The sequence below is a fragment of the Indicator indicator genome, chromosome 1 (assembly GCF_027791375.1).
Source record: "Indicator indicator isolate 239-I01 chromosome 1, UM_Iind_1.1, whole genome shotgun sequence".
Taxonomy (NCBI): domain Eukaryota; kingdom Metazoa; phylum Chordata; class Aves; order Piciformes; family Indicatoridae; genus Indicator; species Indicator indicator.
This window is the reverse complement of record NC_072010.1, coordinates 98,306,348-98,450,526: the sequence shown is the minus strand read 5'-3', so window position 1 is coordinate 98,450,526 and position 144,179 is coordinate 98,306,348. Positions and strand designations below refer to the sequence as shown.

Sequence of the window (144,179 nt, the reverse complement as noted above, 5' to 3'; positions counted from 1 at the left end):
CCAGGGTTCAATATTGGGTTCAATCTTGTTCAAAATATTCATTAATGACCTGGATGAGGGGACAGAATATACCCTCAGCAAGTTTGCTGGTAAAATGAAACAGAGAGGAGTGGCTGACATGCCAGAAGGCTGTGCAGCCATTCAGTGAGACCTGGAAAGACTGAAGAGCTGGGCACAGAGGTACCTCATGAAATTCAACAAGGATAAGCATAGAGTCCTACACCTGGGCAAGAATAACCCCATGCACCAGCACAGGTTAGAGGCTGACCTGCTGGAAAACAGCTTCCCAGAGAAGGACCTTGGAGTCCTGGTGGATGGTAAGCTGACCATGAAAGAGAATTGTGCCCTGGAGGCCAAGAGGACCAGTGGTATCCTGAGGTGCATTAAAAAGAGCATGACCAGTAGGTTGAGGAAAGTTCTCCTGCCCAGAGTAGACTCTGCCCTAGGGGGGCCTCATCTGGGGCCTCATCTGGAGTATTGTGTCCAGTTCTGGGGCTCTCCAGTTCAAGAGAGACAGAGAACTACTGAAGAGAGTTCAACAGAGAGCCATGAGGAAGATTAAAGGAACAGAACATCTGTCTTATGAGGGCAGGCTGAAAGACATGGAACTGTTTAGCCTGGAGAAGAGAAGGCTTAAAGGTTTAAAAATACCTTAAGGGCAGGTGTCAAGAAAATGGGGCCAGTCTGTTATCACTGGCGTCTAGTGGTAGGACGAGGGGCAATGAGTACACACTGGAACACAGTAACATCTGCCTCAACATGAGGAGAAGCTTCTTTCCTCTGAGGGTGGTGGACCACTGGAACAGGCTGCCCAGAAAGTTTGTGGAGTCTCCTTCTCTGGAGACTTTCAAAACCCTCCTGGATGTGTTCCTGTGGCCTGGCTTAGGTGATTCTGCTTTCACAGGGGAATTGGACTAGGTGATCTGTAGGAGTCCCTTCCAATCCTTAACATTCTGTGATTCTGTGTGATCCACCCTCCCTGCCCCAGTGTGGCTCCTGCAAGTTCTTCCCTTGCATCAGAAGTGGTTTGTCTGCTTGTAAAGGAGAACATGATCTCTCCCATAGTTTCTACCCCAGTGTGTGAAGACAGACCAGCAAATATGCTGGTTCTTCTCAATAAAGCAGACTGCACTGCCTGTGATGGCTGTGCCAGCCCTTCTGGATGGGGAGTCACAGCCCTTGGCAGCAGGAGGCTGTGAGGAAGGCATGGGCTGAGATGTTTTAAATCGGCACCAGCTACTTCAGCACATGGGTGGCTCAAAGTCTGTTGCTGTCTGTGTTATTTCTTACTGTCTGTGATGGTTTCACTGTAGACTTCTGCTGCCTCATAAGGGATTGAGAGGCTTGGTCCTGTTTTCACAAGCAGCTTAGACTGGCAGGGCACAACAGCTCTGCAGGAGGTTGGCTGTGGCTGAGACGGCCTCATCCTGTGTTCACTGCAGCCCTAGGATAGAAAGCAGGGACAATGCAGCACCACTGGCAGCAGCAGCAGGTGAGTTATCATATCATTCAAATGCAGCCCCTGGTAGTGCATATCAGGCTGCTTTTTTTTTTTTTTTTTTTTTTTTTTTTTTTTTTTTTTTGTAATACTGATACATGGAAGAGATATAAATGCAACAGTAAGCAAGGAAATGAACCTGCCTAACCTCAGAGGGCTGCTAGTGGAATGCCAGGGTACATGTTTCCAATATGCTCCCTACCCTGTTCTCCTGCCTTGGAGGGCTGCTGGAGCCTTGTCTCTCCTGCCAGGATGAGTACCTGCACTCCCTGCTCCAAGCAGTGGCAATGCTGGAGTGCAGCTGAGGACAGCTAGGTCCTTGGAAGGCTTGTCTAATCGGGCATTTTGTTATTTGGCACAAGTGACTGCATCAAGGGGAAGACAATTTTCAGTCTGGTTCTTATCCAGACAGGACAGTGTTGCTCAGTGTTACCTGGAGAATGAAGCCTGCCTTTGCATTCACTGGCAAAAAAGTGTAAGGCTCTGAGTTGACATCAGACTTCAGTCCTAGAGGTCATGCAGTGTGGATAGAATATGGAGCTGCCTAGGCTGCTGGTGGGCTAGCTGTAAACGACATTGATGCTGATGAGAATGGCCCCCCCTTCGTTCCTCGAAGATGAGTAGCTCTGCAGCTGCAAGATAAGAGGTGAGGGAGGTTTTTGCTCCCTGGGAAAGTGTTTTGGGAACCAACCTGGTAGGAAAGTAAAAACGTATTTAAAAACCAGGGTTTGTATTCATTAAAGAGCTGGCAGTTGTCGGCAGTTGTTGGTGCAAACACTCCTCGTCTCAGTGTAACTATTTACAAGCGGCCGCAGGCACCGGGCTGGGGGGGAGAAGTTTTTCGGAGAACTCCCAAGAAGCCCATCCGGATTCACAGGGATCTGCAACGTCCTACAACAATGCAGAGGTCTGTGGAAGTTCAAGATGTCCTAATCATAAAACCACAGTGGCAATGACAAACTGACAGTGCAAACGTAAGCAACTAAATATTAAATGTGTGTGTCAATATGAAACGCTACGGATAAGAAAATGTTTGTGTTAAAAGGAATAAATCAAGCTATGAAGTAGCTCTTTAGATCTGTCTTCTACATGAGGTCTGCTGGGCATTAGTCCTGCCAACTCAAGGAATCTGTCAATATGACCAAGGGCTGACAACCTGTAAGAGGGATTTGCTCGTCAGAATGTTGGTTTGATTTTAGTAATCCACAGTTGGTTCACATTATGCTTGGTTTCTAAGACACAGACTTGCAAAAATCCAAGAATTACTTCAATACAGTTGATCGGAGAGAGGGACAAATCTCACCCTGGAACATTTATCTCAGTGCCCCCTTGGAATCTGGTCCAAAACACTAACTCAGAAAAGAAAAAAACAAAAACCCAAAAAACCTTGCTTTGCTTGGCTATCTTTGTGAGTTGCATCAATTTACTAGAATTTCACATGAGCCCAAGAACTAATATCAGCAGTGTAATCTGCTGGACTGAGGCCAGAGAGAAGGAGCAGATCCCTGTTGGCAAAAGCTCAAATCAGCTCTGACTCTCATATATAATTTCAACCAAAACATTGTGTTTGTCTTATAAGGAGAGGCTGAGGGAGATGGGATTGTTTGGCATGAAGAATAAGAGGCTGAGAGGAGACCTTATTGCTCTCTACAGCTACCTGAAAGGACTTTATAGTGAGGCTTGTGTTGACCTCTTCTCCCAAGTAACTAACAACAGGACAAGAGGTAATGGCCTCAAGCTGCACCATGGGAAGTTTAGATTTGATATTTGGAAGAATTTCTTTCTTAAAGAATGATGAGGCATTGGAACAGACTGCCCATGGAAGTGATGGAGTCGCCTCTCCTGGAGGTGTTAAAAAAAAAAAAGTAGATGTGGCACTTTAGGTCATGGACTAGTGGTCATGAAGGTCTCACAGTCTCACAGTATATCAGAGGTTGGAAGGGACCTCAAGAGATCATCAGGTCCAACCCCCCTGCCAGAGTAGGATCACTTAGGGTAGTCTGCACAGGAATGCATCCAGCTGGGTTTTGAAAGTCTCCAAAGAAGGAGACTCCACAACCCCCCTGGGGAGCCTGTTCCAGTGCTCTGTCACCCTCACTGTAAAGAAGTTTCTCCTCATGTTGAGGTGAAATCCTCAGGTAGAAGGTTGGACTTGATGATGAGAGGTCTTTTCCAACTTTAATGATTCCATGATCTCTTCTGTGTTTGAGAGTGGACTAAGGCAAATCACACCTGGTGCCCACTAAGAGCATGTAAATGAGGAGTTAATTAGAATCAGTGACATGCTGCTGTTTTGCAGACCATCTTCCTACCTGCCATTTCCCCATATGGAGAAGCACAGTGTCTGTAAGTGTGAATACCATTGTTACTTTGTATATATAATGCAACACTGGTTTCAGTGGGAGGCACAGCCTCCCAGAATTATACTCTGTCAAAAACAGAGCTAAAAGCACTACCTACAATCAGCACTCCTAGGCATTGCTATCCACTGCTGTGGTTATGGTTAGGCTTCATTTTAAAGGCATGAGCTCTGCTGGGATGAAATTTTATACACCAGTTACAGTTTAGATCAATCTATTTAAAAAAAAAAAAAAAAGATGACAACTATGTTCTTAGAATATGCTCTTAGTTCTAAGACTAGCAATAAGAAAATAAGAAGCTTTTTTTTACCTTATTCTGAGGTTGTACCAGTATATTTTTACCGGGCTCTGGCTTGTTTCTGTGTTAGAACAAGAAATTAAATGGTCAGAAGAGCATTGTCAGGGCCTTTACTTTTTCTGATCCTTGGAGAAAATAAGCCCATATGTGTGTGTAAAAAGCATTAGCTGGTATCAATTTACATGTGCTCAGTAGAGGGACCATACAGAAAGCTTCCAAAACTTCCATCTGCAGCAAGGTTGCTCTGGCAGCCTGTGGACTGGTCAGTGCTCACACTGGACTAGTTTTCTTGCCAAACACAACAGTTTTTGGCAGATTTGCTCATTTAGAGACAGCTATATATCTGTTCTTGCTGATGCATCCATGGACAGCTCACTCTAGTGTACACACAAATCAGACGACAACATGGGAAGTGCAAATTCTGGGCCTTCAGGAGGCAAAGCTCAAAAGGACTCAATTCCAGAAACCTGCCAAGTTGACATTTGAAGGTGGGAGGGGGAGTTAAGAACAAAACAAGCAAAAGCAAAAGCCCCAAAGCTTAAAACAAGAACCAAACCTGAAAACGTTAGAACCTCAAACCTAAATGTGGTGTCCAGCTTTGCTTTGTTTCTTTTCCCTCCAAAACTAAAAAAGAGTGATTTTCTGTAAGTGCAAGCCATGGGACTTTCCCCTTTACAGGAGTATTACACATTTGATAGAAACCCTTGGACCTCTGGTATATGGGCACCTTTTACTTGGTTATGCCTTCCTTCAGAGGCACCATCCACCTGCTATGACACTCAGGTGAGGCTGTCTGTTGAATTCAGCTCCTCTCTCCGTATAACTTGTCTTCCACTTAGGGCATGGTGAAGACTGAGGGGAGACTGGCAAAATGCCACGAGAAGAGACAAAGCAGTTGTGCAGCACAGGTGCTGTATTTGACCTGTTTGGCAGGTGTGCTGCCTGTGCCCATATACACACAGATTCCCTCTCTGGTATCCCATAGCCAAGCCTTGGTTTTCAGAAGTCTGAAACATTTAGACGAAGACTGCACCACGGTGAGGACCCTTAAAAGGTTGCAATTACCATCAGCAGGTCTAAGATTGCCTTTAGAAATAAGCCTGAAGCAAACATCTGGAAGACATGTCTGGATCCACAGGCCAATGTTAATGGTATGAGCTTCAACAAGGCTGAGCGCCAGGTCCTGAACCTAGGCCGCATGCAACACCACAGGCTTGGGCAGGTGTGGCTGGAAAGCTCTCTGGTCTTGGGGGTTTTAATCGACAAGTGGCTGAATATGAGCAAGCAGTGTGCCCAGGTGGCCAAGAAAGCCACTGGCATCCTGGCTTGTATTAGAAGTAGTGTGTCCAGCAGAAGTAAGGAGGTGATTGTCCTCCTGTACTCATCACTGATGAGGCCACACCTCAAGTATTGTGTCCAGTTTTGGGCACCTCAATACAAGAGAGATATCAAAGTGGTGGAGCAAGTGCAGAGGAGGGCAACGAAACTGGTGAAGGGCCTGGGGAATAAATCCTTTGAAGAGTGACTGAAGGAGCTGGGGCTGTTTAGTTTGAAGAAGAGGAGGCTAAGGGGGACCTCATGGCTCTTTACCTGAAATAATGTTGTGAAGAGGTTGATGCTGGTCTCTTCTCACAGGTAATTAGTGATAGAACAAGAGGGAATGGCCTCAAGATGTGACTGGGTAGGTTTAGACTGCACATTAGGAAAAAAATTTTCACAGAAAGAGTGATTAGGCATTAGAATGGGCTGCCCAGGGAGCTGGTTGAGTCCCAACCCTGGATGTGTTTAAAGGTTGTTTAAATGCCTGGGGATATGGTTTAGGGGTGAACTTTGAAGAGTAGGGTTAATGGTTGGACTTGATAATCCCAAGGTTCTTTTCCAAATGGAATGATTCTGTGATTCTGTGAGGTCTTCTGAACACTCAGCCCTGTGCATGGTACGATGGGAACACTGAGCAGTGGATGTCCAGCATTGACAACCCTTTTGGGTGAGTGTGGCTTAGTAGTGGGCTCATGGAGCCTTGGGCTCGCTGCCTCCACACTCTAATGAGACACAGGCACTGTGCATTTTCCAGCATCAGCACCCTGCTGTCACTGCCATAGATCTTCTCCTACACAGCAGCCATGCCCCTGCACACCTCTGGGTGCTGGCCATGCTGTTTTGGTCTCTCCCCTGCAGCAGTCTTCTCCCTCTGTAGCCATCCAAAGATATCTTTAAACCAGGTGGGGAGATCACATCTGTAGTCATCTTTTTTTTTTTGGCTACACCAAACTCACCATCGATTAATGAAAACTGCCTTCCTCTGGAATTTCTGAATGGCAGAGGACAAGCTGGGAGCAAAATATCTTACAGCTACTCTCTGAACACACAGGGTTGCATTCTGTGCTGCTCAATTTCATCCTGTTCTCCCTATTCCAGTCCTCAATGCCATCAGCTCTTCTTGTGCTGTAGCCTATGGAATCTCTGCAGTGACTAGCCCTTCAAATCTGACTGAATCTGATTACAGCTTGTTTTCCTGCTGGGTAAACAAGATCACCCTTTTGAGGAGTATTGTTAATAACCCCTTTCCACTCTACTCACTTCCGTAGAGGCTCAACGTCCTGTCATCCTTTTTTTCAGATAAATCCTTACAACACTCACATTAATTTTCTCTTTCTCCACTTCAATGGCTTTGCCTGTACCACTGTAAGGACTGCCTTTCTGAAGTCATCTCTCTACACAGTCAATCACCATATCAAAATAAACCTACTAAGACAGACTGGCTTTATCTCATTTCCCATTTACGAAGATCAGGCTAGTTGGCTACTTGGAGATCCCAGCTCACATACATCTCCAGTCTCAGTTTCTTAATTATAGCAACGACCTTTGCTATGGTCCATTCAACTGGTAGAATTTCTCACCACTAGATTGTGTTTTCACATGCCAGTTCCTGAACTTGGGGATTGTTGCTCCTCATTTTCCCCTTATCATCATCCATACACACACACACACCCTTTTCAGCAAGGGGAACGTCAGCTCTTCCAGTTTGCTTCCTCCTGGCCATGGCACAAGGCATCCAAGTGTTCCTCGTATCAGCTTCAATTATGGCTGGGCACATTTGTGTCAGTTCCAGCACGGCTTCACAGGTTTTACTATCACAGTCAAGACAACTTAAGCCATGCATGGCTAGGTTACATCAAAGTGGTTGGCATGTCAGGGATATTTAGTGAAAAAAAAATGAGAAGACACTGGAGACTGAGGATGGGATAAGCACTTCACTTCCCAAGCACCAGTCCCAGTGTGAGCAGATGAATGAACAGCATGCAAACAGATCCCACACTCCTCTGCTTCTTACAGCTCCCTATCTACTACAGCATGACAGCGGCTTTGACAGACCGGAGACCAACATGCTTCCCACACCCTGCAAGCTTGATGCCTGAGCTCATGCCCTTGTCACAAACATGTCAAGCAAGAAGCTCTCCTCCTGCTGAGGGTGTGGAGTGGAGCACAGGGAAAGGGGCTTCAGTAGAGAACAAAAGTGCAAGTGGCATTTTCACCTCTGCTCCAAGAAGTGATTGCTTGGAAATGGTGCAGAGCCACTGTCACTGGGGGTGTATGGTCCTCAGCACTACTGGATCTACAAGAGTGGCAGCATCCTTATTCCTATGCCTCATTGTCTCCTGGAGCTGTGATTTTCTCAACTTAGAACTGACTTTTGACAACATGTGGTCTGATATATATCACCAATCAAATACGTTAGTTTTTCCCCAAACCAGATTCTCTACACTGTCTTGCAGCTCTGTGCAGCCATATACCCGGCAGATGAGTGACAGACCATCTCCTCCAAGATCTCAAATGCTATCTCAGTTTTAAGAAAAAGAGGTTTCTTAGTAGCTTCCTTTGCCTAGTGGTTGCTATTAAGAACTTGCCCTTCCTTTCTGCCAGACTAAGACCACTGTGGGAACACACCAGAGGGCTAAAGGCAGCGCCTCAGTGTTTTTGGTGACCTCCTCCAAAGGCTTTGCTCCTGTGTGAGTTCAGGTACATGCATGGTGTGAGGGCAAAGCTGGAACAGAGGGGGCCAGCAGTTGATGGACTTGCAATACTTCCCTGCTCCTCTTTCCAGGAGGACTGCTCTGTGAATCAAGGCAATGTCACCATCGAATTGCATCACATGAAGTGCATAAGTACAGAAAGGACGCAGGCTGATATTTTAAAGCCTCGTCAGACCAATGGATAAAACAGAGGATTCAGTGATCTCGTTCATATGTTCCTCTTCTGTCACACACCAGTACTTCCCAATTCTCTGAAATTCAATTGATGAAGAATCAAATGCAGAAGTAACCTTTCAAACATCGTGCTGTGCTGTCTCTAAGCCCTTTCTTACTAACACTCATGCCCCTTTTCTCTTTTGGTATATGGCCAAAAGTAGGAGTCATTCCCAGGAACAGCAGTGTTTTAAAGGAAGGTAATGAAGAAACAGCCAGAAGAGAAAGGACGGAGAGAAGGCTCAGGTCACAACCCAGCAGCAGAGAAATCCCTGTGATGGAAAATAACCACCCAATTCAATTAAAGCCACCACAGGGCTTTTCCTAACCCTTCATACCTGGGATTTTGCTTAGTCTCAGTTTAAGTCATTCAAGCTGAGGAAAGTCATCCTTCAGCCTGGCAGGTCCTGGTGCTATGAACATTCCCTGTTAAGCTACCAGGCATTTCTGAGCACCACTTCCATCCACCTGCTTCCCCAGACCTCAGATAATACCTCCAGCTCTTCCTCCTCAAGTTTAGCTCTCATGCCTGTACGAAACCTATCATTTCCTTAGACAGCTTGAATACACTTGCAACTTGCTGGCAGAAGAAAGAGGAGACCTTACTCCCCACTTGAGCCAAACTACAAGTCCACAGAACCTGTCCAGGACTGCTTCACTGGTGTCCCCAGGCTCAAAAGCAGGACTTGCAGTGTGCTGGGGAGGTCCCTGTACCCGCACACGGCTGTTTCCCAGCATGTCAGCCATAAACTTAAAGAGTTTGCAGTTCCTGTTGCTAAATATGGATACGGAAGAGGTGATCACAGCCCTCAGCTCACACAGGAGTTGTTCCCTATGTCGCTGATCCTGCTTATCTGCCACCCTACAGAATTATGGTTATTTGATACAGTTAGAATCAAGAAACTGTGTTGTATTTTTTAAAATTTTCTTTTACATTTGTGTTACAGGGCTTTTGAAAGCATCCTGAGGAGACTGGCAGATGTCACCGTGTACAGATCACACTAATTTTCCACTGTTTCTCTTTTGCACTGAGAGAGCCAGACCCATTCTCAGACAGTTAGTGGAAGGAAGCAAGCCTGGAAAGGAAGAGGAAGATATTTTTGTAATTAAGTCTGATCTCTTGAATAAGAGGCCGAAGTCCTTTCAAACCATCACAAGTATGCCCTAGAACCAAGTTGATGACAGGCACATCTTCTACTGCCATCTCCAAAACTTGCTTCAGCCAAGCCCTTCATGCTATTCCTCATACGATCCCACGTCTAGGCAAAAGCATCTCCTCAACTGCCTTTGCCTTGGGCCCAGGCTGTCTTTTCAGACAAGGCTCTGGTCAGGATGGAGGGAGGTGAGTCCCCCACACCCCCCGTCATCACCATGACAAGTCAGGCAACAAGGGAGGGTCACCACTCTACCAGGGTTAAATGGAGAAAGCAAGGTCTAGCGATGACTAGGGTGAAGAAGTGCAAAGGTGCCACTGGGTGCCCATCATCTGCTGCAAACATTCAACCAGAGTGAGTGAAGCAATCCTGAGCATCCTGCGATTGCATGCATTTCTCTTGCATGAGTATGCAGGGCCATGTCTGCTGCCTCATCAGCAGTTCCTGCCCAGGCTCCTTGTAGTAAGCTGGCCAGGTCCTGAGCGGACCTCATGTGGCATTTGTTGCCCCTGTTATAACATATTGTTATTTACTGGCTAGTGACAGACGTGTACCTGGGGACTGAGAATTAGGGTAAGCCCAGAAATATTTCCCACTCAAAAAAAAAAGCCTGCTGTCGTTACAGAGAAATAAGTGCTATTAAAAGAATGAGAGACTGTTAAAAAGTTAGCATTGGTCCAAAATGAACAGGAGTTGTAGGCCCCGGAAGATCCTGTGTAAAGCCACTTTTGAACATAGGGGGCAAAAAGAAGATGATAGAAGAGGTGAAAAAAGAGAATTTCAGATGTTCCCTTGCAGTCTCATTTTAAGGACAGCTGTATGATCTAGAACAGGGACACTGTGTTTAAGAATCATAGAATTACAGAATCATAGAATGGTCTGGGTTGGAAGGGACCTCCAAAGGTCATCTAGTCTAACCCCATCTGAGTAAGCAGGGGCATCCTCAACTAGATCAGGCTGCCCAGAGCCCTGTTGAGTCCTTCCTTGAATATCTTCAGGGATGGGGCCCCAACCATCTCCCTGGGCAACCTGATCCAGTGTTCCACCACCCTCATAGTAAAGAACTTGTTCCTAACATCCAATCTAAATCTGCTCTTCTTCAGCTTAAAGCCATTGCCCCTTGTCCTGTTACCACAGGCCTTTGTAAACAGTCTCTCTCCATCCTTCTTTTAGGCCCCTTTCAATTACTAGAAGGCTGCTATTAGGTCTCCCTGGAGCCTTCTCTTCTCCAGGCTAAGCAACCCCAGCTCCCTCAGCCTGTCTTCATAGCAGAGGTGCTCCAACACCCTGTCATTTTGTGGCCCTCCTCTGGACCTGCTCCATCAGGTCCATGTCCTTCCTATATTGAGGGCCCCAGACCTGGACACAGTATTCCAGGTGAGGTCTCACCAGAGCAGAGTAAATTGGCAGAATCACCTCTCTGGATCTGCTGGCAACACATCTTTTGGTGCAGCCCAGGATGTGATTTGCCTTCTGGGCTGCAAGTGCACACTGCCTGCTCATGTCCAGCTTCTCATCCATTTCTCATCAAATCCTTTTCTACAGGGCTGCTTTCTATCACCTCATCCCCCAGTCTGTATTGATAGTGAGGATTGTTCCAGCCCAGATGCAGAACACTGCACTTGCTCTTATTAAACCTCATGGGGTTCACCTGGGCCCACCTCTCCATCTTGTCCAGGATCCTCTGGATGACATCTCATCCCTCTGGTGTATCGACAATACCACTCAGTTTGGTGTCATCTGCAAACTTGCTGATGGTGCACTCAATCCCACTGTCTATATCACTGATAAAAATATTAAACAGTACAGCCCCAGTGTGACCCCTGAGGGACACCACTTGTCACTGTTCTCCATCTGGACTTCAAGCCATTGACCACCACCCTCTGGATGTGACCATCCATCCAATTCCTTACCCACTGAACAGTCCACCCATCAAATCCGTATCTCTCCAACTTGGTGAGCAGGATGTTGTGGGGGGACAGCATCCCCTGCATCAAGAGGCTGCAGTATGCATTTCTAACATTCACCTTCTTACAGCTCTTGGCCTGAAGGTCTCTGATAGATCTCAGGAAGTATCCCACGGGGTCTAAACCAGTACGTAGCTGAAGCATTGCAATGCTACGCTACACACTCCCTCCGAACAGGAGTCTTCAACCCTGGGCTCATCTAGAAAGGCAGATTTTTTTTCAGTCAGAAAGAATTACCCTGTTTTTTCCCAGATGAATATGGAGGAAAATTCTTAGTTTAAGTGAGTGCTAACCACAGTGTCCAACACATGGCAGGCACACATTGTTGAGTTGCTCCAGGGTGGTACTTTCCAGAAAGCATAATCTGGCCTTTGATCCACCACAGCCCACATTTTCTTAAAAAAAAAAACAAAAAACAAAAAAACAACAAACAAACCACAACAAAAACTCCAAAAAAGGTACCACATGGTGAATATTTAACATTTTGCATGGCTCAGCACTAGAAGGCCATCCTTGCAAATGGGGACCTGTCATGCCTGCCTCCCAGTGCTATAAGCACAGGGCAATACTGCCTTGCACTGTCTCAGAGCTGGAGGTGCTTTCTGACAGAGAGCACGCTCCTCACCCACCTTGTGGGCATTCTGTGGGACTTCCACAAGGAAATCCCTTCGGGATCAAAGCACGCATTCAAGCCTGAAGATTGCTGCTATCCTTATGCCAAATCTGCAGAATCCTTCTGATGGTTCCTTCTGCTAGCTCATCATCCGCTGGCGGTTAGCAAGGAGCCCTCAATGCTTTTCTGTGATGTATCTCAGATGCCACTTAACTGCATTGTGAATCTTGGTTTCAGTTTTTAGGAAACTGAAAGAACTCAGGAAGCAGGAAGAAATGACCAGATCCAAAGAGGTCAGTGTCACAGACGTTTCATGCTGCTGCAAAAGTATTTTCTCATCCTCCTGTCCGTTTGGGGAACCCTGCAACTTTCTTCTCTGCTCCTTTGCCCTTCAGGCTGCAGCACAAGCCATTCCTCACAGATAACCAGTGAAAAGCAGGAGGAGTTTTCCCTCTCATGGGCCCAAATCTGAGGGGACAAAACCCCTGCTTTGCTTGTAAGCCCTGCACCCAGACCAAGCAAATTCAGGGTTGTTCTCTATAAACCAGAAAGAAGCAGAAAAGCAAAGGTCATCAGGCACCACTGGCACTGCTGAGACTCAGCAGCTTCTTTCCCCACTTCCTTTTCTGTTACTGTTTTCTCTGCTAGATGCTTCTCAAACTCCACATTTGCAGTGGGGTACAGAGGAGCAGCAGATATCTGAATAGGCACAGCATACTGAACCAACACAACCGCTGGGGCAGACTGTCCCGTGCAGCCCTGCAGTCTCAGCTACCTGAGATCCCCCAGGACCCCACTCCAACCTGCAGCTCTCACCCCCAAATTCCCCAGGGACTCTGCTATGACCCAATGCTGTATTCTTGATGGCCCTGAAAACCCCCAAAGCTGCAGCTTAAAAACTACCACTGGTTTCTCCCATAGGCACCGGGGGGAGTGTGTGTGTGTATTTTTTTTCCTTCATGTAAGAGGTGCTGGTACTTCTGAGGTGAACTGGGACTTTGAAGACCTGGCATGTGTCATGTCAAGAGACTGGTGGTTGGTAAAAAGGTTTGGCCTCCACAAAATGCAGTCCTAGCCATGCTCAATCCTGTTTCTTGTTCCTGCTTCCTGGTTCTGCCCCTTCCTCACCCATTCACTAGATGCCCTCATCTGCCTAACCACTACCATGATTAAAAGTAAATGATAAAGCAAAGCAATAGGATCACCAAGTGCCTTGAGATACAACACAAAGCAGCACCACTAGACACAGTAAAGACTAGCCCTGTTTTGGAAGATGCTGACATCACCATGGGGTTGATTCTGGCCACATTGTGGGCAATGGGGAAAATACTGCCCCAAAACACCAAGGCACAGGGAGAGCACACAGGCAAAGGCTCATGGTAAAGGCTGGAGGCTGTGCTCAGGCTGCAGTGAATTAATGCTGAAATAGTAGGGGAAAGAAAAAATAAGGCTGAAGAAAGCCTCCCCAGGGTCTCCTCAGAGCACAGACATTGAGTGGGGCCTCCTACCCTCCTCCTACCCTGGAGGCAGCTCTTTTGGCAGGGGCTGAGCCAGGAAGGGGGCTTCCTCTTGTCTTATCACTTGTTATTTGGGAGAAGAGAGTAATACCCACTTTGCTACAACTTCCTTTCAGGTATTTGTAGAAAGCAACACCACCTCCCCCCTCAGCCCCCTTTTCCCCAGGTTAAACAATCCCAGCTCCTTCAGCAGCTCCTGGTAAGACTTGTAGACTCTTCACCTGCTTCGTTGTCCTTCTCTGATGCACTCCAGCAGCTCAGCCTCTTTCGTGAAGTGAGGGCCCAAACCCTAACACAGTATTTGAGATCTGGCTTCACCAGTGCCAGCACAGCACTAAGAAACACACACACTAAAAACAAGGAAAATCTCTTTAACTTTTTACTATTCAAAAAGTAAAGCATTTATTTCCATGTGGTGACTGAACTTCCATGTGGCAGCTTTATTTCCGAGTTGACTGTTGTGCCTCTGAGAACACCAAGAGAGATACAGTCCCGAAAACGAAAAACCCAACAAACGCCCTCCTCAGCTCCTGTTTGCGTGCCCCGGGGACCACGGCCTCCGCCAGCGCTGGGCACAGCGTGCCCTGACTGGAAGGTAGAGGGCGCGGCAGAGCTGGGGCCCCCTGGGAGATGCGCCGGAGAGCGACACCCCTAGGCGCAGCGGCTGTCAGGCAGGGAGGGGCCTCGGCCGCCACTCGGCCTGTCGCACCACCCCGGGAGGCGGGGGCGGACCGGGCGGAGGCGCCTCCGGCCGGCAGCGGACGCCGGGGCCTGCGGGCTGCCGGTCACACCGGATGGCCTCGGGGAGCCGCTTGCCGCGCCCGGGCTGGGGCAGGTTCCTGCTCGCAGGGCTGTCAGTGTACGCAGGGCTGTCAGTGTAAGTACCAGCGGAGGCCGGGGAAAGTTCGCCGCACCTCGTGGTGCAGATCCCCGGGTAGGCCTCGGCTGGCCCCGACGTCCTTCGCTTCTCCCAAGCTAAAAGAGTCGCGCCGTGAGGCGCACAGCTTGGAGTGTGGTTTTTGTCGGGGGATATCGTTGAAAGTACCTGCCCGGGTAGCCAACTCAGCCTGTATGCTCGCCTGCTCCGGTAGCCGGCCGTGGAGCAAGGCAGGCATCGCTCAGGAGCTCAGCCTCAGCTGGTCTAATCCTCGGCTTCACGCGAACCAGAGCCGTACACGTGTGTGGTCACATCACCTGCACACGTTTCTGCGGTCCTGCTCTTGCTTTTTGGTCTCTGACTGGCTGCAACACACAGCGTCGTCCTGGGCTTCTGCTGTGTAGACATGCCGGCAGCCCCTCGGGTAGGCTGCCCGGGAGCTGTCACACGCCAGTGGGTGCACATGGCTGGAGGTCCATGAGGCAGCATGTGCTTTGAAGGAATACATCCTTTGAGGAAGAAGCAAGTGCTAGGCTGGGTATCCAGCCTACTGGAGCAGTACAGGCTTGTACTGATCTGGTGAAAGGCTTAACTTTCAATTTCTCTGTCTTTTTTTTTTTCCTTTCTTTCTTTCTTCCATAGTGTTTTCCGCATTGAAGCAGTCCTGGGGCAAAAAATGTGTCCTAAAGTGATGGAAAACTACGTGGCATCAATGGTGCTGAGTGCAGTTGGCGACACACTGGGCTATTACAATGGGCAATGGGAGTTCCTGCAGAGTGGCACAGCCATCCACAAGGAGCTGGCAGAAATGGGGGGACTTGGCAACTTCAGCATTCAAGGTTGGAAAGTCAGCGATGATACAGTAATGCACTTGGCTACAGCCGAAGCCCTGGTAGCTGCTGGAAAAAACCCAAGTTTAGCAAATCTCTATTCGCTGATTGCAAAGAACTACAAGGAGTGTATGAATGACATGAACGGCAGAGCTCCAGGTAACCCCTCTGTTATACTGTCTGGGCAGGGCTAAAGGTTACTTTTAGTTTCTCATTGTTAGTACAAAAGATTCCTAACCAGGATTTGCTGGATTTCCAAAACATTTTCCTGATACAAAAAATTCTACAGCAGCTGCTTTTTTTTAAACCTGTTTTAGAAAGAAAGACCTGACAATATGATTCCAGCTTAGTCTTCCTAAATCTGCTTTCAAATATTTTAATATTTTACCTGTTTAAAAGTATGAGGATAATATTTGTAATACGTTGTAAATCACAAGAGTTTTAACTGTCTGCTGATTTTGCACTTTTTTTTTTCCATTTGTGAGTTACCATTAGTCATCTAAATCAATATCCACATATTTAAAGCTGCAAGTAAATCGTTATTGCAAAATAACAAGTTCCTTCCTCATAGTTTAAGCCTCGTAATCTTCCCCATTTTCTTTTGACTGCAGCTAATGCAAGGACAATCTCTCTTTCAAGGACTGAGTTGCCTGGTCTCAACCTGCCCACACACGTGCTGAAGAAATGTCTTTTTCTCAGTTTCAGAAAGATTACAGAAGTTGTTTTGCTTTTGTTATGCAGGTTTTAATTTAAAACTATGCTAATCCCTTTGCTCTCTGCCTTTCCCCTTGTCTTCCTGGCAGAAGGTCTGTTTTACCAGCAACACATGAATAGAGTGGTTGACACAGCTTTTTGAAAACCTGTCTTTGTTTGACAGGTTCTTTCTAATGTTCTGTTTTATGTCATAAGTGCAATACTTCATGTAGTCAGAGTTTTGAAAAAAATGCCTCAATTTCTTGTTAATCATCATAATGTTGGAAATTAGACTGATATCCCTCTTAACGATTTCAATACAGAGTAGTGGGCACTGAATTAATCTACACGAAAAGCATATTCAGCAGCCTGAACATGTTCCTGTGTGTTCACAGAAAAAAACTCCCAGACAGTTCAGTTAGAGGTCGATGGTGATCAGTCCCAACAGAGCCCAGTGTTACCCACACCAAACACTCTGCTTACTGATTCTCTCATCAGAGAATCACAGCCCCATAATTTTCTTTCTGTAAGTCACTGGGAAGAAGGAGGTATAAGGAACACTTGAACTGATCCAGGCTGCGTGGCGCTGTAAAACCAGCAGATCTCATCCATAGGCAGGGTGTGACTGTGGTGTTACACAAGAGGCTGATGTGCCAGCACAGCAGGCACAGATGGAGGCTGGTGAAACAGCAGATCTGGTTAGTGCTTGGGTCACGCTGTGGAATTCACAAGAGCCGAAGTGGCCTGACATCATGGGCTATACTGATCAGCAGCCTGTTTTTCCTGATGGGTGCACAGGCTGCTTCTGTTCTCAAGGTTGATTTTGGTTGAAAGGTTTGTGGGGCAAGTAGCCTGACAGCCACAGGACCAACCTGCCTTTTCAGGTTGAGACAACCATTCACAGGGAGTTGGTCTACCCATTCCCACTGTACAGAGGGCTGTATCCTGTGCTGATTTAGTAAGCCTGTAATGTAAAAACACTGTTGGAAAACAACAGGTAAGGGCACTTAGACCAACATGTGACCTTATTACTGACAGCACCCAGTCATTATTTATTTTAGGGTACATCCAGAAGCCAATCTGAAAGCTGTGCTTGGATATGGATTGAGTTGAATCTGCTGCTGTTATTCATACCATGCTGCAGTCATGCCAGCTTCAAAAAAATCAAAATGCTAACTGAAGCAAAGTGTTACAGGGCTTGAAGTTCAGATTGCACTGTGGGAAGCTTCCTGTTCCAGCTGTTGCTTCTGGATTCTGGGTTCTTGGGTGTTGGTCTTTTCCACTGGGATGGCGGTGGAACAAGGAGGGATGGGGGAGTAGCTTTCTGGCTTGGGCTTTTGGCTAGCTTGGTTCTGCTTGCTGCTGCTTTGTGCCATGCTTTTTCTGCAAACAGGCTAAGGTAATTATGCATTTTGTACTATGTTTATCTGATTTCACTCAGTAAACTCTATTCTTACCTCACTTTTTTTTTTCCAAGTCCCAAGTTTTTGTGTGTTACTTTTCCCTTATTTCTGTGTTGGGACAATAGCCAGGTTAACATACTGGTTCAGTTTGACCCATTTTATTCTGATTGAAACCATTACAGAAAGTTACTAGGGTGCTGTAGATGCCATATGCAGGTAAAATAGTCTGCTGTATACCAGATGTTGCTGCCAAGTGTACACATGAAAGTGCAGAAGTGAAAAGCTCTGCAGACTACTTAGTGCAGCACACAGCTGTGATTAGCAAAGTCCCAGATCATGGCAGTCAAATTGCAGAAAAGGTAACAGAATTGTAGAGTTAGGTGAAGTTATGTGACCAGGCTTGTTCCTTGATACTTCACTCACTTCACTTCACTTCTATTCTACTCTGTTCTATTCTACTCTGTTCTATTCTACTCTGTTCTATTCTACTTCTATTCTATTCTATTCTATTCTATTCTATTCTATTCTATTCTATTCTATTCTATTCTATTCTATTCTATTCTATTCTATTCTATTCTATTCTATTCTATTCTATTCTATTCTATTCTATTCTATTCTATTCTATTCTATTCTATTCCTACTTTACCTCTACTCTACTCTATTCTAGTTTGACTTTCAGACTAACAGAGTGCCTGCAAGTTTATCAGCTATCTGTCCTAGTGAGGCAGCAGCTGATCTTAGCTCTCAAAACATGTTTCCTAGTCTTGGCTTGGGAACCTGGCTGGGCTTTGAAATATGGATGTGTTTGTGCAGATGGCTTAATCCTATGAATGTGCTAGACTAACAAGTGAAATTCTGAAAAAGCAGCCCTGGAAGATGCAGTAATTTCTGTTTAAATAGCAGAATTATGAAAGAGATGGTGATGGGCAAGGAGGAGTTATGCTATGGCTTCCCACCAGAAGAAAGGCAACGCTGGACTTAGGGTGGAGACAGCTGAGGAAGAGAGACAAAGTATCTATAATCTTGAATGGTGTGTTAGCCAGGCAGGTTGTCTTGAGGAAACATTGTACTTGCCTAATTTTATATAGTTACATGTTACTGCATATTTGGAGATGAGGTAGTGGGCTGGACAAATGTTTGGCCTCACCAGAAGAGTTGTTCTTCAGTTTCTTGAAGAGTAGTAGACTAAAGCCAGCTTTGCAGACCATGTTGTGGTGAAGGAGATACTACACTCATTGCTTTCTGGCAAAACTGCAGCAAGGGAGATCTGGAAACCATTTCCTATCACCAAGGAAAGACTCCTGGAGAGCTTGTGGGGTGAGGCTAAACAAGTCAAAAAGCAGAAGTACATAGTCTTACCTTGGATCAGGAATTCTCCCCCGCTCTATCTAGATACCTAGACATACGTGTACATAATATACCTAATATATATAGTATATGTGGCTTATCATAGATAAGTTACTAAATAACATTAAATGTAAGCAATGTAAATAAATCAGCAGTGGAGCGTTTCTTACCCCCTTAAAACTTTTAAATCACTTTCACAAACAGGAATTACCAGGTCTGCTTGGTAGTCTGCAGGATGCACAGGCAGTTTAAGGCAGGGTATGTATGTGAGCAGACGACTGATGTTTTTAAAGGAAAGCTCAACTCCCTTTGCAGAGTACTACTTCCTTCCCCACTACCTTGCTTGTCTTCCCTGTTCCCAAGCTATGTGACCCTGTCTCCTACTGATGCATGTTTGTTTCGTTCTTGCTTGGGCTCTGCTGCTCCTGCCTAGGTGTCACATGCCAGGAGAACGCACTGAAGCTGGACCCGGGGCGGCCGGACGGCTGGAGGATCCCGTTCAGCCCGCGCGCAGGAGGCTGTGGGGCTGCCATGCGCTCCATGAGCATCGGGCTGCGTTTCTGCCACCCCGCGGAGCTGGACACCCTTGTGCAAGTCAGTATTGAGAGTGGCCGTATGACCCACCACCATCCCACCGGCTACCTAGGGGCCCTCACTTCCGCCCTCTTCACAGCTTTTGCAGTGAACAACGTGCCCCCCCAAGCCTGGGGGAAGGGCCTGCTGGAGGTGCTGCCACGGGCGAAAGCCTACGTGCAGAACACTGGCTTCTTCGTGGAGGAGAACATGGCACAATGGTAAGTTGAGCTCCCAGCACCAGGTTTTATTAAAATGAAAATAAACCTCATGTAAGAGAGGGTAAACTCCAGTTATACTTAAGCTTCAGTAATCAGGTTACGTAAACTGCTAGAGTGGTACATGCCTGCTGTGGGATTGAATAGATTCAGAAAGTCTGAAGTCCACTTATTTAAGAAGGAAGGGAAAAAAAAAAAGCAGATTGTGTTAGGGTCATGTATTTGTGACATGTTTAGATCCAGTACGAAGTAGCTAGACCTGTAATCTCAAGCATTCATGATCTGATAAAAAATGGGAGCTCAGCTTGAAAGTCCTAACCAAATCTGGCAGCAGATTCAGTGTGGCTTTGTGCACAGGGACATGCACAGCCAGGGTTAGAGAGATACTCTGAACTTGGGAGGATGACTCAGTTCTTGCTCTGAGCCTTTGAATCCTCTGCAGCTCGACAGGAGCAGGTGCTAGACTGCATTCTCCCATGTGACTAGAGGGAGGGCAAATCTAATGCAGAGAAACATGTTCTTGTGCCTTTTACTGTAAGTCATGTCTTTTTGAAACATGGGTGGACACCTGCCATTTTGCCAAACCATCACAAGGGGCTTTTGACATGGCATGTTTTCAGCTGGTGCCTGGCATGCCTGCAGGGAGCTCAGATACATGCTTCTGCCATGGACATTTCTTACAGCCCCTCCATGTCATCTCCTGTTTTGCAGGCATTACTTTGAAGAGCAATGGGAAAAATACCTGTTGGAGAGAGGCATATCGGATGGGGTCTCTCTGCCCACCTTCCCCCTCAATTATGGTGTGAAAGAGAGAGACTCATTCTACACCTCCCTCAGCTACGATGGCTGGGGGGGGAGTAGTGGGCACGATGCCCCCATGATTGCTTATGATGCACTCCTGGGTGCTGGGGACTCATGGGAAGAGCTGGCTCACCGGGCTTTCTTCCATGGTGGTGACAGCGACTCCACTGCTGCCATTGCAGCCTGCTGGTGGGGTGCTATGCATGGCTTCCAGGGGGTCCATGCCTCTCTCTATGCCCACCTGGAGTACAGGGACCGCCTGGAACAGGTGGCCAAGGACTTGTATCACATTGCCTAGGTGGGGTTGGCCAGGTCTTCCAGCGGCAATCTTACTCCACCTGCTGCCCCTCACTAACTCAGGATTGTTCAAACTGTTTGCAAAGCTCCTGTATTAAAGCACATGAGTGTAAGCTGGGGCTGCACCTGCTCGTTGTCTGTGTGTTGGCTTCAGTGGGGAGGCCACTGTGGAGCTAGCAGTTTGGGGCTTGTGGGTGGAGGGGAAGCAGTTACAGGGTGGTTTGATGGGAGCACACAATGGTCCTTTGAGCAGCCAGGCCCTGAGCCATCCATCCTCTGTTTGCTGCACAGTGTCTGCTCCTCAGTAGGAACAGGAGCACCTGCTCCAGCATTGCTAGCCATGCTCCAGCAAGCAGGACAGGCAGAAAACTCACTCAAGCTACCCCAGACTAGTGTTCTGCCCATAAAGCCTGCTAGAGGGGCTCAGGGACACATGGCTGATGGCAGGGAGCATGTGTGAGCTGGCAGAGATGCCTCCTACCAAATTCAGGATGGGTAGCCAAAGCTCGTTGCCTGCCAGTGTCCATAGGGAGTGCCAGGGACACCATTTGGCATCTAGAACTAAGCATCTACATGAGCAGAGCTAAACTTTCTGGACTTCAGCACAGTCTATAGCAGAAACAGCCCTGATTGGATCTAGGCAACCAAGTCTAGGTGAGAGGCATCCCTGCTCATGGCAGTGGAGTTGGAATAGATGATCTTTGAGGTTCCCTCCAACCTGGGCCATTGTATAATTCTGTGATTCTTTCAGTAAAGAAGTTTTTCCTAATATCCAAACTTCCCCTGGCACAACTTAAATCCATTTCTTCTTGTCCTATTGCTAGTTTCTTGGAAGAAGAGACCAACACCAGCCTCATTACAACCTCTCTTTTCCAGATTAAACCCCAGCTCCCTCAACTGCTCCTCACAGGACATGCCCTCCAGATGCCTCACCAGCCTCACTGTTTGTCTCTGGACATACTCCAGGGCCTCAATGACTTTCCTATACTGTGGTGCCCAGAATTGAACATAGCTGTGGCCTCCCTAGGACCAAGCACAGGGGCTTATCATTTTGTGATAAGAGGAAGAAGTGTGAAAAGCCAGGTGGCTTTTAAGGGGGCTGCAAGCTCCAGTCTGCAAGAGAGAGGAAATGTGCTACCACAGTGGGAGGAAAGTTATGGTGTCAGGGAACAGGGGTGGTGGGAGAGAGACTTGTTGAAACTGGGGAGTTCATAGTGCACCACTACGCAGAGTGCACACAAAGGCATAATGAGCCCAAATCAGACACAAACCAGCAGCAAGGAGTCACGATTTCAACACGGTTTACTACAGCTCTCAGGTGTGTTGTATAAAACATGTTTTAGTGCAACATAGTACAAAGTTGGGGTTTTTGTTTTGTTTTAAAAAAAATCCCAAACATTTTTCCATATCATGCATGGATAGGGTATCTCTCTTCCTTTCCAGTTCATTACAGAAAGTTATAGCAGAGAGAGTGGTTTGAAAAGCTTTGTTAAAACTCGTTAACAGGAAGAGTCTGCCTTATAAAAACAAACATTTGAGACTGGGCCAACTGGGCCATTGCACTGCCAGAACAACGGAGAAATGTCACCAGCAAGGTACATTCAGGGACCACGTTGGGAGTCACTTCCTGGGAAAATCTGGGCTCAGTGCAGGAACCACAGGCTGGGAAGGGACCCATTTCAGCCAGGGGCAGGGGGTCACAGGAGAGCCCTCCTCCTGGAAAGCTCTGCTCTGAAGCAGACAGACTGGTGAGGAGAGCGCAACTCAAATGCAGCACAGTGCTCTCCCAGGACAGAATGGCTCCTGCCAACTTCATTTGCAATTTTTTTCGTTTAAAGCTGAAATGAGTTGCAGTTCCTGCCCGAGAGCAGTATGTACAAGAGATAACACATCTAGGGAACAATACCCACTGGCTGCAGCTGCTGCTGTTTGCACCTTGGTTCTTCAATTCCATTCACTTCTCATCCACTCTTCACAGACGCCTTATCCAGAAAGGGAAGACCAGTGTGTGGGTGTATGATACACATATATATATATACAGGAGTGTGATATTATGCATATGCTGGGGCAAATAAGCAGTTATGTGTTGAGGAGGCAGACTCTGCAGAGGAACGAGTGAAATGTGGGCTTCTCAGCAGAAGAAGAAACCAATGCCGTTGTGGTGGAGGAACAGAGGTGGCCGACTTTGAATGTCCAGGTGTGGGATGGTCTGTAGCCACATGGGTCCTCTCCCAGGTGTGGGAGAGGATGCACAGTGCAGATCTCCCACCTGAGGCTTCACTACCTCTGAAAAATCAAGGCATCAGGGTCTAACCAACTAGTGCTACAGAGCATCTGCTGAGGTCCTTGTCTCTTCACAGAGAACAGTCTGACCCTCCTGAGAAGTACGTCTGCGGGTATGGCACCTCTCTAACACGAGGCAGGGGGTTCTTCCAGCTGTGCCCATCTGCCCCAGCTGGCTTCAGCCATGCTGCAAAAAATAAATGGCTGGATTTGCCAGGAAGACATCAAGGAAGACAACAGAAGGCCATTTTTGGCAAACATTTTCTTCCGCCAGACATAACGCTTCGGGCGCAGCGGGGAGGCGGCGGTTTCCTCCACAGGACAGGGCAGGGGTACTTGGCATTACAGGGTATGGGAGCTCAGCTGCCCCAAGTGGCTAGAGCCCAGGTTTGGTTCGCAAGAGCCATATCTTTCACAGAAAGAACAGCATTTCCTGCCACAATGACTGCCAGGAGCTTCTGGAGAAATGGTTTCTCCTCCTAAAAGCCCTAGTATTGAAACATGGCAGATGCTTGATCACAGAGGGGAAGAACTCTTATGGCCCAGGAGACAGGGAAGCCCCCAGGGTGCTAATGTGGTGCAGGCTTCTTGCCTTGTCCAACCTCACAACAGGAAGTAGTGGAAGCCGCAAGGAAACTCATGACACATGGTAGTTAATTGCATGTCCCCTCTGTGTGGCATGGATGAAACTGGGCTCCTTTGCTGAACCATTCAGGGGCCACAAACCCAACCGTGGAGCTTCCCCTTTCTCCCTTCTTAGAGTCATTACTTTGGTCATGTTGAAGTCTTCAGAGACTGGATCCAGCCACCCATCCCCAGGTGATGGGGGCACAGAGAGGACACATCTCATCAGAGGTGGTAGCATGAACACCAGGGATCACAACTCTGGTAAGATGGACCATACAAGGACCCTCTTTGCTACCAACAGAGTCAGGGCTTTCTGGTGTCCTCCTATTCCCCACTTCAGTTCCCGGTGACAAACTATTACTGACCACAAGTGTGCTGAATATTCAGTCTCTCCAAGACTTGGGAATGCTCCCAAAAGGTGGTTTGTTTCCTCCTGAGAGAACAGTAAGATGAAGGAGAGAATATGCTGAGGCTACAGCCAGTCTTTGAGATGGACCTCCCAATAGCTAGGCTAATCCCTCCAGAGGTGAAATTGGCTTTGTCTGTTCTGGAAGAGGAAGGGGCTATCTCAGTGTACCTTGGGAAAAAGCCTTCTTCACCATAGCACTGAGTCTCATCAGGAAGACCAGTCTGTTTTGGGAAACATATATATTAACTTCCAAAAAGTTCATCCCAGGACCAAACACCCCCTGGGAACATCTCCCTGTGTGGAGGGCAGGGGAAGCCTACAGCTGAGTGACTACAAAATAAACAGCAACATAAAAGTAATGGCCCAAAAGAGAGGAACTGATGGGAGCAAAATTAATCTTAGAGGGACATCTGCTATGTACAGCAAGTGCAGGGACCCTCTGTCCATTGGGGTGAGGGGGTGCGTTCCCACAGGGGCTGGAGTAAGCCTCAGACCTTTCTGTCTGTGTTGGCTGGGCACTCTGCAGAGCTTAGCTGCTGCACCAGAGCACAGATGCTGAAGCAAATGTAACAAGAACAACAAAACCCACTCCATTTCTTAGGGTTCCTGGTGTGTCTCTGCTCCTCTTGCTCTGTGTCCTCCTGGGCACCTCTGCCTCTTTAGTCCATGGTTCCTGGGTGGATGCTGAGGACTGGCGGCTCTAGGCAAGTGGGAGAGTAGTTGAGGTGAGGCTCTTTGATCCAAAGCAAGGGGACCCCATTCTTGCCATCTGAGTTCTTGCTGGAGTTTCGGCTCTTGAACCGCACCAGGAGAATAGTGATGATCAAGATGCCAAAAATGGGGAAAGGGTAGAAGAACACAAAGTAGAAGAGAGCATCATTGGAGCAGATGACAGACTGCAAGGTGGAGCCTGGAAAAAGACACAAGACAGTAACATTTCATGGCTTATCGGCAATGCAGGGCCTACTAACTTCTTCAGAAACAAAAACCCAGATGTGTTAACCTGTGTCGATGTAGATGGGGCTCTGAGAAAAATGCCAGTATTGGGAAACAGAGCAGCAGAAAAAAGTTATTGCAGGGCATGGTTTGGTTTGATCCCCCCCAGGAGTTTCTTGAATGCTAAAGAGTCCTCCCTGGTGTCTTTATGATGTCTTACAAAGTGGGGAGGCCTTGCAAAGTGTTGCTCCCCTCAGTGGTGTATCCAGAGGTAGTATCCCAGGGTATCTCCTTAAAAGGTCCACAAAACTCTCATGAACTCAGTTATCTTATCTCTGGGGCCTCTAAACCACCTGATGACTTCAAGAGCTGCTGGGAGGAGACCCTCAATCCACAGCCTGCACCCTTGTGCACAGCTAACTAAATTCCATGGTGTTTTCCAAAGGGGGGCATCTCCACTTACTTGAAACACACACAGCTGTGCAGTGCGTGGCAGATGCTCATTCCTAAGCAAGAGCTGGTCTACAAGCCACTGAGGTGATTAGAAAAGCACTGGCACCACAGATTTCTCCCAGTTCAGGTGAGACCCAGTCCCACTCACTCCTTCGCCTTTTTATCTTGGCTCAACCAAAGATGTGAAGGATGTCATGGCCATGCCCCCAAAAGGGTTGTTGCCTCTTCTCACCTCCATCCTGCACATGAACAGCAACTGTCCCTGACTCCTCCTCTGCTAGCCGGTACCATACACCGTTGGGGTCTGCCAGCCACTCCTCCACATGGCATGAATAGTTGCCCGTGTCAGCACCACTGGCCTGCAGCACCGTCAGCCGGAAGAGCACTGCTGAGAGCCTCTGGAAGCGCAGGCGGCCCTCCCAGCGACCAGCCTCGGGACTGAAGATGGCATCAGGGCCCACGCTCAGCACTGCTTCCCTCTCCTCCTCCTCTTCCTCACCACCTGGCTCTTTGGCCCGCAGGTTGTACCATGTCACTGCAAAGTGAGACTCTGGGCTGGAGCGGGATAGGATGCTGCAGTCCAGTGGGAAGGACTCCTTCTCCTGCACTGTGAGGTTGGCAGTGGCTGTGTCCACCTGCAAGGTGGGATCTGAGAGGACAAAAAGGGAGAGGTGAGCACTGAACAAAATGCTAATATCAAAGCCACCCTGCCCCGGCAGAAACTGACTGTCACAACTCTAGTACTAGGCACAATCCAAGCAAAACCCAAGGACCTGAGGCAGCTTGCCAAGTCCCACCGGTACCTTTGTGGTAAAAGGGAGAAAGAGGAGCTAGCTGCAAGCACCATGCTACTACCCTGCCCACACCAAAACATGGGCATGTGTGAGAAGAGAAAGCTGCTGCAGCTCATCCAGATGTGCTGGATGAGAAAACATGTCAAGAAATCTCGAGGCTTTGTGGAGGAGCTATGTACTGCTGCTCCTCAGCTGCTGGTGCAAAGAGAACTGCACTCCATGCTTATTTTTTATTTCTTTGAGACCACTCAAAGAACTTGAAAATGAATACGACACAAGAGGAGAGGATTTTTGCCAGTAATCTGGGAAGCTATATAGTTAAGAGGTTACTCTGTGGAAATGTCCTCAGCACAGACACAGCAAGGATGCTTTCAAAAGTCTCCCTCTAGTATTTTTAATATAGTGCTTGCTGCAAAGCTAGAGATGCTTTTACCTAACTGAGATACATGGCCAGAACCCAAGATGAGTTGATTAAGGGCTGACTTCAAGAGCAATTAACATTTGCTTTAGTCATCAAGCCAGGGAACACATACTCCAGGGATTGCAATCAGTCTGGATCTAAGCTTTCATTTAAAGATTAAAAAGCCCTTTCTGACATGGAAGTTGAGCAGGAAGGGCAAGCTGATAGCTCACTGAAGACAGAAGTGCTTTCTCTTCCAGCAAAGATAGCTGGACAAACCCTCCCTCATGCAGACGTTGGGTGTCCCTGCAGAAGGAGGCTGCTGTCCCCCATCTCTCATCAGCCACTCATCTGCTGTGCCCAGGCAGGACTTCTCATTACACCACCTACCCTGCACTTTTAAAATGATCCCATAAGGAAAATCTTCATTAAGACCAGAGCTCTGCAGGCCACAGGCAACAGTTTTCAGTTCACGTCTTCCCCAGGAAGACTTGTGAGCAGAAACAAGAATGATGTAAGTCCTGAGATTCTGGGGACTACTGATGTAAATGGAGGACAGAAAGGCAATGGCTTGTCAAAACCAATACAAAGCCTCCCCCCACTTCAACAGGTTCAGCAGATGCTGTCTGATGTTGCTGGGAGGTTTTCTTGCCCCACTCTGCTCACAATTATAGTCCTGAAAGATGAATGTTGAGATCCTCGCTAATGAGACATGAGTCACAAGCTATGATATTTTTAATTTTAGTAATTTTGTCAGCTACTGGCTGCCATGAAATAAAAACAAACAACAACAAAGCACTTTTAGAAAAAAATTATCATGAATTAGTGCACCCCCAACTCCCCCTCTTCTTCCGACTCCATATCCTTCTGCAGTTCAAAACAAGCCTCAAGGATTTCCCCTGCTGTCCATTTCTCCTTCCATCAGGACTGGCAATTCTCATCCTGGATGAAGAGCTCCACTTACAACCATGTGGGTATGCAGGGTATGGGTATTGCCTGGCAGGGACAGCAGTGTCTCTGCTCAAGCCACCCTGGCCAGCAAAGTTTCCCAAGCAAGGACCTGGCAGATAAAGGCTGTGCTGTCACCTAAGAGACCTCCTCCTTTGCAGTGCAAATTTTCTCTGCCAGGAATGACCACTAAAACCTGTACAGAATCCTATCCTTTTGCCAGCTCTGCTGCAGAGTTACGAGGGTGGTAACTCACTGGAATGGGTAGGTATAAAGCACCACGGCAATACTTGCACAGTAGCTGCTTTAAATGCTGGAAAGCACCCAGCAATTGAGGACCATAACTGTTACTTGACCTACAGCCTTTAAGACAGACATTTAGTATTGAGTCATATGTCTCAAAAGCTAAGGAATCCACATTTTCCAAGGTAAATTGTCCCTTTGGCTTATCTGTTGCTAAAATAAACTAAATTGAGCAGAGTACACTGGGAACCTTATTTTAAGGACTTAGGAGTCCACAAGTCCTAGGCAGTCTTTAAGAACCATCTTTTAGAAGCACAGGAGCAGGCAATTCCACTGTGTTACGAGTCAGGCAAGTGGGGCAAAAGACCAGCAGCTTCATTGAACAAGGAACTCCTTGTCAAGCTCAAGAGGAAAATGGAATTGTATCATCTCTGGAACTGAGGTCAGGCTTTGCAGGAAGATTACAGAGCTTTGGTCCATATTTGCAGGGAGAAGACATAAAAGGCTGAAGCTCAGTTAGAGTTGAATTTGGCCACTGTTGTGTTAGCTAGTGAGAAAGGCTTTCTTAAGTACATTAATAGCAAGAGAAGGTCTGAAGAAAACATTGGACCAGTACCTGTTGAAGATGGTCATCTGACTAATAGGAATGAGAAAAAGCACAGGCATTCAGTGTGGTTTTTTGCCTCAGTCTTTAACAGTACAGATAGACTTTGGGCTGCCTGGTCCCCTGAGTGAGAGGACTCTGAGGGTAGGAACAGTGACTTTCCATTTGTGGACACAGACATTTTAAGGGACTAGCTGTATCAGCTGAATGTTCACAAGTCCATGAGGCCTGATGAGATTCATTTTAGAGTACTGCAGGAGGTAGTGGATGTTATGGCAGGACCCCTCTTGACCATCATCGAAAGGTTTTGGGAGTCTGAGGAGTCCTTGCTGACTGGAAGCTAGCCAGTGTTGTTCCAATTTACAAAAAAGGTGCAAGGGAAGACCCAGGGAACTACAGGCCAGTTGGTCTAATGTCAGTTCCTGGAAGAACTATGGAAAAGATTATACTGTGTACCATTGAATGAATAATGCAATCATCAGGCACAGTCAGCATGGGTTCACAAAGGAAAGGTCCTCTTGAAGTAATTTGGTATCTTTCTGTCATAAAGTCACCTGGCTAATGGATGAAGGGAAGGTGGTGGATGTAGTTTTTCTGGCTTTTAGTAATGCCTTTGATACTGTCCCTCCCAGCATCCTTCTGGACAAGGTGAGGTATATGGTGTGCTTGATGAAGAACTGGCTGAAGGGATGAGCTCAAAGGATTGCAGTGAATGGGGTTACATCTGATTGGTAACCAGTTACCAGTAGTGTTCTTCAGGGCTCAATTCTGGGGCCAGTTCTCTTCAATATATTTATCAATTATCTGGATGCAGGAGTTGAATGCACCATTAGCAAGTTTGATAATGATACCAAACTTGGAGGTGCTGTTGACTCTCCTGAAGGACAAGATGCCTTGCAGAGGGATATACATAGTTTGGAGCATTGGGCAGGGATTAATGGGATGAAATTTAACAAGTGCAAATGCCAGATTCTGCACCTAGGATAGAGTAACACCAGGCATGTGCACATCCTGGGAGAGGTGTGGCTAAAGAACAGCTCTGTAGAAGGGATCTGGGAGTGCTGGTTGATAGAAAGCTCAATATGAGCCAGCAGTGTGTCCCGACAGCCACGGCAACAACCACATCCTGGGGTGCATCAAACAACAGTGTAATCAGTTGGTTATGAGGGGATTATCCCACTGTATTCGGTGCTGGTGAGGCCTCATCTTGAGTGCTGTGTGCAGTTCTGAGCCCCACAGTTTGAGAAAGATATGAAGGTCCTTGAATACATCCAAAGAGTGCAACAAAGCTGGTCAAAGTGTTGGAAGGAATGTCCTATGAGGAGCGGCTGAGGACTCTGGATGTCTCCAGTTTGGAGAAAAAGAGACTGAGGGGTGACCTCATTGCTCTCTGCAGCTTCCTGAGGAGGAGAAGTGGAGAGGGAAGTGCTGATCTCTTCTGGAACCCTGGGATTCAGTGATAGGATGTGTGGGAATGGATTAAAGCTGTGTCAGGGAAGGTTCAGACTGGGCATTAGGAAACACTTCTTTACTGAGAAGGTTGTCAAATTCTGGAACAGGCTTCCTAGAGAGGTGGTCAACATGTCCTGCCAGTCAGTGTTCAAGATGAATTTGGACAATAACCTTAATAGCATACTTTAACTTTTGGTCAGCCCTGAAGCAGTCAGGCAGTCAGACTAGATGATCGTTCTAGGTCTCTTCCAACCAAAATGGTCACATTCTATTCTAGTCCATTCACAACCATTTGAAACTGGGATTCCCTCCCTGCTTTGAACTTCTGTAGCTCTTTTTTCCCCACCAATCCTGAAGAGACCAAGAAGTACCTACAGTGATCCCTGATGCCTGCCTCTCTGTGTCTGGGGGCAGCCAGAACAGTGGGTTTAGGCAGCAGGATCCACCCGAACCACTATCACTGGCAAGAAGGTGGCCAGGAAGCCACTATGTACTCCACTGGCCACATAGAGGCAGGCTCCTCATAGTCAGCTCCTGTCTGATCAAGAAGCCCAAGCTCCCATCCCAACCGACAGATGAACTCTTGGAGCTGGACACCCCACATCTACTTCTCCACCCACACAACAGGCATCAGCAGAATGAGAAACTGCCTGGGCAACAGCAAGGATATTGACCTTCTCTGCTGTTCTCTTTTCATGCAAGGACCTTTCCCTGGGGTGCATGCCTGGGAAACACAGATAGCTTCTCCCATCTCATTCTCAATCAATGTGAATAAAATCAGAAGCCAATCTTACCAAATCTCCAAAGTGCTGCAAAAAAAAAAAAGCATTTGCAGATGCAGTAGTGACAAAATCTCAAGCTCATCAAGCTGTGTTTGCACGACTTGCTCTATACTCCTTCCACAAAAGCAAAGGTACACCCAGGAAGACATACTAGAAAGCATCAGCACTGTCTTGCAGCACAGCGGTCCTGCTCTCTGCCCAGACCTGCTGTCAATGACAGACAGATGAAGACTCATGCATTCAGTCCAAGAGGGCAGAGCACTGCTGAAAGCTCTTGGCATGAAATCTTGCTCACCTGGTTGCTTAACAGTGAGGGTGATGAGCCCAGAGAGGTCCTCTGCTCGCTTGTACCAGCGATCACTGGGGTCAAGGAGCCACTCCTCTACACGGCAGTCATAGGCCCCACTGTCTCGTACAGTGGCATTTTGGATGGAGAGGAGGTAGAGACCTGGGGATGGGCTCTCCAGATGCAGCCGGCTCCGCAGGTCGCCCAGCACCAGCAGGTCCCCATATCGCAGGGTGTTCTGTCGACTCAGCCGGGCCACCACCTCCTTCTCCGGGTGGCCTGACCGCCAGACGTTCCACTCCACCGAGAGCTGCGACGAGGGGCTGGTTCGGCTGCTGACGAGGCACTCCAAGGTCACCCACTGGTTCTCCAGCACCGTGATGTTCTTGTGGGTCTGATTCACCTGCAGGCGGTTATCTACGGGAAAAGGCCATTAGAAATGCAAGGTGACCAAAGGTTGCAAGGGTACTTTGTCTCCCCACAAGCCCTTCCTGCATGGCTACAGACCTGGGGTATAACAAAAGAAATGAGGATGGGGAGGGAAAAAATGATTGGGGGAGGGAGGGAAGAGAAGGAAAAGAAAACAAAACTTGTGTTTTTTATGGTCTTCTGAAAATCTCAGGCTAGCCATCGACAATGCCCCATTCAGTACAGGGAACTGGAAACACAATCTCCCAGTAGAACCTGAGGGGTGCTAAGACACTGTTGTCAAGGGAGATCACACCTCCAACTTTTCTCATCATTTTCTTGGAGTCCTGTCACACCCTGATCAGTAAGCTCTTCTATTGTGGGAAAAGGGAAAAAAGCAAGGCAGAAAACTGATAGCTGACAAGGAACCACCACTGCAAAACGAGAAGTGGCATGAAGGCAAAGTCACATACAGTGTTTTGCTGCCTTGGGAATGTCCCTAGTTTTTACTCCAGTTTCACTGATATTGAGGGAGAGACTGCAATCAGCTCTTTTATGCGAAATGACGTGTTCAACACTCCTGACTCCATGGCTTCTTTCCAGGGGCACAGTTTGGACTTCCCTTCTACAGCTGCTGCAGCAAGTGATGGGCACTGTACTTCCCAGAGAGAGACAGGCAATGCAAAGATGGAGGCAGATCACAGTTCCCCACTCTCTGACCACCCCCCCACAGCCATCTCAGGACTTTGCACAGAAAGGAGGAGCTGGGACTGGGAGTGAGTGGCATGCTGTGGCCTGCCATGCTCCTTGTGTGACCAGGCAAAGATGCACTGGGGACCATTCTCAATATCCCTCTTGCTCTCTCATCCACAGAGCTTGTGTCTAGCCAGCCAACTCTAAACCCAGAAAATTAATTGAGCATCCTAGTCCAGCCCTGCTATCCAGCCATGTCCCTCCTGCATGAGGGATTTTATCCTCCAGAAACAGGCACCTGGAACAAGCAGGGACAAGGCTCCCTCGTGAACTACTGATGATGCTCTACCTCCAAAGCACACAGAAGCCCAAGCTTCTCTCAGTGACAGCACTTGCCTCCGTGCCTTCCTGCTTTGCACAAAATGAAGGCTCTGTCTTCAGCTTGTGGTGGTCATCTTTAGCTCCTCCACCAGTCCACCTGTACCAGTAATGCCTGCTGCCACAGAAACCACCAACAGAGCAGACTTCTCCTTTCCTGGCAGCCAGCTCCCCATCTCATTAAACTTGTTACTAATATCTCATGTGCACAGCACAGAGGAAAAAGAGACAAACTCCCCGTGCCTGCCAGGATATGGGCACAGAGTAACATTAAACCGTGTGCAGAATATAAAAATGCTTTCCCAGGCAGGCACGGAGCGGTTCTCTCTCAGTAGGTCGCTAGTCGACACTCTTGCTACATGATGCTCTTGAGGATAAAGAAACCTGGCTGGATATGGCAGCTCTAGATCATAGTGGAGGGACAACCTTAATGTGGGGACACTGACATTCTCACCAGCCCAGTCTAAATGGAGGAGGGTCACATCAAAGGAGGAAAACATCCCTCTTCATGCAGGGACAGGTAAGGATGATGATGCAAAGAGGAGGTGACACGCTGTAGCAGAAAGAAAAACAGGATTCCTGCTGCTCCACAAAAGCTCGTTGAGCTTGTGAGCCATGCACGAGCTGATGCCAAGAAGATCCCTCTGGTGGGACACATGGTACCTGGCTGCTTGACGGTGACCTCTGTCCGGCCTGACACCTCTTCTGCCAGCTTGTACCAAGCATGGTTGGGGCTGAGCAGCCATTCCTCCACGTGGCAGTAGTAGCTGCCGCTGTCTCGGACCTCTGCCCGCTGCACCGTCAGGCTGAAGAGCCCCCCTGATGCTGAGCGCTCAAACTGTAGTCGGCCCCGCAGCCCTTCCTCCTCTGCATAGGTACCGTACTCAAAGGCTGAGCTGTGGGTGGTCTTCAGGATGAGCTTGCCATCTGCATCAGAGGGCTTGTGCACGTACCACAGCACGGCGAAGTGTGAGTCAGGGCTGGTCTGGGATTTCACGGAGCAGTTGAGTGGTATGGGCCTGTTCTCCACCAGAGTGATGCTCCGCTTTGACTTGCTCACCTGCAGCTTGGTCACTGCAAGGGAGGAAGAGAGAAGGATGAGGAGAGATGGGTCACTAACACAGAAAAGAAACTCACCTGGTTCAATGAACACCAGAGCGTCATCCCACAACTGCAGGCATGGCTGCTCTTGCCTGGGTCCCACTTGCACTAGACCTTTAAGGCAAAGATGTTTAGATGTTCTCTTACCATATCTTCTCTCTTTCACTTCCTGTGCTACTTCTGGATCCTCCCACTGTGTCCCTCTGCAAGAACCTGTTTGTCCTCTAAAAATATCCCTTTCTTAATTTATCAGGACTTAAGGCATCAAATTTAGCAAGAAGGCTACACTTAAACTCAGTGGGTTTTTTCATGCACCTCAGGGCAATAAGATATTTATCAGTTCAAGACAAAACAATTTCCAGGAAGAGTGAATTAAACAAGACTACTGCTGTTACAGGCCAGCCACCTCAATGACACAGAACCCCCACACACAATAGCTAAGGATCCCAGTGTGGGCACAACTAGAAAAGAAAGAGCACCAGAATGCAAAGGATCAGCAGGAGCAAGCTCCAACAGGTAGCAGGTCTGGCTCCAGGTTCACCACAGACAACACATCCAGGATAAGCCACCTCACTCAGCTTCCCAAGCCAGCAGCAGTTCTCACACGGGTAGCTAAGTGCTACCCTTAGCTTTTGTCCCTGCAAGGACAGAGACACACCAGTTTGTGATTCCTCTCCCACTACAGACGCCGAAGGTAAAGTCTCTGCTGCATGTGTTCAGGCTGTGCCTCTTACCAAAGCCTTAACCCAGGGCATTCCCATCTGCAGGGGAGGACATGAAGTGCTGTCCTGTGACACTTGTGTTTGGTGTGCCCTGAAGCCCTGCTGGCTACAGACTCAAGGAACAGCTTCCGTCATTGGACACATCACTTGTCCCAGTAGCTCTGCCACCACCTCCCCTCCTTTGCCTCTCCCCACATGGCAGCTCCCCTCTGAAAGGATGCATGCTGTCTTGCCACCAGGTGAAGGGACTCTGCTGACAACTGGTATGGAATCACAGAATCACAGCATTGTCAGGGTTGGAAGGGACCTCCAGGATCATTTAGTTCCAAACTCTCTGCCATGGGCAGGGACACTTTCCATTAGATCACGTTGCCCAGAGCCACATCCAGCCTGGCCTTAAAAACTTCCAGGGATGGGGCTTCTACCACCTCTTTGGGCAACCTGTTCCAGTGTCTCACCACCCTTATGGTGAAGAACTTTCTCTTAATGTCTAATCTAAATCTCCCCTTCTCCAGCTTGGATCCATTCCCCCTAGTCCTATCACTACCCGACACTGTAGAAAGTCCTTCACCAGCTTTCTTGTAGGTCCCTTTCAGATACCGGAAGGCCAAGGTCTCTTCGGAACCTTCTCTTCTCCAAACTGAACAGTCCAAACTCTGTCAGCCTGTCCTCACAGGAGAGGTGCTCCCATCTCTTAACGAAACCTAGCAAGCACCCTGGACACCAGCTGCACAACAGAAGTGTGGCAGCACAGGCATGAAAAAGTGAAGGCTGACAGGGGAGCTGTGCCCATCTGCAGCCTGGAATCATATCCCACACATCTTGTGTTTGTGAGGAAGCAACATCTCTCTCACCAAGGCAGAGGCTCCTCACCATCATGCTTTACTTCCAGCTTCTCTTGGGCCCTAGGGTCTTGGATGGCTGTCAGCACAAGCAACGAGCAACAGTGCCGAGAGAGAGGTTGGGCACAGCAAACAACATCAAATGGGAGGAAGGAACTCCCACCACAGCACACTTTCTGCTCTAACACAGCATCTGAGGTAGGCATCCTGCTAACGCATTAGATATTCCCCTGGAGCCTGCATCGCCCATGGCTTTAATCAGGATGCTAATAAGGACTCCACAGTTGTGTTAGGAGTATGGCATGCAGACAGTGGAGGGAGGGAAACCTCGTTTTTCCTCCCTGGGGACTACAACCTAATGGAGAGATTTAGCACTACCCTATTGTATTTCTGCCGTACCCTAGACACACTCTTTCCCCTTTGTTTCACTTCAGGATGGCAGCCTTAGCCACAGCACCCACACTCATCCCACTTCTTTCGTTCGCTGTTGCTTAAGAAATGTTATTTCAAGCATTAATCAATCTTCCAAGTCCCTGGGAGATGAACCAATAAAGGGGAAGGTGATACACAGCAGTTTCCTTTCTCCCCCAGCCCCCTTTCCAAACAGTTTATTTTTAATTGGTACTGGATTATTTTCTGCAACCGTTACTAAGGAAACCTCTGTTACTATAGCAACTGTGTATGTTAAGTCAGTAGCCCTATATCTATTAAAATGCAGTATATACACATGCTGCGTGTGCTGGGGTTGCTCAATATCAACACACTTAGAGACAAAGCCAGGGTATGCACAGACCAGAGCTGCTGATGAGATGTGAGCCTCCCTCCCAGTGCTCTTCCCATTTATGCAGCACCTCCGGGAGATGAAAATGAGGAGGGTGGGCATGGAGTAATATTAAGCCTGGGTTTTGGGGCAATAGACCATGCACCTTGTACGTGACAGATGTATTTCACTGAAGCAGAGAGGGCTTGTTACTGGACCATAATCACAGCAATTCTCATTGTGTGTGAACATCACAGACCGACCCCTGAGGTCATCCAAGGGCTGTTGGATGGCCTCCCTGCAGCTCTCCCTGCTTCCATTTGACACCTGGGAAGACATTTGCTTTTGTGGAGGTGAGGGAGGTAGGGAAGAAAGCTTATTAACTCTGGTGAAAATTAAATCTTAAATTCCATGCACACACCTCAGCCCTCCCAGGCAGCCACTGCAGCCAGTGTTCAGGAATTTGCCCACGCATGCACAGCTTCCTCCAAATCTTGATGAGATGATCCCTTCTACTGCTGCTACCAGTAAGTGCAGCAGGCCCTGGCAGGGAATTACAGGTCCTCCCTTTGATAGACTGCACGCACTGGCACTGGTTCATAACACCACCTTTGCAAAGTTTCATCTAGATTAGAGGTATCAGTGATATGTAATGACACCCCTGCCAGTGAACTTTTCATCTAATATGACTTACTTGCCTAACAGAAGCACACCAAGGAAAATGCAAGTACAGATTTTGTCTCCCTCCCACAGAATTACAGAGGACATTCTCAGTCTTTTACAACTCGTGAACACCCAATGTTTCTCCATCCAGGTGCTGGCTCCTGCACAGTAAGTGTGCACGTACGTTTTCTTCATTACCTTTTGCAGATCCTGTAGAAATAATTCATGGCTTTTACACTGAAAAATGCTACACTGGAAAAACCGTGGCAAACAGGTTACCTTGGGACATCTTTACCTTTGAGCTGCAGGCTGGTTTGCTTGCTCATGCAGGGAAGAGATCCTCTGCCAACAGTCTGGTTAAGACACGGGAAGCTTTGTGAGGTGGCTCACACATCTGTCCTCCCACAAGAATGACCATCAGCCGCCATTCACAGACATGCAAACTAATCCAAAGGGCTCACTTGGCATTTAAGAAAAACAATTTAAAAAGGGAAGAAAAAAACCCCAACCCTGAAGATAGTGGTCCAGGGTGTAGTGACGGTAATAGTACAATACAATGTCAGAGTCCAGCTTTTTCCATTCTGGTAGCAGGTTTACACCAATACAAAGTGGGTTCCTCTCTGCCCTGTGCAGCTTGCCAGGTCATGTTTAAAGATGCCTGCTGTGACATGGAATGACTGTAGGAGCTGGAACATGAGTGAGACTGCAAGAAGATTGACACCCCAGGCATTGAGCTAGCCAGCCAAATACTGCCCTCCTGACACAGGGGAAACTGCCTTTCCTGGTTTGGGGATCTGCCTGGGCAGAGAGCCAGTAAAGGCTCTGCCTTTAAATGCTGAGTTGATCCAATCTGCCCCACATGCTGAGGTTTTGATGTGTCAGGGCAGGGCTGCTCCAGCTCTCTGTCAAGCAGTGGAGGTGGTGGGCATGGCAGTGTGAACAGGCTAGGTTACATGGCATCTTCTGCTGTGCTGTCAAGAGGCTGATGTTCCCTTAACAGCCTCCTGAACATCTGCTTACTGAGGAGAACAGGTGCATCAGTCTAGGTGAAGTTATCATGCGTATCATCTGCAAACCATAATCCTGTTGCCAGTCTCCTGGCTCCCTGGAGGGTGCCAGTAAAGAGGATATTGTACCTTGATGTACTGTAAATGGCCTTACAGACGCTATTAAGGCTTTCAATTTGCACTGGTAACAAGTCATGGTTACAACTCTCATTTTTTTTTCAAGCCAGCCTGGTTTTCCAGCTCCTGTGAAGCCACCCAGCCTGTGTGAAGAACACATGCAGGTGATGAACTCTTCAGTGGTCCTCCAGGCAGTGCCAGGACAGAAGACCATCTCTCTTGTTGGCACACAGATATACTCTCCCACACTGCTGAGGGCATCCCGATGCATCTGCTGGAGAATCTCCAGGAGGTTAAATGGGTGATGCTGGAACCTGTCCAGAACATGGAAGATGTTAGGTGCCTGTTAGGGTCCAGAGGCTGGCAGAAATGCTAGGTGCCCACAGCAAGCTAATACACTTACCACACACTTCACTCCAAAGCTCCACTTCATCAGCATTACAGTCACTTTGCACTAATTCCCAGGCCAAGGAAAGCGTCTGCACTCATTTACAGGGACACACATTGTCCCAGGATACCTGCAGCAGTCTCTGCTCCTCAAACCTTGCACCTCTGGAATGGTCAGACACACCTTACAACCACAACAGGCTACGACACAGCTAGGTGCTCGACAAGCTGACATACATGGTAGAGGTTTCTACACATCCTCAAGCAGGCACCCAGTCTCCTCCAGCTAGGCATGTGGTAAGCACTTACACAAACATTTGGGTGAAGGGAAAGTAGTCATCATCAGGGGAGGACAGAGGCAGTGATGTGATTCACAGCTTTTCTGCTGACTTGCTGTCACAGTGAAGCCAGTTGGCTCCCTCCCTTCTGTTTTCCATCAAGCAGGGATTACAAAACTCACCTTTACCAAAGCATTTTGCAATCTCTGCCTAAAAGTGCTGCAGCAAGAAGATGCTCTGCCTCAGTCCTTACATCATCTTCCCTTGTAGGCAGTAAGAAAGCACCAGGAGTTAACATCCCCACCTGGGAGCTTCTATTACCAAGTCCTGGAAATGGCAATGTTTAATTGCAGCTGAAGATACCCTCCCTGGGAAAAAGCCCCATACAAAACCCTAGCTTGCTGCACTGCAGTGAAGAAGAAGGGGGCTGCTGGCCGGGGAAGGAGACAGCTCCACATGTGCCAGTGGTTGTGGTGCATGAGTGGGTGGGAAGACGAGAAGATGGTCACCACAAGCCCACAGAGTCCTCAAGTGAGCCCTGTCACTGAAGCAGAGAGGCAGTGTTCCACTTTGGAGGCTATTGTCCTCTGGGGAAGAGCTCCTCCAGGAGATGGTCTTGCCTGGAGAGAAATGATGAAGTGTTGCAAGAAGTTTTCCTAGGGAACGTCCTACTTTTAAAAGCCTCTGTCGGGATTTCGTTGTGCTGAGGGGGGCGTGCGTGTGTGTCTGAGCAGAAAGGAGGCCAACCAAACCCAAATCCAGCCCCAGTTTAACACCAGACATGGATGGTTTTATCAGGCTGATGAGGAGAGACCCATTTCCAGGAGCATGGCCCCAGGGTGACTTTCTGTAAGGAATCCATCTCTTCCCAGCACCCTCAGCGTACACACAGAAGGGCACTGGACAGGCTTTTGGCACAAACTCAGCAGACCCCTCAGCTTGCAGTCACAACCCAAAGGTGCCTCATCACTTTCTTTACTAGGGCCTAAAAAGCACTCAGTGCCCAAATTCCTCCTGATGCTTGCCTGGGATTCCAGAGACCCTGGTGCAGGTCACTGCTGTGTCATGGCTTGGACAGGCACCAATCTCCAGCCCGCTGCCAGCCCTTCTCTCTTACACAAAGCCTCCTCCACCTTCACACACGTTGTAAAGACACTCATGTTAATGACTGTGGGGTGTCAAACAAGTGCACACTGGCACAGAGAGAGATGAGTGACTCACGGTTACTGGGTTAGCTGAATGCAAGCCAGCGTTCAAGAGGGAAAGGGTGTGCAAGCCCTTTCAGAGAAGAGGAGGCACCAGAGGAAAGACATTTGCAAAAGTGAAGATGAGATGCTCCTAGGAGGACCTTGCTCATTAGGCTTAAATGTGGCATAGAAATCACAGCAAAAGTAAAGACAAAGGCTTCTAGCACCAGGGCAGCCTCCCAGGGGAGGGTGGGAACATGGCAGCACAGCTCTTGACTCCTGCTATTCTCTTTTAACAGAACACAATTCCTCCTGAAACTGGATTAGTGAGGTCGCAAATTGCATTAGCCAACATGGGAGGCTGCTGCTGCAACAGGAGCAGGAGGAAAGGAAATAGCATTAGACTTTGCCTACCATTATTACTGCCATTATTAACTTGTCACTTCACTGTAGTGTTCCTGTAACAATGAATTATTGCCTGCAAACAGGCTGACATGATTGAATTACTGGGAAAGGAGCTCCACAGGAAGGAGAGACAATGTTAACTCTTTCCTGAGGAAGGCTGAGCTGATGCCCCCTCCCAGGTAGGTAGAAAAAAAGTAAAGGCTTTGACTGCAAACACCAACCTGCCATCTTGACCTTCAGCAGTGCTAGTTTCAGAGCAATGCCAAGTTTCTATGGTCCCCAAATCATTCAGATTCTGGTCACAGATGGGCTGCTTTAGGTTGGACATGTGAACAAAAAAGGAGAATGTATGTCTGTCTGCAGTAGTGATAGAGATCCAGAGCTTGAGCTCTCTCATCTTTGCAGGGCTTTCTGCAACCTCTGTAGCCTACTAATTCCATTAAGTTAAATCCTCTCTTTTGCATGCTCCTCCTTTCTGATACAGAGAAGACAGGTGCCCAGACAAGCCACCAAGAATGCCATTCTAGATAGATGTGAGTCGGCTCTTTTTCCCCCTTTCTCCCCTTGCTGGGTCAGTACCATCTGTCTGCAATCAGACAGGCTGTTAATACAACTCTGCTCTCTCCCTGACAACTCTCCTGGAGAGAGAGTGAGATTGCCCTTCCACAGAAGGCTGTGCCACGGCAGAGTGCCCTGCAAGGAGCAGGAAGGAGCAAGCATGCCTTCACCCACCCAGGCCATGCCCCTTGGGTGCCACCCCCACTCCTGCAAGGTTCGAGAGGCTTGAGCTTGCCTGCAAGTATGGCTCATGTTTTGCTAAAGGTCAGCCACAAAATGTAATGATCCTTGTATGAATGCTGCAAACAATGCTTCCTGCAGCATGGACTGATGGGATGCTACCAGCCTCAGGAGCAAGCCTTGGAGAAGCAGGCCATGACCCAGCTCCTCTCAGGGACAGAAAAAGGCCAGAAATAAACTACCAAACACATAGGAAGAGGGTCAAGTCCATTCTGCACACCTTATACTGTAGCACAAAGGCTGCAAGCAAGGACAAGGACATCTGCTCAGCCAGAGGACAGCCTGGGATCACCAGCCATGCCACACCAGTGGCTGTGGAGCAGCTAACAGACTAACAGGTAACCACGTGGGGCCTTGGGGCAGCACACATATGTGACCCAGAAAGTCACTTTAAAGCCAAGAAGCCATACATCTGTGAGCATATATACAAAAGGCTGTATGTGTAACTGCAGAGATGGAGAAATTTGGGAAGCTCACAGCCTCCAAGGTCTGGCTATAGATAAGCCAGAGATCACCAGCTGGGACATGCCACTAGCCTAAAAAAACCAAGAGCTTCCCCAGGAAGTGGAAACCATCTCTTTCTGAAGGACATCAAGAAATAAATATAACCCAAAGCAAAATGCACCACAAATCTAAAGCAAGAAACCTTCCTGCCAAACCCTGAAATGAATCTAGAAGTTCTGCAGGAGAGAGTGGAGTGGAGGGGAAGGAAGAATAAAAGATTCCCAGCATGAGTTGTGCTTGCTGTCGGAAAACAATATACGGCTCACCGATCACTTGTAAATTAAAATACGGAGATAGGATCACTGGAAAATGAATTCAGTACCAAGCTACAGCTACCAAGGATAACAAAAGAAAAAAAAATACTGAGATATTTAATCATCAGTTCTCATCAGAAAGATTTCAAAAAAGGAGTGCTCTGTCAATTAGGAAAAAAAGTAATTAAATGTACCTGAAGAGCAAGTTATAACACATACAGCAGCACCACACATAAACTCCTCCCATGATGTTCTGGAGGCTGCCCATTAATAGATGAATTTTGTGTCAGAAACAGGGCATCAGAAAAATATTTGAGAGAAGTTTGTGTAGGTACATGCTAACCCTGTAGCACGTGGCTGACTTTTGCAGATGCTGTGTTTAACTTGTGCTTGCCAGTGGCTACTGCTGCAAAGATGGCTTCTTTTTATGCTGAGGGTGGCATAAAACGCCCTTGCTTGCTACCCAGAGAGCAAGCTCTCTGAACAGACATCAGGCAGGACCACTAGGTCCTTTGGATGCTGTCTGCACCAGTCCTGCGTAACTCAGATTGTCATTGCTACCGTCTGTGCAAAGATAAAGTCCCCTAAGAAGGATCTGAGTAAATCTATCCATGAGCTAGCTTGCTCTACTCACCTTTAACTATTCCTTTCCACTGGGTTAATTCTCTGCATTTTTAGTAAACTGAGGTGGTGCACAGTAGCATCAATGCTGGCACAAAACCCGGGACAGGACCATGTAGCCAACAGCATGCATCAGGGATGAGGATCATCTCCTGTGCAACCAAGTGCTAGATCAGCTCCACCTGTATCCTGAACGTTCATGTTGCTGCTGCATCTGTAATTTAACTAGGAAATTCCACTACTGTGTGGAAAAACAACAAAGAGAAATATGCCATCTGTTGTTTCTTAATGAACAATCTTCTTGAACTTCTTAACGACAGAGGAAGTATTAGAGCAAGATAGGCTACAGATCCATCATTATCTACAGTCCCTGCTGCTGCAGAAGACTGCAGGAATTTTCTTTAACAGCAGACCAAATTTAAGCAAATAAAATGGTCCTGGGAGCCAACTTTTATATAGACATGTTAAAAAACAGACCTTGAGTCACAGGTTCAGCATTTCCAGGGCCTACCATTTTGCTGTAAGGAAGCAGATGCAGATTCACTGAACCCAGGAATTTAGTCTTTGCCCAATGTCGGAACAGGTAGAAAACCCAAAATAATCATCCCCCTATGGTCCAAAGGTCTGGAAAGCAGTTGGTTAAAAATTGTCCTTGTTTATTCTGCTGACAGGAAGGTATCAATCTCATATTGTAAAATCACTATGGAAAGAAAGGGCTGGGCTTATTTTACTGAAGTTGTTTCCTTTATGTGGGCATTGCTGCACCACCTGGCCATGCAGCCCACTGTCACGTGGAAGAGCGAAGCCACTGTGTCCAGCCAGCTGTGTCCCACCAGCAGAGAACACTCCCAGACCATCAGTTGAACCAATGCTCAGGAAGGCCAAACACAGGGGACATACAGTAACTGGGGCTGAGCCATCTCTCTGCCCGTCTCTTTAGCAGTGTTCTCAAAACAGGAGACTGCCTGGCTGTGCAAAGGACTGATGGGCAAGCTTCTCATCCCAAGAGAAGCACCTCATGTGATATGGAAGCTAGAAAAATGGTACAGTTCCCTTGCAGAAGGATGGACAGCCAAAGCAGCTGTTCGGACATGGTGAGAGTGACACCGGGACTGCACACTGCTCTGACTGGAGGACTAAGACTACAGAAAGAGGAAAATTGTGCTGCTGCAGCACTGAGCCTGCTGGTCCCAAGACCACTTACTTTGTGGTGACCAGCAGGGCAGCTGAGGGGCTGGGTCCCCCATGCATTGGCCAGAGAAGAATGGTGATCAACAGCTGGCTGGAAACCCACCAGTGCTTTCTCTCCCACAAAGGGCTGACCCTGCTGACTGTTTTTGAAGTCTTCAAGGATATGAGGGATGCACAAAGTTTTAGATCTATTATAAGTCTAAGTGTCTAAGTACTGTTCACTGCAGAGTGTTTTAGTCCAAGCAGAGGGAATTGATGAAAAGCTAAAGTGTGTGGAGAGAAGACATTCAAGACAACATCAAAGCAGCTGCATGTGCACAGACTGCAAACAGGCTGACACTGTGGTTCTGTATATTGCATGCCATGCAAATGGGAATGGAAAACTGCTCAGGAGATATCAGAGACAGAAGAGGAGAGTGCTTTGAAATTGAAGTGAAAAAATTGCTCCTAAAAAAGTAACCGTGAAGAGAGTTAATTTGAACAGAGCAGCACATTCTGAATACAGCCCAGGTCTCCTGGCATTGTCAGTCTTGTTAGAGGGCTGAAAAGTAAGGCTGCCTGCAGTGAGATCAGTGGGCACACACAGAGCAGGAGGAGCTGGGTTAGAGTCCCACTAGGTGCAAGGATGTATTCCTACCCCCTTCACCCTCATGAAATGCATCCAAGAAATGTGTCCAATTTCTTAGGTTATACCCTTGGGTGCATTTCCAGGCTGAAGCTCCAAAGGAAGCCCTGAACATAATGGATTGCAATCATCTCAACATGTTCGACAGAAACATTTCAAGGGCAAACCTGCAGAGGAGCCAAGCATCACTGTTCCCAGATAGGAAATCAAAGGCAGGGGGAAGTAAATCACAGCTCTGACCCCACAAGGCCAATGTCAGAATCCCCAGCATTTGGTCAGGAATGCTGCAGCACACTCAACATGAGATCCCTCCCCGGCTGCTCATGTCAATGAGCTCGTTTTGACATGGCAGTCTTTTTGTGGGATCAAGATGGCATTTGCTCTGGTTGATGCAGCTGTGCTGACAGCAATATAAATAAGGGCATGCCAATATGTAACGTGCACAGGGCCAGATTTGCCCATTTGAATGAAGTGGCAGAGCATCTCTCTGATACCCATGAGCACAAAATCACAGCCAGCTTGAGAAGGTCAGCCAGGAAAGCACCTTGCTTGGAATGGGGCAGGGAGGGCATCCTCATGTGGATGCATGCCCACAGGTGAAACCCCACCTTGAATCTCTACTTGCAAGCCAGCACCCAAACACTAGAGTGTATGTTATGCACCACAGTGGCAGCAAGAAGAGGAAGCTCCCAGGTGTATGTGACAGTGATGGTATATGGAGAAGATGGGGGACAGGGATGTTTGGAGGAGGGTATGATGGCTAAGTGTGGAGAAAAAAAACACACTGGAGTGCCAGCCTAGAATAAATAACTGTGCCAAGAAGGTGGTAGCAAATCTAAGTGGGGAAGCTGTCCCAGAGGACCTGACAAGTGTGGGGACAGAGCTCCTCAGGGTAAATGTGTTGAGGGAGGAGACTACCTGGGGCATGAGATGGAAGAAGCAAACCTACCCGTGCTACTTGGAAAAAAAGGGCTCCAGGTGGGTTGTTAATGCAGGTCTGTGCGAAAGGACAGCCTTCATTTCCTACGTTCAGTGTTCTGAGGCAGAACAGCAGGCCTTACCCTGCTGGTGGTGAAGGGAAAGGAGCAAGACCCTGAGCACCCTGGGGAGAGGTGACAGCTCTGCACCACAGTTGCAGCTGCTGATAAACAGCCTCCTGTCTCTCCTCAGCACTCCTCGAACTCCTTCATCACTCAGGCAAGCGTGTAACTGTTTGCCAGATGGAGAAGACAGCTGAAGCCAGGAAGCAGTGCTATTCTACAGAGCAAAACCACTCTGGGATCAAGGAAGCAGTAAATGTAAGTTTCTAAACCTCACTTCTGTAAGGAAGTTTCCAGCTCATTAGCTCTCCTTGTTTAATTTTATTGCTGGATGCTACCAGCAGCAAAAGTGTCAGGTTTTTAAATAGGCACTTTGTGGCCCTTGAAAACACTTGTTTGAGCACCCATTCATGAGTCTGGTCAGTACCCCACTGGCTGCCCGTCCCAGGAAAGACATCTTTCACATCCATCCATGAGAGGATTCCTCACATGCAGACATTACTAAGAGGTGAGACAGAAGAAAGATATTAACAGAAATACTTGATTACCATTTATAAGGAAAAGTCTCTCCCTCTACTCCACAAGTGCCTCGGCAATTGTTAGGAGATCATTCCTCCTCTCCCAGCGTTAAGCACACCACTAAGCAGTCTGCTTTTCCAACTCTTCTCTGTCTCAATCCTCTCCTCATCATCCCAGCATGCCCTACCTGTGTGGTCACAACCATCCCCTGCCTGGCTGCACACTGACTCTTCAGAGACTGCCAGGGGTGGGTTTGGACAGAGGTAAGGGACCTCTGCTGTTCACTCCTTAGGTTTCTCTGGCCAGTGCTAATCCAGTGCAGCCAGGCTGCTGTCAGTAGTTTCTCATGGACAGCAGGAAGAGTGGCAAAGCACTCAGAGAAAGCACAGCTCTGGCTCACCCTGTTCTTAAAGCAAGGTACAGGAACAAGACTTCCCTAGCAGCTCCAAGGCCAGCTTGAGGAGCCTCCACCCTCCTCCACCACAGTTTCAATTTCACAGATTCTAATAAACCAAACTTTATGAAGCAGCCCCTGGAGAGCCCCTGGAAGCTAATTAATGCTCTAATGAAGAGCCTCACTGCCTTGTTTGCTCAGTGGCTCCCAGGTCAATTAATCTGCCACAGCCCAGCTTGCAAAAAAGCAGCAAGGAGCCCAGTACCCATGGTGTCTGCTCAGTTACCATCCTCTGCCACCCCTCCCCATCCTTCCTCCCACATTCATTACTGTCAAAAACCCAAAAGCAAGAGGGCAGATTTATAGATGTAACTGCAACATCTCCCTGTGTGCCTGCTCCAGGGTTAGTCATGAAGGAAATGGACAAAGGAATGATGCAAAGATAGAGGGATGGGAAGAGCACAGAGGCTTGGGGTGATCTGCAGGTTGGGATGGGCAGGTCTGTGCCTGAGTATGAAAGGGGTGAGGAAGGTGTTCTGCAGGGGATTGTCACAACCTCCTATTTGTGTGAAAGCCCTACCTTTTTATTCTGCTGTTTCCAGAAAGACTTCCTAGCAGCCAGACCCAAGGCCCTCCCAAAGCTTTGCCAAATCACCCTCTCACTTGTGCTGCAGGGGAAAGGTAAGTTGTGGTAATGTGTACAAGGATAATGGCAATTCAATACCCTGGCACAAATCTGCTCGAGCCTTCTTGCCAAAACAGTCCTATGCAGATGTCCTAGCCTGCTCAGATCTCAGCAGAGTCCTCATCATTCACAATGCCATCAGAGACTGACTGCTGCCCTTGTCTGAGTCCTGTAGACTCCATAGACATGTGCTGTTCCCAGACACCACCTCCCATCTCAGCTGCTCCCTCCCTGAAAACTTGGCAGAGAGAAGCAAGATCCAAGGAGGAGTCAGGAACAGAACCTGCCTGGCAGCTCTCAGTTCTCCCCCTACATCTATCTCCCACCTTCCTCCCTCAGGCAGGACCCAGAGCCTGGCACCAGTCCCCTTCCATGCTGTGTAAGGAAGTGGGAAGACCACAGCAAATGGCTAATGTTCAATGGGGATCCTCACACCAAGAGCTCAGCCCAAATCCAAACGCTTCCAGTGTTACCTGGATTGAAAAGAAACCACCTGCATCTCTGCCTCAAGAGATTAGCAAGTGCCAAGGAGTCACCACACTTGTCCCCTCCAAAGACAGAACATATCTGACTGATCACCTGCAGATCAGCCTGGTAAAGCTTGCATGGAGGGTACTCTTCTCCACTGGAAAGGGTCAAGTGTGCAAAGAGCAAGGCAACATATCTAGACGAGAAGGGAGTGGTGAATTGTAGGGCGAATGGGGTGGTTAGCCTTTGGGGCAAGCCCCAGCTTTCAGGGATGAAAGAACCAGGATTTCAGAGTGGGACCAGATACCACAGCAGAAGGGGAGCAGCAAACACAAAGATGTGGGTGGGAAGAAATCTTCACCACTGCACTTGGGGATTGCTCCAAGGTCAACCTATGCTCCTCTGCATGGTCTCCTGACAGCTTTGGCTTCAGGGAAGCAGCTGGTGTGAACTGAGCCATAATTTTATTGCTGTTCCTCCTCTGCTGCAACATGAGCTCACCAAGAAAGAAACAACAGGCAGCTTGAGGGATGAAAGTAAAAAGGAGAGCACTGTGCTGTAAGGACACAAAACATCCACAGGCAATCTAGCCAGTCTGATCCACAATCCTGCCCAACAGACCCCCCTACCAGCCTGGATTTCTGCCCTAGCCTACAGAATTTAACAGCCAGCACTCAACCTACAGTGGCACAGGTCTCTCTCCCTGCAAAGCATATACAAGCTACTAGGGCTGCCTGCCTCTGCCTGTGCACAACCCTCCCTCTACTTTGCGACCTGAGATGTGCAGACTTGCACGACATGCAGGATCAGGTCATGAAAGGCAGCTCCAGATCCTACTGCTACTGAGTTTTCACACACCAGTAAATGATAAACACCATGCCCTTGTAATAGTCAAATTCTCTATAAGCTCTCATGTGGTCTTTCCCTTACACTCCCAGTCCTTATAAAAGGCTTCATGCACAAGGGGCCAAGATCTGGCTCCAGATGCCATGCAGGACACTTGCTTACAGACCTTGTAGTCAAGGCTGAGTTAATACTGCCATTGCCTGCCCTATTCATTCCCTCTTTGGGAGCTTTCTGTTTCATTTCTCAAATACTGCTCATTTCTTCCAAAGACTACAAAAGCACTGGAATGTTTCAAGCTGCTTATCATTACCTGTTGGCCACGAGATAGCTGTAGGTGAAATTACTTTTCAACCACATTAATATACAGAATTCAAAACGAGTGCTGCAACCTCTGCAGTTACCACTCAGCAAGGATGACAACTACAAACACTACCCACTGCAAGAGTGCCAAGAAGAGACAGCCTGAGCACTGAAATGGCAAACTGACACACCAGGAGACGCTCCAGCACCCTGTCCCTCGAGGATGTGGGATTTCACAAAGCAAGGAGATTAATGAAGAAATCAGGCAGCCATTATTTTACCTCTCTCACCTGAACATACTTTAAAGGCTGACATACATTGATTGCAATGTCTGCACCTGGAACCTGTCAAATAGAAAGGTCACTGTGACAAATAGAGAGCAAGAGTTTAAGAGGAAACCAGAATCCCAACATTAACTTACAATTTGGAAACACGCTGCCTCAGTTTGCCTAAAGACCTCCAGACAAGTCTTCTGTACAGTGTCCCTTAGTGGACTGGTAGTAGAGATAGTTCACCCCAAACCCATTGTCACAGGGGCCAAGGCAGGAGGCCATGGCTGGTGCCAAAGGAAAGAGAAAGCTAGAACTAAGGCACCCAATAGCATCCTGAGGTTATATTGCATTAAGGTACCTATAAAGACAGAATTAGACTGACAGCACTCTCAGGTGTAAAATCCTTCAGGGCTCTTTTTGAAGAAACCCTGAATATGAATCTGAAAACTAGCACCTGCTCCATCAGCAGAGATCTGACAGGGAGGGGAGAGGGCTCTAGGATGTTCATTCAGAGGTGTCCGCAGATGAGACCTCCCACATTATGCTGGATCCTCTCTGGAGATTATCCATCCAAAGACTCAACAATGACATAGAATCATAGAATTATTGAGCTTGGAAACACCTCTAAGATCATCACGTCCAACTGTCAACCCAACACTACCATGACCACTAAACCATGTCCCAAAGTGCCACGATCTTCCGCAGCCTGCAGTACTAGAGAGAACCACAGCGCTTCCCAGCACAACAGTTGGAACAACTGTTAAGGCACCACTTGAAGGTTACGACTCCAGTAAAGAAGACCTGGATGCTAGAGCACAGTTTAAACACCCTTTAAATGTCCTCCCTGCCACCTGCTGTGCCACAGAGGCTCCCTTCTGGAAGCTGTTATCAAGCACTTCTTTTTCTCCCTCTTTCCCAAATACATGTGCATGCATGGAGATGTGCCATGAAGCAGCATGTTACTCCAGGGACCACACATACTCAGCCAGTGGTGTTTCCAGGGAAATAGGCTAAAATGATGAACATCTCCAACTTGACCTTGCGAGCAGTCAAACATCTATTACAAGGCAGGGTAATCAAGATAAATGGAGAAAATTAACCTGGAGATGAGGACAAGAAAGCAGAGAGGGAAGAAAGATGCAAAGCCTCATGAGATGCCTGGAGGTTACAACACCCCCTGACTTTTCTAAAGACATGCTAAAGGTTGGGGAAGGTGGAGGGGAGTATGAGAAGGACCACTGAGGGTAAAAACACAAAGCCCAAGCCAGAAGACAGACCCTGGGAAAGAGTCCCTTCTGCACAGAAACACAGAGAAGACTACCATGCTGCAAGGACCTGAGTCAAGAGTCTTGAAGGTGCTAAAAGGCTCCGTCAGAACATCAACTCCAGCCTTAAGGCCAAAACAACAGCAAACAGTTCAGCTCAGCAATGACCCAGAGCTGTCCTGACCACGTATTTTTGCACCCTTTAGGGACAATAGAAGGCATCACCAAAATATTAGCGACAAAGCCTACAGAAGGTGCCTAACTCTCTTACTGGCTGTGCAGGGAACATAAACACCTTGTAGGTTTTCTGGCTCTCCCTGGCCAGCCAGGTATCTGCTGCTTAGCTGTTGCACAGTCTTGTGTGGACATCCTTGGTGACGTCCAGATGGAAAGGTCTCAGTTTCTGGTGGGCACGAAGTCATGCTCTTTGATCACTACCTGCTTTTGAAAATACCTCCAGCAGAGCAAGAGATGTAGCCAGTTACTAAGCAACACCTCCAGCATCTCACCTATGGTTCATGTGCAGGCTTTCATGGGAGTGTGTCTTTCTTCTTTGATCTTGTTTGCCCTGTCCCTCTCCTCTCTTCCCCAGGTTAGTCTGCTCTCATGAATGGAGGTGGAAACCTGAAAGAGGGTCACCTCTGTCTCACAAGACACACACAACCCCATTCAACACTACAAGCTGGGGGAAGTGTGGCTGGAAAACTGCCCAGTGGAAAAGGACCTAGGGGTGCTGTTGAACAGCTGGCTAAATAGGAACCAGCAGTATGCCTAGGTAGCCAAAAAGGCCAATGGCATCATGACCTCTATCAGAAATAATGTGGCCAGCAACACTAGGGAAGTGATTGTCCAGTTGTACTCATCACTGGTGAGGCCACACCTTGAATACTGTGTTCAATTTGGGGCCCTCCACTACAAGAAGGACATAGAGATGCTGGAGCATGTCCAAAGAAGGGCAACAAAGCTGGTGAGGGGTCTAGAGAACAAGTCACATGAAGACCAGTTGAGGGCACTGGGGTTGTTTAGCCTGGACATAAGGAGGATGAGGGGAGAATGTATCATTCTCTATAATTACTTCAAAGGAGGTTAAAGCAAGGTGGTTCTCCAATCAAGTGATAAGACAAAAGGAAATGGCATCAGTTGCACCAGGGGAGGTTTAGATTGGGTATTAGGCAAAAATTTATTCATAGAAAGAGCTGTCAAGCATTGGAACAGGTTGCCCAGGGATGTGGATTCACCATCTCTGGAAGTGAAATGTGTAGACTTAGGGATTAGCAACAAGGTTCAGTGGTGACCTAGCAGTGTTGCATTAACAGTTGGATTTTATGATCTTAAAGGTCTCTTCCAACTAAAACCATTCTATGAGTCTAAGAACAGCTCAGAGACTGGATTGAGCTTCAGTGACTTCACTTGCCAGAAGAGAACACCATGAACAACACGAGGTGCAAGGAGAAGACGCAATTCCCCAGAAGCTGAGTAATGGAGCTCCAAGAGATACCCAGCCAAAGTGATGAGCAGTTCCACTTCAGCCGTGCACACATGTGAGATGTCAGTTGCAGCCCTGAGAATAGTCCTTACTCCAGAGAAACCACTGTAGCACCGGTCTTACCACACCCCCATAACACACACCCCCAGCCCCTCTCATGCACTCTTGGTACTCACCTGGCCGCAAGACCCTGATTTCCAGAAGGTTGGAGGTCCTGTCTGCCAGCCGTGTCCAGCTGCTGTTGTAATTCTTCCTCCAGAGCTCAGCCACACACTGGTACTTGCCGGCCTCTGTGTCACTGGCCCTGCTGATGCTCAGGCGCACGTTGTTGCTGGACTCAGCCTTCTCGATGGCAGTGCGGGTGCGGAAACCCACGTACCTGTCGCCCCACTGCACCCCGCCGTCACGTGTGAAGGTGACCAGGTCGTGAAACTCCGTGCTGCCGGCCGGCTGAAAACGCCACGTCACCGACACTGGCACCCATGACGGGTAGTGGGGCTTGATGATGCACTGGAGGTCAAAAGACTCATTGTAGGTCACCCCAGGGGTACGGGAGATAGCTGTGACAGCAAAGCCGGCCTCTGTGGAAAGAGAGAAAAGGACTTTGAGAGACATCTGCCTCAACAGGCCCTGCTGTTAACATGCAAAAGCTCAGGTGTGGTCATTCAGCTATGGGCCTAGAGTAATCAGCCACTCATGCTGTGTGAGCTTCTCGATTGCAATTTCAAAGTGTCATGAAAAGCAGCAACAAAAATGCACTTCAGCACCTGTGTGGTAGTGACTGCCTGTGTGCTGACAGCTGCCTGTGCAGTGGCAACTGCCTGCAGCAGCAGCAGGATCACACTCCATTTCTGCCCAGAGGACTGAGATCCCCTGGGACTCGGAGAGCAAGAAGCCAGTTCCTGCTGGATGCCAAAGTCCCATATGGAAACGCAGCAGCGTAACAGCAAAGGAGCAGCACCAGGCAGAGCTGACACTCAGCACCAGCTTGATTGCTCACAAGACTCCACAATTCAGATCCACTGAACCCGGCACGTGGCTGTGAGGAGAGGAGGCAGTGGCGACCAGCTCAGCTCAGCTCAGCTCAGCTCAGCTCAGCTCAGCTCAGCTCAGCCCTCTCACTGACAGGGGAAGAAAAAAAAAACCAAAAAGGCGGGGTGGAGAGGTGGTTACTGAAAGATGGTTACTACTCCAACCAAGGCTAGTAGAAAAACAGTGGGCACCCAAACAGAGACCACACGCAAGCATGCAGATGTTCAGGCAGGTGGCTGCAGTGAGTGCTGGAGCCTGGTTCTTTATATGGAGGATGGCAGGGACAACACCTGTGTTAGTGTCAGCAGATCAGGGATCTGATGAAGATGGTGGCTGAACTAAAAGAAGAGATGGAAAGGCTAAGAACTATAAGAGACTGTGAAAGGGAAATTGACTATTTCCATAATCTAACCTCTACAAAACCAGAACAGGGGGTAACTCTTAGTGGAGCAGGGAGTTTGATACCCTCCCATCAGCAAGCCTCTTAGCCTCCATGTAGTAACCCACATGAGCAGGGTCAATGGGAACAGGTCTCTACCCGACGGAACAAATGCAAACCAAGCAAGTGTGTGACTTTAAGCAGCACACTGCCTACAGTGCACTTGCAGAATAGATATGAGGCTCTGCATGAGGAACAGGACATCGGTAAGGATGAGGACTCAAGAAGGTCAGAAGCTCCACCAATGACAGTTTGCCTCAGGCCTGTCATCAAAACTAATCCTGAAAAGAATCCTCAAAGGGTCATTGTTATAGGAGACTCCCTACTGAAGGGAGCAGAGGGCCCAATATGCAGAACAAACCCACTTCATAGAGAGCTCTGCTGCCTCCCTGGTGCCCAGGTAAGGGACATTGTAGGTAAAATTCCCAGCCTTGTGAGTCCTTCAGACTACTACCCACTTCTGGTCTTTCAGGTGGGTAGTGATGATGCTACAATGAGAGGCTCACAATCAATTAAAAGAGACTTCAGAACCTTAGGGCAACTGCTAAAGGGATCAAGAGCTCAAGTTGTGTTCTCTATCCCTCCAATGTCAGCGATAGATGAGGGAACATTTAGGAAGAGCCAAGAGGTCAATTCATGGCTCCAGGGCTGGTGTCAGTGACAGGGCTTCGGGTTCCACAAGGCTCGGTTTACAAGGCACCAGAGCTGCAAACAACTAATGGGATGCACTTGTCCCAGAGGGGGAAAAGGATCCTGGGGCAGGAACTGGCAGGGCTCATTGATAGGGCTTTAAACTAGATTTGAAGGGGGAAGGGGTTAATAGTCTCCTGCTGGCCAGTGACAAACAGAGGGGCAGCTCACCAGAGGCAGAGGGACAGAGAGCTAAGTAAGGGCTCTCAACTTGCTGCCCTGAAGCAAGCCACGGATGATGCACCAAGACACTGTGGAAATCAAGGGGAGTTGGCACAAGAGGAGGACAGGGCCAGCCCAGCTGAAGTGCCTCTATGCAAATGCACACAGCTTGGGCAACAAACAGGATGAATTAAGGGCCACTGTGATGCTGGGATGTCATGACATAGTGGCTATTACTGAAACTTGGTGGGATGATTCCCATGACTGGAATGTAGGGATAGATGGGTACAAGCTCTTTAGGAAGGACAGGCAGGGAAGGAGAGGAGGAGATGTTGCCCTCTATGTCAGTGACCAGCTGGAATCAGTGGAGCTCCACCTGGGGAAGGATGATGAGCTGGTTGAGAGTGTATGGGTTAAAATTAAAGGCAAGACAGGGGAAGGAGATGTTACTGCAGGGATCTGCTACAGGCCACCTGACCAGCAGAGCCAAGCAGATGAGGCCCTCCACAGGCAAATAGAAGTGGCTTCCAGGTCACAAGCCCTGGTCCTCATGGGTGATTTCAACCACCCTGACATCTGCTGGAGGGACAACACAGCAAGGCACCAGCAATCCAGGATGTTCCTGGATTGCATAGATGACAACTTCCTCCTCCAAATGGTAGAGGAACCAACAAGAAAAGCTGCTATGCTGGACCTTGTTCTCACCAACAGGGAAGGGCTGGTAACCAGTGTGAGGCTCAGAGACAGCCTTGGCTGCAGTGACCATGAAGCAGTTGAATTTAAGATCCTCAGGGCAAGCAGGAGGACGTATTCTAAGCGTACGACCCTGGACTTTAGGCATGTAGACTTTGATCGCTTCAGGGATCTGCTAGCCAAAGTGTTGTGGGACAAAGCCCTAGAGGGAAGAGGGGCCCAGGACAGCTGGTCAGTATTCAAGGACCACCTCCTCTGTGTCCAGGAGCAATGTATACCAAAAAAGAGAAAATCAGGGAAGAATGCTAGGAGGCCTGCCTGGATGAGCAAGGAGCTGCTGGACACACTATCACTTAAAAGGAAGCTCGACAAGGAGTGGAGGAAAGGACAGCTAGAATGGGGGGTATATAAGGAAGCTGCCCCAGCAGCAAGAGCCCTGGTTAGGAAAGCCAAAGCACAGTTTGAATTGAATCTAGCCAGGGAGGTCAAAGGGAACACTAAGAATTTCTACAGGTATATTAATGGTAAAAAGAAGTCTAGGGAAGGTGTGGGCCCCCTCAGAAAGGGAACAGGTGAAATGGTCACAAGTGACCTGGAGAAGGCTGAGGTTCTCAATGACTTCTTTACCTCAGTCTTTACTGCAAGGGCCTCCAGCCACACTCCTGGAGTCAATGGCAAGAACCAGAAGGAAGAACTGCCCTTCATAAGTGAAGATCAGGTTCGTGATCACCTGAAGAACCTGAAAGTGTTCAAGTCCATGGGACCCGACGGGATACACCCAGGGGTACTGAGAGAACTGGCAGATGAGGTTGCTAAACCCCTCTCTATTATATTCCAAAAGTCCTGGCAGTCTGGGGAAGTCCCCACTGACTGGAAAAGGGGAAACATTACTCCCATTTTCAAAAAGGGTAAGAAGGAAGAACCAGGGAGCTACAGGCCAGGCAGTCTCACCTCTGTGCCTGCTAAGATTATGGAGCAGATCCTCCTGGAGGCACTACTGAGACAGAAGAATAATGAAGAGGTGATTGGGTACAGTCAGCATGGCTTCACCAAGGGCAAATCCTGCCTGACAAACTTGGTGGCCTTCTATGACAAGGTCACAATATTAATAGATGAGGGGAGAGCAACTGATGTCATTTACCTGGACCTGAGCAAAGCCTTCGATACTGTCCCACACCACATCCTGGTCTCCAAACTGGTGACACATGGGTTTGATGAGAGGACCACGAGATGGATAAAGAACTGGCTTGATGGCTGCACCCAAAGAGTGGCTGTCAATGGCTCCATGTCCCAGTGGAGGCCAGTGACAAGCGGAGTCCCTCAGGGATCAGTCCTGGGACCAGTCTTGTTCAACATCTTTGTCGGTGCCATGGACAGTGGCATTGAGTGCACCCTCAGCAAGTTTGCTGATGACACCAAGCTGTGTGGTGCAGCAGACACGCTGGAGGGAAGGGATGCCATCCAGAGGGACCTTGACAGGCTGGAGAGGTGGGCACAAGCCAACCTCATGAGGTTCAAAAAGACCAAGTGCAGGGTCCTGCATCTGGGTCGAGGCAATCCCAAGCACAAATCCAGGCTGGGCAGTGACTGGCTGGAAATCAGCCATGAGGAGAGGGACTTGGGGATGCTGGTGGATGAGAAGCTCAACATGAGCTGTCAATGTGCACTTGCAGCCCAGAAAGCCAACCAGAGCCTGGGCTGCATCAAGAGAAGTGTGGCCAGCAGGTCAAGGGAGGTGATTCTCCTCCTCTACTCAGCTCTGGTGAGACCCCACCTGGAGTACTGTGTCCAGTTCTGGAGCCCCTATTACAAGAGGCATCTGGACATGCTGGAACGTGTCCAGAGAAGGGCCACCAGGATGATCAGAGGGCTGGAGCACCTCTCCTATGAGGAGAGACTGAAAGAGTTGGGGCTGTTCAGTCTGGAGAAGAGAAGGCTCCCAGGTGACCTTATTGTGGCCTTTCAGTATCTGAAGGGGGCCTACAAGAAAGCTGGGGAGGGACTTTTTAGGCTATCAGGTAGTGATAGGACTAGGGGGAATGGAATAAAGCTGGAAGTGGGGAGATTCAGACTGGACGTGAGGAAGAAGTTCTTCACCATGAGAGCGGTGAGAGCTTGGAATGGGTTGTCCAGGGAGGTGGTTGGGGCCCCGTCCCTGGAGGTGTTTAAGGCCAGGCTGGATGAGGCTCTGGCCAGCCTGATCTAGTGTGAGGTGTCCCTGCCCATGGCAGGGCGGTTGGAACTAGATGATCCTTGTGGTCCCTTCCAGCCCTGACTGATTCTGTGATTCTATGATTCACTGCTCAGGCAGGGGGACCCCACCCTGTCCCCTATCCCCAGGTCTGTGGCTGGTTGTTGCAGGTGAAGGAAAAATGAGGAAAGTGAAAAGCAGCAGCCTTCATTTGTACATCAGAGAGGTGGCAGTGGTTACAAAAACCCAGGACAGAGGCAACTGAAAGAGAAGCTGGTTGCTCCTGTTCTTTGCACATCATGGCTTTTGTTCTCTTCCACATCACAGCTCCAGGACAGTTTCATGCAGTTACCCTTGCACATCCACCACTCTGCAAGCCAGTCAATACATTTTGACTTGTTTACCCTCGGCACTTTGTTTAGGAGAGTTTAAAACCAGCAGCCTTATTAGTAATTTGAAGATAACATGTTCCCAGTTGAGTGGCTTACATGTAGGGTCAGACTACTTCCATTGATCATTTGTTCTAAACTGCAGAGAAAAATATTTTCTTTTCTTCTAATCACTTCAGTGCTGTCAACAGATTTAGCAGGGAGCTGGTTTCCTACAGGCAACATCCCCAGGAAGCACTTCCTTTCCAAGAGGCTCCATGGAGTATCCCATGCTGGCTGGCATTGGCAGCTTTCCTTCCTCTCCCTGCAGTGGTGACCATCCCAGCACCCTGCACAGCTGCCTCTGCCGCAGAAGAAGACTCCTGCCAGTGCCCAGTAGAAACAGGAACATCTTCTGGATCAGCACAGAGCTTCAGTTTGCCACTGGCTGGAAATTACAGTTAAAAGAGAGATGAGCTGGGAGCTCTTCACAACCCACAAAGCTGCTGCCACAGGCCAGACTGGCCACAGCATGGGCATTGCTGTATCCAAATGCTTCCAGCTTCTGCAACTCCATGGTGTTACTGTGCCAGAGCACCAGGACATGTAATTTCTGAGAAAACAGATCAATCCTTGGAATTAAAGCCTCTTCCAACATGTTCAGTGATTACCCAGGAAAGGAGAGCGAGACACAGGCTGTCTTCCCTGCAGGACTGCTGCATCTCATTCCCATATAAGCCCTGACCGATCATCAGTCCCTGAAGCAGCCCTTCTGCCCCAGCAACTGCGTTACTTGGCCCAGCTCCCAGCACTGCAGACAGCCCTAGAAACCCACCTAATTTTGCCAAGATCAGCTGACTTCTTACATTTAATCTACAGTTTGCCTGGCCAAGGAAGCTTTTGAAGTGCCTTCTTTTGACTGCTGTGCAAACGCCAGGTGTGTATCTCAGGTCCTCAACCAACACACTCATGGTACTTAGGTTAACACACAAAGGCCCTTCTTCCTTCAGGATTTGGTACAAAAGAGGAGAACCCATGCATAAAAGTGGGCACATTTTTTTCTGCAAGGCCTCCCTGCAAGAATAGATCAGTCCCTGCCCTGCCCTGCCTGCCCCCTCCTTTCCCAGCCAGCCAGGGACTGACATCCCTGCTGGGCACTTGAGATCCTCCGAAGTTCAGGGACATCTGGTCTCATCTGACAGCACATCTCCCTTCTGACTATTGCTTCTGAAATGCCTTCTAGATAGATTTATGGATTTGAACATCATCTGCACTGGTTCAGCTAAAGAGTTTCTTACCCTGGCAAACTGGAAAATAATTAGATCTAACTTGAAATGCAAGTGTCATTAAATGTACTGCTTTTTTTTTTTTTTAAATTATTAGCAATTTCTGTAGCCATAAACCTCTCTTTCTCTTTCTTAGGACCTTCCATTTGAGTTTCTCAGGGCACCTCTAAAATGCTACACTGAATTAAAAGATTCAGCAGCAATGAAATAATACTCAATATTTTCACCAATAAATTTTCATGAGCTACTTCAGCTTTGCTGGTTATAGGAAGAGGGCCTAGCAATTTCTTAGGACCTGACAGAATGTGCTCAACAGCCAGCCATTACTCTGGGACAAGGACATCTTCTGGAACTGCTGGGCAATTCCATGCATTTTACATTTTAACAAGAATAAAAGTGACTAAGCACTGAAATTTAAAATGAATCTCAACACTTCTACAAGTGGCAAGGAGAAAGGCCAATACATGGACTTACAGCAGGCCACCATCTGCTGACCTCATCAAGACAGTGTTGAAACCAGATGAGAATCTGTGTTCAGTTCTTTACGAATTAATGGGCCCTACCTATTTCTGGAAGCTATATAGCAAAGATTTCTAGCTCCAGGCAGAACAGCATCTGAAAGAAAGTTGGAAGTAAAAGGGAGGAAAGGAGGAAAAAAGCAAGATTTAAATCAGAATACAAAACAGCTCTGAAATCTGGTCTCTCATGTATCTTGCCAAAGCTTAAGATTAATACTGTAGAGAACCGCAAAAAAACCCTCAAAAACACACCCCAAAAATTCTTCACTCAACCTTTCAAGAGAGCTCCTCAAATTTTTATAGCTTTGGGATTCTGCAGATTAGTAGTCTCATAGGAAGTCACCCTTCTCCAGTCTTCTACAGAGCACTTTGGGAACTTCTTCAGACCTTAACATATCAAGGCCTGAGTGGGACCAAGGTAAATTACAATCCACACAAAATCCCTAATGCTCTACCTACATTCTGATGCAGTTTTATGGGTTTGAAAGGGAGATGCCCTCTGGAAGAGCAGAGCACCAGCTGCAGTGATCCCAGATCTTAGTTCAGCTTGGTCATGAACAGTGTTGCAGTTTTGGGCCAACAGCTCAGTGTCTCCTTGCAGAAGCTTCTGCCACCGTCAGAGATTTCACCATTTCTGGTGGCCAGGCCAGTGTTTTGCTCTCCTGGTCTGGCAAGTAGAGGTAAGGCTTACCCAAGGCAGGCAAGGAGACTTCAGTGCCCATGGACTGCCTATGGAGCACCACTACTGCCCCTAGGGCGGCTCCAACCCTGCACGGACATGTCATGCAACAGGTAACTTCTCTTCTTGGAAGAATGCTGAAAGCACTGCCCCTCTCTTTAGCTCTGCTTTGCTCCTGCCACAGCCACCCATTAGACATTGACCTCACATGCAGCGGGGCATGCAGGTGTTTTGCACCAACCTACCAGGAGCACGGGCGGGCTGCCAGGTAGCTCCATTTTGCCAGCAAGCAAGGGCAGGAGTGCCGAGAACAGCCTCAGTCATTCCCGGGTGATTTCCTCGGGCAAGGCTGGTGCGCAGGGAGCACAGCCTCACGGCCCCCTGTACCTTGAGTACTCACCCAGAGCAGTGATGGACACTAAGGTGCCCGTGTGGCGCTCCCCAACCATCTGCCACTCCCCATCCAGTGTCCGTGTCCACTCGACCACCCGGCACTCGTAGTGGCCCTCATCCGCCTTGACGCTGTTGAAGATCTCCAGGGTGAAGGAGCCAGGTCGGACCTGCTCTACCTGGATGCCCCCATAGCTGCTGCGCTCAGCGTACGAGGGACCCGGCTGCAGCGTGCCCTCCCGATCCAGACGCACAATTTCACTGCGCCGGTTCAGCTTGTCCACCAGCTGCCAGGTGACGGAGAAGCGGCTTTGGGGCCCGAAGGCCGAGCGCACGCTGCAGCCAAAGCGCAGGCTTTCACCCTCCAACACACTGCTGGCGTTGTTGATAATCTCCAAGGAGATGCTGGTCTCTATGGAGAGAAACGCATACACACAGGGGAGATGACACACACTCGTCACTTCTTGATCTGCAAGAAGGATGCTGCTGGCCAGACAGGCTTTCTACCAGGTGCAGAAAACTGCCTCCACAATTGGGTCCAGGCACGTCTTAATCTCATGCATGACCATATTCAAAACCAGCGTGTGGGCAGCGAGCTGCTCCTGGTGACTTGCACACTCAAAACATGTGGAGGCCAAACACAGGAGAAATCTGTCTGCCTATGGCTCATGAGACACTGCCTCATCTTCTGGTTGCAGGTCCAGGATGGGATCTCAGCAAAACTTGAGGGAATTTCTGTTGCTATAATATACACCACATGCAATGGCTCTACCAAAAAAAGCTTCCTGCTCCCTGGGCTTTTCAATTCATGCCATCCTGATCAGTACCTTGCCATGTCCATTCCTATAACAATTTCTGGGAGAAGCTTTCCCAAACTCCCATCACTAGTGACACTATAGGTAGCTATCTATGTTTGGCAACCTCAAAAAAAACCCTGGTATCCTGAGCTTCCCAGAGATGTAAGGCTCTACAGCTGTTTTTTTCAGAGAGCGCTGGTTGCTCCTGCTGTCTTCCATTGGACTTACAGATGCAACACCCTTGAAAAATCATCACATTTGTTCCTATAGCTGATGAGTTATCAAATGGCAAGAAAAAAAATGTCTGAAAGGTGGGTGTGTTTAGAAATACTGCATTTCAGACGTTTGCCCAGTGCAAGATTTCCAGATAAAGTAATTTTCAAAACCAAACAAATGAGACCAAATATTGTTAGGAGAGAAAAGAAATAGAATGACTTTAGCAGAAACGAGGAGGGGGAAAAAAAAGCTAGAAGAAAGAGGTGCATTTCCCTACAAATCTAAGAGGTAGGAGACAAACATCACACAAAATCCTCTTGCAGTTACTCTCTTCTTGGTCAAAACACACTGCCAGGGTAGCCTGGGCATGTGTATGGTTCACCATGCCACAGCTACCTGAGTTTCAGACAGCAAACACAGGAATGAATTGGTGGACCCTCTCCTCTCCTCTCCCCGTTATTTCTGTATTTTTCACATTTGTCTGTCAAACATAAAAGGCATTTAGGAAAGCCTCCAGCAGGATTGTTTTCACCAGAGTTGGCAGACACACAGTGACCACAATAGAGCTCCACACTAAAGAACAAAGAGGGGCTCAAGGAGCACATGAACCTCAGTGGCTTCCAGTACAGCTGTCTGGAAGACCAGTACAGTCAGTAAAACCAAGGCCAAGCTGGTCTCTCTGTTATGCCTGAAGCGTACTGGAGAGCACTCAGCTCCCTGCAGAGCCAGGTGAGGAGAATGGTGTGAGGAACAAATCAGATGCTGTCACAAGCACCTTCAGCTGAGGACAAAACTGTCATACCAAAGTGGGGACATGTTTCCCCACCTACAAACCTGACACATATCCCTCCTTCTCTATAATCCCCTTCCCATAAAAAAAAAAAAAAATCTTGCCAGTGGGGATTTCAAGCCTTCACTGCATGCAAACTGTTATCTGCCCTCTTCCCCACTGCTGAAGTCCAGGCACATCACAGCCTCACCAGCTAGCTGCCCAGTAGAGCAATGGCCCCAGGAGGGGATGGGCAGGTCTCTACTTACTAAGTGGCAGGACAGTGATGGGGATGTTCTTTGGCCGCTTGCTCTCCTTGTCGATGAAGTCTCCTGTCACAGTCTTCTCTCGCTCGGTCACCCGACAGTTGTACTTGCCACTGTCCTCAAGGCGGAGGCGGTAGATCTTCAGCACAAAAATGTTGTCACTTTCTTTGGCTACCTTGAGCTGGCCCAGAGCCTCCCGTTGGGCAAAGTCGTTGTTTAGCACTGGCACAGCATTGGGTCCCAGGCTGGCAATGAGGGAGCTATTGAAGGCCCAGGAGACAGAGAAGTAGCGGTCAGGGACATTCTGTGCCTCCAGGATGCACCGAAACTCCACTGGCTCGCCCACAATATACGTCCGCTTCTCTGTCTCCAGCCGGACACTGAACTCCTTATCTGAGAAGAGATAGACCAACTCATGTCAGCATGGCAAAGGCCATCACAAGAGCCTGCACACCTTGTGTGAGGTATTTAGTTTTAGTTTTATTTTCTGCTGTGTCACTCTTAGTTTCTCACTTACCAAAACTCTCATCGCTTGTGGTAGTACCAAGTGCTTAAGACGTATATTTCAGCTCCTGTGTCAGCCCCAGATCGCTGAACATACCAGGAAGGCTGCCACCCAAGCCCCCTTGCTATCCCAGTGTCCCCTGGTTACACTTTGCTGACATTTTCCCTGCCTGCAGGCAGCCCTTGGGCCCTCTTTTGCCTTGCTTCACCCTGTCAGCATCCTCCAAGTAGGGCACATACAAAAGCAGGGATCCAAGCCTCATCCACCTAACACGATGCAACTCTATTTTCCACCTCCACCCCGTGCCCAGCTCAGCAAAGAAAGGCAGAGGAGACACTGACCTGTGGCTTGCACGCTGACGATGGCACCCTGGGAACGCTTGCGGGTCATGGCATACCACGATTTGTCTGGGTCCTGGATCCACTCTGCTGCCTCGCAGTAAAACTCGCCCTGATCCGATGGGTGGAGGTTGTAGATGGTGAGCTTTGAGGTGGTATCCCCAACTTTATCCAAGCGAACATCCCCTGTGGCTTGCCGCTGGGCATAGGCGCTGCCGGCTCGCAGGACGAAGTCGCGGCTGAGGGAGATGACCTCCACAGGAGCCTCACTGCCTCGCTGCCGGTACCAAGCAATGGAGACATGGCTGTGCTGGGCTGTGCTCTTAGACACTTCACACTTCAGCTCCAGGGAGTCGTGTTCCACTTTGTTCAGTGTCTGTGGGACTGCTGTCACTCGCAGCGAGTCAGGGATCACTGCAGCAAAGGGGGACAGAGAAACACAGATTGAGAGTTAGCAATGCCAAAACGCTGAGTCTACATTAAATGCATTAAAGAAGAGCTGGGGGAGAGGTTTCTTTTTAAACTTGTAATTAATTGTTAAATATTAGCAAAGCTCTGTTAGCTCACATCTAGCCATCTAAGAGGGGAGAATCTAAGAGAAGCCCTTGGCTGGGAAAAATGACAATTCCTGCTCAATGGCCCCAGCAACTGCCAGGGTTTTCCATCACCCTGCAGAGCACTGTAGATTAATACACCTGCTTCCCATCAAGGTATTGTGTCATGGGCAGCCTCCCTTTCACCATGTGCCCCCACAGCATGCTTCATGATTCATCTCCCATCCATATCCTTCAGCCACTCCTTAGCCCTGCACCCTGGTCTTCATCCTTGTCTCATCAGTCTCTGAAGGCCCAAGCTACACCTGTTTAGTTCCTTTAATCTTCTCTCATAAAAAACAATGGAGATGAAATTCCCTTCTCCTTTGTTTATATCCTTAAAGGCCAAACGAAGAGGTTTCTGGACTGGGAGGAAAGTGACTTCCTGAGGGTAGAAACATGAACTGCAGCATGCCCAGCCTGGGGCCTGCTCCTGGGACACAGACACAACGAGGCACTTGGTAGTAAAACTGCTGGCTACTTTTCCAGCTGAGGAACTGGAGGAAGGGAAATACTGCTACTACAACGAGGAGGGGTGAAAAAAATCTGCAGCCCCTCCCCCCCTCCCAGCCTTGCTCTACCAGAGAACAGACTTCACTGTATCCATCTGTGGGGCTCCCAGTACAAGAAAGACATGGACCTGATAGAGCAGGTCCAGAGGAGGGCCCTGAAAATGATCAGAAGGTTGGAACACCTCACCTGTGAAGAAAGGCTGAGACTGTTAGGTTTGTTCAGCCTGGAGAAGAGAAGGCTCCAGTGTGACCTTACTGCAGTTTTTCAACATATAACGACAAAGACAGAGAGATTTTTGCCATGGCCTGTAGTGAAAAGTCAAGGGGTAATAGTTTTAAGCTGAAAGAGAGGAGGTTCAGACTGTAGTAAGGAAGAAATTACCTACAATGAGGGTGGTGAGATACTGGAACAGGTTGTCCAGAGAAGTTGTGGATGTCCCATCACTGAAAGTGTTCAAGGTCACCTGAACAACCTGATTTAAGAAGAGATATCCCTGACAATGGTAGGGAGATTGGACTAGATGATCTTTAAAGGTCCCTTTCAATCCAAACCATTCTGTGATTCTATAAGAACATAAAGATAACGTAAAGAAGAATCCAAACCTTCCCCCCCGGCTCTGCAGTCAAGGCGGCATCAGCAGGCCTGTTAACGCCCACAGTTTCACTGCATACTGGTGAAATACAATTAACATATCTCAGTTCAGTTTCACTGACAGCAATGGAAGGTTTGATGACATTAGCTGAGTAGCAGAAAGCTGCATCTGTTTCATTCACGCACAGCTACAGAAAGCAATGAACTGCCGTGAAGATAACCGCTGGCATTATTTCTGGCAGAAAAGTCAAAGCAAGAAAGAGGAAAATAAAAAGCCACTGAGATGGAGTTAAACAAGAGGGAAATCTTCCTGTGTGCAGCCCATACCAGAGCATTCACCTTTACCACACATTCACTACCCAGGGAATTTACTGCCCCTGACAGGGAAAGTACCTGCTATGGCCATTTACATCACAAGCCACTGCCCTCTTCCCTGCAGCCACCTCTTCTCCTCTCTCCCTTCCCCTCATCTTCCTCACCAGGGCTCCCATCTTCTGTCCACCAGCAATAACGTCTGGCAGATCATGCCCAGGAACTCACCTCACTCTGCCTTTCCCTTTTCCTCTGACTCCCAAATCAGTGGTGACAGTAGCAACTAACCTTGCTGGTTCATGTCGCTCTCACAAAGAGATTTAAATCTCTCATTTCAAAACCTTCCGAGTCATTTCCAGAGCCACACAGCTCCATTTTCTTTGCCCTCCAGCCACGGGTTCTTACAACTTCTCTTATGTTATTTAAATAAATTAAACCTGATCATCATCTTGCTGGAGTTATTTTCCTGCTGAGCTGCTTCAAAGGCAGTGTTCCCTGCTACACCAGTCTCCACATGATAGCTTATGAGGTGAAAGTGGTTATCCATGAAGAAAGCATGCCCATCCTCCTTTCCCTAATTTGAGAGCCCTCGGTATCCCATTGGATGCCTGTGTGCCCCTCCAGCCCTGCTCAGCAGCATGGCTGCCTCCTGGCTATGGTTTAAGGCAGTGTCCTGCTTACCCTTGGAGCTTGCCTGGCTCTGCAGGGTGCATACATGGCAGGCACTTGGCTTGCCAGATGTGGAGTTGCCCGTTCCCTCGGAGTAATGCCAGGAAGCCTGTCTGAAGGATGGTACTCAAGCAAGTGCTTGCCATGCTGTTCCCTGAGCAGGTTAGAGGCTGGCACAGGCACCATTTCTCCACCTGGAACCATGACTTTTTACTTCTAGGTCATAACCTGTCTGGTTTGTATCTTTCACCCCACCTAGGCAAGCTATTGCAAAACGCATTCCTGGAGAAAAACCAAGAGGCACCAGTGTGCTGTTGGCTATGGTAACACCTGACACATTACACTGCATTCCTTCTGTTCTTTTGGTTAAAAAAGCCAAACAAGACCCTCTTGGTTAAAGGAACTGTAAAGACATTTTGGGTTGTACACAGCCTTAAGGCCATTGTATTAAATCAGACTGGCATTGAGATATGTTCAGTCAGTGTCACCTTCCTAACCAGGAGGACTAGAGACGCTTGCTAAAGGAAAGCCCAATTCCTGAAGGATCAAATGTTGGGAGGACAGGCAAAAGACCTGAGCTGGCAGGGCCAGAAGGAAGGCTCTGTGCTTCACACCACCACTCATGCTTGGCCAGTGATGCACAAACAACTGTTTTAGTTACACTGGGGTACCAGTTTTGAGGAAGAGGGAACAGAGTAGGAGAAAGATGAAAACACCATTCTCAAGAGGCAGCCAAATGTGGCAGCAGGTCACAGCTCATTACAGAAGCCCAATGAGTATTTCGTTCTGAGTGCTGCAGAACACTGGGGACTCCCACAGCAGGTCTGCAGGTCTACTGGGGCTCATGCAAGGCATAGACCCTGATGGCTTGCACTGACAAGAGGGCTATGGGCATGACTTAGCCCATTAGGCTGGAGCAGATCAGGCCTGGAAGTCAAGCAGGGAATGGTGTGAAGGCGCTATCCAGGGCACAGGTAGGTGTGTTATCAGAAAAGAAGCCAGTTATCCTGCTCAGGCTTCAAAGACGTCAGTTTGTACAAGTAGCTCTGCATGGTGTTCACCCAGGAGCCCTGCCTCTGCTGCCAGGCATTAAACTGCTGAGCTGCCTACACTCATTCTGCAGCCACCGGCTGTGGGAAGCACAATACCTCTAAGGGCACTCTGCATGCTGTGCTCCACTTGAAAGAAAGAGTAAGGTTAGTTGAGAGTTGTCACTGTGTAAAGGGAAGCAGGGCTACACCTGCATCAAAACCAAGGAGGATGCTGCACAACATATCCTCTTGCCAAGTATTTTTCACCCAGCTCCTGCCTGTTTCTCCCCTCTTTTTAATGTGCCACTGAGGTAGCCTGCCTTGCACTTCCCCCAGGGCCCAGCCTTGCTTTCTCTTTGTGTCCCAACACAAGTCCATCCTGGCAGCTGTCATGACTCGGGGCCCCAAGGTGTCAGCAGAGCTTCTCTCTCTCAGGCACTAAGGTTAGGCTTGGTGGTGAGTGGCTGGACGAAAAGATGAGCAGCTGAAAGCACTTACTGGGAGCCAGCCTACTGCACCACTGCCATCCCTGAGCCAGTCTGCTGAGCCCAACCACAACCAACAGCATTGAGCTTGCACTTACACTGAAAAAAAGAGAAAGAAAGAGAGCACTTCTTATTAGTCCCCAAGCCACAGGTTACTGCAGAAGGCACTGGGACATGTACTCAGTGGTGAGCAGGCTGCTAAGCACAGGGTGCTCACAACCCCCATCAACCTTTGAAAGCTCCTGAAGTATTAAATGTAAATATTGCCACTAGAGGGTGTCAGGGACCCAGCCAGGGAGAGTCCCAGGGCCCTGCTGCCAGGACCAGGAAGAGAAGGAAGCCTGCAAATACAGCTCCAGTCAAACCCACCTCTAATCTCTAATGCACACACCTCAATAACGTGCAACCAACAAGCACGCAGTCTGCTACTTTAGGCTAACTTTAGGACAAAGAACGGGCTTACACTTTCCCAGAAAACAAATGGAGACCAGAGACTTGAGTTCCTGAGTCTAGATTTGGTGCACACCTCAACATGCTCTCCTCTGAGCCTCAGGACCAGCTCCACCTCCAGCAGTTCTTGGCACCACTCTGAACTCTGCTCACATAGACAACGATGACTCAAGCATCTCCCTTTCCCCAGGCTGGCTCTGGTTCATCATTGAGTACCCCAAATCCCAACATCCTCCAAGGCTATCAAAGCTTTTATCTGCCATTCACAAACCAGTGAGCTACCAACACTTCATCTGCTCCCAGGCAAAGCATCAAATCTGCTTGAGATGCTGCCTTCTTGTTAACCAATACAGGAGGTGTAACAGGCTGGGAGCCAGAGGCTCCTTAGTTCAGGCTTGTAAAACAGTGCTGTGAAAATCACTTAGCAGCACAGTAGCCTTACACTGAAGGCTCTTCAGGAATAAAACAACTTATGCAGGCTACTCAGCACAGCAGGATCATCTCCGAGCCGCTATAGAACAAACAAAACCCACCAACCTCTTCCCTTGGATTTCATTACAGCTTTTAGCCACTGATACATTTTAGAGGCAACCTATGGTGCTACTCTCTGTTCTCAACTGCCCACTTCATACCACCTGGACAGAGCTAAGCTTGTCAAGTGTGAACTATTCAGGAAGAACAAATACATGTATTCCCAGTTCCTAGGGATCTGCTGCTGGCTGAGCAATACCCCTCTGGATTTTGCAGGAAATTAGTGCTAGAGTTATGTTTCTATCTGCCTCATGACATCCTGTTGCCCTGCAGGGATCCCAGCTCAGCACCATGGACCCCTTCCTAACCCCTAATTGTGCATGCAAGACAGAAAAAAAAACTCTCAGAAGGAACCACAATTCCACTGCCACCAAGTCCAGAGGTGAGCACCAGCAAACACCAAGCAGCACCATGAACAGAAATGCAGGTGGGAGTGCAAGGCATGGATACAGAGTGCTTTGTTATCACCCTCTGCAGTTTGCTGACCCTCCTGTGGCCACTTGTGACACCCCAGGGAAGGAGGCAGGGTCTGCCAGCAGAGCCACCCTGATGCCACAGAAACAGCTGGAAGAGACCTGTCCTCTCCTGGCCACTGCAAGCTCTCAAGGAACCACACTCCTTACATCCCTCCCCCACACTGCTATTGATTTTCATTCCTTACAGAACTCAAATGTGTGTTCATGTGTGTGGCAGGAGGAAGGGGTGGTGATAAGGCAGGCAAGATATCTAGATAAGGCAGGCAAGATATCTAGATTGGCAATGTAATCCTCTCAAGTCCCCATGCCTACTAATTAGCTGTACATGCCGATCTATACCTGCTTGCAGCACACCAGACACCACTTTTCCCTCGTCAATCAAAAGCTTGTGTAATGCCTTCAGCATGGAGGAAAACACATGCTGTGATACACTGCAATACTGATGAAGACCATCAAACGTCACCTTTCCAAGTGGACAAAAACTGCTGCTGGTAGTGTCCTTTGCTTGCCTTGTTTTTTAAATCCCAACCTGACATGTGCAGGTAGCCTAGGGCAAGCAGAGGAAAGAAAGATTTCATCCTGTGGTTGCTACTTTTAAGCCTCCTCCACTGCTTAATGTCTAGCTCGAGATCAGAATTTGAGGAGGCAAACCTACCACCCTAAGATATACTTTTGCTGTGACTGAGGGTGTGGGATCTCTGTGCCAAACTTTCCATCTTCCCTTCCTCACCTACCAACACAGAGCAACAGGTTCCTGGTACCAGGGGGAAAAATGTAACCCAAGTGTTAATAAACTGGTTGGTCTAGGGATTACTTTCCTTCAGTAAAGCCCCACCTACGCTGAGAAATAAGGACAGTTAAAGACAGGTTTAAATGAAAAGAGGCTAAAATACCTACTAGTTAAGTAAATGAGAAAGAAATCAAACACTTTTCTGAATTCGTCAGTAAATTCACTTCAAGCTCCTGAAGAGGTGAGCAGAACTTGTACTGTGGTCTAAAGAAAGGCAGTCAGAATATACTTTTAATCCTTGGTGCAAATAGTTAAGCCTTATTTTAAATGAGAAGTTTAACTATGAAGTCACTTCCAGTTGCTGCACTGAAGCACTGAAGTTGCAATTGGATCACTGCAGCAACCTGTGTTAAAAGCAGTAAAATAAAATAACACATTCCCAGTCTGCATGTTTGCAACTTTTTAAAAGGGCAGTTTGTTACTGATTCAGCTGCTGGCAGAAGGGAAGAGGGGAGCTGAAGAGTTAAGTAAGACTGCATGGCAGTTGTTTCACAGCAGTAGTAATAAATCCTCAACTTACAATAGTATCCTTGTATGTACATTAACGACGGACTGGAACAATTACGCCAATAGAAATGCATCTCCAAAATCAAATGGATAAGAGAAAGGGCACAGGAAAAAACAAAGCAACTACTGTAAAAGAAAGTGAAAAAAAGAATTGGACAGAAAATGCAAAATTGGAAATTACTTCAGCTTTTTGACTCAGGGCCTGAACTTTTCATTGCTTGCAGTGGGCTCCATTTGTTGTGCACCTGGCCTGCCCTGCAAACCCACTGGAGGCTGCCACTGTGCTCCCTCCCAGGCAATGGCAGAGGATCCCATTGCACAACCTGCTCCTGCTCCATGATGTGCCTTGTGAGAGAAGCTTCCTGGCCAAAGCTGTGTACCCAAGCCATGTGAGATCACCTAGCTGGACGGTGCAGTTGCAAGCCAGTGTGTCCACCTGCCAAGCACCAGGTGATGCTCCCCCACAACTTCCCAGGCCTGACACAAACCCACAGAGGCTGGCAGCAGGTGCCTTGTGGCCTCATCAGCAATCCCTTCCATATGCACCCAGGGAACATGTTTAAAGTGAACAGATGTGCTCAGCCCCAGCTCCAACTCGTCTTTGACAAGCCCAAGAGAGCTATGGCTTTTCCCAGCTGCTCATGAGTGCCTCATCTCCAGGAGAAAGGACACTCACCCTATCCCTGTGGGCTTTACTCTGAGGCTCCAGCCTTGCCAGCACAATGTGGTTTAAATCAGTTCTCCAAGCCTCCTCTTGTCGACAAGTGTCGAATGCTTCTCCAAATCTGCTGGTTTCCTTCCCTTGACTGCTTTGGATGTAATGTGGTGGTGCCAGGAGCACATTCACGCTCATTGATCCTTGTTCAGTTGTGCCTCATCACCACTCTTCCCTCAGCTAAAGCCACTTTGGGGAACGGGGTAAGGTAAGCTTCTACTAACAAGCTGCTTCCCCTCTTTCCACCAACCTGATTCCAAAACACTCTAAAAAGCATCTGGCTATTAGGACAGCTAATTCAAGTAGAAAAGTTCAAGTCACCTCATTAAAAGAAATTAAAAAAGAGGAGAAATCAGAAAGGGGTGGTAAAAGGACAAGGCAGCACCCAGCAGTGAGAGTCATAATTTGTTCATTAAGCACACATTAGCTGGAGGATCAGTGGAGCAAATACTGACAACATGAGTCCTGGGGGACAGAGATGCTGGGGATGCAGAAGTGCCCAAACAGTCTGTTGAGCTGGGTACATGGCAGGAGCAGAGAGCATAGGCCTGGGGTCTGAGTCCATCTCCCAGCTGCAGCAGGGAGGAAAAACTTTAATCCCTCACACATGCACAATTTTTTTGCAATGATGCTCTGTAAGGCAGATGCTCTATGTGATGAGATGCATGCAAACCAGCCTGCAAATGAAAAAAAAAAAAGGCACAAGGCACTGGAAGAGCTGACAACCAAAGGGACAGGCATTTTCCCTTCCCTGTGCCCCAACTGCACTGCTCAGTGACACCTGGCTAGGCTGTCAGGCCAGCACCCTACTTAACCCCCTCTGAAACAGAGGCCGGGGTAGACATCCAGGTTGGGCAGCATGGGGTTGCAGACCACCGCACACCACACTGACCGCTCACCTGCAGAGGCGACAACCTCCAGCAGCAAGCCAAGGTGAGTTAGCTCACAAATCCCTTCTTCTCCACCTCTCTTCCTCTACTACAATCTCACCTTTGTGAGGGTTTTACTCTCCTGCTGATCCTAAGCATCACCAGTGAGCTACTGCAGCTTAAGACTAGCCTAAGCCACTGTAAACCTGAGGGCAGAGCGTATCAGCATGCACCTCTTCCACTGAGGGTTAAGCGGATGTGTTTTTTACTTAACAGCACTTGTGAGCTAAGAGCAGGGTCACAGGAATTTGCTGTGGCTCAAATGGGCACAGGGCAACCTGCTAAGCCACAGCATCCCAGAGCCTGCAGGACAGCCAGGGAAAGCAAACAAAGGAAAAACCAACACAGTAAATACGGAGCCGAGGAGCTGATGCAGCCCTGGCTCCTCTGAAGCTGCAGAGACAACATAGCCTTAACATTTTACACTTCTAAAGCTGAAGATAAGAAATTATACAGATAGGAAGCTCAGAAAATTCTCTTTTCTGTAAATTTTTTTAAAGCCTTGTTTCATTAAACATAGACTTTGGCAGACAGGCAGGCAATACAAACAGCTGAACAGGGAGAGTCAGGTAATGTCATTTCATAGAATCACAGAACTGCTGAGGTTGGAAAGGACCTTTTAGATCATCGAGTCCAACCACCCACACAGAGCTCGTAATCCCACCACTACTGCTAAGCCAGTATCACTAAACCATGTCCCTAAGCACCACATCAATATGTCTTTTTAATACTTCCAAGGATGGTGACTCTCACCACTTCCCTGGACAGCCTCTTCCAATGACTGGTAACCCTGCCTGTGATGGAATTTTCCTAATATCCAACCTGAACCTGGCACAACTGGAGGCTGTTTCCTCTTGTCCTGTCACTTGATGCATGTGAGAAGAAACTGACCCCTCCACCGCATTACAACCTCCTGTGAGGTTGCTGTAGAGGGTGATGAGGTCTCCTCTCAGCCTCTTCTTCTGACACTTAAATAACCCCAGTTCCGTCAGCCACCCCAGGTAAGACTTGTGCTTAAGGCCTTTCACCAGCTTGGTTGCTCTTCTTTGGACTGTTTCAACACCTCAATGTCCTTCGTGTAGTGAGGGACCCAAAACTGAACACTGTATTCAAGGTGTGGCCCCCCCAGTGCTGAATACAGGGGCACAATCACTTGCATACTCTTGCTGGTCACACTGTTCCTGATACAGGCCAGGATCCTGTTGGCTTTCTTGGCCATTTGAGCACATTGCTGCCTTGTGTTCAGTTGGCTGTCAACCAATACCCCCAGATCCTTCTCTGCTAAGCAAATTTCAAGTCACCCTTCCCCAGGCCTGTAGTGCTGCATAGGGTTTTTGTGACTGAAATGCAGGAACTGACACTTGGCCTTGCTGAATGTCAAGTAGTCGGCCTCAGCCCATCAGTCCAGGTCCCTCTCCAGGGCCTTCCTCACCTCCAGCAGATTGACCCTCCCACCCAGGTTGGGGTCACCTGCAAACTTACTGAGGGTGCACTCAGTCTCAGGACCAACACTGGAAATAAGAGCACAAGAGCTGCTTTCAGAGATTGGAGCCCCTGCTTCGAGTGGTCAGCAGTTATCACACAGGAGGTCAAGGCATGAATGTCAGAACTGTTTTTCCTTCATTTATGCAATAACGAAGGTTTGGAGACCTTGGCAAGTGCCTCTCTCTCATCTGCTTTCTGGGATGTGATGGCCTGAGAGCTGCAAAGCCCAGACGAGAGTTTCCAAAGACCCCTTCTAAGTAGTCACTCCCTTAAGATCAGCAGCAATGATTTATTTTTGCCTCTGGGGCAAGATGGCACAGACCAACACACTCTTAGGAGATTATGTCTGCAAGCAGCAGTTTTTAAACTAAGGATTCTAAAGGCTCATCAACACACAGAACATTTCATTCCTCACAAGCAAAGCAGTGAAAGAAGCACAGAATTAAGCTTTATTTTCCATAGCCCAAATTTCTGCTCGGCCTGGGTTTTAACTTCCCATGGGAAGCCAAAGTGAAAATGCTGGCATTCTGATACACGGAGAGGAAAGGAGACACCAAAACCACATCTTCTTCACCTGCAGGTTACTAAGAGACACACAGCGGATAATAAATAGGTGAAAAATAATTTTGAAATCTAAGAACAAAACCATCTTCTGTATAAAATAAAACAGTGGAAGTGTTTTCTTTCTCTGTTAGTCCTGTTTAAAGTACAGAAAACATCTGTAACATATTATACAAGCATACATCTTCACCAGGCAACAACGACCTACTGAGCCACAAAGTCAGCATGAGCTGGAGGGATTTCTGAGAACTGGAATGAAGGATATTGGTTCTTTTGCATATTTCCAAGCTACCTTCCTTCAACAAGGTTTTGGCAGCTTATTATTCTAAAGCTGGCATTCTCTTGATGAAAGAATGCTTCTGGCTCTTGCAGATGAAGTCCAAGTTCTCCAGCCATGAGGAACACCTGCTCTTCTCCTGCACTAGAGACTGTGAAAGCAGGATTAACAGGAGTAATGCAGATTCAGCCAAGAGTTGATGGCCCTCTGATCAAGGTAGGTGAGAGCCCAATGACTATTGTCTCAAAACAATGCATGACATATCTGGTCTGAATAGATAGGGTGATGGCTTTGATAGCCCTTAATAGCTCTGGAGGAGAGCTGCTGGCCTTGCAGAATGGCATAATAATGAAAACACGTAATTTCTAGGAGCAGAGAATCCCCCCTTCCTTATTTTAAAACCACTGCAACAGTGCCACAGAAAGACCAGTGGCAAGCATTGCACTGGAGCACTCACCTCTCAGTCTACACCTCACTCCACACACCTCCCTTTGTGATTTTTAGAGACACCATGTCCCCCCTCACCTTACCCTCTCCCCTACCCCTCCCAAAGGGTATAAAAGGACCACAACTTCTGAAGTCCACACTTTGCAGGAACTGCAAAAGACCCTGCTGAAATGTACACCCACCACCAAGAACTTGGACTATTCCTGTGAAATTGCTGCTGGATCCAAGGAGTGGTGTTATCTTTCCTTTCTGAATTTGTAACTCTCTCTTTCCCTCCCTTTTCTTCCCATTTTCCCTCTTCTCCAGTCCATTACTGAGAGTTTTCATTGGCTCTGACAAACCAAAGTCATCAGCCATTTAGTGTCAGTTCACCTTAATTTACTCCAAGGGAATTTTTGAATCTCAGCACAACCTCCCCTGCTGCCCATGGTTGGCTCAGGATACTGTTTTTCCTACTGTACGTCTGCAGTTTTGTCTCTTATGCACACAGCAATCATAATCACTCCTCTTTAAACTCTTCATGCCCCAAGCTGCTTCTAGTTCAGGTGGTGGTGATTTGGAGGAGAGAAGACAAGAAGAGGGGAGATGGAGTGCTGTGCCTGGAAGGGCTTTTGAGTCTGCAAAAAGGTGTTCTCTTGCTCCAGTGTAGCAATCAGCTTGTCTGGAAAAGCTACTCTGGCACACACAACCAGTTGACTTTCAGCATGACAGTGCTTGGCATCTTTAGTTTGAAATCTTTTAATAAATTATTCTTATATCTATTCATTGATCTGGGCGATTCAAATCACACAAGTGCCCTTCCTTTCTTGCCCTTTGTCCATTCCACCTTCTCTCGGATTTCTGTGAACTACTCTGTTTATCACCCCAATGACAGATGGACACCAGGAAGTTGCTCTCCCCACAAAACGGCACAGTCTGCAAGGCTTGAGCAACATTTTCATACAGCTATGCAGGAGAACATCAGTTTTTCCTACAAACTGTGCTAAATTTGAAGGAGAGGAGGAAGATGACAGGGTGGATCAAGGCAGTGGGAAGAGCTATGAACAATCAGTTGATGGACATGATGACAGTTCTCTCCGCTCTGCCCTGTCTTGGCAAGGTGCATGAAAAATTTTTTTTTCAGTACCTCGAAGACAGCAACTCCTAAACCACAGAGCCTGGCAGAGAGTATTCCTCTGTATACACACAAACTGTACTCCAAATGTTTTTGAAATGGCCCTCTTTTGTGTTGAGGGTGTGACAACCACTCAGAACTTTTGCTCTTCCCCAGCAATGAATGCTTCACACAACCTCAATGAGCTGATATGCAAGAGTTAGCCACAGAGAAATTGCCAGGTGGTCTACCATGACTCACACTAAATTCTAAATGGCAGCATCATCTCAGAAAGAAATGGATACTTTCTCCAGCTTCACAGTCACTGGTGGCTTGTCCTGCTCACCAAGTGAACCCCATGAGGTGAGCAGCCCTGTAGAAGGATGGCTTACTCAGAGCCAGGAGCACAGATGCACCCACTGATGGTTACAGTGAGAAGGGAACAGTGTGAGTCTTGCAAAATACAGGTAGGTTGTCTGGGGCACGGTCCTCCAAGTTATCCAAATCCTTTGCAGATGCCAGTGGGCATTTATAAGGAAACATTCAGGAAATACATCTCACTTTAAACTAAGGAGAAGATGCTTTTGGTACATCTATCAGTAACCCAAGGGTACACATTGCATCAGAGTACTGCATTAAAAACCCCACTCAAAGCAGTAAAGAAAATAAGTCACAAAATAAACTACTAAATAGGAAGTTCTCATGGTGCCTCCAGTGAAGGATCAATATCACCGACTCCAGCACAATCCAAGATTTTATTTATAGCACTTCCAGCCTTCAACTGGTGAAAGTCTCTGAGTGAGAGCCAAGCACAGCTGGCAGACTACTGTCCCCAGGTCTCCAGACAGCTCCAGTTTTACCAGTCAGCATTTGTTGCACCATTGCATCCAAGTGCAAAAGGTTCTGCAAGCTGCCAGCTTCCCAGCTGCTACTGCTGCCCTGTAAGTAAACTGCAAAATGACCATTATGAAGCATTTCACTCATGCTGCTGCTTCTTGGGAATGCCCTCAGCTGAGGTAAGCTCTGGAGTTTACTGGCTCAGACACCAAGAGAGGCATGCCCAGGAGCAGCAGCAGATACGCTGCTGGTTGCTGTCTACTCAGCAGATTGAAGAAAGCATAATGGAAATATCACCAACTCACATCAGTCTGAAAAGCAGGAAACTCTTCTCAGCAGTTACAAGATGAGGGCATCTGTAAATGTCCTGGACTCCCAAGAAAGAAAAATACGGGAGCAAGATCCAAAGATTATGTTTTTAAGACCACTGAAAGACAGGAATCTCAGGATGGGCTTCTCAGCACTGAAGTAACTTTGCATAATATATTCTTGCATCTTTACCTTTTGTATCAGCACCTGGCTAGCAGGCATTCTCAGGCTAACCTCTTCCTAAAAGGCAGAGCACACCAATAGCAAATGGTCAGAGCTGTTTATTTAACTCAGGGCAAGTGCATGGACCCACAATCCAGCATCACAGGATGTTAGGGGTTGGAAGGGATCTCTGAAGATCTTCGAGTCCAGATGAGCCACTCCCTCGTTTTTCGAGGGATGGAGGTGATGCTGACTGTTCTATAGTTTCCTGGAACCTCTTTTCTTGCCCTTTTTGAAGATGGGAGTGACACTTGCTTTCCTTCAGTCTTCAGGCACCTCTCCTGTTTGTCACGATTTTGCAAAAATGGAGAGTGGTGGAGAAACAACATCAGCCAGCTCTACCAACATCTCATCAGGCCCCTTGGACTTGTGTATATTCTATTTGTGCAACTGATCCTTAACCCAGCCTTCATTGACTAGTGGAGAGTCTTCCCTCCTCCAGGCTTTCTCTCCTTCATCCAGGGTCTGGAGTTCGCAGGGGCTGGTCTCAGGATAAAAGACTGAAGCAAAGAAGGCATTCAGCAACTCCGCCTTCTCTGCATCCTCAGTTATCAGGGCTGCCTCCTCGTTCAGCAGTGGCCCACACCTTCCCTATTCTTCCTTTTCCTACTGATATATTTGAAGAAGCCCTTCTTGTTCTCTTTTACTTCCTCTGCCAGTTTCAGTTCCAAGAGGGCTTTGGCCTTCCTTGTTGCCTTCCTACATGCCCTGACAACTACTCTGTAGTTCTCCCAAGTGACAGGTCCCTTCTTCCATGGACTGTAAGTATCTTTCTTCCATGAGATTTCCTTCAGAAGCTCTTTGCTCAGCCGTGCAGGTCTCCTGGCATGTCTACCTGATTTTTTACTCATGGGAACACACCTATATATATAAAATTGTCCAACTTTCCTGGGATCCTTTACCCTCCAGAGTCTTAGCCCACGGGATTCCTGCAAGTATATCTCTGAAGAGTACAAAGTCAGCCCTGTGGAAGTCCAGGGTCATAATCCTACTTATGGTCCTGATTCTACCCTGTACAATACTAAACTCCACCATGTCATGGTCACTGTCACCAAGGCTGTTCCTGACCTTCATGTCCCCAGCCAGTCCTTCTTTATTAGTTAAGACAATGTCCAGCAGTGCACCTCTCCTTGTTGGTTCCTCCACTACCTCCTTCAGGAGGTTATCGTTAATACGCTGCAAGAGCCTTTTGGGCTGAATGTGATAGCTGTGTGGGCTTTCCAGCAAATGTCAGGGTGACTGAAGTTACCCATGAGTACCAAAGAGTCTGTTGTAGAGGTTACCTCCAGTTGACTGTAGAAGGCCTCATCAACATCATCTTCTTGGTTTGGTGGTCTATAGTAGACCCCCACAACAGTTTCATCCCCCTTTTCATGTCCCTTAATTTTTACCCATAAGCTTTCAACCTGTTCTACCCCTGGATAGAACTCACTACGTTCCAGTTGCTCTCACACAGAGCAACACAGCTGCCTTGCCTTGTTGGTCTATCTTTCCCGAATAGTACATAGCCATCCATGACAACACCCCAGTCGTGGGAGCCGTCCCATCATAGTCAGGCAAACTAATGCAGATCTCCAACTCCTCCTGCTTATTCCCCATGCTCCGTGCATTTCAGAGAGGGATTTAAGCCATTAGTTTTCATTCTTGCTATCTGTCCACTCCCAGTCATTTTTGTGGTTACTAACCTATCAACAAGCCCTACATTTTTATTATCACTTATACCACCATTAGCCACCTCAAGTGGGATGGCAGATTGAAGGCCATCCTTAGGTTCTTCTCTGGTGAGCCTGGTTTTATTCCCTTCCCCCTGCAAGCCTAGCTTAAAGCCCTTTCAACGAGCCCTGACAACTCCTGCCCAAGAATCCTTTCCCCCCTTTGAGAAAGGTGTACTCCATCTGCTGCCAGCAGACCAGGTGCCATGTAAGCTTCCCCATGGTCAGAGAACCCAAAACTCCAATGGTGGCACCAGTCTCTGAGCCACATGTTAATCAGGTGATTGATGAAAACACCATCTGTGCACCTGAGCCTTCAACAGGTCACCCCAATACCTTAAAGCCCTTCTTGATTGCCTTTGCACTTCCCTCTGCACCCTCATTATTACCAGCCTGGATAACTAACAAAGGGTAATAATCAGAGGGCTGCACCAGAGCAAAGAGCTTCCCTTTTACGTCTCTAACCCAAGCCCCAAGGGGGCAGCAGACTTCCCTGTGGGATGGATCTGGTCTGCAAATGGGCCCCTCTGTTCCCCTCAGAAGAGAGCCACCTACTACAATTACCCTCTTTTTTTCCTTACTGAAGAAGTTCTAAGGTGTGGGGGTGAGTGACAAGCCCTGGGTGACTCACTGGATGGATCCATGTCTCCATCTTCATTCCCCTCCACCTCTAGAGACTCATACCCCTTATGTAAATGTATCGGAGGGAGGGGGGTGGTGTAGGAAAGGAAGGGGGATGCCTGTGACCCCAAGCAGGAACCTGCTCCCACCTTCCCCTGATGGCAGGAGGGCAGGGGACTCTCTTTTTCTCATGTGCCTCCCGATGTACCTGCCTCAGGGATGGTCCAGGGGCCCTTTGTTCCTGGGTGATATGTGGCAGGTGCTCCCATTTCTGTTACAGACAGGGCAGAGCCTGGGTCTACCAGTCTCTCTCCACTTCAGCTTCCCTAATGCTCCCAAGCCTTTCCACTTCATCTTGCAGCCTTTTAACGTCACCTTGCAGCTGTGCCACTCAGCTGAGCAGATCACCTACCTGCTCACACCACACACAACCCCCTGCTACCAGGGAGAGGCTGTAGCAGTCCCTGCAGCCTGTGACTTGCACAACCATATCCTTATGTGGGATCTCTGACTTGGTTCCCACCTTCATTTTGGATGGCATCAGAAGCATGGTTGTCTTCTGCCAGGTGGAGACCATTGCACTTTGACTCAGCATCTGGCCTGCCTGACTACTGCTGATGTTTTTGTCAGGCTACTGCTGAGACTGCTGTCCTCTGCAGCCCGACCTCATGTGCGCTGCTGGCTGTGTTGCGGCGAGAGAGCTGCTGCCTCACCACTCATGGACTCCCAGCTCTTCTCCTGCTACACAAATAGAGCTGGAGTGGGAGGGAGCCTGGGTGATTCCCTCTCAGTACCACTGTGGAGACTGGGAGTTCTGCTTGTAACACAGTTTAGTAACCAGGTGATGAAGCGTGCGTGCTGCGGAGCTATTACCCTCCTGACTTAACTGGAAGAAGAGCAGGATACAGTGTGTGTCCTCACTGATCAAATGAGTCTGCAATTACAGCATGGGTGTATGCACCTGCCTCCCACCCAACTTCAGCAAGTGGCTATAAGCTCTCAAATGCTGAGAGATGGATAGCAGCCTCAGGGGAAGTTTCACAGGTTTCATGAAGTAGCTGGAGAGGTAGAGGACATACCCACTGCGTATCAATATTTCTCTGTAGTCTTTGGTCAACCCTTAAGAGACCAAAGAAATCAACTGAAAGACAACCATGGAGATATCCCAAATCAAAGAAAAGCAACAATTACAGTTCATTAGACACCCAGGTATTCAATCAAAGCAAAACCCCTAAGAAAACCAAGCTTCGCCAGTTCTTCTGCTCACATTTATTCTTCCTTTTATAAAGGAAATCTCCAAAGTCAGCACTGGTATCAACACATTTTCCTGTCTGCAACAGGGAACAGGCATTCATCAACTGAAACAAACAAACCAACCTAATGAAAAAAATCACCAAAGATAGACTCAGGAGCCTTGTTTTGTGGCATAGCTAGGACATGTCCTCCCTCATTGCCTATCAGTGTTTTGTTCACTGTAGCCTAGACATACAAAGCAGGACAGTTTTAAAGGCTATCATATTTCAGATCACAGCTAAATTCCTTGAAACAATCTTCAAAAAGAAGAAGAAAAAAAAAAGCTTTAGCCTGTTCCTTTTTCTGTTACAATAAAATGGCAAGAAAGATACTTTTTTCCTTGATTATTCTGTTGTTTTGTGGTGGGTTTTTTGTTTGTTTTCTCCCAAAACCCTTGCTTGAGCACATTAGGTATTCAGGTCTCCTGTAACCTGGCAGACACAAGGGTGACTGAAGAGCTAGTGGAATCAAAATATCACAGAAGGCAGTGGGGAAACCAGTAAGGAAAGGGAGTTTCAGTTGGACTCTTACCGCTTCCAAGTCCTCACTTGGGAGAAAAACTTCCTTGGGAAAGACTTGCTACCTGCAGCCCTCTGGAAGAGATGGGAAAAGGCTATTTTGTCATACCTAAGGCTCCAAACATTTCTGCTGGGCAGGTTCTTCTAAATACCACCACTCTATAGCAAAATCAATTATACAGCAACACTGCACACTACTCCCCTAAAATAAATAAGCAAGTAAGCAGAGAAGCGATTTGAAACAGAAAAAACAAAGACCCTTGTTTAAGAAAAATGTTCATTCTTCTAGCTATCACTGGGAAAAAAACCTCACAACAAAAACAACAACAACAAAAACCTAAAACACACAACAACAACAAAAAAATGGATATTTCTCCTTAAAATTCATTGCAAGCTTATTTGAGTACTCAATCATCCTCAGACATTGGGGATCCATTAAGGACTGGTTTATGCCAGAAAAATCCATGCAATGTGATTTCAGTTCAAACAACACAGTCTCTTCTATTTGCCTGTTAGAACAGTTTTGCAACAGACTTTAATCCACACAGTTTACTTTGATTATTTAAGGAATTTAAGGGTATTCACATGGTGGAGGGATAAAAAGATTGTGGAAAAGATGCAGAGGACAAATGCAAAACTCATGTTGTAAGTGAAAAGCCAATTCCTCTGATGCCATGAGCAAACTCAACTCCCAAGAGTGCCCCAAAACAGTATGAGAAAAATGTGAAGATTAAATTCCTAGGAGGCTGATGAATGCTCCTCCTTTACCCGTACAGCTGCTGAGGTTCACACCACCAATGCTGAGAACCCTAGCAGCACAGTCTTCTATTGGCTTCAGTTAAGTCTGATGCAGGAGCCCTTTCCTATGGCCCACAAGTCATTTACACCCTGGAAACACAGGTTGAGAGTGTAGAAGAGGCAACCACATCCCAAACCAATGTACCATGTCCACCCTGAGCACAGCAGTGGAGCTGGGGGGATGGACATACAGCTTAACATGGGTTAACAGCAATGACTGGCTTGCTGAGTTTTGCTTCTCCAACTTCCTTTTTTTAAAATGTATTCTAACCTATGTTGAATTAAGTCCCTGTGATTCAACCTTTTTCCTCTAAGGAAAAGAATCATCTATCTGTTTGCCATCTTATGGCAGCTGCTGTGGTCTTACCCTGGGTGTTGACTAGTATACTCTTTTGAGACAGGACTTTCCACCACATTATGCAGGACCAGCTCCCTCCTGAAGATGTGCCCTCTGTGGAGGAACTGACGCACGCAGCCTCGTCCACACGCATACAGCATGGATGGCAGTAAGACCATCCCTGGGAGTCAGGCACACGGTAAAGAAACCCCTCCAGTGGGAGAGGAGGAAGAGCAAGGTCAGTGAACCCAGGCTCTCCCCATTTTGCTCTGCACATGTACTCGTGGAGTCGGTCAGCATCGAAGATGCCAGGCAGGCTCAAAGCAACCACACTCTTCTACCTGCCTATGGGTTAGACCCAACCACCTGCAAGTGCAAGGGACATCATACCTCCCCAGAGCAGAGTCTGATGTCTTCATCTATCAGAGCCATGTCCCACCAAGCCAAGAAACTCCCCCAAGTGTCAAGGGCCTAACTAGTGACAAAAGAGGAGACCATCTTACAAATTCCCCCAGGAGCCCAACAGGAGATTGGCTTCTCATTAGCAAGCAGGGTACCATGTCTCCTCTTTCCCAAACCCCCCCCCCCTCCACTTCACAGGATCACAGCAAAGAAAACCAAACCACTGCAAACAGCACCCTGAAGCCAAACAGGTGAGGAATGATGGTATTTTTCTAAGGTAATATTGAAGTCCCTTTCCTTCACTGACTGGTGGGGAGTGCCTTGCTGGCTGTGCAACCCCAGGCAAGCACTGAGCTGCCAACTCCCTGGTCTCTCTGCATCTGGAGAGGAAGCAAACAGTGCCCCAGGAGAGGCTGTGCTTAATAATGGCAGCAACAGCTCCTAGCATGTAATCCCCTCAGGAAGGAAAGACTGGATCATAACCTGCAGGTAAGGAGACCCACAAAAGGAGGACACTGTCAGCTTTAGATGCTCAGAACGTTTCACCTCGTTGAAAAATATAATTGTGAGATTTTGGCTTTGCCTTTTTTCAAAGACTCCAGCACCGGTCATATTATTAGAAGAGATTATGAAGCATCTCTGCTGACATGCTTAACAGCATACACCTGCAAAACCCTCTCATTTTCCTCTTAAATGTTTCCCTCCTTCCTGTCTTCCACTTTCTTTATTATTATTTTCATTGCTTCTTTGCAGGCTCCTCATTTATCTTCAGACTCAGCCATTTAAATTTTAATAAGAGGCTTCACTGTCTATCCTCTCTTTCTTCAAAGGCCCTGCTTTATTTTTATGCCTCTTCTCAGTCCCCCCAGCCTAATTGTTGTTATTATTTTAACCTTCAGTTGTTTCCTTTGCTTTCTTCTGTGTTCTAATCTTTTCCTCCTCCTGTTTTCCCCACTCTGCACTAAGTCCCTTTCATCCCTCACTGCCCTCTTGCTCCTAGCCAAGCACCCAAATACACATGGAGCAAGAGTAACCAAGCACAAATATGAAAGGGATCATCCAATTTCAGCAAAACGCTTGCCCCTACCTATTCAAATATTTGACTTGTAATGATTAAGTCCAAGAAGATCATAATTTTTTTTTTTTTTTTACAGAGCTCTGCAGGTCTTAATAAAACTCAGCCTCTGTCTTGATGGCAGCCAGGACTGCAGTTGCTGAGCTGTTTCCTATGCATTACAGCAGATTTGCCTGAGGTAAGTGAGAGGGAAGTCTGAGCTGGGAGCGTGAATTATAAGTGAGGAGATTTCATTTCCCAGTTGCTGGTTTATTGAAATTCCATGCCTTCCTCTCACCTGCTGCTTTGTTATGCTAACCTCTTCTGGCTGGCCTAAAATTTCCTGTCCACTGTGCAGGCAAGCTGCTGCACTCCCATCAAAGATGAAAAACTGTGTCCTGAAGCAAGACCTGCTGGAGGGGGCATTGCCACAGCCTCCTGTGGGGCACAACTCTGTCCCACCTTGGAGTGGAGGGGTCACTAAAGGCTGGCCTCAGTGCCAGGGGACACCAAGATACAGTCACATCATGCACCAGCTGAAGTGAGAAGGGCTGTGGGGGGCTCCCCTTGCCTTAGCAGGACCTGCCAGGGTTTTGAAACCAGAGTATTCACCAAGGTCTTGCACTTTTATTGCATACAATCTCACTATTCTCCAAACAGTACTAATGACAGTTTCACCCCTGAGGGTAAGGAGGAGGAGAGAAAGCCATCTCCTGCTGGCAAGGTACAGCTCCCAACAGATTTCTACATTCCAAAAAAATGCACAGGCTTTCGAGCCACAACTGACAGCCCATACAGCCACTGAGCTGGAGGAGTTCATGGCAGAGCAGACGGCTAGTGCCCAGGGTGCCAGGTTCCTCTGCCCAACTCCCCAGAGCCCTGTGGAATGCTGACACCCAAGAAAAAAAAAAGATTAAATCCACACGCCCCGGGATAAACACATGCAGGAGCTGCCACCCTCCTTCTCACCAAAAAGGGAGGCACAAGGAGGGCATGGCAAAAAGGCAGACAAGGAAACCACACAATGTGTAGTGCACAATGGAGAGCGCTCAGCAAATGTTTCATTAAGAAAGCCCTCCTGAAGGGAAGAGAATAGCATCTTCCTTTGTAAAAGAGGGGAAAACATGCAAATACTGAATCATGAATCAGATAATCACAGAATGGTAGGGGTTGGAAGGGATCTCTGAAGATCAAGTCCAACCCCCACAGCCAGAGCAGGATCACCTAAAGCAGATCACATAGGAACACGTCCCAACAGGCCTTGTAAGTCTCCAGAGACGGAGACTCCACCACCTCCCTAGGAAGCCTGTTCCAGTGCTCTGCCACCCTCAAAGTAAAGAAGTTCCTTCTCATGTTTAGATGGAACTTACAATGTTCAAGTTTATATCCATTACCTTTTGTCCTGTTGTTGGGGACCACCGAGAAGAATCTGGCCTCATCTTCCTGATACCCACCCCTCAGATATTCGCAAGCATTAGTAAGATCCCCCCTCAGCCTCCTCTCCTCCAAGCTAAAAAGACCCAGCTCTCTCAGCCTTTCTTCGTATGATAGATGTTCCAGTCCTCTAATCATCTTAGTGGCCCTGCACTGCACTCTCTCCAGTAGTTCTTTGTTCTCGAGCTGGGATGCCCAGCACTGGAGACAGTACTCCAGGTAAGACCTCACCTGTCAGCATAGAAGGGGAGGAGAACCTCCCTCAACCTACTGTCTGCACACCTCGTAAGCATCCCAGGATTCCATTTGCTTTCCTGGCTGTGAGGATACACTGCTGGCTCACGGTCATCCTGTTGACTAACAGGACTCCCAAGTCCTTTTCCTCAGAGCTGCTCTCTAATAGGTCAGCACCCAACCTGTACTGACACATCATGGGGTTGTTCTTCCCCAGATGCAGGACTTTACACTTGCCCTTACTGAATTTCATTAGGAGCAGCGAGGCAGAGCCCATCCCAAAAATGCCAAGCAGCATAGCAGTTTTGACATAGCACAGCCACAAAACTGGCAAAAATACTGTGTTTACAGAGTGGAATAGTACTATAATCTCCTAACTCTCCATGCTCTCTCCCTGTTTTTAGAGGAGACAGAAGGCTTTTGCAAATGGTAGCAAAGACTGGGTACAAACCTGGGTGATAAAGAGAATATATTTTGTTTTATCAGTATTTTGATTTAATTCCCGCACAGTCACCTAGGTTTCAAACTGGCTGTTTACACCCACCCTCAGCCATCCTCAACAACCTGGAAATCTTTGGGTGAAGATTTGCTGGAGCAAGCCTACCACACCCTTCCAGATGCTGCTGCCCCACACCAGTGCTGGAAGGGGCTCCCACCTGCCTGGTGCACACCCATGCACCAGTAGCAAGCTCTAAAGTCGGGCTCTGAAAGGAAGAACGTGCTCACGTTTAGTGTGCTGCAGGAAAAGCAGGTCTCACCAGTACAACCAGACCCACAGCAGCCAGCTGTAAGCTCCACAGACTGAAAGGTTTTGAAAACACCCCAAATTCCCCAGCATCCCCCCAGCTGCTTTCCCACAGGGCAGACCTCAAACCAGTCTCTCGCCAGGAAGAAATAAATAAAATAAAATACACCCATGTGTGGGCTCATGCAATTTTAATCAAACTAATGTCTGTGAAAAGGGGGGGGAGAGGGGTGGGGGCAGGGAGGGATTACAGTGGCACTTGTTCAAAGCACTCCCGTTTATGCCACATCTGCGATCCCTTTGGAGCTCCCAAGAGCACTGAGGAGTACGAGATGTGCAAAGTGAGCGCGTGGTGCGCGCTGAGCTCTCTCTTTGTTTTAGTCACCGTCTGCTACTGATGTCAGCGAGGGAGCACTCCGGGGATCGACCCCTCAGTGCCATGCCAGCTAATTACACACTGAAAAAAGCACCTGCAAGGGGGAAAACGAAGAAGAGAGGAAACAGAGCATCCTAAAAATTCAAATGGATAACTTGCTGGAGGGACGGGAGCTGGGGAGACGAGACCTGCTTTTCATGAAGCTGGGAAAGAAGGGGTAATGCATGAAGGGACAGAGAGCAGCCTGAGCTCCACCAGGTCTTGCCCACAGCAGAAGAGGGGAAGGGGACAGCAGGACAGCCCTGCTCAGGCAGCAGTGCAATGGGGTGGAAGAACACAACTGAAAGGGCAGTTGTAGGCATCTCCTGGGATCCCCGGAGGAGGAGGTGGCAGCAACACAGAGTATCAGCTTGCAAAGTTTTGGAGACTGTTTCCTGCAGAAGCACTGGGCAGAAGAGCTGGAGCTGCAAGAAGGGAAGAGAACCTGGTGGCTCGTGGAGGTATAGAGACATTTGTGCCAGCTGTGTCAACGCTCGCCGTATTTTGGGGATGGAGCAATGGAGCTCATGGCAGAAGCAGGAGAAGGGGAGCTCTGTCCCTTGCCTGATCACACAGTCCTGCAAGCCCCAATCCCTGTCCTTCAGATGGCTTGCTGCTAAGCTAGCAATACAGATGCTCACCAGCCTCATGGGGAACATGAAACACATAACTGTTTGGGAAGTGGTCTGTTCACTACAATACCTCCCTCAGAGATACCCAAGAGCCACCAGCCATGAGGAGAGACAAAGGCAAGAGAGATGCTCAAAAGAGAGTTCTTGCAGGGGCTCAGGTATTAACCCGGCCCTCAGGACCTGGCCACAGCTTCCAGACAGGGATTAAAGCCAGCAAAATGAGAATTTCAAACACACATCCGGCAAACCCATGTGCATTCCCTGCAGCAGCAAATAATCAGGTGCCAAGAGGGAGATTAACCCTGTGGGTATGCAGAAAACAAAGGTAAAAGAGCTGGTCTGTTTAGGAAGCTGCTGCTGGTTCTCCCAGATGAATGCAAATCTGACCAGCAGAAAGGAGGGCAGTGCCCGTGTGAGAAATACTGACTGCTAAGAAATACAAGCCTCTGATTTTATGCAGAGCCACAACAATCAGCACAAAGATCCCTTCTATAGCTATTACAGTAGAGGTGGCAAGTCAGGTAGGCTCCTACCCAGGTGGTACCATAGGATACATTAATTTTAGATGATGGTGAGCAGGCCACAGGGTCCAGTTCACCAGTGCCTGCTCCACCACATGCCAGCTGCAGAGCAGGCAGCACACAGCACCCTTAGGCAACACGGCCATGCCCTGACAAACAGGCAACAGCTCCTTGCTTGGGGTCAAAGCAACACAGCCTACTGATAGAGCAGCAGGGCAATGTGGATGCCTTTCACAGGTTGTACAGCCTGATTATTTTTGCAGGGGAGCAGGGAGGGACAACACAGCAGCCTAGCTGGAGGGGTCACTGTACCTGCAAAAGTAGAGGAGCTGTGTCCTGACCAGCGTAAGCTTGTTCAGGTGACCAGCTGTATAAAGCTGAAGTGGGGCATCACCTAGCACAGAACAGGAGGCTGCTCCTCATTTGCAGGCAGATGCAGCCAATGCTTCTTTTGGGAGGAGGCTCTTTCTGCATGCTGCTGGCAGGCTAACAACTGCAAGAGACCTTCACATGCTCCCTACTCAACAGCTAGATGTGTGTCATGACAGGCTTGAAGTGACACATTCCTACTGCTTCTGCTGCTGCAGCAAGAGCATGGTTCCCAGTCAAGCAGCCTCCAGCAATACCACCTTGGGCTGTGATCTTGTCAGGTTTCATAAGTTTAATCAGGCTCTGCTCTGGCTGGTGTACAGGGGTTTTACCAGCAGGCTGGCTGTCCTGCTGCTCCAGAAAACATCCCTGAATGCTCAGCAGCAGCACTTCATCCTGGCAGCCAACAGGAGGATCTGCATTTCAGTTTTGACAGCTTCAACCAGCAGATAATAAGGGACAGGATGGGTGGCCTTTTGGGCATCATCTTCATAGACTGGGATTGTGATGGCTGGCTCAAATCCATTACACATTAGCAGCAATAAAAAGCACCTTCCAGCTTTTTGGGGAGAAGTCCAAGAAGCAGAGGGTTCTGGGGTGGCTCCTGGAGCACATATGCCATCCAAAATGTCTTATTAATGTAAGCTGTCCACAGTTCTCCAGCTTGTATTAGCCCTAACAAAGCATCCTGAGTCCAGAACATATCACAAAACTTAAGTTCACCTTCCTGTACCAATGGCCTGCACCAGGGCTGCCTGTAGAAACTCACCCTACTTGGTGCCATGGGACAGCTCAGCACCCATGCAGCACCCTGAGACAGCACTAGGCTTAGGCTCTGGCTAAGCAGAGCCCCGTGGAGACAATCAAAAGCCGCTGCACAGCCCAGCACACATCTGATGTCCTAGTTCCTCCTCTCCTCCTTCCTCTATCCACAGCAGGAACCTTTTGAAACAGATGAGATCTGAGGAGTCCAGTGTCTCTGAGGATGGGCAAACAGCATGCACTGCTCCATCCACAGTCACAAGGGAGCTGAAACAATTTGAGAGTGCCAGGTGCCAACATTTCACTCCCCACCACTTGTCAGCCCCTGTGATTCACAAAGTCACTTCAAGAGCAGCTCCTCAAAGAGCCATCCCTGTCTCTGACTTCCCAGTCACAAGAGGACAGGAAGAAAGAGTAGGGAGGTGGCAGCACAAAGGAAACTATTGCATCTTGATGGCCCTGATGGAAGAGAGCAGTGAAACCAGCATTGTCTGCTCTGGAGTCAAGAGCCTGATGAAATACCTTAGACACTTTAAGGATGCATGGGAAGGATGGAGGATGAGCCCCCACAACACCCTTGCAGAAGGATGCCAGCTGGAGAGGCTGGGACCCATGTCTCTGGCAGCTTTGGGTCCTCCTCCCCTTGCAGGAGGGAGCAATGATGCTTTTTCCACTCCAGCCACAGTCCCTCCCTATGTGCAGCTCCCCCTGCTCCACCATCTCTGGGTTGTCACCCTCCTACACAGCCTGCAGCTCTCCATACCACAGAAACTTCTACCCAAGGTCTTCCGCTTGTCACTCCACATTCCCTCCTCCTCTTGCCTTCCCAGTGTTGTTTCAGTTTTCCTTCCTGCTCTCTTTTCAGCTCTTTCTCCCCACCTTTTGCTTGTTCTTAACTCCCTCACCTCCAGTATCCCTCAGGCCACTCTCTACCTTGTAGCCTCCATTTGCTCCCCTTCACACTGCCCAGTCCAGCACTGGGATCATAACAACCTTCCCATTTCCCAGCAAGCGTAGGAAGATCGTGGGTTCTCCCCATCTCCACTGCAGCCAAAGGCCCAGCTTACCCTGCACCTCATTTCCTGGCTTGGAGGCAAGAGGTCCTCATGCAAAGGGATGCTATCCCCCAACATCACCTACACCAACCACTTTGTTCTCTGGATATGCTCAGCTTCAGCTGCACAGCTTGAATGAGGCTTTTTGGATGATGGGCAATGCTCTTAACTTTAGTCATCAGCAAAGCTCTGCAGTGTCACCACACAGGTGTGCCCTGAGCAGCATCCCTTGATAGTGACACACTGGCCCAGAACATCACTACAGAAAGGAAGAGGCTGGAAGTGTCCCTGTGGCCACAGTGCATCTCCGAACTGTCCCAGAGTGGCTGTCCTACTCAGGGTTGACCTGGCCAGCAACTGCAACCAGGTTGCTTCTCCAAGGCACAGTTTCTCCAAATGAGCAGCTCTTGCCTCTGGCAACCACACCTCTCTGCTAGCTTTCCCCTCCCTGTAGATTAGCATTGCTGTGCCAGTGCTCCCACCTTCCAACTGTAGTGGGTGGGCCATCTCTAGTGCCAGGTGGGCCACCCTTAGTGCCAAGTGGGCCACCCTTAGTGCCAAGTGGGCCATTTGTTACACATGGCCATCACCTGCAGTTTTGCAAGGAGTCCTATCTGCAGACAGGTGGCATCATTACACCTGAGAGAGCTCAAAAGGTGACAACAGACTGCCAGAGCACCTGTGGTCATCTGCGGCATGCCGACCACTCTTTAGTGAATGAGACTCAAGAGCCTCCCATTAACCCTCTGATATGTAAGCTGCTGCTTCGGGATCTCTTCTCTTTGTTTCCATGCAGCAGAGCCATAAAGCAACTGGCCTCTTTAAATTTACTCACCCTCCGTGAGCCTGGCATTAGAAGTTGCAGCTACTAAATGCTTTGGGTAAGGAATGGCTTTACAAAAGCCTTGCTCTCTTGAATAGGCAGCTAAAAATGAAAAATGACAGGGTCTGAGAAAGTTAAGTGTTTGGAGCACATCGTGCCCACGACAGAGGCAGCCCTGTTCAGAAAGCGCTGCCAGCCGCCACACACCGCCCCAAGGCAGGCAGCCCCGGCCACAGCGTTTCTTTGCAGAGCCCTACGTCACCATTTTAACTACTGCACAGTAAAGACCTAAAGGGCACCATATGTTGAAACACAGCATCAGGGAACTGGAGCAGGACAGAGAAGGGACACTGATGGGCATCCAGCCCATTAGTACCAACTCAGCCAACAACTCATTCAGATTCGAAATAGGGAGCAGAGCAGCCCCACCTCTTGGCTCCACAGGGCCAGAGGGTAAAGTCAGGCTTCTCTCTGCAATCAAAAGAGCTTTTGTTGAAGTTCTCCCAGCTAGCTCTGCCTTGGATTTTCTTTGTAGGGTCTCTTGCTGATGGCAAGGGCAGCTAACCCTATCCCATTAGCATCCTCTGAAATACACCAAGGACTATGGATGCTCTCTGGGCACAGGCAGCCAGAAAGTGGCTCTCGCTAAGCCAGAGACTTCTGGATGCGTGCACACACATCCATTCCCAGAGCCATCCATCTAAAACAAAGCCTCTTGGAGGGAGGGAGAGGATAAGGAAATAGCCCACAAGTGGCTCAAAGGAGACTTCTCCCCTACTGCCACAGTTTTCCCAATGTCGAGGGTCACCACTGCTCTTTTTTCCTGAAGGTGGCATGAAAACCTTAAACCCTAAAACTGAGTGCCACCCCACAAGGGCTGAAGAGGATGGGGTCTGGTAACCTCTGCACAGCCTCTGGTACCCACTGGGGGCAGATACATGGTTGATAGAAGCCACCCTCCTCCCCTCAAACAATGAGCCAGTGCTGCCTGCAGCGCTATCATGCTCCTTGCAGCTCTCCTTCCCATTACATCTCCTGTTTAGAAACAGCTGTTTGGCAGTATTACTAATCATTGCCGTGTGGAATAATGTTACATTTCTCTCAACATTACTATTTTATCTCCTTTCCTCCACTCCTCCAGCTGCTGCTTTCCTTCCACCACCCCTAGCCTGGAAAGCACTAACACATTTCTTCATTTTAGCCAGATTCTACTTCTCTGATAAAGTAAACAATTTACTTATAACCCTTAAAAAAAAAAAAAAGGAAAGAAAAAAAAATTAAAAATTAAATACTGTTAAACCCACTTAAAATAAATACTTGCTGAAGTATTTATCAGCTGGAGACTGCTCTCCGACTTATAATAATCCCACTGCACCCATGGAAATCCTCTTAAACCTGTATCAGATAAAGATTGTAAAACTGTTATCAGGCTAAACTGACAGGGCAGCCACAGAATCAAGATGGAATATTTCTCCTCCCAGCTTTTCCATTCAGAGAGGCAGCTCTATCCCAGCAGAGGTCAAGCTTCCTTCTCAGCACATGAAGCAAAACCCTGTATTGCCTGGAAGGAGCTGGAGGGAGGGTGGACAGGACAGTCCTGCCAGGGCTTTGGGCTGGTGAAGTGGGGACAGGCTGCCTTGGGACCCAAAGCCTACCCATGGAGCATGAAAGCATTGCTCTCCCTTTCCCACTCCCCCAGTGGGCAGTAGAAACAGGGCAGGGACTCTGATGCTTTAAACAAGAAGTCTGCCCCCCACCTTCAGATGCTCAATAGCAATATCTGTAAGTTAGCAGCTAAGAAGCCCAAATCAGAGGGCACCCACTTATGCTTCTGAGCCCTCCCAGGGGTGGGACAGAAACAGCAGGCTTTCAGCATTTATGCTACTACATCTGATTGCACAAAAAATACCTGATTTACAATTGGTAATGCTGCTAGGGACTTTTGGCTTTGTTGATGCTCTGTGGCTTACCTAGGCACTGGCCCAAGTTTGACTTTATTTTGTTTGTTTTGTAATTCTTCAACAAAAAGCATGTACATCCACACGACAGTGAGCGTGCAGCTTCGTGGCACAGAAGCAGACTGGCTCAGCAATAGGCACTGCATTTCCCCTCTGCTACATGGGCACTCAATTGTTCTCCACCAGATCCTACTTTGTTCTCCAAGACGACCTGAGAAAAGCATCAACAGCAGAAACAGCTGCCCTTGCTTCTCAGAGCAGTGGACTGACAGAAACGCAGAGCAACCAAGTTAAAGGGGCTGGAACTAAAGAACAAATAAAGCAATGCTCCAGGGGAAATTAATCTTAAAAAAAAATTAAAGAAAAGGAGGAGTGGGAGGACAGAGTAAGCATAGCGAAAACCTCCCAAGGGAGGCAGCAGGAAAAACAGGCAATGTGGAACGTGAAATGTTCACTGGTAATCGAATAAGGGACTGCTCCACTGTGAGATTTCTCAGCACTGCAGCTGGCTGGAGCCACAGGGACCATATTCCATTCTCAGAGTTCACTGAGCAATTGCTAAGGCAGGGGATGGGTGCCATATGTTACCAGCTGCACTCACAGTTATCACTTTCCCCATTTAATGCTGGGAGACTGTTTGAAGGCACAGAAGTAGAGAAACCTGCACCCTTTGTGCCTCTCCCCCTGAGCCGGTACTCCAGCAAAGCTGCCAGAAATACCAACAGGCTCTGCCAGTGAGTCCAGGGGCAAGTGCCCCATGCCAGGAGTCACCAGACAGTGCTGGTCACTCAGCCCTGCCTGTACCTGTCACAAGGCAAAAGAGATGAGTGCCCCTCAGCTGTCTTCCAGTGAGATGGTCAATAAGGCTGAGTGCAGCACCTGGAAAGCTGCCAAGTGCACTGGAGATAGGAGGCAGGTACCAGGCTCTGCCCATCCCACATTACAGCTCGCTGTTACCACCACCTGCTCACCTGACCCAGCCCAACTCCTTCTAGTTCTCCTCTTGTGCTCTTATTTATTTTTAATTCTCCAGAGATTTTTCCAAATTGTGCATGGAGTGAAAAGTAGCCATTGATGGGGCAAAGAGGTTGGGGACTGTCCAGAGCACACTGGGAGGAAATGTTCAATTCAGGATGGGAGGTGGCAACAGACTATTTCTAACAGCAGACAACCTTTGGCTTCCCATGATTAGCAAGCAGAGTCTGACCTGAAAGAGCTTCCTGGCATGCTGATTCACTTTCTTGGAAAGGATAGAGAGCGCAAGAATTGAACCCAGAGTCCCCAGTAGTCCAGCTGTGGTACAGCCAGCCTTCAAATGCACCAGGATCTCTGGCTAAAGATTTTTCTATACCAGTTGAAAACCTTTGCATCCTTTACCTCCTATTAGCACTTGACATCCAAACTTCAATCTGCACTAACAGTCTGTACCACAAACTGCTCTTCTCAGAGGGAGAGACTGAGAAGCATCCTATAAATAAACAGGACACGTCAGGACATGTTATTAGTAATACTACTACTAATAACAGTACTAATAACATCAGGAGAGGTGGGCTGAGGAGACTTTCATGAGGTTCAGTAAGGCAAAGTGCAAGGTCCCATATCTAGGTCGAGGCAACCTTCAGTATCAATACAGCATAGGGGATGATGAAGTTGAGAACAATCCTGCATAAAAGGACTTGGGGGTACTGGTGGATGAGAAGCTGTACATGAGCCAAAAATGCACACTTGCAGCCCAGAAGGCCAATCACATCCTGGGCTGCAATTGAAGAAGCGTGGCCAGCAGGTCAAGAGAGGTGATTCTGCCACTCTGCTCTGGTGAGACCTCACCTGAAGTATTGTGCCCAGCTTTGGGGTCCCCAACACAAGAGAGACATGGGCCTGCTGGAACAGGTCCAGAGGAGGGCCACAAAGATGATCAAAATGCTGGAGTTCCTCTCCTATGAGGACGGGCTTAAAGAATTTGGGCTGTTCAGCCTGGAGAAGAGGGAGACCTTAGAGCTACATTTCAGTATCTGAAGGGGGCCTACAGGAAGGCTGGGTAAGGACTGGTTAGAAGGGCTTGTAGTGATAGGACAAGTGGCAATGGTTTTAAACTGGAGCAGAACAGATTTAGGTTGGACATAAGGAAGAAGTTCTTTTCAAGGAGAGTAGTAAAATACAGAATAGGCTGCTCAAGGATGTAGTTGAGGTCCTGTTCCTGAAGACATTCAAAATCAGATTTGATGTGGCCTTGGGCAACCTGATCTAGTTGGGAGGGGCGTTGGACAAGATGACCTTTGAAGGTCCCTTCCAACCCAGTGCATCTGTGAATTTAAGACTACCAAGTATCTCATCTCAACAGGGACTCACAAAGCATGTGAGAGAAGAGCTGGCAGGATAAGCAAAGGGGAGCACGAGCTGAGCAGAGAGTTGCTTTTGCAGTGACTCTTCAGGACAGCAGAGGACCCCAAGCCTTGCAGTCTCCAGCCTCACTGCCACCAAAGAGGCAGCGGGCTGGGGGGAAGAGCAAATGCCATGGTCCCATCAAGCTGAGAGACACCTAAGTGGAGCCACCCATAGCTGGTGCTGGTAAAGCAGCAGACGAGAGGGCAAGGCTCTGAGTCTCCAGTTCTGAAAAGAAGCTTTTACAGGAAAGATTACTCTAGTTTGCAAAGATCATTTCAACTGACGGCTCAGTCTTGCACAGAAACTTACCCAAGCAAAACACTACAGCTCCTTACACTCTGAAGGCAAATCAGCATTTGGGCTTCTGCACCTCCCTTCCTGACAAGAGACATAGAAAGGCTGTGAGTGCGAGGGCTCATTTAAAGACCTGTCTAGATCTGTGAGCAGAGGGCTGTGCAGTCACCTGAGGCTGCATCATTTACATTTTTAGAAATGCATTTTAGAACACATTTTTTCTTACAATGCATAGGTACAAATCTACAGCCACACATAAAAAAGGACACCTATTGTGATTGTAGATCTTTTCCACACACCAGCTAGATTTAATTAAGTACCTTTACCTCAAAAGGGACAAGGTAGGAAAAACATATAGAATACAGTGATGTGTCCCAAATGTGTCTAACACTGGCTTTTTGAGAAACGGGTAGGTGGATGGGGTAAGAAGGAAAGAATCAGTTCCCCAGCTGAGAACCCTTTCCACAAAGCATGTGGTTTTGAAGGACAAAGCAGGAAAGGGAGAGGGGGGAAAAAAACCCCAAGAGTAAAGAAAGGAGAGTGGACATAATAGATTATCCATTTTTTTCAGGCATAGTCTGCCTAAATTTTGTTCCATTTCCCCTCCACAGATAGAGGTGGAAAAGTGATGTCACATAATACAACAGCAAAGTACTAAAAGTTAGGCAAGAGATTCCAACAGGAAAGAATGGGAGACAGTATACTGCACCAAAACAGGAATAATTGGAAATGCTTAGCAAGAAAATACAGTAACAGAGGGTGAGATAAAGATGCACAAAATGATGAACTAACCTTGTCCAGCAGTGCGAGGACACATACAGAGATTTCTGTTATAAGCTTTCATTTATAACCTGAATGGTATTAACAAAAGAAGCATTTTAGAAAGCACAAGAAAGAACCAGCCCATGCAATTCATTGCCAGATTGTGCAAGACTGTACATGACTAAAGCTAAGATTAAAAAAAAAAAAAAAAAAAAAAGAGAGAGAATGGCAAGAAAACCCACTGGAAATTTAAATAGGTCTTAGTGACTTCCATATACAGCAAGAGTTTTAAACCTGGAAGGGGCACGGAGCCTCTGAACTGGTGTCATATGCACTTGTGCTGCAGTGGGCTGTGAGGAAGCAGCCCCCTTGGTGCCAGCTCCAGAGCCACCAGCTGCAGGGCTGCCTGTGCTGGGCCCCCACGCACCAGCCCACAGCACTACAGACCAGCAGCCCCCTCAGTCTGGCAGTGCCTATTAGCCTCACAGCTTCCACAAGGGCAAAACTGGGTGAGCTTAGCAGCTCTATTTTAAAGACATCAGAAATGACTAAGCAGGACTGGAGATGAATCTTATTCAGCATCATTACCAGGCAGAGCTGAAACACAAGCCTTTGTTTCTAAAGAACTCGCACTATCCGAGGAGCTTAAAGCACTTCACACTTATTTAGCTTAGACTCTGTGAAGGGCTTGTATGCTAATATCCCCAATTTTACCATCTGGAAAATGGTGAGGAAGACAGGGAACATCATACCCAGCAACTCACAGCAAGTTGGCAGCCTGCAGCCCCCCACCGCTACGAAGCATCAGAAATGAGGTACTCTGGTTTGCTGGTGCAATTCCCCAGGCTGTGCCCATAGGAACTGCCAGAAGTAAATATATTTACCTCTCCTCAATCCTTCCCCACTAATAGAGAAATGCTTCTTTTCTATCCACAGCAGGAACAAAAAACAACAACAAAAAAAGCAGAGCAACATAGGTGACATTTTTTTCTTCCAAGGCTATTACAGAGAGATTTAGGCAGGTAAAGGAGGACAGTAAGAACAAAATACCCTGTGTCTAGCTGTGAAGGACCACCCAGGAGAAGGTACTTAATTTTTTTTTTTTTGTTAAACTTTTTTTTTTTTAATGTCAGCTAAAGGGTAATTTCAAAGTGAAGGACATTTTACTCCTCTGGGGAGCTAATTACTGCAACAAACACAGCCCAAACAGGCAAAGATGAATGTAACTCACAACACAGGAATTTCAACACCACTGCTCACTCTGGTTAACTGATGGCTTAGCCAAATGAAGCATATACATGCTTCATGAAGGCAGCAAAGCCACTGAGATGGCCTCAGAGAGATCAGAACATCTGAGTTTAGGATCTCCAAATTCTACCTTATATACACCAGAGCAGAAAAATGAAAACCAAAAAACCACATGACATAAAAAACCCACCCCAAAACCCAAAAAACAACAACAAAAAAAACCCCCAACATCCCAGAAAAAAAAAAAAAAAGAATTTGAGCTTGCTGATCTCACCTGGTTGAGATAACCAATGTTATACCATTATTTTAGCACTGACACCACCACTGTGTACCATTTTACACCTTTCCTTAAACACTCTCCCTCTAAACTGCTAACAGTGGTTCCCACTGCACAGCAGCCAAGAGGTTCATAATGGGACCACAGAATAACTCAGGGTGGAAGGGACCTCAGGGGGGTCTGTAGTGCAACTATGGGGTCAAGCAGGGTCAGCTATATGGTCAGACCACGCTGCTCAGAGCTTGATCCTGTCAGGTCTTGAAAACCTCCAGAGATGAAGCCTGCACAATCTCTTGGGGCAGTCTGAACACCTCGTTTTGACTTTTGCCTGCTGCTGCTTATCAGCAAAAAGCCTGGCCTCCCCAGGACACAAGCTGCTTGCTCATGTACAGTGACAAACACGTTCTGCTGTCTCTCAGGGAGGAGAAGGCAGCACAGAAAGAAGAGCCCCCAAAGACTTCTATCAGAACTGGTAGATCCTTGTCTGCAAGATTGTCATCTCTCTCTTTGACATCTCCCTCAAGCAAAGCCACCTTCAGCTCAATTGAAGGCTGGAATTAAACACACCCACCAAGGTCCACATGCCCCATGTGAGCAGAAGTGACTGGTCTTGCCCTGAGTCCCTCTAGGCACCCAGGAGCAGATGGTGCTCTTCTGAACATGGCAAACCTGCAACATGACTTTCTCCCTCTGCTCCGTGCACAGACAGATCACGTATGGCAGCACTGATGAAGAAGAGAGGAAACTGCTGGCAACAAGCAGCAGCAGCTGGTACAGGCTAACAAAAGTAATTTTTTTCTTTTTTGCCTTTAGCTCTCCACAGAGATTCTGGGAATTTTTGGTTCAATGAAAAAGATCTGCTTTCTTCTCTTGAATGCTTGTCTGAGACACATGCAAGTCCTTCCCTGCCAGTGCTGTCTGGAATGCATAAACTATTCTTCCATCTCTTGTGCAACCAAAGCTATTCTTCCCACCCCAGCCATGAGCTTGCAGCTTGCCACACAATTACATGCCACGGTTCAAGGGCACAGAGGACCTTGACAAGACACACTAAAAAAGGCATGGTCAGAGCACCCGTGGACTGAGTTATGGTCTGTAGAGAGCTGCAAGTGACTCTGGCAGCTCAGCATTTGAAGATGAGACCACACCAAGAGCAGCTGCAGCCTATACTGATCTCATACAGTGCTCTCATCCACCACCACTCTCAATGCTGGTGCTTACGCTAAAACTTCACTACAGTGAGGTTGGCAACCCAAAAATGCACCCAGTCCCTGGGAACCATCAGTCAGGCAGGACACAGGGGAACACAGCAGACATCAAGGCATCTACCTATATGGGCAGTGTGAGACCTGTGAGAAATAGCAGAGACCAGAAGTGTGACTGGGCTGAGAGGATGGAAAAAGGAGCCACTGAACGGCACCCAGTTAGTGTGAATCCTCTCTGGTCTCCTCCCACCCAAGCCTGGCAGGAAGGAGACACTGGTAACTGTCTTTGCAGGCACTACCAGCTCCAAACCAGCTCCTGCCCATTGCTGAGACAGCCGAGTGCTACTTCTTTCTCAAGTCTGCAGCAAAATTGTTCCTTCCCACTCTGCAGTACTGTGGAGGTTGTGGTCTCTCCTCCCACACAATTTTTTTTTCTGTTCATTAACTTGTTTAGGATTGATGTTGTACAGCTGCTTCCCCCAAAATAAAAATATAAGAACCGCCACCTCCTCAAGCGCTTTGAAACCTCTCCTACTGCTCTGTCACTACCTGTTAAAGAAAAACCTTAAAGCTTGATTTCTTCCCTCAAACCACTTACTCTGAAAAACGACTCAACGTTTTTGGGAGCACAGATAAAAAAAACACTGAGATAAAAGTCTGAAGCTTCTGAAGAGGTTAGACCTAGGCCTCTACGCTGTTATCTAAGTAAGGGTACAGGTAGACAAACAACTCGTTGCAGAGAGATAGTGAAGTACAAATTTGCAGTGACTCACGTCCTCTGAAAGTAACTGCCATGCACTCGCTTCTGCCCCATAGCAGAACACAAAATTTATTTACCCATCAACTTGAGAAGCTCAAATCAACATCTCAGATTGCACAACACCTCTGCAGCTTCACCACCTAAATTATTATGAAAAACCCTCCTCTTCTGCCTGTATTTCAAGAGCTAAGATAATTAATAATTCCAGTGAAAATGGGGAAAACCCTGCTGCCTGGCCAGTGGTGATGCTGTGTCACTAGGATGATGGTTTTTTATTTCACCTACAAATATTTTGCTATCCATAACTTCTTCAAAAGGAGAAGGAGCTGCCCTTAATTCTCAGATCCAGCAGTAAACAGGCCAGGACCCTGATACAATTGTCAGTCAAGTATGCATAATCCTCAGATCTCCCATTTAATTGATCTAGTTTTGTAACTCCCCTCTTCAGTATGCCAAAGTGTCTTCCCAATTCAAGCAGAAGCCTGGAATTTCCATCAATTGCTTAGAAGCCCCATGGGGGAAGCTTCCAAAAGCAGATACCTTTTCAGCCACTGCTGGAGGAATTAATTTAACTCAACATCCGCTGCCTAACCCAAGTCTAACTAATATCTAGGCTCTCTCTTTAGTCAACCTCAAGAAGAATGCACTTAATTTTAACAAATAAGGCTTCCCCTCCAGATTTGTCCCACTCTGTTCTCTTACGGCAGATGCTCCCTCAACATCTACCTTAGGCAATGTGCCTTATGATAGATGAGTGGAACGCCACTCATGCAATCTTCTAAACAACTTTCCCCCCCACCCTAAGTGAAACACCATGAATTAGCCTCACAATTTTGTCTCAGCCTCAAGGAACTGAACTCTCAAGACAAGAAATGACGTTGCACATTTGCATACGGGCTAGTCCTTTCTCATAAATCAATCACAAGGCCACGGTTCCACAACATCCTGAAGAGCTACACTCCTGGTGAGGTTTTTTTTGCCACCTCTGTCAGCACCTGCAACTGAGTCAGAGATATCCTAAATTCTTCCTCCTAACACATCTTGCAGCCCAGGTATAGCTCCTTCGTTTCAATGACGTAACTCAGGAGATGATGAGGAGAGAAGCACAGCACGATGCAGAAATGCTTGTTTTTGAAGCAAGTGAAGGAAATTGAAGATTGACGAAAAGGTTCAAGCCTTGATACACATTTCTCTGCAGAGAAGGCCCTTGAAACGCATCACTGGCCTCAATCCCAGATTCAGTGAGATCAGCACTTCCCCTGCATGCCTACATTCAGATAAGAGTCTCACAAAATGCCTGGAGAGCACTTCTTACTCCAGGCCACCAGAGAACACAGGTCCTCAGAGTGGTACTAGTTCCTGGACAAGATCTCGATGAAAGAAAAGGAACCCCAAGCGGAAACACTAAAAATGGAAGAGGGACCAACCATGCTTGCTGTTCATGAGTGTGATGGGTTGAAAATTCCCCCCCCAACATTAACTTTGCCAGACCAGCTCAGTTTGGAAGCAAACGAAAGCTGTATTTACAAGCAAATCTACAATCTACAAGGGAATGCAATGAGTACAATGTTGGCTACAACCACCCCATGCAGCGCTACAGGCTGGGGTCAGAGTAGCTGGAGAGTAGCCAGACAGAGAGGGACCTGGGGATATTGATTGACAACTGGCTGAATATAAGCCAGCAGTGTGCCCAGGCGGCCAAGAAGGCCAATGGCATCCTGGCCTGCATCAAGAATAGCGTGGCCAGCAAGAACAGGGTTGTGCCCCTGTACTCAGCACTGGTTAGGCCACACCTTGAGTACTGTGTCCAGTTCCGGGCCCCTCAATTTAAGAAGGACATTGAGATACTTGAACATGCCCAGAGAAGGGCAACGAGGCTGGGGAGAGGCCTCAAACACAAACCCTAGGAGGAGAGGCTGAGGGAGCTGGGGTTGTTTAGCCTGGAGAAGAGGAGGCTCAGGGGTGACCTCATTGCTGTCTACAACTACCTGAAGGGAGGTTATAGCCAGGAGGGGTTTGGTTTCTTCTCCCAGGCAATCAGCACCAGAACAAGAGGACACAGTCTCAAGCTGCGCCAGGGGAGGTTTAGGGTGGAGGTGAGGAGAAAGTTCTTCATGGAGAGAGTTGTTAGACGTTGGAATGTGCTGCCCAGGGAGGTGGTGGAGTCCCCATCTCTGGAGGTGTTCAAGAGGGGATTGGATGTGGCACTTGGTGACATGGTTTAGTAGTCATGAGGTCCTGGGTGACAGGTTGGACTTGATGATCCTTGAGGTCTTTTCCAACCTTATTGATTCTGTGAGTATGTACAAATATACACTATTTACAGATATTTACAATTAAACAGCACAAGGACCTCTCTGGTCAAAGACTAGGGGAGCTGCAGTAGCTTCTCCCTCCCTGCCTCCCCCTTACTCTCCTGTACAAAAGTGACAAGACAGAAAAAGCAGAGATATTAGACCTAGCCAAAATAAAAGCGATGCAGCCAAGGTCAATAAAGCCAGTTAGTCTCTTCCAGAGTGGAGAAGTGAGGAGAGAATTTGTTTTGGGAACCAAATCTTATGGGAGGTATCTCTCCAAAGGAATCCTTTAGAAAAATCATTCTTTTCCCTTTTTACACTCAACAGTGATTTTTTTATATTTTTACTACTTTCTGCTCAAGATCTGTGAAAAATTTTGAAGGCATAGTCTAAAACTACCACAACAAGGTGGATGGAAGTGTATTTTCAAGTCCAACCATCACACCCTTGAAGCAGACAAAACTACTTTCTAGCAGCTGCAGAGCCCTGGATACATAGCATTCAATGCTGCTCAGATGGCAGGAGCAAAGACACAGCCCAGCTGCTCTGCTGCAAGCTGAGATGTAACAGTGCAAACAGCAGCCCTAACCAGAATCCCATCCAGCTTCCATCAAAACTTCCAGCTTCCCCATCACAGGGCTGCATCACCCAGGTCAAAAGGGGAAAAGAGCTCTTCAGCTCTTCCCCCAAACTACAGGGCACAACTCAAGACTCCCAGAGCAGCACGTCTAAAAATCAACATTGCTCCAAACCCATACATTTCACACATAAACGGGGAGAACAGAGATGCTAACAAACCTGTCTCCCTCCAGGCTTTGATCATGCCAAAAATGAGCCACTCAATCTAATGAGTCAATTAAAAATTCATAGAGGAAAAAAAAAAGTTTGTTTCTGAGAAAATGAGAACAATAACTCTCATTTAGCTTGTGTACCTCTTCTTGCAGCAACAAACAAAGCCAGCCTGAAAACCCAGGACCTATAGCTAAAATGACAAGACAGAAAAAAAAAAAAAGTGCATGCTCTGCCCAGCCCTGCAGAGAGAAGCTCATTTCCTCATCAGGATTTGTGGGTCTGACAGGGCTTGAGTCAGTACCAGTTCACGTAAATGGGAGTCAGAGGGGAGGCCCTCTGTAAGGACTTGTCCTCTACAGGTCATTGCTGAGGGCCCTCTGGAAAATCCAGTTCCTGCCAGTTTGGTTAAACCACAGAAAACACCTATGGAGATGCACACATTCAAAACACAACTGTCCCTAAGTTACTTCTAAAGTGAATTTTCAGAAATTAATTAAGCTAAACCAAATTAAGGCCCCAAGCATCCATGAAGGGGCATAATGTGATTTAAGTAATCTACTAGAAGTAACTTCAGATCAATATTCTTGAGCATCTCTGAAACATGTAAGCCACATAGCCAATGTCCTTAAAGCACTCTTCATGGGTTTTTATGGAGTTCCAAATCTTAGGTGCCTTGTCCCTGTACCAAGAGTAGGACAGAGCAAAAAGCTTATCAATACTGCAAGCTCTGGGCTGGCCACCTAAGCAGTTGCTGAGCTAGAGTTAAACCTCCTTCCCAGTCCCCAGGGAGAGCTGCAGATGAGTTTCCTGCTGTCCAGCCATAGGACTTGCTGGCTCTGGTCACCCACATCCTCGTCCCCCACACCAGCAACGTATGCAGATACCCTCACTTGTTCAAACGGCTCACAGGCTGGGTTCCGCAGGGTGCAGCTCTCTGGCAGAGCTACCTAGCTGCAAACTCTGACTGCAACCTCACCCTGACCCCAGGCAATTTTTTTTTAGTGGGTGTTGGTTTTCAACAGGCTCTACTCCCTAAGGTGACTTCACAGGGGCAGTGCTGACTCAGTCTTGTTTAAACTGAAGGGGGAACTGCAAACCTGGATGCCTGAAGCAAATCACGGAACTACCAAAAAAAAAAAGAAAAAAAAATCCAGAAAAGAGTATTCAGGTGTCTATAATCCACTGCTCAGGGACATCAGATGGAAAAGCAGGTGCCAAAGTAAGTGCCTGCACCCAGGCTGTGGGGCTTCACCTATAAGTGTGTCTGGGCTTGCACCTCTGAAGGGAAAGAGTCAAGATACACATGAAATAGAGGCAAGAAGTCCAACATAAAGAAGGGCTATTGTGATTTAAATTCACACCTCGGCTCCTTCCACACAGGTTTCCTATGTCAACATGGCAACAACCTGACTGGCTAGCAGGTTACACACCAAAGTGATTTCCAAACTAGAGACTTGCAGGCTCAAGAAGGGCTCCCAAAGAAAGCAAGCCTGCGGGCTTAAATTTACTAGCACACTGTCTCTGCTGTGGCAGCAGAGCTCTTTTAGGGGTCCTTCAGCCAAAGAGTTTGATGGAAGCTATTTGACTGCTGGTTAGCAGAGTTAGAGACTTCAAATCCAGTCCCATTTTGAGATACAGAAAGTAAGCTGAACCTTGAAAAGGTCAAAACAGTTAGTCAGAAAGGTGCCATGGAAATACTCTAGATTTTTAAGAACCTGTTCCCAATTTTTCTAATGCAAACAAACCAGCCCAAAACAAATCCCCCATGTTTATCTACAGACAACTCAATTTGATTGGTGTGCTAATTTCAGGACATAATCAGCACTGCCCTTTATTAAGAGCCTGAAAACAACCATCTCTCCTGTTCCTTTTAAGTGCTGCTTGTTATTGCTCCTTTCTTCCCCACTGCTATTTTGCCAGCTTTGGCACACAGCTCTCTCCTCTGCAGCTTTTGCCATCTGGAGCAATCTCCACACCTCTCTCTTTGCGTAAATCAGTTCCACATCCCTCTCGATTTCAGCCACGACTTCAAATGTTCTTCTCCTCAGCTGTGCTGCCTGGTGTCTCTCTTCTTTGTAATGGCCTTATTACTAGAGAAAGCTTGGTATCGTCTGCATCTCTGTATGGTGATTTCCTGCAATTCACACCACCACATTCCCTGCTCTCCACTCATATTCTCCCTTACTGGTGTTTTTATTGACAGCTGCTGGAACTACACTGCACACGAGGGGTTCATGCATTTATGCTGCACACTGGCTGGGAGCACCCTGTTGCCCCAGCCATGTCATTAGCAGGACAGCTTACCCACGAGGTTCATCTTGGCGCTGTAACTCCCAAAGTACCTCTCGTCAGTGTTGGGTGTGTGGCACTCATACTCCCCAGCATCCCGGTCCTGCAGCTCGGTGATGTGCAGCAGGACAGCGTCCCCCTGCACTCGCTCCACATAGATCCCTCTGCTGCGCACACGCTGGGTGTAGATGGCGTAGGGGAAGGAGGGGTCCACAGTGCTGACGATCTGCACCTCCCGCTCAGGGGCAGAGGGCAGGTAGATGGACCACTGGAAGTTCTGCTCTGCTGGACCCTGGTAGCCGCTCACCTTGCACCACAGCGTGATGTGGGATCCCTCTGTGCGGTAGAGAGGTCCTTCCTGCACCGCCACTTGCCGCTGGGCCAAGGCCATGCCTGTGGGATAAGAAGAGCCCAGCATTACTTTTTTGGTAGGCAACCCTACTGCCTCCCCACACACGTACCCTTCCTACTCCTCCTGCAACCATGCTCAGCAAGGTAAGGCTTCACACCCCATTTTAAAGCTGGCACAGCAGCCCCTGAGACATGCTGCAGATTTCCTGCTGACTCAAGCAAAATGTTTTCAAAGAACCCCATGAAAAAAAGCACTGATGAAGTAAAATAAAACATTTATTTTGTAGCTGTAAGTATCCAGGTACAAAGAGGAGAGCCAAGCTGATAGGGCTTTGTTTTCAGCACTACTTTTATTTTCTAACCCCATCACTCCATGACCCCAGCCATGTGTTGCTGCTGGAGGGCACATGGCCACTCTGCTTCTCTCTGGCGCAACCAGTGAGGCCCTCTGGTTCAGCAACAACTCATTCTCCTGGCCTGGCCCAACCCGGGCTATCTTCCACCAGGAAAGAGGCCCATGTGCAAACCAGGAGGCTATGCTCCCTCTCCTTGGGCTTCTGGGCCACCCAACAGCAACAGCAAAAGCGCTCACCCTCCACTGTTTGGCTAGTACAAAACCTCATTCTTTTCCCCCTAAACCCAGCACACCATCTTAAGTCTCTGTCACACTTGTGAAGGCACAGGGGAAAACACCGTATTTCCAGCACTGCCTTCCTAAGTCTATTTCAGAGGAGTATATTTAGTACATAACAAAAACAAAGTGAATGGAGGGAGTGGACATATTACACCAAGACTTACTGCCCCTGGTTGCTGGAAATCAAGACCCAGCACTCTGCTTTGTACGCACGCAAACTCTTGCGGCACAGAACAAAGACAATCCCGCAGCACAGTGACTGCGATCTGCTGTATTTTTACACAGATTATGGATGGCTGGCCCTTGGGCACATGGCACATTACCAGCACAGCCCTCCAGGGGCCAGATAAATTACAGCAATCTATCTTGTTTGTTGCTACATCAAAGGCTGGAGGTCTGGAGACCACGGTGGGTGTTCATCGGTTATTGAGTTACCAGCAGCATGCGCACATGGTGAAGCCAATCACCCTGGCTTCTGTGACTGCCTGCTTGCCATTATAAAACAGCAATAAGCCGATTTAAAGCCAGCCCTGCATAATCACGTTTGCAAATTTCATCCTCTGTGTGCCAGCACATGTTGGGGTTTCTTCCCTCCCCTCTCTAATTTTCAACAACAATGCTCAAGCCCAGAGAAGAATTTAACCTTTCAGAAGCTACCATCCTGCAGGTGGAAGAGGCAACCTGACATCTAGGGAATTGCTGACTTAATCCTACCCTGTGGACATGGATGTCGAGATACAAAGTTTTTCTCTACAGCTAGCCTGGACTGGAGCCAGAGGAGATGGTTCTTACCAGCTTAAAACAAATTGTGAAAAATGGGTTCAGCACATCCATCAGGCCATGCAGCTGAACAGATGGAGTGCAATTCAAACTATTAACTTGGGCTCAGCTCGATGCTGCTCCAAATTATGTTTCTTTTTACTCTTTATGAAATAATGTGATTTAAGGGGAGGATAGGGAAAACTAGCACCTTTGAAACAAACAGGGAGAGGAACAACAGAGGCACTGATTGCTGTACCAATCTCTTCATCTTGGGGAAATATACCACTAGAGACAGCTAACACATCTAAGGTGCTCACAGTCTCTTCTCTCACCTCATAAAGGCCAAAGGACAAAGCAAATACTGCAGCCTTTTGAAGTGAACTGTTTTTGAAGTAGCAGGAAGAGAAAGATCTTTATGGCACACCTAAAGACAGCCCATAATGGAACTGCTTTGTGCACACATAGCCTTGCTACAGCATACAGATACCCTTCATGCAATTAAAATTGCACCACAAGGCAAATATGCGGTGGTGGGAAGTAAAGGAGGCACACACAAAACTCATTTAAGTATTTCTCAGCTTAGTGCATGACCTTGTTTTGCAGAGTTTTAATGCTGTGCTGTTTTGTTTTTTGGTTTGTTATTTTTACATAGAATTCTTTGAGGAGTTTTCCAACTATCCAGTTGAGTAACAATTTTATCAGATGCCTATTGACCATCCAAAGCTCACTGGCAATTACGACCTCGCAGACCCACAGCACAGATCTTTGCATCCTGATGCATACAGCCTTTTGGTAGATAACAAATCCCACCACCCTTATGACCAAGTACTACTGTGGGCTTTCTTCTTCCCTTGCCAGTGTTTTTTTTTTTTTCTTTGCTTGTAATCCTGCAACCCAGAGACCTGCTCCAGGTTCAGAAGACACCCAGTTTCTATGTTCCCCCACTCCTGTTCTTTCTGGCCCTGGATTTCTGCACCTTCCTGATCCATCCAAAAGGCAGAGAGACGAGCTGAAAAGCTCTTGCTTCCTGTTCTGACTCCAGAAGCCTGAGCAGCTGAGGGACTGAAGAAGCACATGCAGAAAATGCTCTCTCCAGCTCCAGTGTGGAAGGATTAACACAGTCAGGACTTTGCTACAACTTGCAGCAAGGAGCTGTTCGGCCTTTGAGAGGTGAGACACAAAGACTCAGCAGAGCTGGTGGATCTCCAAAGGGGCAGGGAGTATATCCACAGTGCTCCTCCCCCTGCCTAGTCACAGACTCCTGCTCTGACACAGATGGGCACAAATGCTTTTCAACACCTAAAGAAATCCACACAGCAGAAACAGAGATACTGCTCAAAAAAATCATTTTAACTGAGAAAGAGGAGGAGGAAATCAATCAGCCTGAGACAGGCATCCACCACTACTAGTCTTCTCCTCAAACAATTAACTTTCTGCACAGTGAAGGGTGTTTGGCAGTTTTCAAGCTCTGGGAATTGCTATATCCAACAACATGCAGTATCAAGAAAAGAACTGCACTTCTTAGCAAGTAACTGTTCCAATCAACAAAAATAACGTGCCTGAGATCCCATTTTAAACTCTTATCTTTCCCTCTCAAAGCTAGAGAAGAGCTCACTGGAGGAGGAGCTGTGTGCTTCACACCTCCCCTAGGAGCCTGAGAGATAGTTACGGTGGCATTTGGCTGGTACTTCACTGGCACAGCTGGCTTTTAATTGCAAATCCAAAATCATTTACTGACAATGCAAGGGCTGATACAAAGGAAGTAGGGTGCCAAGAACTACTTTAAAATTAATAAGAAATTATAGGTTTGTTCATGTCTTTAAGAAAAACAAACAAATAAAAAACCAAAAAAACCCCCACAACCAACCAAAACTACAACAACAAACAAAAAAACCAGCAAATCCCCTACAATCTGGAGGAAGTGTTCCCTGACCTTTATCCCCTGTAGATGAGGGCTATTGTTACCTGCCTGCTGAGCTAAGAGCAAGCCAAACAACAGACAGGCAGCTCTCAACTCTTCCACTGGCTTACCCATCTCCCAGGCCCTGTCTTGGAGACCTGGTCATGAGGGGTACGGAGAAGGCTGAAGTGCTCAATGACTACTTTGTTTCAGTGTTCACTGGCTCTAGCTGCACTGCCCAAGCTCCAGAAAACAAAGGTAGGGAGTAGGAAAAGGATGATCCACCCACTATTAGCAAAGCACCTCTGAAGAACCTGAAAGTGCACAAGTCCATGGGGGCTTGATGAGATCTACCCACAGGTCCTGAGAGAACTGGCAGACGAAGTTGCCAAACCACTGCCCATCATATTTGAAAACTCCTGGCAATCCAGTGAAGTCCCTGCTGACTGGAAAAAGAGAAACATAGTCCCCATCTTCAAAAAGGGAAAAAAGGAAGACCCTAGAAACTATAGGCCAGTCAGTCTCACATCTGTGCCTGGCAGGATCACAGAGCACATTCTCCTGAAGGCTTTGCTAAGGCAAAACAGAAAATTAAGAAAAGGTGATTGGTGGTAACCAACATGGCTTCACCAAGGGCAAGTCATTCCTGACAAGCTTGATGGCTTTCTATGATGGAGTTACAGCATCAGTGGATAAGGGAAGAGCAACTGATGTCATCTACCTGGACTTGTGTAAAGCATTTGACCCTGTCCTGCATGACATCCTGGTGACCAAACTGGAAAAGTATAGACTTGAGGAATAGACCACTCAATGGACAACGAATTGGCTGGATGACTGCACTCAGAGAGCTGCGGTCCATGGCTTAATGTCCAAATGGAGACCAGTGACAAGTGACATCCTTCAGGGGTCAAACACACTGGGACCAGTGTTGTGTAACATCTTTGTTAGTGTATGGACAGTGGGATTGAGTATACTCTCAGCAGGTTTGCAGATGACACCAAGCTGTGTGGTCTAGTTGACACGCTGGAGGGAAGGGATGCCATCCAGAGGGACTTGGACAGGCTTAAGAGATGGGCCCCAACACAACCTCATGAACTTTAACAAGACTCAAGTGCAAGGTCCTACACAGGGACTGGGGCAATCCCAAGCACAAATACAGGCTGGGCAAGGAGTGGCTAAAGTCTTGAGGAGAAGGACTTGGGAGTCTCAGGTGATGAAAAACTCAACATGAGCCAACAATGTGCTCTTGCAATCCAGAAGGCCAACTGTGTCCTGGGCTGCATCAAAAGAAGTGTGACCAGAAGGATGAGGGAAATAATTCTCCCCCTCTACTCTGCTCTTGTGAGATCCCACCTGGTGCCCCCAGCATGAGAAGGGCATGGAACTGCTGGAGCAGGTCCAGAGGAGGGCCACAAAGATGATCAGAGGGCTGGATCACCTCCCCTGTGGAGACAGGCTGAGAGATCCGGGGCTGTTCAACGTGGAGAAAAGGCAGGGAGACCTTATAGCATAGCAGCCTTCCAGTACCTGAAGGGAACCTACAACAAAGCTAGGAAGGGACTTTTTACAAGGGTTTCTAGTGACAGAACAAGAGCTAATGGATTGAAGCTTGAGAAGGATAGATTTAGACTGGGTATTTGAAAGAAATTATTTACAGTAAGGGTGGTGAGATACCAGAACAGGTTGCCCAGGGAGGCTGTGGATGCTCCCTCCCTGGAGGTTATTCAAGACCAGGATGGATTAGGCCTTGCACAACCTGGTCTAGTGGAGGGTGTCCCTGCCCATGGTGGGGGGGGTGGGAACTAGATAATCTTTAAGGTCCCTTCCAACCCAAATCATTCTATGAATCTATGAAATACTGTATCTGAGAACATTGATTCAGAGCTTACTACAAGGGACAGGTGAGTACAATAAAGTATGGCTGTGCACACAAACTCTGCCACAGCACTGACACACCACAGGAGTAAGTAAAAATTATAGAATCGTAGAATTGTTTACTTTGGAAAAGACCTTTAAGGTCATTGAGTACAACTGCTGACCAAACGCCACCATGGTCATTAAACTATGTTCCAAAGTGCCATGTCCACACATCTTGTGAACACCTCCAGGGATGGTGACTCCCTAGGCAACCTATTCCAATGCCTGAGCACCCTCTCAGTGAAGAAATTCTTGCTAGTTTTCAGCCTGGTGCAATTTCAGGCCATTTCCTCTCATTCTATCACTTGATACCAGGCAAGGGAGACCAACTTCCACCTCACTACAACTTTGTTTCTGGTAGTTCAGGTAGAGCAACAAACTCTCCCTTCTGGGAGGGAGGGTAGGGACAGAATGACCAAGAACCCCTCAAACACTCTCCCTATCTCCAAGAGTGTGGGTTAAGCCTGCACCACACCCACAGGCACAACAGCAAGTTGCATCAAGCTATCTACTGTAATCACTGCCAGTAGACCTCTAAACTAGGAAAGAAATTTGAGCTCTTGGAAGAGCTCCTGGGTCTCTAATCATTAGAGAGCAATTAAAAAAGAAAGTCTTTATATTCTCAGCATCTTCCAGAAGCAGAGGTCTGACAGTGCTGAACATCAAATGGATTACATAGCTTAAGGGGATGTTTCTGCCCCTGAAAGCTTTACAGCAGTCTTCCTTGATGGAGAAGCTCTAAAGAAGTATTTGTCGATAACTGGTAATGCTAATCCTAAAGTTCCTTTAAAAACTACTTTGCGCCTTTGACTACAACTATGAGACAGAAAACATTTCCAGAAACACCCCTGCCCCTCCCCTCTCTATCCCTTGAGCAAATACAGTGCACATTTGGGATTTTATTGTTGTTACTAGCGTTTTGTCAATTTATAAGTGCTCTTGAAAAGTAACAATGATGATAAACGCTAGGGAATGACTTCTATGCAAGAAATATTAGAGCAGGCAAGGACTCTGGCCTGGAAAAAAGACAACTTTGACAAGATCTAGTAAAGGCTTACATTAATATGCATGCCATGGAGACAATGGTCAAGAATTAACAATTTACCATCTCTTCCATTTCAAAAACCAAAGGCAAACAAGTGAAACTGGTCAGATTCAGTTTAATAACAAATGAAGCAGTTCTTGTAGCAGGATATAACAGACCTGGGGATGTCCTTGTTGAGAGATGCTGTGAATATGGAAAGTTTACACAGGTCAAAGTGCGAGTGGGACAAGTACTTGAAAGAGGACTACTAAACAGGTAGATCACACCAAGTTTGGGAGGCTCCCCAAACAAGCTACAGTTGCATAGCTGTCTGCCTACAACTTTTTGAGACATGATACTGAGCTAAATGGAGGACACCCTTAGCCTGAACCAGCTGTCCTCATACCTCTTTCACAACCTGTGTCATTGGGGACTGTTTTAACCATATGGGTCATGTCTGGTCTGTGGACTATGCATTGGCTATAACAAAACAGAAGCTAAAAAAAAAAAAAAACAACACATTTCAGCTTTTTCTCTGGAAGTGAAGTTATCTCTGAACACAGCCAACTGAACTGGCTCCCCCAAAACACCCACAAAACTGAAACAGGAGCCTGTGCAGGGAAGGGAATCATGCATAAATCCTATTTGGCTATGACAAATTATCATCTGCAGCAGACCACAGGACCTGGCAGACAGTCCCCAGTAATGAAGGCAATAAAGACAAGTGTTAAAGAGCAGTTATGCTAAAGCATCTACTTCCTAGCTTGAAAGATGCTCTGGGCACACAAAACCGAAGAGCAGGTGCAAGCACCAAGTGCATCACAGCTTGTGGCAACTGCTGCCCTGTCACAGGCTTGCTCAGGCAAAAGCAGTGCAGGAGCCCAGGTTTGCCACCCAGCTACCCTTTGTGTTCCAATGCACTGTGTGATACAGTTTGAAGAGAGACAAGTGCCAGCTAACTCTTTGTCTGGTTGTGCTCAGCATCTTCACCCCTGGCCCAATGCCACAAGAGGCAGCAGGCACACCTGCACCCCACTGTAAGCATGGGTGAGCAAAGGATGCCATACCCACAAGGAAACTGCTTTCAGCCAGTCCAAGGGTGTTGTGGCTTTATTAACTAGTGTTGTTAATTTGTTGCTTCCCCTCTGCCTCCCATACATTCACAGACCACCACAAACAAGGATGGCAGCACTGCAGGATGATGCCATAGCCTATGCCTCACAGGTAGCAGGCAACAGGGAACAGCAGGGCAGGTAGAAGCAGCCTTCAATCTGCAGCAGTTTGTGTGCAGACTGCTTTCATGAGTTAACAGGGTGCACAGTTACTTGTAGCCCAGCAAGCAGGGCTTCCGCTGCAAATCATTCTCCCTCAGCATTTCCATTCCCCTACCCCGTAACAGACATCATGCCCTGCACAGGTCTTTGCTTCCAGCAAGTCACTGAGGGACAGTTAACATCCTCCAAGCTCATGTTCCATCTTAATTGCAATTAATTTTTCAGTCTCCCTTAGGCATGATGCTTCCCAGGTGGTCCTTCTCTCCCTTCTGTCCCTCAGGAAGGATGCAGACGGCTCTTGCCAAGACCAGCCCTTTCTTAGCCCTGCTGTGGAGTTCACAGAAAAAGCAAAGACCAATATCCACAAAACAATGTTTTGTTTCAAGAAGGATCTTCCAAGCTCACCATTGTCCAGCCACTGAGAACACTTCCCCAAATGGCCATTTTTCACTGTCTGAAGACTAACACAGTCCCTATGAGAGACTCTGCCTCTGTTTTGGTGTTGCCTGTTGGAGCAATCATCTAGCTACACACACCTGCTATTCTGTGAAATCTCCTGTTAACATACACAAATAAGAATTGGGTTCAGGCTTAATTTTTGCTTAAATGAATCACAGCAGGGACAATCTCTGTATACTGCAACCTGCTGCCAGATGGAAAAAAACAACAATGCTATCACAAGGAAACATGCGGCAACCCTCATTCCCTCTCTCCCCGTCCCCAATTACTGTAAAGCCTCATTCTGGGAAAATACAGTATTTCGCTTTTTTCTGCATTTTTTGTCATGTCAAGAGAGTTCACTGAAAGGCTAGCTGGAGCCACCTGCAGAACAACTCTGTCCCTACCCTCCACCCTTCTGCTTTGATGTTTGAATCATGTTACCAAGGGTACCCCATCCCCTTTTCTCCTTCTCCACTCCTGTCACCATCCCACCACTCTCAGCACATGGACCATCCTTCCTGAACCAACTTGAAATGCTATTAATTCCTCATTCAAATTTCTCCTACTGCTGGCTAAGTAGAGAGGTCAGCCAGGACCATTTTATACAATAATTGGTATGGAAATATCACAATCAGCAAGGAAATATCAAAGCATGGGCAAACGAGACAGGAGCTGCCAATGAAACTCTTTGTTCTTCCAACACAACTGCTCTCACTCATCTCTGCTAGCTGCTCTGTCTTCCAGCCACTCACTTCTACAGCAGATGTTTACTGTCTTTTAAGAAAAATGTTTTCAATAAATATGAAAGAGGTGACATTTCTTTTAATCACCATAGATTATTCTGGCCTGTGACTAGCTTCCCAGCTTCTGACTGCAAAAGAGGTCTTGTACCTCTGCTATAATTATTATGCATTCAGTCAGACATCCAACTCCCTTGCCAAGATCAGAGCCATTTTTCATCCTTTGGTTCGTCTCAGATCTGGTCCTTATATTGACAGACAACTTCTTACTTTCCCCAGTACAGCATTGTTATTCTGCAGCTGCACAGTGTTAAATGTGATTTGCCCTTGTGATTTATTTATTTATTTAAAAGGCAAATCTCATACTCTATGGATGTCACATCCTTCTATCTGCTCCTTCTCCATGTCTACAATTATGCATGTTAAGATTCACTTGGTTTAGTATCACCTTAGAATGACACCTTCTTGAGCCACAGATCTTGTCTATTACTACAACCTTTAAACTTCTAAAAATGCTGGAAGGAGGGAGGAATAATTCATTATATACACTGGAAACTCAGAAGAGAAGAAACAATAGGCTCAGACTTGAACAGCAGAGATTCAGGTTGGACATGGGAGCTAGGCACATTTTTAACTTTCCAGAAGCAAGGGAAATGAGGTAGCATAAAGACTGCTTTGTCAGACTGAAATCTGTCACTCAACAGCACCCTCTGAAAGACATGTACTTTCTTCAGGAATACCATAGCTGGAGATGAACCTGCCATGGGGGGGTCCCATATGAGACCTCCCTGCTCTTACAGTTCTGTTCTCAATCATCCCACCAGAAAGTAGATTTAAAAGTTACTTGCTGCACTAAAGTCTGAAATTACTCTTTAATCTAGTATAGCTTTACTGTGATAAGTCACAGAGTCGAGCATCCAGAAGCCTGACAGCCATGCCTGTGGTCAGCGAAAAAAGTGACAGATACTCCACATTAACAAAGGAAGGAGGGTGACAGGGCAGCCTTTCTGCACACAGGTCCCTGAGCTCCCAAGCTCAGTGCTCTGCCTCCTTATTTCACCCCATCTTTGAAGAAGCTGGTGGATCAAGGTGTACCCGATGTAAAAGGTGAATAACAATAGTGCTGATGTACAAGAGAAATTCTGAGCTGACTGTCCCATTGGTTCAGATTCATATTGGTAAATTACTGTTGTGGGCTAAAATATTTTTGTGCAACACGCTTACTGCTTATTATAGTTTGACTGCTTTCCTGCCAAAATGCGGAGAAAAAGAATCCCTTATAATATGCAAACCTTGTATTCCCCAAAAGAGATACCAGTTCTGACTAACCCCACAGATCAGCAGAGAGCTCCAGCAGCAGTACAAGCTGTTTTCTGTACACAAGGTAGTCGGTCCTGTGAATATAAGTCTTTCCCAACTCTCAGATCAGCATGTTCTTCATACACCATACCATCATAACCCTTATCACAGGGAAAACAGAATCACAGAACGTCAGGGGCTGGAAAGTACCTTGAAAGATCATCCAGTCCAACCTCCCTGCTAGAGGAGGATCACCTATACCAGATCACAGAGGAACACACCCAAGCAGGTCTTGAATATCTCCAGAGAGGGAGACTCCACAACACCCCTGGGCCACCTGTTCCAGTGTTCTGTCATTCTCACAGTGAAAAAAAATTTTCCTCATGTTTCCATGGAACTTCTTATGCCTCATCTTCCACCCATTGCCCCTTGTTCTGTCATTGGACATCACTGAGAAGAGCCTGACTCCATCCTCTTGGCACTCACCCTTTACATATTTATGAACATGAACGAGGTCACCTCTCAGTCTCCTCCAAGCTAAAGAGACCCAGCTCTCAGTCTCTCCTCATACAGGAGATGCTCCACTCCCCTAATCATTTTTGTAGCTCTGTGCTGGACTCTTTCAAGCAGTTCCCTGAGGTCCTTCTTGAACTGAGGGGCCCAGAACTGGACACAATATTTGAGATGCGGCCTCACCACAGGGCAGAGTAGACGGGAGAACCTCTCTTGACCTACTACTAGCCACACCTTCCATTGGCCCTCTTGGCTACAAGAGCACATTGCAAGCTGAAACAATATGCAATCAGAAGCCCCCTGGCAGATTACACTCATGTTTAGAATATGCAGGAAGTGTTGGTTTGCCCATACAATACTTCTAACTTGCACTGCTCCTTGTCTCTTTTTCTTAGGAGCACCTTTTTTCCATACAACCCACTGAACAGATGCCCTAGTGGCTTAATCACTACTGCTGTTCCAGGTCTGGTTAAACACTACAAGACACAGCAACATTTACAGTGGCCTGCTGGAATGCCCAAGGCAATGTCTACTTTTGTATTTTCCAACGAAAAGCAGAGATGGCTTCATTACTGCCTTCCCAGTCTGGGCTTTGAAGCTGTAACCACAGGTACTCCACTCTAAGATTTAGCACAGACCTGCACAAAAAATGAAGTTTCCCAAGATTCCTGGGGTTTCTCCTTCTGTTCTTTTAGCTCTTAAAATACAAGCACACACTATTTACCCTGGCGTCTCCAGTACTGCTCCCAGACCTCTAAAAGATTCAGCATTGCCATGATAGTACCAAAGTTATGAAGCATCAAAACCCATTTCAGACCACTGAACTCTTAGCTGGTATGTGTTCCCAACCTATCAAGAGAAGGAGGGGAAATGAAATTGTTCAGGCAACAAAGCTAGGCAGGAAATTTCTGACATAGTTCATTATGCCCTGAAGCCTCTGTATTTCTTTTTATTATCCTTCTTTAGTCTTCAGGTCCTACATGTTCAACAGCCAGGGTCACTCTTCAAATTGTCAAACGTTATTCCTTGTGTGATCAGTCACTTTCAGACAATATGAAACTTCATTTTGTTTCACAGTCAATAATGTTTTAATGTCCCTTCTTTTTTTCATTTTCCTGCATGCTCTGCAATCCCCCCAAGATTAAACAACTACATGTCCCTGTTATTGCTGTAATTCACCTCACAACATGCCAGACACTTAAAACACTCTCCCAGGAAAGTGCAGACTCCCAAATCTCACCTTCAAATTATCCTTGCCAAAAGGAAACAGCATTTACCACCCAGCCTTTCATTAAAGGAATTCCCTCTTTCATGCAGAAGCATCTCAAAGTACTTCTGATCCACAGAAAGCTTGCTTCCTTACCTTACCTAAAATTTGCTTCTCCTGAAGAAAAGCAAAGCTTCTTAAATTTTTTCATTGAAAACAAATTGAGGGAAGGAGCACATACAAGCACATCTCTTTTCCTCTGAAGAGAAACTCCAGTGTTTTGGCCCATCTTTCCATACTCCTGGAAACTGCTTCCTTCCCCTCCCCTTGCCCCAAGTGACTCCAAGTTTTCCCTTACTTTGATAAGGATGGCATGTAGGCAGGCATTCAGCAGCCTGTCTCTATGAACTTTATTTACATGCTTGTTATGGGTAGGGCCAGAATATCTGCTTTTCAGCCTCCAAATCAGCACCCTCAAGTACCCATTTATGAACTGCTTAACCCAAAAATCTAAGGAGAGACACTTAACAATAACCTGTTAGACATCAACAGGTTTGAAGACCTGTCACAAATTGCCATGTCACACATCCAAAGAACACTACCAAAGAACACTGTTCCTGCAGCATGTCAGCTCTGGGGCCTCTGCACTGTCTCCCTACCTCCTTTTGAGCATATGGTTCTGAAGAAATGACACTGAAGCATGCGTAATATCCTGAAATTGATGTGGCCATGAGCAATCTATTCCACTTTCTTCCAGCACACTAAAGAAACATTCGTGTCCTTCATTCATTTCCATTAGCATGAGAGAACATTCAATTCACAAGGCAAAGCTGCCATCTTGTACCTCTTCTCCAGCAGAATGAGCTTTCAGGTAAACAGCAAACCAAGTTATCCCCAAAGTCAAGGATATTGGCTAAAAGCATGCATTTCTCTAAATTTTCACATCCCACCATAAAGGATCACAAGAATACAATAATGAATGTACAACAGAGACAGTTTCTATTTCCTTCTGATTTGTGTTCTATTTGCTAAGCACCAGCAAGATGCTGCCTCTCAAAACCTCTGTGAATCAGTTAGACACCATCCCTGAAAGAGACACAGATCCAGGGAGATTCTTCAGCTACCTGCTAATTAAGATGTCAGAACTCTTCATCTCCTTACACTGTAATTTATGAGTCTGACATGCTACAGAGACTATCAGCAGTTGTCACCAAATTACCAAGGCTCCCACTTCAAATGGGAGGACAGGTGCTTCCTAGTATTTGGAAAATAAAACAAGCAAACAAACAAACAAACAAATAAAAACAACAAAGATAAATGCAGAAGCATTTACATTACTACTGATTACAGTCTGGGAGAAATAAAAGTATAATCATTCCCTCTACACACATTCATAACATGATGCTATTACCAATGAGTAAGAAGGGCAATCAGATGTAATTCTTCTTCCTGGGTAGGAATAACCCCACACACCAGGGGAGACTGACCAGCTGCACAGAACAAGAAAACTTTTTTAATTTCCATTTTTCTTTAAAACAGACAAACAAAAGCAAACAAAAAAACCCACCACCACCCACAACAAAACCCACCACCAAACCCCACAAAACCAAACCAAACCAAAAACCCCACCCAACAACAAAGAAAAAAAAACCCCACACCCAAAACAAAACATCACAAAAAAACTGAAAGCTGGGACAAGTAACTGGCACAGGCTGCCCCAAAAAAGTTGTAGAGTCTCTATCTTGGAGATACTCAGAAACTGTCTGGACATGACCCTGAGTAACAGCTCTGAGATGGTCCTACTTCAGCAGGGGGATTGCACCACATGACCTGCAAAGGTCAATTCCAACCTTAACCATTTTAAGAAGGACATTCCACACAGCACTGCTGTAGGCTTATTACCTTAGCTCAGCACCAAGCATCTACTCAGAGCAGCCTCACTGTGCCAACTCCTTTACAGAGAAAATAGCAGCAGAAACACCCTCATCCCAGGAAATACAGTTTAGAAATTTGGTTTCACAATGCAGTCTAAGCCGATCTAGGGACCAGATGCCATGGGAAAAAAAAGCAAGCAGTCTTGCTTTCTCACTGGCTTTATTCCTAGCAACACACATATTCTTCTCCCCATGCTTGACCCTCAATGAGCTGAAAGAAGAATCACCCAAGGAAAGAATTATTTCCACTAAGACAGCAAGAACACATTTTTCCTTTGGGGCTTGGGGGAAACAACCCTTTTCATTAGAAGCTGGGATATTCTACCAGCTCAGCCACATTGTGAGACAGCACCTTCAGAGAGGCAGCAGATGGGTTGAGAGAGGCTGGGGAACAGGAGGGCAAAGCACTGCATGAGGAAGCGCCATGGTCTCTCTCCTGGAGACCCTGACAGTTGGTCTGTAACAGACCTTGCAGCAAGACATCAGGCGAAGCAGTGCTGCAGGTGCTTGCTGCAGGTTCCTCCCAGTCATGCCGAAGCAAACAGCTCCAAGCCACCGGTTTTAGCAAACAACCCTAAGAACAGGAGACTTAATGAAGCCTAGCTTCCTGTGCCTTCAGGAGGGAGGCTGTCTCGAAGACTAATGATTTGACTGCAAGCTTCAGCTGGAGCTTCTCCTGCAGCTGGCACAGTCGTTTTGAGGCATTGCTAGAGCCCTTGAAGAAAACTGTCACCTTAAGTTTCCTGCCACACACCCAAGACCCACATCCCCAACTTAGCTATCTACTCTTCACAAGACTTGCAGGAACACATTTCTTTCCAAGCTCTCTGCTCCCATCAAATTTGCGTGAAACCGGCCAAAGGACTGCCAGGTTATCCAGGAAGGGGCGACAGACAAAGCAGCATGATCGGATAAACCATCCTGAGGAAATCCAACAGGAGGCAGAGGCTGGGAATAGAAAACCACACAGAAGGAAGAAGTGCTAGAAAAAGAAGAGGTAGTACAAGGCTAAGGGCTTTTAAAGGGAAGGCAAGCATCATGTATTTGGCAGGGCAGAGGAGTAGGAGGAACTAATTTAAAATTTCAGACAAATGAGTAAACCACAAAAAAACCTGAACAAATTTCAGAGGCAGAGCTGGATGGAAAATGCTGCAGTTTACACTTCTTAAGCAGAAAGACTCAGGTGCCTGCATGTGCATGTAAGTAAGTGCCAGAGACAGAGGTCGAGATTTTAATTTGAACAGGATTAAGAACTCATAACATCAGCAGAGAGATGCCAGTCCAATTTTTATTAGTGGATAAAATTACCAAGGGGCAAGGATTGTAAGTGGACAGCATTGCAAAATAGGCCCCATACAGACAAGAGGGAAAAACAAACAAAAAAATATTCAAACCCTGAAGCTGAGCAGGGTTATCCTCATGAGGATGTAAGGAAACCTCTGTCACAGAGACAGGAGAAGGCAAAGAAAACAGGACTCGGAAGAAACTGTTCTGGAAAGAGACAAGAACTAGTTAAGGCAATGACAACTGTTAAGTCAAGGAAGGCAACACTGGATCACAACTGAGATGTAGAGCAGTGTGGGCTGTTAAGAAAACCCTTGCAAAGTAAATCAGAGAAGGACTAAACTGACAGAGAGCTGGGAGGCAAATGCTCCAGACAGAGCATCTCATGGGGCTTGTGGAGGACAGAGCAGCTGCTGAAGGAGGGGATAAAGCAGCTTTGCACTGAGCGAGACAGGCTTTAAGTAGCAAAGCAAACAACAGAGACAAGGGAAAATGAGATATGATCCTTCAGGAAAGCAGAAGAGTTAGAAAATCTACCTTCGTGAAAAGCATGGATAAAGAGGGGAGTACAGGACGAACCCCCAGATAAAGGCATGCCCTCATTTGCATGCCAGTCCTCTTCCTAAATTCGTTAAGTTTTTTGGGGAACAAATCTGAAGGTGGAGAAGGGGCTATCCAGGCTGGGGGCAAAGTATTATTAGTAGCATTCCATGAAGCAGGAGAAGTTAAGCTCTTATGGGAAACAAGGTAGAGGGAAGGAGCCAAGCACCAAGATGGAGAGGTCAGCACAGTCAGAGGACTCATGTCGGCTTCACGCCACTGCACGACAGCAGGAACAGAGGCAGCAGATGGTGGCGGCTGTGAGACAGGAGAGAGGGCGGAAAAAGTGTCCCAGGGGGTGGGGGCAGATGCCACTGTGTCGGTGGTATGGTATATACAAATACCAACAAAGAAGAAGCTTAGGGGGAAATCCAAGTCCAGGGTACAAAAAGAAAGGTGGCACCAAGGGTGGTAGGTGATGGGGAAGGCCCCAAAGTGGGAGAGTGGCATTGGCTGAAAATAAAGACAAGCAAAAGCCTGGCTGGCAAACCAAGTACCTTGTCATGACATGGGCGATCTCGACATCAGGAGGACTAACCAACAGCACCTGCTGAACGAGAGGGGCCTAGCCTTCAGCATCAGGACAACAACTACATACAAGAGATGTGAGGCAGACACGGACACAACCTGAACAACCACAAGTTTGACTTGATGTATGGAGTCTGGAAAAAGCTGCAAGTTGGATTTTTTCAGGATGACAGCATCAGCTCAGCAACATCACACCTCTGGCACAAGTCCAGATGCCCTCCTGCCTCCCACAGCAATGCATCTCAGCACTCACGTGACAAGACAGGGCAGCACAGCCCAAGAGAGTCTCCAAAGGCAATACACCCTGACTTCAGCAAGAGCAGACTTGCCTCTTCAATAAGGCTGCAGGTTTACCTGAAGGTCTGGAAGAAAGCACTGTCCCCAGTTTCTAGACACAGACTATGCATCTGTGGGTGACTAAACAGCATTTTTCACTGAACACACACACACACACACACACAAAAATCTTTCCAATCAACCGAGAAAAGGAGGAGTGGAAGGGTGTGTGAGGTAAACCCTTCCTCTGCCAATACACCACACTGAGCATCCTCCTGCCTACAGTCCCCGCTGAGCAGATGTATGCAGAAGTTTTGATCTTCAGCTCCTTACTTAGCAGAGCCGAGTCCCCTCTGAGCAGGGAGTTAAGGAAAGGCTTACATAGCTATCAGGGAGGGAGGCTTTTTATTTATCTGATTTGAACATGCCCAAGTTATCAGACTCTAGAGGAATTCAATTAATGAGAATAAAACTCTTGTCTGATGCAAGTCTGGAAGGGTGGGATTTTTTTTTCTGTAAAGAGCTGTGCCCCAGAGATTTTACACTGATTATAAGCCTCAACAGTGACTGATGCAAGCTGAACAGATAGAGCAACCACACCAAACTGCCACACACGCTCCAGACCTGTTGGAGACCAACAGAACTAGAAAAGACCATTTCAAAGACAGGGAGAAGAGAGGGAGAACGAGGCAGGGCCAAGAAGCTGGGAAGTGCAAGTCCAAAGCAGCTGCTGATGCCATCTTCCCTCCTCAGTTTACTGCAGTGGACTACAAGTGGTGATGGTTGACACAGCTTGCATTTAAGCACCCACTAGCACAGCTTCCAGAGTATCTGACCATGGCAGCTACAAAATACCACCTTCAGACATGGATGCAAAAAATTACATGCTCTGCTCAAGTTTCTGAGGTAAGGCCGGGGTGCCACTGGTACATGTCCCACATCACACAAAAGCCACCCCTGGCACCCAAAGCCACAATCATCCTGGGCTGAGGAGGTGCCACTAGGGCCACTGAAGCTGCCAGCTCCCCACCAAGCCCTGGGGAACACAGCACTCCCTCTTTGCTGGGGCTTCCTGCCACCAGGGCATCCTGGACAACCCAAAGGGGTAGCAAGAGCAAGAGGATTGTGGCACACACTGCTCAGATTTCCATCTTGGGCCAGGTCACAAGGAGGAAGGGACCATCTTGTCTCCAGCTGGGACAGAGCTGCAGATAAGGGATGCTGGCAGCTCCCAGCTCAGCTTCTCTCCTGTCTGGGAGGCTACAGACTCACTGGTTCCCTGCCAGAGCTAGGCCCGCTCAGCCACTACCACCTATAACAAAGCAGAATGAATATGGCCCAACATGTCTCTCCAGGCAGGATCAAGGGGCTCCTGCATGCTCAGGGAATGACTCCAGCACAATGGAGTCGCTCCTGCACCTGGATTAGTCACCAGCACTGTGAAAAAGAGGAAAAGAAGAAATTCTGAAAGCAATATGGTCTTTGGAGAATTGTACTCAAATGATCGTAAGGTTGGCCAGCTAGCTTTAAAGGAAACATAAAGAGGAACATTACAAACCACTGACTGATGGAAATCAGACACAGGGTACAAAACTCTTCTCATACAAACGTTTGGGGTTTTTTAAATCCTGCCATGAAGATAAGCATGGCTGCTGACACTGGCTTCTAAGCAGCACTAGTCCTAGGAGATCTACCCAATGTTTATTCAATGCCCATTTCACTAAAACCCACATAGTTATATCCAGCCAGGAGACTAAACAAACATCCATAATTTCCTTTGACATCTCCTAGCTACATTGATCTCACAAAAGCAACCAGAGGTGTCCAGTACCATTACATGCCAAAGAAAGAGAAACTCCAGGTCCCTTACTAAGCCCTTCAACACAGCAAACTAGCAGAAGGGAGGAATGGCAGGCTGAAGCAGCCAGAATCCATCAGCTGATTAAGAAAGCACGAGTAACACCTGATGGCTGTATACTTGGGAAAGACACATAGGTGTTTCTATAGTGTACTTATGCAGAAACCTCAGGAACTCTTCCTCCGCTTCCCTAAGGGACATTCAAGACATTTGAGATTTAACAGCTGCAACAAACAGTCTCCTCTTACAAGAGAAAATATTCAGGAACAAGATAACAAGAGACATAGTTACTGAAATAGGATAAAAACATGGAAAAAGCCTCTGGGGTCTAAGCATTGTCCTAACGATTGCAGACTGCTACTCAGTCTTGAGCATACTCAGAATTGAGTATACAGCTCTCATCACCACATGCAGATCAAACACGAATGGCAAGATGCAAATCTTGATGCCTGTAAGAGAGGCAATCTAAGCTATCAATTGTGAACAACCTGCTAGCAAAGCCACAGCCCCTGCAAACATACAGAAAAAAAAAAATCTGCAAATGCCCTTGATCTTGCATTCATTCCCCAGTAGATTACCGTGCTGAACCCAAACATCACTACTTTTCCACTTGGAGTAGTTGAGAGAACGATCCTTATTACACTTGAAATGGCAAGGGAATATATTCTCTATTCAAATTTGATTGCAGACATGGGAGATGGGTTCAAAAAAAAAAAAAAAAAGATCGGAAAGGCAATAATGCCAACCATGCTCCTTTAAAACAGTTTTAAGAACAGCATTTTACTTATTTTGCAGCCAAGAGGTATAGCAGTTCTACAAAGATAACTCAAAAATCAGCAGATTCTCCCTGTACACTGGAATAGAGGGCAGATGCCAAACCCATTACATAGGCAGCGAAGTGTCATCAGAGAAAAAGTAGGTAAAAATAGCTAAGTTATCTGTAAGATGACTAAGCAAATGGATTTTCAAAAATATGCTTTCAAATATGACACCCTTTTCTTAGAGCTGCATACATCTGTTTAGTTTTATTAACTTCTCAAATCTTTCTTCTGATAATTTATTTTTGGCCTCCCGCTAGCACACTTCCCCAGAAGCCTCACTTCACCCTACCCACACTCAAGACTCGCACGCACATATGGACAGTGATTGAGAAACTGATGCTAATCACCCCAGTAACTACAGAGAACCTCTACTGCAGCACTTCCAGGATAGCACACATGCATTTCTTTTACACAGAATCACAGAATGGGCTGGGCTGGAAGGGACCTCCATAGGTCATCTAGTCCAACCCCCTCTGCAGAAAGCAGGGACATCCACAACTAGATCAGGTTGCCCAGAGCCCTGTTGAGCCTCACTGTAAGTATTTCCAGAGATGGGGCCTCAACCATTTCCCTGGGCAACCTGTTCCAGAGTTCCACTACATCCATCCATTCATTGAAAAACTGGATTCCTGCTGTCTTCTACCCTCACTCTGACCCCTCCCATCTATCTCAGTGGTCTTCATGGCTTCACTGGCATCTTCCAGGACTGATGAGCCCACCTTTCTCACGTGAACCTTGCATTAATCGGTTTTTCAGGTAAGGAACACCCCATCTCTTTTCCAGGCCACTAACAGTGCCTAGAGGAAGAAGCAAGATGTTGCCACCTCAGGAACAGCAGTGATTAGAAGAAATGAGAACAGCAGAGCTATGTACTGCTCCTGCAGCCAGGGTGGGAGTCACAACCTCCAGCACCCCTCCTTCCTGCATGTGCTGCCAGCAGACATGTTTAGAGACTGCTGACCTCAGCTGTGGCCACACTCCTATGTGCACCTCCCTCTCTTTCACCAACACTCAAATGTCTCCATAAAGTTACCTTGTGCTCAGACTACTAGCTGGTGCTTGGATAAGCCTCCCAAGTCATTCCTCTGCCATACCAAAGACCTGTGTGTGGCTTCCCTCCAGCTTCTTCTCACAGAGGGATGGGTACCCACCAGCACCCGAAAGAGCCGACTCATGATACCTGCCCCAGCCCTCCTTTCTCCAGGAGCTGAGCACAAAGCCCTAGGCTGCCCTTTCCAGCAAGCAAGTTTCCAAGGCTCAAACCCATTACATCGGGATCATTAGGATGCTTTTATTAGTGTATCCCAGTGGATCTTCTAGAGCAGCTATTAGGTATTTGACACACAGTAAATCTTTCCTCATGTTCACCCCTCTCATCCCTACATCCTCCTCTAAAACAAACCAAGTCAGGAACAGACTGACCATGGGCAGACCTCCGAGAAGAAGCAGCAGATCCCTGGCGTACCCTACACCACTCCACGCACCTCTGGGAAGTCTCAGATGGCTCTCCCCCTCTTGTCAGAAGTAAACCGACCTCCTAGCTACTATATGTTTGCTGCCACCCTTTCCCCTGCAAAGCCTGGGGAAAAAAAAAAAAAGAAAAATCATCCCAAGGACTAGGACAGGGCACAAATATCAACAGCTGCTGGAGCAAGCACCGTCCTTCCTTTGCATGGTGGTTGCAAGGCAGTGAGAGTCCTCTGCCAAGTTCCCAGGGAGAACCCAAGGCAAAGCAAATAGCAGACCCATGTGCATAGCAACTGGCAGTCTTCATCCTTTACTTTTGTAAAGTTATCCCATTTAAAAGATAATTAGGATCATTTCCCATGACTTGGCCCACAAAGGCAGAGGAAGCTGCAGAGGAAGCAAGTTTTTGGCCTCAGCTCTCACTCAGCATCAGAAGCAGATGCTCTTCCAAGCATGTCAGAGAGCTCTCAACTATGGAGGAGAAAGGGGTTAAAGCTGAGGCTGCAGGCACAGGTGAAAAATTCAAGAGTAGTGGATGGGGTGTAAGAGCAGAAGACACTAGGAAAGAACAGAACAAAGTTAGGTATCTCAGGCAGCACTTAAAACACATACAAGAATGCAGATAGGGTCTCTTTATACTCCAGGTGTAATGAGGAGTACAGCAGTACAGGAGAGGCAACCTCTGAACACCCCCCTCGAGGTGGGGAGAAAGTGGTGGGAAGATGTGAGGTGAGAAAAAGGAAAGTGTTTTGATATCTACACATGAAGACAAGCAAGTTGATGTACAGCTACCTTGCAGCCTTTCAGGCTCTGGACAACCTCTGCCCCTCCACAGCACAAGCACCCAAGACTGAACTCTGATCCTTGCTTGCAGGCAAGGGCAGCTGAAGCCGATCTTTTTCATCTCTCTTATTTACAGCAGAAAGGAGCAAGTGCTTGGCACCTTAAAGCATTTGGCAGCTACAGACTCTGGATTAGATTTACCTGCCAACTAGCTCATGGCATGGGACTGATTAGAGCTAACAGCTTCCTACAAGCCGGTGACCCATAGATTAACTGTGCTGCTGTAACACTGACAGCTGGAACGAATCCCAGCAGCTCCCCAGATACAGTCACATGGGCTACACCCCACAAGTGTAATGGGGTGGCAAAGAGAGGCTGGTTCAAATCACCTAGGGTAAGTGAGAGAGCTTGTGCAGGTAAGTAACATCACAGAGCTCCAAGTAAAAATCAATTTTCTTCTTTTCCTAACACAAAGAGTGAAATCAATCAGGGCATAACAATCTCTTCCACGCTATAGTCCCAACACTTATAAGAAAAAAGAAGCCTGCTTGCTTAACAACAGCAAGTGAAATCTCAGCTCTAACATTCCACCTTTCCTCCAGAAAAATCCCATGATACCTTTTAAGCCACACTCTCAACTTCAAGGAGCCGAGAGCACACAGAGTGACTTATCTACAATTATATCACAAGTCAGAGGAAGCACTGGAATTTGCATGCTGCGACTCCCGCTGTAGATGCTGGATAACACTGCAGGCATAAAGGTCAAACCCTTCAGCAGGAGCTCTTAAGATACTGTGCAGGTCACAAGCAGTCAGCAGAAAGCTGGGAGATGGCATGATGCCAGCCCGATTTCTCTTGGTGTCCATGCTCTTCATTACAAAGCACCTTAGCACCTGGCAGGGCAGTTAAGCAAGCATGCCCTGCAAGACAGAGCAAACATCCCTCCTCTGTAATGGGATTAGACAGCAGAGTAGGAAGATGGGGTACAGGAACCTCCAGGAAGGGAAAGCAAAGCTTTAAAGTGTATTCAGAAGGCAGAGGAAGCTGAGGACCAAGAATTGTATGAGAAGAGGGAGAAGAAAGGAATGAACCAGGGAGATGAAATTATATAGTGAGAGGGGCAGAGTACTTTGAAAGCACACCGGAGATAAACGCATTCAGATAATTGCTTAGAAGAGAATAAATATTAGTAAGTACTATAATTACCTCAAACACTTTACAAAGCTGTAAGAAGAAACCTGACTAGAAGAAGGGCTGGCACACGTGCTTGTTGGGAGCTCCTATTTCAAGCTAGCAAGAAGGAAGCAAGAAAGCCTGACACCCAGGCTGATAATTTCAGCTTGGCAGCCAGCCACAGGCCTTTAGTTAGATCCTAGGTACTGGATAACTTGAGTTAATAAGTGCCAGATTTCAGCAGTACAGATTTTCAGAGTAAAGAGCTTCTGGACAACTTGTGGCTACAAGCACCTGCCCAATCCTGTGGCTCTTACTCAAAGCCCAGCTCCACTTTTAGAGAGACCCAAAGGAATCTGGGCAGATTCTTCCATCCCTGGTGATGACACTAAATGGAGACAGAAAGATTCATTCAAGAAATCAAAATATAAATTTATCCAAGCAGCCAAATCTAGAGAGCCACACTACAATAAGAGATCAGAGCCCTTCTTTTCCTGAGAGGCAAATGAACACTTTTTTTTTTTTTTGGTGGGGGACGACAACTCAGTATCTCATCTTCAAGCATCCATTTCTCTAAAGGCTTCAGAAATCATCCATTTCACACAGCAGACTGGGTCAGCACCAAGTTTCTCTCAAACACAGAACAAACATTTAGCATTACAGAGTCCATAGAAAAATGCATCTAGCTCATCCTGTGTTCCCAGCTCCCTTTAAAAGGCTTAATAACTTCCATACAAAACCCAAAAGCTGTAAAAGTGACAGCATGCCTCAGGGCAGGTATCACAAATGCAGAGGTGGGGGGAAAACAACCACAAAGAAAGGAAACTAAAAAATCCACCCAAAGCCCAGGTGCATCACCCATTCCCTGCTATTCCCCTGCAATCACAACTCCAGAGGAGAACGCATTTGCTGGGAAGCAAAACAATCCACTTCTCTGTGTGCAGCATGGAACACCAGGCTAACTGCACTGACTCCAGACTCCACTAATTAAAACAAAACTTAGCAGTGACACAACAATTGTACATCAAAATCACCTCCAGCTATGTCAGACCCTGATGAGCTCTTTTGCAAGGGCCAGAAAAACAAAACCTGCAGTAGTGTAATGCTTGACAATCCTAATGGCTGCATAGCTGCTCCACAAGTTGCTCTGCAGCATATCTCTGGATCCTGATGGTTTCTGCTATCCTATTGAGGTCCATTTTGTTGCCAGAAACTGCACAGGAATCTCCTTATTCCTGCACTGCAGCAGCAGCAACCTCTTAGCCCTTCCTGACTGGCAAATATTACAGCTGCCAAGATCAGAAGAGACAGGAGAAGTGCTAGATGATTTTTTGAGTCCCAAATGGAATCAATAGCTTGATAGGAAAGAAGTCAGCCAAGAGGGGTGGTAAGTGCACAGCTCAGGAACAAGGGAACAAATAAGGATGGATACTCCCTGTCTCCACTTTTATACTCTGGAATCTTTGACACTTTAAAAGCTATGGGTGTGGTGCAAGGCTCAGCTCTTGGTAAGATCTATCCTCCAGAACCTGTTCTCATCTATCTTTCTTAACAGCTAGATTTTCCACCTTTCTTCTCCTGCTACTGTTCTCCCTTAGCTCATTTCTTCTGCAGTTCACTTAACAGTGGGCCACATCTTCCTTTTCTAGGGACCATCACCCTGCAAGAGTGGGAACTGGACCTGGAAACACCAAAGAACCACCAGCTGCAGAGTAAAATAGAAGGAGCCACAGAAGAGTACAGGCAGTGGCTTCAGCCAGAGCCTGCAGACTCAGGACTATGAAGGCTGGGGCAGGCAGCCTCTGTCAGAGGCCAGTAACGATTAAGAAAGTGACTGCAGTCAAACATTGGATCCACCTCATCCATTTGGCAGGGCTGGGCAAATAGACACATACCTCAGACCCCTGGTACTGAGGCCCTGGTTCATGAACAGCAAACCAGGGTAACCCAGACAAATTAATTCATTGTGCCTTCCAGTCACCAGCCTCCCAAACATCTTCCCTTCCCTTGGTCCCCCATAAATGACTGAGGGACCATGTGAAAACCTGGACTACTTTCAAGTCAGACAGGCCCCCGAATCCTTTGTATTTACTGGTTTTGCCAAGTTAGTTTTCGTATCAAGCAAGTGCCTCCAACCAATTCCTCATGTGAGCACCCCATGCCAGGCAGGAACTAGCCTGGAACAACTCCTTTCACAAGCAGCCCTGGTTTTTAATATTTATGCAAGTACTGTACAGCAACAGTGCAAGTCCTGACTGCCAAAGCCTCTCCCTTTCTGAGAAAAGCTTCCCCATCATTTAGCTGAGATGGTCTAGTTTTGTGCTTATGTTCAATTACTTATTGAAATGTGACTTTGGCACAAGCTGGACAGGCAAGACTTCCTCCTGTCTCACTGCCATTTGCTAACCTCCTAATAACAAAAAACTTAACTAATGTACCTCACTGGAAACACATTCTTGGTACACTGAGGGAGACAGGGCGAGCAACAGGTTAGAGCTGGAAATGCCATATACACACCCAGACATCCTAGACCCACTGAAGGTAGCTGCACACCTGATTTCTTTGCCTTGCAATTCAATGAAACCCCACTTTGCCAAGAAAGGCTCCGTTTTAGCCTCTCCATAGCTGATAAGAAACAGATGCTGAATGTCTTCTAACATTTAACCACAGAACTATTCCTGAAGATTATATATGATTATGAAAGAGATGCCAATATAAAAAGGGAGTCAAAACCCACTTAGCAAATTATCATTAAAAAGTATTTAGTAACTTAAAAGGCAGAGGCAACTCACAATACTGCAGCTTTCCAGATACTGGCTGATACCGTCCTTGTATCAGTAGACAAATTAAATCACAAGGACAGGAACATAGGCAACAAGAAGAAAACCTAACTGTGCTTAAAACACTTCCCCTTTCTTTTCAAGCAACTTTCCCACTGCTATAGTTTTCTGTGAGGAGTCTATAGATTGCTAACCATTAGACAGTCAGAAGCACCCACCCTTTCAGGTTATACAGCACTCTTGATTTGTCTGAATTAAACCAACTGAAACACCTTTGGCTTCATACTAGACTGTACAACCTTTAGGTCAGTGGCTGAATTTGTAACTGATTTTATAGGGGTAAGAAAGAAGACAAGAGACACCAAAAGGAAGAACTTTAAAAGAATTTTTAAAAAAGCAGTTTCCTGGTCTAAAAAAAAAAAAAAAACCAATAAGCTTCCCAATGCAGAAGCAATGCTCTCCCTTTGACCCTCTCTCTCTCACCCCCTGCCCTGTGGTCTGCAGTGCTGCTTATTCTGCCTTTCACTTTATATAATGGGTTTGGTAAAAGTGTTCCAAGTACATATTCGATTTACAATAAACACTGCTTTAATAAAGACATCTAACTTGATGGAAGGTCAACTAAAAGATGACAATTCGCATAACCCAAAACCTCCTGTGTAAATAAACAGGATTTGCAGGAGCCTCAGGATGTCAGGCAGTCTGGCCAACACTGCAAGGGAGGGAGACTCTCCATGAAGGATTATTATTTGGGAGCGGAGCCTGACAGCCTGGCACCAATGGCTGTGGCAGCCTCCTGCCACACCTAGGAAACCCAGACAGCCAGTTGAACCCCGTGCAGAAACAAGGCAACTGCCAGGGTCATCTGCACAGCCCTCATCCAACACATTACCCAAAAGCAGCAGTGCCACAGTGCACCCTGATGCACCTAGAATTAGTCCAGGTCCAGCACTGCCGACGACGGTGATCTAGAGGCAGAAAACACAAGGGTGAAGGAAGCAGCACCCGCTTGCAAAATGAAGCTCACGGCAGAGGATTTTGGGAAGACGCAGATGGAGAAAGCACGATCTTGGCCACTGCTACTAACAATGCATTGAGGAGCAGATGAGGCGCCAGCAACATTCCTGGGCTGCTAGCTTTGGTAAACACAAACAACCCCAAACCCCATGTGTGCAAACACCCACTCTGCTGTTTTGCCAGTCTGCTCCCCTCCAGCCAAGGAGCCTTCAGCTTTACTGCATCTAGGCTTGTGTGGTCAACCACTCTCCCCTCAGCCCCTGCACCTGAGCAGGCAGCAGATGAGCAGGAGGGTGCGATAGCAGCAGTGACTTGAGCAGCAGTCAACTGCACACTACTGTTTCTCAGCCAGCACCACTTCTCCAACAGGATACAGCCTTTTAAGACCATCCCTTCTTTCTCCAAGTATCACCTCTGCATCATAATTTCACTCCAACATGCCATTTACAAGTAAAGATGCAGTTTCAAGACTTACGCAGGCTCTACTCCCCTCTAGGAATCGCAAATAAATCACCAATTACTATGCATGAATAGAGAGAGGAAGAAGGTAATGAGTCTATGTACATATATACATATGCAATGTTTGAACACAAAGAGCTGTAAATTGCATTCACAGGTGGTATTCTGGAGACTGCAGGAGACTCAAAAGCAGAACTATTCATAAACCAGTCACTGACATGAATGAATTCAGCACTCCCCAGAAGTCTATTGTGTTTCCTATATATTACACTATAAATATGAGGAGTATCAGACTTTGCATCCCCGCAAAAAAAAAAAAAGAAGGTAAATCTTGCAACTACACATTGGATTAATACTGGCTGGCAAAAGTATTAATGGTCTCATCGCTGCACGAGGATTATTTACAGCAGTTGCTCTATTTTCCTATTTTGTACTTGCTGTGATGAAGTGCCACTTGTTTAAAGAACTCTGTAACAAACACTGCAGCAAGAGGGAAAAAAAACAGCGAAGATCTACAAATGTTACACCCAACCCAGATGCAGGTTTTCAAACCCTGGGTTTTCAGTTACTTGGATTCTTGTAGCTACTTAATGCTTCATATATCAAATCATCCACCAGCTCCTTCCACAACCACAATTCCTCCTTCAGTGATTTTAAGGAGTTTGCAAAAGGATAAGGAAAAATTGAGTCGTGTTTATTTTTTTCTGCATACTCAGCCCATACTACCTCATCCATGTATCTTAGCAGTAGTGTTACTTGTTTGGAAAGCAACAGTCCTTTTCAAGCCAGCCAGAGATTTACATTACAAAATAAGACTTTTTACTCCTGCCTTTTCCTCATTAAGCCAAATGACGTCTCAAGTTGTAGAAACAGCAACTTAAAGCATTTCTGTGCAACTTGGGGCCTTGATGAATGGTCGCACAACCCCAGTTTTGTTAAAACCAGAATCTGGTCAAATGTAGAACAACTCTCTAAAGAAATCCCGGTGAAAAACACCAAATGAAAACTAACTCCAAGCATTAACATAGTATGCATCCTACAATTGAAAACAGTCCCATGTTCAACACAAGGAGGCCAGCACAACGTTTTTACGAAGTAGGTATGTCCATGGGAATTGGGAACCACTAAAAAGCAATTGATTCCCCAAGTAGAAGACACCTTGCAACTTACACCCTGGGGAAGCTGAAAGCCTGTTACGGCTAATTTTAGAGCAAGCTGAAAAAACCAGCTTCTGCACTCAAAGCGTCGGGGCAGTCTTGGCCGTCAGCCAGGCATGGGGTGAGCTCCGACACGTGTCCAGCACAGGCTGGCAGGTCCCACTTCTCCACGGCCGTGGGAAACCTCCAGTAAGGCGATGCCCTCTACTGCTATGCCGCTGCAGCAGCCAGGCGTGCTTTGGAACAGTATGCAGGCAACCGACCGCTTGCTCGCTCCATATTAGGAAGACTTAATCCAGAATGGTGTTATTGTTCTTCAAGAGGAGAGATTGAGAGTGTGTAGCCAAAACAGCGAGCAACTGCCGTTCCTCTACACTCATCTTGTGGGCTACAACAGACTGCCTGTACTCGTGGAGCAAAGTCACCCTGGATAAACTTAGCTCTAAGATGGCTTTTTTCAGAGAACCCAGGGAAAAAACCTACTGGTTAGGGGAAGCTTTGAACGCCCTCCAAAACCATTTCAAAGAGTCACCTCTCTTTTCCTAAAGACAGACAGCGTGAAAAACCACACACTCACAGAGACAAATTAGAGGCATGGAAGCACAGCTTCAATTCAAGTACAGATGTTGTTTCCAAATTGGCAAAGCAGGTAGATGACAATTCTCAAGACAGTAAAATTGCCAGCCTTGCTGCTTCTTCCCTCAATACCATTAATGCCAGCAGAAATTCTTAACAGTGAAAAGGCAAATCAAAACAACTCCGGGGCTGCTCTGTACAGACACAGGCAGAAAGCAGCGCAAGGGTGCCGTACGTTATTTTCCACAAACGTTCTTATCGACTCATCAGTTCTAAGCCAAGCACATGGACTGCCACAAAAAACCTGAAAGGCTTTTCATTGTCTCGTATTCTGCTTTTCCCAAATTTGTAGCAATGGACCTTGCATTGCCACAGCATCTCTCACCCACCAGTGGGATCCCAACGGATTACTGTGCGCAATTCTGTAAAGTCCCCTGGGCAGGCACTTGTGGGATGGGACAACACTACACGTTTAACGGTTCACAGGGTACGATACGCTGGCAGGAAGAGAAGGGACTACAGGAGTTTGGAGAGACAGCACAAAGCAATCAAATTGCATTTTACAACAGCAGGGACTGCCTGCCTTCTACATTCCCACGTATTCTTCGAGAGCCAAGCAGACGACTTCGTTTCTCCAGCCTACCTTCCCAGGTCTTCTCTGTCTCCATCGTGCAAGCTCCACACCGACCCGTAACTCCTTACTCTCACGACTCCCCCTCGAGACGCATCCTGAGTCCAGCATGGAGCAGCCCCTGGCCGGCCGGCCGCCCGCTCACCCTCCCAAGTTGTAGCCAGAGCCTGGCGCGAAGGAGGTGCCCGATCCCTCCGCTCCCACGCCCAGGCAGCCCGCTGCGACCAGACCCCGCGCCATGCCCCGGGGCTCGACCAGGGAGAGCATCGGGGTATTATAAGCAGAGACGAACCCCTGATTTATTTTTCCGTATACATCTATATATACACACATATATATGCGTATGCATTTATTCTCCCTCCGACCACGGGAACAGCGCCCGTCGTCAAAACTCCTGGGGGAGGGCGCGGGGTACTTTCGGCAGGGGTGATACCCCCGGAAGCCTTGCGATGGAGGACACCCGCTGGGGGTCCCGCCCCATCCTATCTCGCCCCGAGGACCCTTGTCCCGTTCCCGCCGGCAACTGGCACTTACCGAGGAGGAGCAGGGAGGCCAGCTGCGGCCGCAGGGTCCGCATGGCTGCCGGGGCGCGGGGCGGCGGCCGCCCTTACCTCCCGCCGCGGGGCGCCTCGGGGCGCCAGCTGCCGGGGCAGGCGTCGCGCCGGGCCCGGCGGCACAAAGGGAAGGCAGCGGGGCCGGCACGGGGAGGCGCCAAGGCAGGCGGGGGCATCGCCCCCGCAGCGGGGCGGCCACCGCGCCTCCCCTCCCCGCCGCTCCGCGCCGACGGCTCCGGGGCGAGAGGCGGGAAGAAAGACAGAAACCGTCTCGTCCAAGGCACGGAAAAAAAAAGAAAACCACAACGGGAAAGCGGGGCGCAGGGTGGGGGCACGAAGCAACAACAAAAAGACCCCACCCCGAAAAGTTATAAAAATAAGATGGGCGCCGCGCCCCCCAGCTTGCCTCGGCCTGCCGCCCTCACCTGCCTGCCCGCCCGCTCGGCGCTGCCGCCGCCGCGGGGTGCCCGGCGCTTCCTCCGCGCCACCAAACTCCTCCCTCGGCCCGCCCCGGCCCGCCCCACCGCCGCCCGCTCCCCCCCGGCGACGGGCGAGGGAGGTGGGCAGCTCCCGGCCGGCGGACAGGGCGCGCTGCGGGCCTGCGGGGCAGGACAGGGGATGGAGGGGTCCGCGGTGTGGGGGCGTTGGTTGGACGAGGGTCGGGGAGGGCACCGCGGAGACTGAGGCGTGGGGCTGCAAGGGCGCGGGTGAAGCCGGGGTCGTGAAAGAAAGCGGGTAGTAAACTGAGTTCCTTTGTTTTAAGGGGAAAAAAAGAGTTCTCGGGTGCTTCTCGGAAACCCGGCTTCTTGGGAAACTGTCTAAATGCTCCCTTTTGTTCCCAGGAAAGCCAAAAATAACAGTCAGGCTCTCCCAAGTTTCGACCAACTCGTGACCGTCCCTCTGTGAGGTCTGCTACCAAGAGCTGAATCCGCGGCTGGTATTAATGACAGGTTGCCAGATGTGAGCCCTCCCCATGTGCAGGGACTGCTGCACTTGAGAGGCTGTCCAAGCAATCAACAGTACAATGTCAACGCTACAATGTGTCTACGTCAGGAATACATCAAAAGGATATCCAAGAAACACTGAAATGCAGAAATATGGTAACACTGGGGGGGGGGGGGGAGTGGGGGAGGGTCCGGGTTATGCTGCTTGTAAGTAAAAAATGAGTGAGAAGGCCCTTTTCAAAGGCACAGATGCTCAAATGTCCTTGCAAACAAAACCCCCAGTTGCTTGTTTGCTCACAAATATAAGAGGCCAGGTGAGGCAGCAATAGTAGAGTGGGGTACTCTCCTAATGCTCCAGTTCTGCAAGGACCATTTGCAGGAGACCATTCTGTCTACATACAGTCTCCAGTGAGGTCATGGTGGTGCAAATGCAGAAATCCAGTCCTTCTGTGAGACAGAAAAGCAGAAACCAGCAGAATCCCAAGACATCTAATACAAGATGCCAAGTTTTCAGAAGCTGTACCCAGCAGAAGTCAGAAACTGTTTGTATTGCCATATGGACTCTCCTCCCAGCATGGCTGTCATGGCAGATGCATTGGTAGCCAGCTCCTAGTGACCCAGCAAATTATGTTTCTGCAGGCTAATAATATTAAACCATGCCATTTTCAAAGTGGGAGGTTTAATTTGCAGCTTTGTCATGCTCTCTGAGTGGAAGAGCCACAGAACAGAATAACTAGAGATGTGTGGGAGAGAAAGGGTTAGCACTGTATTTGCATTGAAAATTAAACTCATGCTTTGGTCCTTAAGCTTTAATTACATCAAGATTGCCTTCAAGTGAGACTTGGAACAAGTGATAACAAGAGTTGATAGAAAATACCAGTCTATTTGCTTTTTCTCTTAGGTGATCTGAGAGCTGAATCGTCATCCAGTGTACTATCACTCGACTTGCTCAATTTTTTTTTTCACATAGAAATCTTCTATGTCCTCACAGACAAGCCCATGAGGATTTAGAACAACTGCTGTTGGGGCTACATTGACGTAAACTTCCGGCATGTCCAAATGGATCCAGAATAAAGATTGGTTAGTTTGGCTCTTCAAAAGATATACTACTAGAGAAATAAATAATAGCAACATTTTAAAAAAGCAAATTATGGTGCAGGCTGGAAAAAGCATGTTTTTGTCAGAATAAACTCAATAAAAGGAAGCATTAAAGCCTGGTGATACAAGAAAGCTTTTCTAGATGGCAAGGGATATAGACCACCCATCCACTATATTCCTTTAAAGTAGAAGATGGTAGATTTAAGAGTAGGTATTAGGAAGAAATTCTTTACAGTGAGGGTGGTGAGACACTGGAACAGGTTGCCCAGAGAAGTTGTGGATACCCCCTCCCTGGAAGTGTTCAAGGCCAGGTTGGACAGGGCCTTGAGCAGCCTGGTCTAGTGGAAGGTGTCCCTGCCCATGGAAGGGGAGTTTGGAAATACATGATCTTCAAGGTCCCTTCCAACCCAAACCATTCTATGATTCTGTATGGAAAAGTTATTTCCATCTCCAGCTGAAGAGACAAGGAGGAAAACACTGTCATAATTCAGCTGAGCTCCCAGTGCAGGTCAGGGACAAGCTGTGAGCAGACCCCATGGTTTCTTGGCTCTTGAATACATTGCCTTCACCAAGGGAGCCTGTTGCAAGAAAATTCAAGACGAATTATCTTGAATTCTTGCATTCTTGCTATTTCCTGTCATTGTGTGACTTTAGAGTGTATGAGTCTAACAGAAGCATAAAAATGCCCTACAAAAATGTTACTGGAAATTCACTAAACATTTACATCCTCTTCTTTGAGCTCTTGCATTAATTCATAGTAACAACAAAAATATAAAAAGACCATGGAAATGACATTATAGCATTATAAGATTAATCCAATTCCAGTCAAATTAGATTATAATAAGAACTGTGTGTACTAAAGACTATTAACGGGAACCTGTGTTTCAAAAGCTTCATCACCTTTGCACGTGTTCTCCTCCCTGACCCCAATAATAAAAATAGCTTGGTGTTCATGAAAGCGCCCTTCTTCAGAGGACTTCACAAAACACTCTCTGGTCTTTTGAGGAAAACACTGGCCTCACTCCAGCATTAGTAGGGAAACTGAGGCCTGGGCAGGGTGGCTTTCTCAGACCTAGGGAGGCAGCCAGCACTTCCTCAGGCTTGGCTCCAGCATTTTGAGTTCTGACTCCATATGGACATCTGTCTATCCATGTGATTTATTCACACAGCTGAATGGGAATGAACATCACAATTGCCTCAAAGACAAAACCATTTCAAGCAGAAGGTTAATGTGAAGCAGCTCTCCAGGAAGACAGATCTGGGCTGCCTTGTACTCTCCGCACAACTGAGTCACTCAGGAGCACCATCCTCAGCAGGAGCCAGATCGTTTTGGTAGGGCCGTGCAGTTGCTCTTTTGCAGCAGGGTTGCTGTAATAGCTGGAGGCAGACGGCTGTGACTCAAGTGATGATGAAGATCTATGCACATCAGGCCACAGCCCACACTGCCGTCTTTCTTGTTGCTTGGTCACTGCCAGCAGTTTGCTCAGGCTTGATTACCCAACGCTCTCCTCAGCAGGCAGAGGTAGAGGCCAGAGAGCGAGAGCTCACTTTGGGAGAGAAGGGGAAACGCTCCCACATGCTGCCGTTTGCTCACCTGCGTTGTGCTCATACCAAGTCACAGGCTCTTCCCAGCAGCCCTGCCTACAAACAATAGGTACTTGCAAGAGTTGAGGCTGGGCAGCTGCTGTGTTACCAAGGGCTATCAGGGTAGATGTCTCCTGCAATACAACAGCTGTGACTAGATGCTGCATCCTTTGCTCTAGAGAAGCAAAGTAATGTCAAAATCCAGCATCTGAAGATGCTGCTCAGCCAACATGCACAAGCTTCCCCTGACCCACAGATGAAGAGTAAAGTCAGACTGTTATCTCTCCCTCAGAGAAAAGAGGTTTGGCAGAACTGCAACATATGTATGTTATTAAATAAGAATGTAGGTCCTTCTTCAGAACAAAACACTGCACACTGTCAAGTATTTGGCGCAGTGGGTATTTACCTTACTCTTCTAATCAGGCAGGGGAGGGAACAAGGTACAAGACAGATTTGCAACCCTTAGCTTTTGGAGCAGGCGGTAACCTGAATAGCTAATGGCAACAGAACATAGCAAAAAGGAGTCTGGGCTCAACAAAGCAAGGCAGGAGAGTTCCAACTCCTCTGCAAGCCAGGAGGAATGATTTCCTTCCTATATGGGAAGAAAAGAGATATAGGGGGAAAAGAGGAGATTTAACTGCAGTTGCAGGAGTGACTCTCTCCCTGAGGGCAGTGACTCTGGCCAGAGCTGGAGAACAGTTTAAAAGACTGTGTTGATTGGAGAAAGTGCATCTGCATCACTTCACTCTCAGAGGCCATCTGAATGTTTCATATTGAGCATCCAGAATCAAACCATCCAGAAACAGAAAGCCCTTTTAAAAAAAATAAATAGAAATTAACCTATGTGATTTACTCGAGGTCACACAATGCCATCCACAGAACTCAGGGTCTTCTGACTACTGCAGGCTTGAAGATATGCTTGGGGAAGGTCACAATCTGGTCAGTGCTCCTCTGCCACACTGTGAAAGGAAGAGGAAAGTCACCTAGAGCTCCAGGCTAAAGCAGAGAGTAATGGCCAGAGCCATTTAGCTTGACTAAAACATTGCCTAAAACAGACCCTATTTACACTGCAAAGTTTTGAACATCAGTTTCACCCAGAGGAAAAAGAAGATATTTATATTTAATGGCCATCGTTTAAGCTCTTTTAAAAAGAGCTGAGATGTTGCAGTTGGAACAGAGAGAAAATCCTAACTGCCCTAGCACAAAGCAGCAGGGCATCCATTGCAGGGAAGTTGGCATCTGTAACTAGACTGAGGGTTTGGGTCTAGGTTAGCCTAGATCGCACTCCCCAGGACCAGTATGCCAGTTCACGGATGGCACCAAGGTAGTTCCAAGGCAGGCATGTGGATGTGAAGGAATTCACATTGTTGTGCTCTGGGTAGAGGGATGAGTAGAGGGAGAACAGGAGGAAAAAAACCCTCCATGTATAAAGATAGATCAACACATTTCCAGATTTTCAGGACATCTGTCAGCAAGCTCCAGAGTCTATGGCAGCTAATCCCTTTGCAGATTTTCTTTTAACTGTTGCTTGACAGAAGAGTATGCCAATTTTTTTATAAACATCATCTCTGATATTGCACTCCTCCTGAGGTTATGATCCATCTGTGAGGAAAAACATTACACTACCAGCTTGGGAAATGACATTAAGGAAATGTCTCTTTGAGAACCATGCAGCAGCTTTAAGCTTCAGAGTATGTGCAAAGTGAAAGAAGTTTCTTGAAGATGAAGAAGGCCAGAGGCAAGGCAGTTATCTGACTAGATCTCAACAGTGCTGCCACCTTCTTCAACATGTGTGCTGGCTGCTGGCTTGCACCCAGGCTGGGCAAAACCAGGGCAGGAGAGCAGGCTGGTGCTACAGGTGAACTGACCATCAGCTCTGGCTTCAAACCCCTGCTAGAGAACTACAGAAGTCCTCCCATGTGTCCCCTCCAGACAGCAGTGATAGTTGTTGCATACTTCAGGATCTGTGAAAGCACAGAGCTAGAATAACATAAAGCTTCATTTGTTCCTTGTATAATTCTTGAATGCTGTGTTTTGTGGAGTTCAGCTGTTGGATCATTCATCTGCTAAGGGCAGGTAGATGAGTCCGTAAAACTATTCTTCTATACTGCAGTGGTGAAATGTCTTGGCCCTGATGTGGGCATGCACAAATTACAGGGGCAGAGAGTCCTTCAGTGCCAACAGGACTGGGCTGATTAAGCATGGCAAGACCCCAGGTACTCTGGCAAGCTGTGTAGGTTCTACTCTGAGGCCAGCCAAACCTGCAGCTGCTGCTGAGATTTTCCAGGCTTCTGTAGGCTCTGACTGAAGTACATGCATGAATGAACACATTTTTTTTTCTGCTTTCTAATCCTACCTACCAAACTCAAGCTCAAGTTCCAGTTTTGTGATGTCTTGACGACTGATTCAGATCTCCCACACTTTGAGTATGTCTCAGTTTAAGGCAAGTGAGTAAAAGGTTGACTACAAAACTCATTGTTACTGGTAGAATAGCAGTTTGTTTTCTTCACTCCCTAGGAAGAAAAGTGGCATAGAAAAATGGGCAAATGGACATTGCCATTATCAACTTTTTGGGGGGGACAACTAGTGAAAAATGGGTGTTTCATCAGTAAAAAGGGAGGAAAAAATCATCTTTGCCAAATACACTTTTAGCCTCTTGTCCCACAAGACTTTCAGCTCTTGGGTGCATGTTGTCCACAGAATGACTTTGAGTTAAAAAAAAAAAAAATCTATTTTCTGGCCTGAACTAACAATGTGAGACTCTGGGTGTGTCTGAATTCTTCCTAAGGAGTCCTGGGCAACTGTACAAAAAAACAAAAAAACAAAACAAAACAAAAAACCCAAAACCAACAAACAAAAGAAAAGAAAGAAAAATCACTCTCTCAGCTGCTGTCATTTGTCTTAAAACATTTCTTCCATGCAATTCTCTACGATAAGCACTTTGATTGTTAGTCAGGAAGAAATATGTAATCATTAGGTTTCAGAGTCCACACCTTCATTTCTGTGATAAAAGCCAGTTCATACCACTCTCAGTATTGGCCTGACAGCAAGATAGCAGCTGCTATTGGAAGATAACAGCAATTCTGCTTGCATTTTGCTGTGGGTGTTAGTCACCTTTATGTAATAACCAAATGATTTGGGACTCATCTAGGAGGGAGAAGTCCAGAGCACATGCCCTTACTTCAAGGATTGTTTTGTATTTTACATTCAAGAGTCGTTATGTAAACCCTAAAATATTCAAGACAGCAGGAATGAAAGCCCAGGAGTCTCACCTTCTACTGAGGTTCCTGAATGTTAAATTACAAGACTTCCTCCTCTCTTAATCCCCTCCACCACCTTGTTCTCTTTCTCCTTCAGCGTTTCATCTCTCACTCCAAGGAGCACACCTCCATGGGGTCAATGTTCCCAAACACAGCAGGCTTTGCTATCTCACTTCCAACATGAACTCAAAGCGCACAGCAGAGGCAGCCAGATACCTGCCTGCAACAAAAGCAGGCAATGAATGGCTTCTCTACTACACTGCAGATGATTCATCACCTCTGACTTTTCATCTCTTAGAGACGCCTGAGGGAGGCAACAGGTTTTTTACATTAGTGCTGAAGACTGGTATTCTAAATTGGTGCACTGGCAGAGCAAACACTGTCCCTTCTCCTTACAGCGAGCTAGAGGTAGGAGCTTGCCCAAGCATCCCTTGTGCCACCCTTACAACAACAAAGCAGGCAGGCCTGCAGATGGAAAAGCAAACCTATACCCTCAGAACAGAGAACCAGGAAGACCTTTCTCCCTTTCCTCTTTACCATCACGCCCTTAAATTCTGTGCAAATGAGAAATCATGCTGGGGACAAATACACCAGTTTCAGTATGGAGCAGAAGTAGCCTTAATCCACTGCTTTCCACTTTGCCCACCTGACAATACCTTGTACCCCTCAGAGGCATCATGCCTGAGGGATGTGAAGGGGCCATCCTGCTCCACGACTCCTGGCTGAGCTGGCCACCAGTGTACCCATAAAATGTCAACAGCCAGCATGGGTTTGTATCAATTCATTGCTTGCCAATGCTGTTCACTTGCATACTGAGAGGAAATCTTCTGTCCATTATATTTGCTGGTCAAGAATGAGGAAAAAATAACTTATCTTATCTGAAAGATTGTTTGGTGTCATTCCCTGCTGCATCTTATCACTTCTTCAAAGAGGCCCTGACCATGGAGAGAAAGGAGCCCAGGCAGCCTTCTGCTGCTGCCCTCACCATGCTCTGCCTGCTTCCTTGGCAGTGGCTGCATCACTGGAGACAAGGCAGGCAAAGAGCAAACCTAGAAGAGGCAACAGGCTTGCTGGATGCTTATTGCCAGGCTGATTTGCTGTCCTCAGCAATTTGCTGCCTGAAAGCAATTGCTGTGACTAAAGCTGTCCCTGATACAGATGGTTACCATATTCTAGGGATATTATCTTGCTCCCACTTTACTCCAATGGAAAAGACAGCTCAATGGACAAAGCAGGAGACAACTGAGGTCATGGGTTCTCCTGAGGCGGGACCTGGTCATGGCCCCCTCAGGAATAACCGAGGGATGCCATCTTTGACTTGCTATCAGCCAAATAATCCAAATCATCCTGGCCCGGCAGTGCAGACATGCTTTAGTCTGCAGCACTGGAGCCATCCAGACCATCCCATCCACAAGGAAATATGATTTAGACAAGGACTGCAAATCGAAAAGCTGCAGCGCTGCTCTGGTAAAACATATGCCAGATTCCCTTACTACCCTCCCCTGACAGATAAGCTGTAACAGAGCCTTTCTTTCCCAGGGGAGAAGGAGAACTGCCACTTGCCCTAAAAGGCTTCTGCTTCCAGCCAGTGGACTTCACTATCTGCTTTTCAAGAAGAGCCATTTGCTCTGTTTTTTTTCCAAGTACTGTTTGAATTTCTCTGTAGACACATATTTCAAGCTGGACCTGACACTGCAATGGGCAATAGTAGCTGAGGAAGGACTGTCATCTGCTGCCTGTCTGGAAAGCAGGGAAGAGGTCAGCCTGACCCCTGAGCTCTAACCTTGGCTTTCCTTCTGGTTTATGTTACCAGAATCATCTTTGCCTCAGTCTGCACCCCCGTAGGAAAAAGTAATGCTCTCTGCAGTGTTTCATGAATCTTCTGGCAAGCACTCGTGCCAGAAGGAAAGACCTGCCAGTACCTGCACTAGCACTTGGACTGGGCTGCAAGGACTCAGAGACAGACTTCACATCAGAGGTCTTGAAAAGCCAAGAAAGACCAGATTTGGTATAGTTGAACTCCTGAGACAAGGAAACAAACAAAAAAACCCAACCAACCAAACAAAAAAGACAGAAAAAAATACACAAAGTACTCTGGTACAAATACAGCAAAATGGAGTTTCTACAAATGTGTCATAGACCAGTGACAGCACCTGAGAAGGAGCAAGGCAGGAGTTTTGCAACCTGGTTATAAGTTAGCTCCACTTTTACCTCAGCAGCCAAGTACAATGGCTTTATAATGCAAGCATGCTGTCATCACATTATTTCACAACTGGCACAGAAGGGATGGTCCTTAACATTCATAAAAGGAAGCTTCCTTGTACCAGCATGACATGATTTGCCCTGTCTCTGGAGGATGGGGTGATTTTGGAAGCTGTCATATCCCCTAGGGGTGTGGACTGTGGCCCCCATGCAAACGGGGCAGAGAAGGGTAGAGGAAATGCCCTGATTCACAGTTATCAATTAGTAAGCAAAGTAACAGCAGATGGATATGGATAGAGGAGCATAAAGAAGCCATGAGGCAGTGTTAGTCAGCATGATGAAGCCACAAGAGTGTCTATGTTTGCAGTTATTTAGTTTACTTGTTTATAGACACACCCAACTGGAACTTAGATGAGATGTGGAAAGGGATGACAAGTATTGTGGATGTCCACAGTGGGCTTCTCCTTGTCAGGAATGGTCATACAGTTACAACCCAACAATGTTTGGCTGAAGAACTGTGAAGGAAAGGTTGGCATAGGTCTCTGTGACTCCCAAGTAATTTGGAAAAAGGCAGCCCAGGAACAGCTGAGAATCTGTGAAGGCATGGGAAGTCAGGGGAAATGAGAAGAAGCCAAGGAAAATGAGAGGAAGCCAAAAAGCCAAGTACAAGGTGGATGATTCAGTCTAGCATCATTCTGAATGGTATCTGTTGTTATCCCTGTTCAGAAGGGAGGAGAGGGCACTGCCTCTATGAGATATTGAGTCTGGATGAGTGCAGATGGCTAAGGAATGTTGCACATCAGCAGCATAATCCACAGAAGGTTGTGTGGATGGGAACATATCAGGACAAC

The 144,179-nt window shown here is 47.5% G+C and overlaps 2 protein-coding genes across 2 annotated transcripts; one reads left to right on the top strand and one right to left on the bottom strand.

The window, feature by feature from the left end:
• The first annotated feature begins 14,499 nt into the window (after positions 1-14,499).
• Positions 14,500-20,790, top strand: ADPRH (ADP-ribosylarginine hydrolase). The gene is made up of 4 exons (XM_054384700.1): positions 14,500-14,531; positions 15,174-15,520; positions 19,238-19,598; positions 20,307-20,790. The coding sequence occupies exons 2-4, from the start codon at positions 15,208-15,210 to the stop codon at positions 20,692-20,694; spliced, it is 1,062 nt and encodes a 353-aa protein (XP_054240675.1). The 5' UTR covers positions 14,500-14,531; positions 15,174-15,207; the 3' UTR covers positions 20,695-20,790.
• Positions 20,791-24,671: 3,881 nt separating this feature from the next.
• IGSF3 (immunoglobulin superfamily member 3) lies at positions 24,672-133,723 on the bottom strand. The gene is made up of 11 exons (XM_054391786.1): positions 133,699-133,723; positions 105,198-105,218; positions 104,296-104,673; positions 62,469-62,879; positions 61,626-62,015; positions 59,585-59,986; positions 51,303-51,707; positions 33,053-33,463; positions 30,920-31,327; positions 25,634-26,050; positions 24,672-24,922 (listed from the first exon to the last, which is right to left on the bottom strand). Exons 1-11 carry the CDS (start codon positions 133,721-133,723, stop codon positions 24,672-24,674), a joined length of 3,519 nt encoding a protein of 1,172 aa, XP_054247761.1.
• Positions 133,724-144,179: the final 10,456 nt, after the last annotated feature.

Excerpts from the sequence above, each read along its gene's own strand:
- ADPRH (XM_054384700.1), top strand. The coding sequence starts at position 15,208 with ATGTGTCCTAAAGTGATGGAAAACTACGTGGCATCAATGGTGCTGAGT. Across the intron at positions 15,521-19,237 it reads CATGAACGGCAGAGCTCCAG|GTGTCACATGCCAGGAGAAC; the intron begins GTAACCCCTCTG and ends GCTCCTGCCTAG. Across the intron at positions 19,599-20,306 it reads GAGGAGAACATGGCACAATG|GCATTACTTTGAAGAGCAAT; the intron begins GTAAGTTGAGCT and ends CCTGTTTTGCAG.
- IGSF3 (XM_054391786.1), bottom strand. The coding sequence starts at position 133,723 with ATGGAGACAGAGAAGACCTGGGAAG. Across the intron at positions 105,219-133,698 it reads GACAGAGAAGACCTGGGAAG|CGCTTTTGCTGTTGCTGTTG; the intron begins GTAGGCTGGAGA and ends GTGGAGGGTGAG. Across the intron at positions 104,674-105,197 it reads GCTTTTGCTGTTGCTGTTGG|GCATGGCCTTGGCCCAGCGG; the intron begins GTGGCCCAGAAG and ends CTTATCCCACAG.